The 112,909-nt window shown below is 43.1% G+C and overlaps 2 protein-coding genes across 3 annotated transcripts; one reads left to right on the forward strand and one right to left on the reverse strand.

The window, feature by feature from the left end:
* Positions 1-6,334: 6,334 nt before the first annotated feature.
* On the reverse strand, positions 6,335-76,599 carry xpr1a (xenotropic and polytropic retrovirus receptor 1a). 2 transcript variants are annotated; one of them, XM_085448903.1, is made up of 15 exons: positions 76,153-76,599; positions 69,895-69,946; positions 26,828-26,929; positions 23,214-23,434; positions 22,933-23,082; positions 22,757-22,840; positions 20,914-20,995; positions 20,650-20,837; positions 20,148-20,327; positions 16,878-17,046; positions 15,088-15,288; positions 8,735-8,901; positions 8,525-8,664; positions 8,211-8,435; positions 6,335-7,259 (listed from the first exon to the last, which is right to left on the reverse strand). In XM_085448903.1, exons 1-15 carry the CDS (start codon positions 76,219-76,221, stop codon positions 7,202-7,204), a joined length of 2,088 nt encoding a protein of 695 aa, XP_085305029.1. In that variant the 5' UTR covers positions 76,222-76,599; the 3' UTR covers positions 6,335-7,201. The 2 variants fall into 2 exon arrangements, with proteins under 2 accessions (XP_085305029.1, XP_085305030.1); XM_085448904.1 differs by having other exon boundaries at positions 7,201-7,259; positions 8,199-8,435.
* A 2,535-nt stretch (positions 76,600-79,134) lies between these two features.
* On the forward strand, positions 79,135-108,175 carry acbd6 (acyl-CoA binding domain containing 6). Its single transcript, XM_085448204.1, has 8 exons — positions 79,135-79,636; positions 79,838-79,902; positions 80,339-80,435; positions 85,918-85,991; positions 89,253-89,358; positions 92,060-92,149; positions 105,372-105,402; positions 107,237-108,175. Exons 1-8 carry the CDS (start codon positions 79,358-79,360, stop codon positions 107,389-107,391), a joined length of 897 nt encoding a protein of 298 aa, XP_085304330.1. The 5' UTR covers positions 79,135-79,357; the 3' UTR covers positions 107,392-108,175.
* Positions 108,176-112,909: the final 4,734 nt, after the last annotated feature.

The raw sequence follows: 112,909 nt of genomic DNA on the forward strand, positions 1-112,909 counted from the left end.
AGTGATCAGCAAAGAATATCTGTGTCATTTAGAAAATTGAGGAAACTAGATGAGTAAAAAAGAGAAGTGGTCTACAAAAAACTGCATACAGTAGATGACCTGAAACAGGACCTGAGAGAACATCTGGCCCTTCAGTTGATCCATCTACTGTTCACCAAAGCTTGGTTAGAAATGGCTTCAGAGAAAATATGGATATAAAGAAGCAATTATTAAGGACGGGAACAGGGCTGAGGTATGCCGAATTACATAAGTACTGGAGCAAAAATCAACAGCTGAGGCTGAATTTGACTTTTTGGGTTAAAAATCCTTGTCTTTATTCCCAAATATGGCTATAGGCTGTGTCACGATCTGAGGCAGACTGAAGCCAGTGGTGTTGCGGATCTTGTCAAGCTTGATGGATTGATGAACAAATAAAAGTGCCACCAGATTTTAATCATGTAAAACCATCTGCAAGGCATCTGATTATTAATGGCTTCATTTTTCAGCATGACAGTGACCCCAAACATACTGACAGTGCAGTAAAAGCATAGCTCAACAGAACAAAGGCAGCCAACATCCAAAGAAGAGCTCTGAACGTCCTCCAAGGAGCCTGCAGAACTATTCCTGAACACTTACAGAATTAAGAGAGTTCAGACTGCGGTGCCAAATATTGACTTTAAGCTCATTAGAAATGCACAAACTCTGTGTTTGCCTTTTACACTGTTTGTACAAGCTTCAATAAATTACTGGACCGATTTCCCATTTTCGGAGCAAAATGGAAAGAAATGAGACTTTTGCACAATTCTGTATTTAAATAAGAATAATCATTGTCCGCTTTTCCAACAAAACAAAATATAATGGGTCCGGTAGTCGGTAGTTTTGTTACAAATTAAATCATTAAATGTTCCTCAGATGTATCTGGGTAAACTGGTCACATGACACGCAAACACTGACGCAGTGCCGCGGTGGCTTCCAAAGTTAGAAATAAACAGTTTTTTTCCCTGAAGGGAAGAAAAACTGCTGCGATGCTTCAGCTGGATTATGAGAGCTTTTTACATGATGATTCAACAAAGTTCACCGTGTTCTCCTTTGATTTTTGTGGGGGCTTTCTCTCTGCCAACAAGCGTGATTTTCATGCTTCTCAATGATTCATTTCTCCTGGTTGGCACGCTGAATGTGACGGCGTCTGTCTGCCCGCTGGGAATTAAAAGAAAGAAAAGAGAGAAAGACCTCAAATCCCCAAAGGCTGCCAGCGCTGTTGGACAGACCTACATAAGCGCAAGAGCGGGTGAAGAATCAACTTCAAAACCGCACAATACAGTGCAGACATGAAACGAGCACGAATCCTAAAATGCAAAAGGAACCAAAGAACACTGTTAGAGTGCAGAAACGAACCATAATGCATGTGTGCTGAGGTTTATTTCTATATTCACAGAGCTGCATCGGGGCCCCGCTGCAGGGTGGAGACGCAGATAAAGGTTTGCAGAACAGAATATGCAGCGGCGGTTAAAAGAAGAGTCGAGAGGCCAAGTGAGCTTTAAAAATAATCGTGGTTTATAAAACCCAGATATGACAGGATCACCAAAGTGTATACAGAAATACAAATACCATCAGAAAAACCATCATAGAACAGCGTTATACACTCGACATGTACAAACTACTTTGTAAAAGGGACTCGGGGAGGATGGTTCAGCATGTAAGACATTTTCCCTTCATGTCTCTTTAAGTCACATTTAGCCACAATGTAGTTATTCTGTCATCTTTTTCAATTTTAAAGTATCTTATCAAAGTAGAACATCCATCTACCAAACTACAGTTACTATCACGTTCAGCTAGTTTAGAGAAAAGGGTACAAACAACATCGATATCGAGCACTTAAACATCGTGAAGGTTTCAGCAGGCAGTGAAAACAAAACCTTCACTCGTGAGGGGAAAAAGAGGGATGTCAGGGCTTATCATCGTGTAACATCTGTACAAAATCACCCTGTTTTTTGTTTTTGTCAGCGGGTTACACACACTGAACATTTCAGACAGACACTAATCACTAAAACATCTGTTTTTCTCACATCCAAGCACCTTGAAATGCTTCCAGTGAGCAGATAAAGATCCTTCATTAGTTTGATCAGATATTCAAGAAGTACACGGTGGATCAGTTTAGCGGTATCATGTTGTTGTGGTGTGGGTCCTCCCCGGACTGGGATCTCGTCCTGTGCCCTCCCACGGTACTCTGCAGGGCGACTAACAACGATAGATATGATGTCCACAATATTTCCATGCACATTCACAAATGTACGGACAGCGCCGCAGCTTGAGGACGCTGGAGTCCCCCCACCTCGTCCTTCTCCTCGAGCCCCGTTTATATCTAAATACGAAGGAATCACCAACAAGGTACGACTGATCACGTTCTCCATCTTTGTGGATTCGTTTTTTTTTTCTTCTTCTATTTTTATACAAACACGTTTCAACAGATTTACACATGGAGGGGAGAAGTGCGGGACTGTGAACGATCAAAAATCTCCTCGTCGCCTCCAAAATACTGTTTGCTCTGGAGCAGAAATGGCAACGTATGAAATCAATCATTGTCAGTGGCTACAATGATTACTAATATACACATTATGTCAAATAAATTAACATCTATGTACAATGTAAAACAAAAAGCAGCATGCAGGCAAGACAACGGAGCCTTTTTACAAAACTATCTGCTGTAGTGTTTGTGCTCTCTGACACAAGAGAGGCAATGCGTGCGTGTGTGTGTGTCATGTTTAATGTGTGTATAAAGTCATGCTGTGTGTTTAAACGGACAGACGCTCCATCCACGTTCTAAACTCTAAACAGATACGGCACAGTTTGACTTTCCAGCTTTTTCAAGTTCACATTAAGCTCATTGCACTCGGAGGCTTTTCAGCCTTTCAGCCACTGAGGAGGAGGAAAAACAGGAAAGAATCAGAAACAGGAGACATTTCTGTAATAAGTCGGTCTTGTAGCTCCCTGGGCTTTGTCTCATGACTAGTGGGTGGTGACACAGCATAGCCACGGGGAGGAAACCGCGGTAAAGTGAGCCGTCATTTGTGAGCCGCGGTCAAGCCAGCCGCCTCTTATCCGCCGCATAAATTTCCTTGCGCTTTTACACCAGTCTTTACGGTAGCTCTTTTCGCTTTATGTGCCGATTGAAAGCCTATACCCGCGCGCACGTGCACGCGCGCGCACACAAATTACAATGAAACAGCCCGATACAGTCAATACAATTATGGAAATGTCAGAAATTCATTAAAAATCATCCTGTCCCAGAGAAGTAATCTGTTGAAAGTTGGACCTCAACTACTCAGGATGATTTTTAATGAATTTTTGAAAATTGACATAATTCTATTGTATTAGAGTGAATAAATGTTTCCATTAATTTCTGAGGAATTCTACAGTAAATCTGGATGAAACTTGGCACACAGGTACAGTAGGTGTCCCAGAGGAGGGATGTGTTGAAAGTTGGACCTCAACTACTCAGGATGACTTTTAATGAATTTTTGAAAATTGACATAATTCTATTGTATTGGCTGACTGCATTGGATACAAGTACCCTTTAATTTCTGAGGAATTCTACAGTAAATCTGGATGAAACTTGGCACACAGGTACAGTAGGTGTCCCAGAGAAGTAATCTGTTGAAAGTTGGACATCAACTACTCAGGATGACTTTTAATGAATTTTTGAAATAAACATAATTGTAGTGTATTGACTGTATTGCACTGAATATGAGTTTACTGTGATTTCTGAGTAATATTACAGTAAATCTGGGTAAAACCTGGCCCAGAGGTAAAGTAGGTGTCCGAGAAGAGGATTGTGTTGAAAGCTTGGCATCAACTTTTAAGAATGATTTTTAATGAATTTTTGAATATGCAACCAGACTGTCACGATGGCTGTATTGGGCTGTTCCATTGTAATTTGTGTGCGCGAGTCTAGGCTTTCAATCAGGATATAAAGCGAAAAGGCGCTACCGTAAAGACTGGTGTAAAAGCGCAAGGAAATTTATGCGGCGGATAGGAGGCAGCTGGCTTGACCGCGGCTCACAAATGACGGCTCACTTTACCGCGGTGGGAGGAACAGCAGAGCGAGAGGGTCAAACACGCACGCATAGACGCCAGCGTTAAAGCGTCGCCATCGTTTCTCGGACAGCCAGGGGGCCTTTCACAGGAGAAGCTCGAAACTTAAACCAGTAGCTGGTAATAGCATTGGCCAGACACGTGGCGCACTTACTTCAAAATGTAACAGTAACAGCTGAGATAAGTGAAGCAACGCTTGAGCTCAAGTGTGTGTTACAGAAGCAAAGACACCTGATTGTTCTCGTGGCACGAAATTGTCACAGATCGTGGATAATGCGCATTATCCACGATCTGTGGATCTGACATGATCTGTAACCATGGTTACTGTTGTTACAGCCTTAGATGCGAAGGGCTCGAGTTTAAGCTCGGGAAGAGAGCGGGATCACAGAGGGCTTCTAGCATCATCCCAAGCAAGAGCGATTGCAGCAGAAAGAGCATCCGGTGTCAAATCTGCACCAAATCAAGCATGCAGATCCATCCGCTGCGGCGTCCCTCGGGAAATAAAGCCACATGAAGCCGAAAGCTTCATTGTTAAAGAGCTGAGAACGAGCTTATTAAGTGTTTGACCACTGCCAAGTCCCCTCATGGCCTTACATGCAGCCCAGTTTTGTTTTTGTTATTAATCATTATGGATTTTATTGCCCGAACGAAACGACCGTTTACCTGCAGCTGGATGGAAAACCAAATCTGGCAACACCGCCGTCAGTAATCACAGGAATTCTGTTATTTTGGATGGGAGGCGAAACATCTTCATCAACATAAAGAATCCCAGTCGCCTAATTTTCAACCATTACTCAAGACTAACATGGTCCGGAGAACCAATGCAATCATATTAAGACAAGATGCAAAGACATGATCCGGCACATCGGTTTTAAAACTGACGGGACTCACTGAGCTCAGTGAAATCTAAAAGTGCTCCACGGTTTACGTGGGCCGCGTTCCAGAGAGCAGGTTTAGTGAAAACTGGAGTGAAAACTCTGGATTTGATGTTTTAGAGACGGGATTAATCTAAACATCGGGTCAGTTACCGGGGCAACAGACTCTCTATAAGTAAACTGCTCACTGACAGATTTCCTTTAAACAACTTTTAAGGTTTTCTCATTCGTGCAGTCAGTCTTAAAGCACCAAGGGGAACAGAAGCTGGTCCATACAAACAGTCCAATCCCATTTATATGTTAGCTTGTTGTTTATGATGGCTAACGTGGCTGCTTTCATAATAAATCTGTCATCAGTGTAACAGCAGAGTCAGCGACCACGGCATACCACGGATTTATTGCCGGCTCTGCTCTATAGGATACATCCTTCTAGCTCTGTGGGCAGTCAGGAATCTGTCAGGTTGTCCATGAGATGCCCTGCACTGATGCCTGACAGTGCGCACTACTGTAGTAATCACTTTCATTAGCTTTCACGTTGGAGATGACAGGAAGATTTCAGCATCTTCAGCGACTTTCAGGTTCTGAAAGCATTTTAAAATAAGTTTGAGAATCAGGACACATCCGGAGTATCTGGATGAATTCAATTGAATTGAATTCAATAGATGTCTACAGATAATTTATTTTCTACTGTAATTGTGCCAAACTCAGATATATTTTGGTTGGATTCAGTTTAAGTAAAGAATGACTGAGTGGACAATGCTGACTTTGTTTTTCATTTACTTTTATGCTAAATGCCGTAGCCCACAGTCAAACCCATTATTGGCTGATGAGCGCTGCACTGATCACGGCTTAGTTTCCTCACACTCAGAGTTGATTTGAAGCAACTCCGATCAGCTTGTTCTGGAGCCGAAAACTTAGAATTTGTTGAACCTGCTTTCTGGAACAGGACCGAGCTGATCAGCTGTACCTCTGCTTATGTTACTGTGATCTCCAGCCTGCAAACTTCAATCTGCTTTTAAACGTTTGGTTTTTATATCAGTTGGCAGGCTTGTTAAAGGAAGCTACCCCAGCCACAGTCACATTCACAAAAAATAAAACTTTGGTAATTAATGTAAAGAAAAGCAACGCATGTACATTTGCTGCAGTTAACAGGGCACGTTCACGCACTAATTAGAGGTCGGGGATAACCGAGGGTCCTAACTCTGAGCTCGTTAAAAATGTGGCACAAGTTCAACCATGAAAAACATTCCAAACATTATAAAACACATCGACAATCAGATGCTCCAACTAGTCTGACTAGTATAAACAACAATGTAAAAGGACTTAACAACTACAACAGAGTCATAATGCACATCAAATATTACAAAGGAACTTCACAGACTTAGAAATGTTTGAATCAAAATTTCCCTTTTTGTGTACAAGTACAAGATTTTGTGTAATAAATGCACTTTTCCTGCAAGTGCCTCCAGGGTTGTGATTGCACACTGATGTTATTACAACTAAAAAAATATTAAAAATTAAAAAAAAAAACAAGGAGAGAGAGAGATGGTGTATAAAAAGAATCAACAAGCTGAAACCAGTTGATTTGTTCTGATATGCTGTGATATGCGTGTAGAGTCCTTCCTCAGGTTTGTGTTTGTTAGTCTTTTGATTGGCTTTGTCTTCTCCCTGTTGATCCTAGTGTAGGTGTGCAAACAGTCGTCGGTAGCCTATTTTATGCAGCGTCTTCTAAACAAATTCAGGAAATAAAAGAAGAATCTACAGAAAAGTAAACAACAGATATTAAAAAAAGTCCGTTTAAAAAACAGAAGAGGATAATCCCCGGGCAGTGCGGTCTTATCTCGCCGGTTATGTGCAGAAGGTTTCCCTTGATGTCTGTCCATCTGTCTGACTGTGTGGCTGTTTGTCTGGGTGGCATTAGCTCTCTCCTCACCTGCAGCGATATTATACTATACTTGTGCTTCAGCGGGTCTATCTCTGTGTGTGTTTCTACATTATAGGTGTGTGTGTGTTGTTTCCATACTTATAAAGACCAACTGTACTTACAAGGACGTAAAGATGAGGTAAGTTTCCCAGAGGTGAGGACAGTGACTGATGGTCCTCACTGCTTTAAAGGTTTCGAGACTGAAGGGTAGGCCTGCGCGTTAACACTACGAGGGAGGAGCTTTGAGGTCAGGCGTCAGCGAACGAGGTCTTTATAAGTACAGTGTCGTAAAGTGTGTGTTTGTGTGCGTGCGTGTGCCGATGTTGTGGACTCAGCTGAAGGCCTCATCGTCAGTATCTTCAATTAGCACCTTGGTGTCCTTCTTCGATCTGAAATAAAGACGATTAAAAAAAGAAAATCAGACGTTATCTGACAAAACCGAGACTTCATTTCACGTTGCGTTACTTATACATTACTAACTATTTAAAACAACTGCATGGACTGCTTTTTCATGCACTCAGTTCAGTATTGTCTTCACACAAGTCCAGACACTATGTGGGCAGCAGCACCGGGCCACCTGCAGGAGCCATGCAAACCATGCCATGAAGCTCCCGGTGCACAGTTACTGTGCTGATGTTAATGGAGGTTTGTGTAACACTGTGTAACACTTTGTGACTTTAATTCAGACAAAGGCATATACAGCATTTTACAAATTTATCAGACCACCTGTCATAAAAACAAGAAAACACATGTCACAGTAATATTTTTTAAATCATATTTTACTTCTCTGAGAAGTTGGAAATTAATCAAGAATGACACTCAGCCGCTAAAACTACTTTTGTGTTCAGGAATGAAAGTAAATCAGTGTCATTTTACATATTCATAAAAAAAGTTTTTTGTAAAACAGCAATAATTATATTTTAGCATTAAAATGTAAAATTTCTGCACATACGATTGGATTTTTGGTATCTCTTCATAGCTCAAACACCAGGATGTGGGAAAAGTTCAGTTCAGATCCTGGGTTTCCTTGATTGCTCAACATAAGGGACCTCAGCTGTACAGCCTCTAATGCAACATCTGGATACTTCCTCTACTGAAGGAACAACTGTTTTTTTCGATTTCAAATGGGTGTAGTATCTTTGAACACATTTAATTAATGAAAAAATGTTCAGTGTGACAGTTTTATAATCTCCAGGAGCAACGACGAGGAATGTGTAATCCTTCCATATCTGATGTTTAATAGAAGTATAACTTCTTTCATCTACAGTAATACCAGCTCTGCACTCGTCTTCAAAGTGAAATAAAAGTGCACGATGTCTGGCACACACGTGGTTTCTTACTGTGAGGTGGACAGCAGGGGGCGTCGGAGCGACAGGCTGTGGGACCTCTTCCAGGTCTTCTTGCCCGAGCGGTTCCGGACTCCGTCCTCCTGGTCCATCATCTGTTCCAGCAGCGTCTGGTCGTCAGCGTTGAGCGGCGCCACAGAGATATCCCGGACCGCACGAAACTCACCGCAGTTGTTCAGGTGCTCGTTCTCCAGACGGAAGAAGTTCCACACAAAGCGCCTGCAGTGAGGAAGGTGAGGAGGACGACACGAGTCACCGTGGGTGCTCTGCGAAGCTCGTCGTAAGGAACAAACTTTGTTCAGACCCACCTGAAGACCTCAAGAGGAGCCAGCATGGTGGCCAAGATGTCGCCCACAGAGTTGATCTTGGTCGTTGTGATCAGAGAAATCTGGATCGTCCAAGCAAAACGCAGGATCACATCTTCCACAATAGCACAGTAGTAGTAGGCCTGGACACAGAGCAGACGGGGTTAGTGTCTGTTTGGGTGGGACGGGCACGGGGATTAAACCAGACGCTACCTTATGTGGATAAACGATTTCTTCCCTGAGGAAGATGTTTTCGCCAGCTCCACGATCAAACAGACCCCAGTCCATACGCAGATCCCAGATCAGTGTGTACAGGGAGCTGATGATTGAAGACACAATCAGAAGGTAGAAGAAGGTGTTGGCGTCTGCGTGACTTTGCTCTGAAAGAAAACACACGAACACAACTTGTGTCAGAGGCTTGCATTCAAGAACTCCTCTGGTTTTAGCTGCAGTAAAGAGAAATGCAACAGCATCAGCACACTCAGAGCAGGGTCGCAACTTTTCTATTATCACTTTTACCACTAGAGGGAGCCCTCCTGCCACGAGTAGACCAGCATTGATTGATTGAACAGATACCCTTAGAGAGCTATAACACTTCAGTGTTCACTTTTCATTATGCCTGCACTAAAATCTACACACTTGCAGCCCACAGCATAAAAACAGAGTGTGAAAAGGTGTTAAGGCTCGGTAAAGTAACCAGACTGTTTTTCATTGTCTTTAATCGGAACAGTTTCATATGCAAATAATCAGCGCCAGTTAGAGCGCCACCTAGTGGGAACAGGAAAGATCAAGTTTTGTCCTCTTCACAGGTTCATTACATGCACCCCAAAGGTCGTCTGCATTAACTTCAGGCCCTGGTGATGCCTTACTGTGAAAATTGTGAGTTTTTATTTAAGACCACGCCCTGTTGGCATGGTGATTCACCATTAACGGGTAAGCTGCAGATGAGGAGCTGGGAAAGCTTCAAAAGTCACGCCTCGAACGCGATGAAGGCTGTCATGTTTCATTGGTTTTTTCCCTGGGTGTGGGAAAATAGCTCTATAGCGCCACCTGTTTAAATAGTGGTTTTAGGGACTCCTGAAAATGTACATAGCATGTCTGTTTGCACTTTTTATGGGTCATTTGTGTCAGAGGTCAAGGGGAGCCGTGACACTGTCATGAAAACTTTAAATGTACTTATGTGGTACATGTAGTTTCGACTTTCGCTGCCATGAGGCCAGGTCTCTATTGGAAATGAAATGTTTAATCTCAATGAGATTTTTTACCTGGATAAATAAAGGACCAACATTTGCCTAGGTTCCTGCAGAGACGGGCACCTACTGGTCAGAGACAGACCCACAGAGGTCTTTGGGCTGTGCCTGAGAGAACTCATGCAGACACATGGCACTTTTAACCTTCACACACTCACACTCGGATGGATACAGCAAAGAGCACTTATGGGATGCAGCATCCTACCCAAGGATACTTCCCCATGTAGGTTGGAGGGTTGAACCAGTGACTTTTTACTAAAGGAAGCCGAGACCTTCTTGCTGTAAGGTGATAATGCTAAATAAAACAGGACCTGATGTTATGACAGTAGATTTTATTTCTCTAAAAAACAAAAGTAAGTCCTAAACCCCCCTCCCCTCCTCACTCTGCCTTCTGAGACATGAATGAAGGATTAATCGTGATAATTATTATTAGTTCAAGTGCTCTCAGCTGTGGGCTGTACAACAATCTGCAGTTAGTTTACAGCTGATTGATGTACTGCGTAATGTCACAGTGTTTTTATAGCTGTGCTCAGCAGCGCCCGCGTGTCTCTGTGGGAGCCGTGCGGATGTGATTTCCTTGTTCCTCAGTGGGCGCCGATGTATAAATCAGCACCCGATGGCCTTTCACATCGACTCGCACAGACGGCAGCCACCAGGCAGAGATCGGGCTCGCTCTCATTTGTCATAGTCACTGTTCTACGTGCCTCCAGCCTACGAGACGCCAGGGATCAGAGCCGGGACAACAGAGAATTACTGCTGTTCTGTTAGCCGCTGCCTCCATTGTGCTGTTTGCTGCATCAGCTGAGCGACGGGATGGAACCGGTCCCTACGGCCACACCGAGGTCTCCCAGCTGTAGATTAGACTTAGTCCCAGACAACAGACTCTTTTCACTGGAGAATATCCACCGATGTGATTTCCTTTAGCTTTAACGTACTGAGGTATTTAATCCTCCACTCGCTGATGCTGTCTTTCCACAAGGATGGGTCACTGTTGGGCCATTAGGAGGTCAACCATGGTGGGATGGGCATTGATTGAACTGGTCAGGATGGGCTAACGGTGCTTACTGGCTCCTGTCACACACACTCAACCTCTATTTTCTTTTCAAACACACACACTGTTGTTGTCTTGGCCAGTCGTGCTGATAAAGACAGAGCACATCTTTTGCAACAGGTCAACAGGACTTGAAAACAACAAGAATGGCTGCTGTTGAATTATTTTTCAGCTTTTCCTTTTCACTGAATCCAGCACTCGTCCTCACAGCGCGGTTTGTTCTTCATTCTCTTACTTTAGTTCATTTTCACTTTGTGTCCCATGTTTTTGGCTTAGTTAGCAGTTACAAACACAAACACGTATGAGGGAATTTTTGATGCAGGCCAAGAATTCCACACCGAGCGAACTGTGAGGGCGTGAAACATGAAGGTAGGCAGAAGGTTAACGTGGAAGTAGACAGCTCCCCCCACACTTCCACGGCGCTGTCACAAAGGCCAGATGACCTTAGATATTGAAACACCATCCAATTCTTCATCTTTCAGTTATTCCCTTTTGGAGCTTCCCACCCCGTCCGTTGCGAGGATGCACACCAACCCTCCTCTTTTCCTCCTGCCTGATGCATCCAGAATCATATTTCTCTGTCGTGTCCTCGCCTCCCTCTGGTGTCCTTACTTTCGTGCTACTTGCTGTTCTTCCAACACACAGAGCAACGTCTGGTGTCTGACAGTCCACAGCATCATAATTATACAGGTCATACATTTATTTCATAATAAAGGTGAAAGCAAATAACTTTGCAAACAGCGTATCATCAGCGTTTAAATGGTTGGATATTGTTCCACCTGAAACACTTGACTACATTAGCTGGTTATCACCTTACATGTGTTTTCAGTGGGGCTGATTTCCCCTTTGGTTTTACTATTAAGAGCCACTGTCATTTATTGCAGCCCTCACTTGTCCAGCATCACCAGGAAGAAGCTTAAAAAGACGAATAGAAACCCAAAAGTACTGGTGCAAAGAGATAACATGATATTTAAAATTAGAGAAAAGTCCAACAATTCAGATATTTTTTTTCTTTAATACCTCATTAATGATCTGATTTATCTTGTGCCCTGCTGGAGAGACTTGCAGCCTCACTTTATGAATAAACCATGTAAATGTCATTCGATCAGCTACAACAGCACAATGCAAAGGGTTAATGCATAAGTACAAACAGCCTAATACTTCTGTAGTATTATAGTATTACATGATAACAAATACAGCCCCAGCGTCAGTTTTAGGTGCTTTTAGTTTGAATATTTTATAGACATTTTCTGATAATGCCTTTGTGTTCAAAGCAGGGTTTAAACGCTATTTTTACCCTGTTGTCTCAGTGCTTTCAGATAAATCAAGGATCTGAGTGTTTATTCAGCTCAGACTTCTTCCAACCTAATATGATACCTACAGCTTTATTTGAATTATTTTACCTGTTAGCTCCATCTCAACATGTGCACTTTATCAGATTTCCACCTTGTATCTGAATCGAGATGTGCTTCACTGATAATAACAAGAGTCTGCTTTTGGGGTTTGCAGGGGTGAATCAGAGTTCAAACAGATGGCGAGAGAGACTCAAAGCAGAGCTTTTATCTGTTTTCAGTAAACGTGAGTACGTGTTTGACTAGAGCTGTGTCGGTGTGTGTGCTGTGATTCCTGTCCTGATAATGAACGAGGGGTCAGTGCATGAAATTAAGTTGTAAAAGCTGTCAGTTCAGCCTCATCTCTATTCCAGCAGAGTCCAGCAGGCATGCGTTCAGCCCGGGGCTGGTAATTACACTCCTCTCCTCTCCTCCATTACTTCCGGTTTGATATCTTTTAAATATTAGTATCTCCTCCCTTTCATGTCCTCACTTGCCCCTGCTGCACCCTTGCTTTCTCTCCAACCTCTTCGCATTAAATTTCCCATTTTACTTTCCTCTCAGCGGCTATCGCTTCTAAATTTAGGGATTCTTCTCTACAGCCGTCTCAGTCCGTTTCCACCCGTCACCACCACAGTTAACCTCACACAGACCAGCAGGAGTCGTGTTCCTCAAGGTTATTTTAGATGTTTTACAGGATTTGGTGTTACAGATGGAGGGATCTCTTTAAAACCATGCCTGCAGTGACTCTACACTGCACTTTGTGGTTTACCTTTAACATCACATTTTCCCGTCTCCCTGCTAGCACAAGGCTGCGTTTCTCTTTCTGCCCGTCAAACATCGTTTTCTTCTGCCTTTGCCTTCCCAAAGGCAGAAGAAAAGATAGATCCCAAGAATTTAAATTAGCATTAGGCCTGCAGCTCCTCTGCATCTCAAACAGTGATAAGTCTCAGGCTGCTGTACATAAAGCAGATTCCGTATTGATCCCGAGAAAAGCAGCTGCTTTACTGTCAGGCCTCAGTGCAGCTACACAGTTTGGGAACTCTGCCTACACCAGGAAATCCTCCAGCATCTCTCAGGTTACAGGCCTCAGAGCCTCTGCTGAGATTACAGTTTCATGACAATGTCCAATCAGCTGCTCGCAGCAGTGAGCTGAGCGTTTCCTCTGAGGGGAGAAATCTGCTCAGTTTTGCTGAATCACATTAAAAAATATGATTCAACACACACAGATTACTTAATTTCCACTTTGGCCCATACAGACCACAGAGGAGACTGTGCCTCTTAATTTTACAGATTTTGATCAGCAAATGGAAGCACGAGCCAATGGACACCACTCAGTCCTCTATGGAGAATCCTGTGATTTATTTCCTTCCTTTTGCTTCCCGGAGGTCTGTGTGGGCAGTTCCAGGAATCGGCAAGGTGATGTGGCAGCGAGGTCACAATGGAAGCGTTAGTGATGAAGGTGACACATCCACTCGCAGGCGCTGGGACCTTTGCCAGATCCCGACTGACACTCCAGACAGCTTTTACAGCCGGACCGAGCGGTGTGAACATGATACCAACCTGCTGTCTTTGCTGTCAGGTCTGCTGGGCGATGCAGGCAGACTTGGCACCGTCCTGTCCGCAGTAAGGCTCCAGCGAATATCAGCGCTAAAGGCTCCTTCGTACATCGACTCTGTATTTTTAGTGTGTCTGAGGCTCTTATTGCTTCTTTACCAGATTTGGATTCAGGTTATTCTGATATTGGCAGCCGCATTCAGCCATCAAAGCCTATTTATGTAGGAAATACTCAAACGATCTCCTCAACAGGCAGTTTCCTCAACCATTTATTCAACGTCCGTGTCTGTGTCTGTGGAGCCGTCTTCCCACCCTCCTCCTTCACTTAACCAGCGATCAGCCTTGGCCTCCATTATCATGCTGGATGAAAGACAGCTTCATACAGAATAACACATGAAGGGAGGCCATTAGTCTAAGGGTACACAGGCTTCAGACCAGAGGAGGAAGGAGGATATGGTTTAATGGACGCCTTTCCTACTGAGATGGAAGAAAAAAAAGAAAAAGAGGTCTGTCTCTCCTTCTGGTTCCTCCAGTATCACTGACGGTCAGCTTGGGAAGCAAATGCACTGATTTAAATTTAAATCGAAGAGAAAAAAGCCAAACCGAGAAATAGCATTTAATGATTTAAAAGGTTGCAGATGAAGTTTCCTTGCTGGCATTTTGCTGGAAAATAAATATATCGGCGAGCAAAATGCCAGCAAGGGTTTAAATAGAAAAGCAGCTTTGAAAGGAGACGTGTGAACAAATATCTGCGATGCAGACGGGAAATGCAAAGCTGCGTGCTAAAGAGATGCTTTTACTGCCCGAGCGTCTCTGAACATGAATTCCTTTGTGATTTGGCTTCTGAATCAGAATAATTTTAATCATTTCAGGGTAATTACGAAGCTGTTACGGAGAGAGTGACTCGACTATTAATGCTCTTTTTTTACATCCAACCTGCTCGTAATTTCAAATCTCTGCCTTTTCTTTTTAAATCCTCGACTTTCACCGATCTGCTGCCTCTCCTCTGTCTGACCTCCTGAACCGAGAGCAGAGCCTTGCTTACATACAGCTGTGTTTGACAGACCTCTCCCATTCTCTTTATAAAGCTCCAGGCATGGAAACCAAGGCCAGCTTCTAGCATTTGCGCTCAAGGTCACCTCAGCTCTTTGAGTACACACAGCTCCACACAAAAGGCATTTTAGCCTTTTGTGTGGAGCTGACATGTTCCTGTAATACACGAAACACACGGAAACTGTCGACTCTTCAGCTCGAGACTGACCGTGTCTGCGTTGGGTTCCTCTTTGATTCGAAGCACTGCAAATGACATAAGCTGTTATATAACGTCTGCCCAGCTGATACCTCAGCGTACACGTGCTTATCAGTCCCGTCTCCTACCTTCGTGTGTGGCGTAGAGGGCGGCAAAGGTGACAACAAAGAAGGTGGTAGAATATTTCCCAGCGTTCACCAGGTGCGGGAAGGCCCTCTTTGTGTCACGGTAACGCCTCAAGCACTGGATGAAACGCAGCCAAGCAGGCAGACACTGGATGATGGCACGGAGACCGTAGGAGTAGCTGTGGCACATGAAGTCTCGGGAACCTACAACAATATAAAACAGAGCACTGTTCACTCCAGTGTGTGTGTGATCAGGGAAAAATGCACTCGTCCTCACAGCGCGGTTTGAATTATGTTAAAATGCTCTTCATAGACTACAGCTCTGCATTTAACACCATAATTCCCTCCACACTCACCACCAAGCTGGAGCATCTGGGACTCAGCTCATCTATGTGTCTGTGGATCTCCAACTTCCTAACTGGCAGACCACAGGCAGTAAGGATGGGCGGACATGTCTCAGCCTCCACCACTCTCAGCACTGGAGCCCCCCAGGGGTGTGTTCTGAGCCCCCTGCTGTACTCTTTGTACACATATGACTGTGTGGCCACTACCAGCTCCACCACCATCATCAAGTTTGCTGACGACACCGTCGTGGTGGGCCTGATCTCTGATAACAACGAGACGGCCTACCTGAAGGAGATTAGGAATCTGGAGAACTGGTGCCAGAGGAACAACCTCCTTCTAAACGTCAGTAAGACAAAGGAGCTGATAGTGGACTTCAGCACTAAGCAGGAGAGGAACTACCAGACCCCCGTCATCAACGAGTGCCCAGTGGAGAGAGTGGACAGCTTCAAATACCTCGGAGTTCACATCACACAGGACCTGTCATGGTCCTGTCACATCAACACCGTGGTGAAAAAGGCCCGACAGCGTCTCTACCACCTCAGACGCTTGAGAGACTTCCAACTGCCCTCCAAGGTGCTCAGGAACTTTTACTCGTGCACCATAGAGAGCATCCTGGCGGGAAACATCTTAACCTGGTTCGGGAACAGCACCATGCAGGACAGACGAGCTCTACAGAGGGTTGTGCGGTCAGCTGAGCGCACCATCCGCTCCGAGCTCCCTGACCTGCACTCAATCTACAGCAGGCGGTGCTGGACCAAGGCCAGGAAGATCGTGAAGGACCTCAGCCATCCCAACAACAGACTGTTCTCTCTGCTGAGGTCAGGAAAGCGATTCCGCTCCCTGAAGACCAACACAGAGAGACTGAGGAGGAGCTTCTTCCCGCAGGCGATACGGTCTCTCAATCACACCACCACACAGTACTGACCCACACATATGGTTCTTACACACACACTGGACTTTCTGGACATTGTTTTCACTTCATTACTTAAATCACGCTGCTGTTATTGTGTATATATTTATTTATATTTCTTCATACATTCTTATATAGTTCTATATTGTGTATTTTGTTGTACAGTTATTTTATTTTCAACTTTAATTTATATATTTTATCTTATTCTTTCCCAGTTAAATTTACCCTTCATTCTAATTTGTGTTGTACAGTTATTTCATTTTTAACCTTAATTTATATTTTATTCCTTCCTAGTTAAATTTACCCTTTTTAATTTTTCATATTTATTTCCTATCTTATTCATAGCCTTTTCCTTTTTTGTTCTCTTTAGGTCACGAGCAGTCGTCGCAGTCGTCCAAGCATTTCACTGCATATCGTACTGTGTATGACTGTGTACGTGACAAATAAAATTTGAATTTGAATTTTGAATTTGAATTTGTTTTTATGTTTCTACTGTGCATGCTTTTCCAGTAAACAAAAGCAGAGCATAACGCCTCACCTCCAAAGTCGGGTAACAGGCCCTTGCTGTTGCTCCACTGCAGCTCGAAGATGTAGAAGCAGAAGAGATACTCCAGGTCCATGAGAGTAAACACCAGAGAGTTGAGCTGATCAGCCAGCCAGAAGTCTGCAAACTCCACCCGGTGAAACGGCGCGGTGAAAACACGAAACTGAAGAATGAAAAGACGGATGGTGAAAACAGAAAATGTGCAACAAAAACCTGAAAAATGCTTCTTGCGTTTCAGAAAACGCCCCAGCTGACCTCCCTGCAACAAACCTTACCTGGGACGTCATGCTGCAATTACCCCGAGTCTGCGGTTCATCACTGAGACTGAATTAGCCAACAAATTATTTGCATGCAAATCCTGCAGTACTTTACGAGGGAAGTGCAAAGCCGAGGGAGACACCTAACGCAGTGGGATAAAGCCTCCGGTCTACCTTATCAGCACGCCACAGGACGCTCTAATGAGTCATGCTTTTGTGCCTGTGCACATGAATTTGTGTATTTGCGTGCCACTAATTATTAGTGAACACAAAGACATGAAAGGAGCTGGCTGTGCTCTGCAGCCTGCTTCTACGGGCGTGTTATTTGGGATATGACTTTGGCAGGGGTTCAGTTATTGACCACGCTTTGTAAAATGATACAACCCTGCTCGACTTTTTCCATTTAACCCCCCCCCCCCCGCGGCTACATCTGACATTCAGGAGCGAATGCACACACCCTCCCTAACCCCACATACTCTTTATTCCCTACAAATGTCACACAGTATTGATATCTTTTGTTTTTGCACATATTAGCTGATTTCTTTTAACCCGTCAGTCAAAGTCAGTATCGATCGAGTGGCCATCTCACTCATATCCACTCCGTGTGTTGTTGTCTAAAGGCTAAGCCTGCTGCACTCATGGTAACGTCTTCATTTCTTGAGCAAACACTTGTAATTCAGCTGCTAGCTCTGCAATTTGTCCTGTAATGAAATCTTATACTGTTTGTCATCAGAGGCAACACGCACACCTGACATGGATACATGTGATCTCATTACTAGTAAGAAAACACACTGTTTACTCCAATGAAACAATAATCCAACACTTCATATCTACTCTAATTCTATGCTGCCATCATGAGTGTGCAGGACCAATCAAGAGTGAGACTGACTGTGAAGCCCAATCAGAGGAGGAGGGCTGAGGACTGCGGGGAGCTGCGAAAGAAGGGACACGAATACGAGCAGGGGGTCTTCTGCTGATGCTGGGGGACAGGTGGGGAGAAGGAGGGGGGATGAGGGGCTGAAGGAGAAGTGGAAGAAGAGGAGGAGGGAAAGGAGGAGCTCGGGGCATCAACATACTGATAGATCTATGCCTGTAATGATTGCACAGTCACAGCCTCCACCTCCCCAGAGACAAGCTGCATTCTATTATCCCTCACCCCCTGCCCTCTTTGTCACCACACACACACACACACACACACACACACACACACACACACACACACACCCTCTCTCCTGAAGGCCCCTATCACAGCTTAGACAAAGGACAGAGTAACACGCTTTGTAAACATGAGGTTTGAGATGGATATCTGAATTGTGTGAGATAGAGACGCATGCACACATGTGCGCAGACACATTTAAATCGCAGGTTAATAAAATAGAAAATGCTAGAACAGCAGACACAGCTCAGAAATTAATTTCTAATCGGTTTTCCTTTGTTTTTATTTTAAATCTTTGTTGCGTTAGGATAATAATGCCAAAATAACACAGGAACAAAATTAATTACACCTCGTGCTTGCTAGTGTATGTTCTCTACATGTTCTCACTGGTGTTTATTGAAAGTATAGAATATTTTTTCTCTTCAGGACTTAAAACGTCTGCGTAATAAACCTTCTGTTTGCCACGGTTGTGTCTTTCTCTCCGACACTGCAAAGTGACAGCGTTCATTCCTCAGCACACACACAGAGCAGGGATCTTACACCATCTCATCGTGTGTGCACTGGGTTCATGTTGTTAAAGCAGTCCGTATCAGCTGCTGTGTCACAGCTGTAAACATCTGTTACTGGACTTGCAGGAACCCTGACTGTTGGGATCATGCATCCACTTTGAATTACAGACTTTTCAGCAAAATACCCAGTGACTCAAGACACAACTCCCTTTAGCAAGTAAGGTAGGTGGTATCTTACTATAATACACCAAATCTCTGTCTGCCTGTGCATTTGTTTCTTTGTCTGCAAACTCCTCCTACGCAGTCAGGAGTGAAGCAACCAAACACTGCTCAGAAAAATTGGAAAAATATGTGGCAATGTGTTAGGAATGAAAGGAAGCCACATTATTTGATGGAAAAGAAAATCTACTGTGGGCTGAATTCAAGACAACCCAAAAATCTAAGTGAAAACTGACGAGGCAGGTTTGCCGAGTTTGGTCAGATTTCAGCCCCCGTGTACTTTTATGCATGTCTGACAATGTCAGGACATGATGGTGACCTGATCACTGAGATCCTGGGCAGTTTGAGCTGGGAGCATTGGATGGATGGAAACACAATGTCCCTGAGGTGATCTATTGGATTTAAGTCGAGAGAGCGTGGGGCCAGTCAATGGCATCAGTTCCTTCGTTCTCCAGGAGCTGCCTGGATGTTGTGCCCCGGGAGGAACCCAGGAGCCACTGCACCAGCGCAGGGTCTGACGATGGGTCCAAGGATTTCATCCCGATACCTGACAGCAGTCCATGTGCCTAATGCTGGCAGCAGTGACATTCACCCCAGCTAAAGGCAAACTTACAGCAAAGCAGGAAAAACTGTCTGAGGCGCCCACCTGTACGATCGTTCCTGTGCAGGCGGCTGTCTCATTGGTGCCCCTCTTATTAACAACCTCTGCTACTTAAGTGGCTAGATCAATGCCCACAGGTTTAATTGACTTGATGCTAAACTCTGATTTTTACTTTAGCTTTTTTTGAGCTGTATATAGTGATGTCATCACAGACCCTGGCAACCACTTAGCAACCGGGAGCTGTTTTTTGCCTTTCTAAACCTACAACACCTTATGAAAGCAGTCTATCACTTTAGTTTCCTGACAATAGCATCTCATTTATTTCCACAAAATTTGGATTGTACCTGCCCACAAACCACCTAGAAACGGGCTAAAATGACCCTTTCAGGCACGTCATCTCTCACCTCTATTTTGTTTACTTTTCTCATTGTGATTAAGCACATCAGTGTGCAATACTCTAGCATGGGCGTGGACTATTTACTATACATTAAAGGAGCATTTCCAGTAAACGAGTTAACCGACCAGCAATTTGAGGAGCCAGAAACGTGATTTGTAGTAGCAGGTCTTGAAGGGGTTGATGAGGAAGAGCACCATGAAGCCATAAAGGATGAGAGGGTTGGCCTGCATGGGGATGTAAGTGTACTGCGAGTAGAGACAGGAGAGGATGCTGAGACACCACAACACGCCCAGGAAACCAGCAATCTGCAGCACAGGAAGGAAAAAATGGCTTTAAAAGAAAGCTCCTTTGACACACGATCACCATTAACCCAAAAATCAGAATAACGAGTGAAAAGAGGTTCTGCTTTCAGTTCTGGGTTACCAACAAAACCCCGTGGACATCTAAAGGTAGTGCTTCTACGGAATCAAATCTTATTTTACATGATAATCTGTTCCTTGAATCATAATTACCCAGCTAAACAACCATGTTTACTCAGGCTAAACACTTTATGAATCCATGATTGCCACTCAGAGATTTGAGCAATTTTCCAGGATCTTCTATAAGACGAGACGTCTTTTTTCTCACCTCAAACAGGTGTTGGTGCGAGAGGTTGTTTCGTGGATTGATCTCAAAGATGAGGACGTGGTTGACTCCAGCCTGTCTCCATCCATAGGTGTTGATGCCCAACAGGAAGAGGAACTGGATCAACAGGAAACCGCCCCGATAGATCCGCACCATAGGCCAGACGTTCTCAGAGCGGAAGAACACGGCACCTAAACAAACCGCAGCATGTTTACTGCTTTATGAAGATGAACTATGACGCCGGTGAAAACAGTAACTTAGACTTACCAGTGATAACGAAGCAGATGGCAAGAATGATGAAGAAGCCACAGTAGAGACCCACGCGAAAGGTCGTCCAGGCCAAAGCAGGCTGAACCAGGCAGACAGGAATAAACCGGATTAACGTGACGACTCACACGAACACGTCCAAAGACGCTTTAGACAAAACGTCATGCAGCAATGAGTCACAGACTCTAAACCAATTTCATTCCTTTTACCTGCTCGTAAGCATAAATATATTTATCACACACACAGGAGACATGGAGAGCTCACATGTTACACACTTTAAGCCAGACATGACAGTAATTAATGCAGGAGCAAAAGATGCATTGGAGAGCCTTGTTTTTCTCCTGAATGATATCCCGTCTGTTCAACAGAGTCGAGGCACTTATAAAATCAATACTGAAGGCTCCGATGGTTTCCTTTGTCTTTCTCTCAATCTTTCTCACCCCGCTGGCTTTATTTCTCTTTCTTTTAAAAACTGGAATGTTTTGCTTTTAATTGTATTTTTTTATAGTTAGATAAATGCAAAAATATTGCATGCTGGGATATTCTTCAGCAAGCATTTCAACATTTGTTCTTCAAGAGGTGACATCTGCAACAGTACAATTACAGAACAGGGGAGGTATGAGAAGCACATTCACTAGCAACTTTTGACTTAAGTAATGAAGCTTCTATCCAAGTTCAATAAAGATGATCTTTAATCACTGATTGACCTGCTTACCTTGAAATTCAGGCTGTTAGTCTATTCTTCACATCCACAAACTCAACACTGACATTATTACTCTGGTTTGATTATTTTCTTGCCCCATCTTCAGTCTCGGTTCTGTAAATATCAATGATCTTCTGCCACTTGGACTCTCGTTCGTGCTACCCTCTTCCACCTGTCCTAACCTCCAACTTCACCTTCAGCATCTACACTCTGGGGATCCTGTTCTAATCACTATTGTTGCTGGGACTCTGCTATGATGGTTCATTGGAGTCTAATTGCCAAAGAGCTCAGAAAATCAAATCCCTTAAGTCAATAAATAATGTTCAGTTTTTCTAAATGATCTCTCTTTATTGAACTGCCTTAATTATTTAAGACTAGACTCAACAGGGTCTGGAAACATTCCTCAGAGATCCTGGTCTATATTGACAGTTGATGCATATTTGCCGTCTATATCCAGCTCTATCACATTCCAAAGGTGCTCTGATGGACTGAGATCCAGTGACTGTGGAGGCCATGAAGATGAGGACACTGCAGTCATAAAGGGATGGACATGGCCAGCAAGAATACTCAGGTAGGCTGGAGCTACCATGATGGCCACTTGGTGCTAAAGAAGATAGTATCCCCCACACTATTACACCACCAGCACCAGCCTGAACTGTGGATGCAAGCATGGCTCCATCCTTTCACGTCTGCTTGCATCCTGTCCAGCAGTGCCAGTCTTGTCTGGTTGTGGTGAGCCTGTGTGAACTGTAACCTTACGCTGTAGCCATCTGCTTCGAGGTTTGGCATGTGTGCTCAGAGATGCTCTTCTGCACAACTTGGTTGTGTTATTGTTGCCTTCAGCCTGTCAGCTCAAAGCAGTCTGGCTATTCTCCTCCGATTTCTAACATCAACAAGGCATTTTAGCCCAGATATTATCTGCAGTATATCAGATCATTCTCTGTAAACTCTACACGTGGCTGTGCAGGAAAATCCCAGCAGATCAGCAATTTTGGAAATACTCAGCCGAGCCTGTCTGGTACAAACAACTACGCCATGTTCAGAGTGACTTCATTCACCTTTGTTCCTCTATTCACCTGTTCATATAGCTGATTATGTATGAACAGGTGTGTTTCCAGTGTAATCAGCTGTGATTCTGACCTGAGCTGCCCCCAGAGGAGGAACTCTCAGCCTCTTCATGGCCCTTTGACGATCGCCTCCCTCCAGCTCTGTGGTCACCAGGGTCTGGATACAAAAACAACCATTCGTTTCAGACATGTTCGTTTTTTCTACACACGTCTGACATGTAGTAAAGTCCACGTGTGGCAGGCAGGCACCTCCGTCTCAGTAATGAGCTGTGTGATCTTCTTGCAGGTGTAGAAAGGTGCCACCTCCACATGAGCCACACGCCAGTCTGCCCCGCGGGAAGTATCCAGGATCTTGTCATGTTTCTTCAGGATCTTACGGAAACCAGTGAAGTTCAGGTTCTGTGGGAGACAAGAAGAAACCAGCAGCTACAGACCACACCAGACTGGAAAGAGACTGGAAAGGATATGTAGTCTGATCAAACGACTGCAGGTGACATAAAGTGATCTGAGTGTGTAGATGCACTAAAAACCTGGTAGTTCTGAAGCAGGATGAGGCTGAGGTAGAACTCGCTGAAGGCTAGCTTCAGGTCTTTGATGTTGTGGTGTTTGCAGCGCTCCTCCTGCGACAGGTGGAACCTGGTCTTGCGTTTCCGCAGACCGGGCGAAGCATTGCTCTCTCGCTGAGCGTCCAGTGAAGACTGCAGCTCGTTCTGCAGCGTCGCAAATCGTCTCTGGGCCTCGGCAAGCTTCTCTGCAGAAGGACAATGAAAGGATGTCACATACATCTTACATACTGTGCTGTGGACACACACACACGTTTACACACGTTTACACTTGCACAGCACAACTTCCAGTTTTATCTACTGTTAAGCGTGTTGATTGTTATTATAGCCACTGTGTATTTGCACATATTATAATGAATATTATACATTTTAGAGGATGTGTAGAGTAATACAAAAATAATAAAGGTCCTAATAAGCCCAGCGGAGCTGTTAAAAAACAAGTTGTTGGTTTGCTTGGACTTTTATTTTGGAAATTTTAATATTATTCCTGCATTTGCGTAAAATTAGAGCCTTTACTTTGGTCATTTGCTGCTTAACCTCGATATTGTTAAAATGCAAAAAACTGCTGCAGCAAATAACAATAAAAATGATTCTTTATTTCTGCTTGTTCCAGGAAGCAGAAGCATGGAGACTCTTAGGCTGACCTGTGAATGCTGCTGACTGAGGAACCATTATCTGGGTCAGAGATAGGTTAATACAGCCAGAGAGACAGAATGAGAGAGGAGGGGTAATCACACGCTGCTTGGACAGCAACCTGCATTTCATTAACTTCTCCTGCAGTTCAACTCACTTTTCCAACAAGCAGCTCTCATTTTCCTCCTGCTCTTTGTTTAAATGGTGAATGACTGGTTCTTATACGCCGCTTTGTCTGCTTTCTGTCTCACGTCCACAGCACGTCGAATGCATCGTGAGCAACTCGGGGTTCAGCAACTTGCTCAAGGACACTTGGGATGCAGACCGGAGAACCCAGGGAACCACCAGCCTTGTGATTAGCAGATGACCTGCTCTATATGCTGAACCACAGCCACCCGAAACAGGTCAGAATAACTAATCATTTGGGCCTGCTCTGATGTGAACCGGTGTTTGGTGTCCTCCCAAACCTACACCTACACGGTTCTTTTCAAAGCCACCTACTCTCTGTAGCAGGCCAACAAGACCTGCAGCCCCCTCTTTTTCCCTTTTCTTTGCTGTTTCCTGCTCCGTTCACATGGTAGTATTTCTTGTTTGTGTGCAAACATACATTTTCCTGCATCCGGCTGGTTTGTGGAACAACCTGTTTCAAAAAAAGAATAACTAATCATTAATAAATGAAGCCAGTTTCTTCTCATTTAACTTCCTGTTTTCTTCATTTTCTTCAATGTATTTGAATAAAACTCTTTTTCAAACTGAAAATAGAAGTAAAGCTAACATCTGTTTATCATTGTTTGCACGTAGATGGCAGCTTAGTGGCCTGCTTTCCATTACATCCTCATGCTCGTCAATCCAAAAGTAGAATGACACAATTTCTTTGTCGACATAAACAATGTTTTCAGGGTATATTACTACAACCCTGAGTATTTCTTTTTCTACACAAGAGTGGAACCCGCCCGACAAAGATTTTTCCTCTTTATGCTATTCGATGTCACATCGATGCCTCGTGGGAAAGCAAAAACTTTGCTTCGACATCCAAACTCGCAGTAATCCCTCAACAGGCACAGAAGCATACGAACCAATGCTCCACTTAATGCTCGTGAGAAAGTCAGACTGCCTTGAGGTCAAGAGTGCAGCGTCACATCAGAAGATGTGGCTGGACAGTTCATCTGTGTGGGGCTAATGAAGCTGAAAGAGACAGGTGTTGGTTGGTTTAGGTTTCAGCGGCGTTGTCTTTACTGTGGTGGTGTTTTCAAACACCTTTTGTTCTTTCTCAGCTTCCAGAAAGTGACAGGGTGAAATCCTATCAGCCTAAAACAGCATTTCTTCATTTCTTTTTGTTGTGTATTTAATCCACGATGATGAAAGTGTTGTTGTCCAACAGATTGGATTCTAGCGCTTTGCAGCAGGATGGCTGTGAGAGGTCAGGGACCCCTTTCAGAGGGAGAAAGCTCAGTCGAGGCAAGTGTCTTATGTAAAGTCAGCACGCAATTTATCTCCATCTCTGCTTTAAACACACACACACACACACACACACACACACACACACACACACACACACAGCTCTGTAATTTCTTGCTCCCTCCTCCTGTGTGTGGAAGATAAGCAGGAGATGTTGATGTTTTCATGCACAGCTTTAACCGACCTCGGAGCTGCTGAGGACTCACTGACTCACTGTTGTAACCCTGATGTGACTCATGTCACATGCCACACTGAGACGAATGACACCGAAATGACTGTTTTCTTCTGTTATTCGTTATTCATAGTCCTTCACTGACAGACAATAACATGCAATTTTTGTTTTTTTTTAAAGGCACTATTGATCTAAATATTGATAGTGTCAGTACCAACGCTGGTATTAGTATATGGGCGTACTAGCGTGATGGGATCGATACTTTCTATCCTCTAAGTTTAGTTCGCAGCCCACTCAGTTTTATTAAATGATTCTTTTTTTCTCGTTTAATGAGAAAAAAGACCTCAGACTTGCACTATGAAAAATGTCTGTTTTATTTATAGGTGACATCACATCTAAACAACAGAACTGAACCCAAACAGCAGTTTAAGTTTCAAAATTTGTAGCGTTTTCTCTCATTATTGTAGAAAGTAAAAATCACGATGGTTGGTGGTCATTTAAATATGTTGATGATGATTTCTCTCATCAAACCGTGCCACCGCGCTCTCCTCTATAAGCTGCCTTTGTAAGGAAAGAGCGTTGGTAACAGCAACGCTCTGAGAAAAATCAAGACATTCAAAGTTGGTTCAGCTTCATGGTAACGAGGTCCAAAGTGATTTATACCACGTCTGTTTGCTGCTCTCGCCATCAGTCTGCCAGAAACACCCCATCATTACGAGCTGGGACAATCTTCCCGGTCAGCCTTGGCCGGCCGTTGACCCAGCAAGTCTGCAGTTTCATTAACGGCCTCCAGGGGAAGCACGGTCTGCTGTTAGATAACATCACTTCACTCAGAGCTGGAGCTCAGGACCTTCTGGTACCAGAATACCAGAATATATTATGGCTTCCATCTCATGTTACACAGTACACACATTCCCCGCTTCACTCCCTGAAATACACACAGGCAGGCCTGCTCTGAAACGCGACTCTCGCTGGCCATGTCTGAACTCAGCACAGAGTAAATAAACAGTGTGAATTATGCAAAAATGCTAAGAAGTAAATGAGGATACAGCTGATAGGAGTCTTTACATATTTACATGCAATATGTGATTATAGAAGACAGGTTAAAGCATTGATTTGTGATTAGTTCCAGAGCTCGTTCAAAGATGGAAGTATTGTTTTTAAATGAAGTTAAGGTGATATTGCTTAACATTGATTTTTCTAAATTTGCCAGCTGAATAGTAACCATGAAATTTCTGAGACGACCTCTTGTAATCGACTTGATTTAATATAATCTCCGCCAATTATTGTCTCGAGAGTAAGTGAAGTAAATAAATACCTGAATAGAAAGTATTGATTTTCAGAAGCTCCTTCTCACAGGTCTGGAAAAACCTCTCCTCAAACTTAGCGTAGTATCTCTTCACCGTGTCTTCATCTGTGACTGTTAAAAGAAAGAAAGAAACGATGGTTATTAGCAGTGGTGAGTGTGTTTACTGCAGCATTCAGCTAAATTAGCAGGTTATCATTTGTGGGACTCCCACTCCACTCGTGTACACAAATCCACAGCTGCCAAAGCAATTAGAGCAAAAATGTGAAAAATGTAACAACTTTGTGTTTTGTTTGTTTCAGTGTTACTACAGTGGACTAAAGGGACATGCAATAGCTGCCATCTATGTTTATCAGTGACTGGGTGATTTAGCCAACTGGCTAATCCTCCAAAAACAGCACGTACCCTTTAAGGGTTCATCAGCGACGAGGCAAACAGACGTCCATTCACAGCTACAATTAGATCAGCAGCTTCCTCCTGTCTCTCCACTGTCTGACAAAACCCTGCATGTCTTTTTCAGGACCAGCCAATTCAATCAGCATTGATGCTCCGTCTCAAATGATCCTCTGCCTCATTCACAGCAGGCTATCCAACACCTGACACAGCTTAAATGCAGCCGAAGGCCAGTTACTGCACACGCACACACGTGCGCTCACTTCTGCAGTGCATGTTCTAAACACTGCTTTAAATTCATCATCAGCTCGTTACTGCAATGATGTTCAAATCCTCAGACAGCCTTTATTCATCAGGGGTCACCTCAGCGGGTAGCACTGCATGTTTGATTTGACAGCTGTTTTTATGCTGGATGCCCTTCCTGACATGACCCCAAAGGAATTATTATCTCTCCCAGGAATGAAGCAGGAAACTATGGAGCTCCTCAGTGTGACAATAATAATAATAAACAGTTTCCTAAAAGATCGGAAACATTCAGAGAGTCGTACTTGTTCCATAAATATTTGACTGAGCTCAACTCTGTCTGTCATGTTCAAAACAGCAAAATGAAAAAGGTCATTTCAAGTGGAACAAAGAGAAATGTAGGTTTGCTGGATAAAGCAGCTCTTCTGTCAGATCCACCGGTTACACAGCTCTGTAAACACAAGCTAATATATAAAGTAAGCTAGGCTGCAGGTGGCATGTGGACAGGCTTTCTATTGGCTACAGTAATAACAAAGAAAGCCGCGGGCAGCAGCCTGTCGATATCACCACACACACACACACACACACACACACACACACACACACACACACACACACACACACACACACACACACAGCAGTGTATGAGACTGTGAAGGTGAAACAATCTTCGACAGAAGTTTTAAAGTCCAACCGTTTTACAAGAAAAATAAATGGAAAACCTGCACAGAACCACACAGAGATAATCAATGGATAGGCTGATTAAAAGGTTATTCGACAGGTGAAAATATGAATAGCTGTAAAATTACAAATCCTCTGAAGCACCAGAGAGGAACACCTGCTGACAAAATAGCGTCCATGTTAGCAAAAACGTCGCGTGTAAAAGAAGTTCTAACTCAAAACCTCCAAACCAGATCATCATAACATCATAACAAGGCAACACGTGAACAAAGAACTGCATCCGGTTTATTTATGAATGAATATGCAGATTTCATGCACTGTAGTTTGCAGGGGAGGAGAAAGTGGCCAGATTATGGTACAGACTGAGGTACAGTAAGTATAATTGCAAAATAAGACAATATTTATGTTACAGAGGAAGCTAAGTATGAACAGTGGAGACCAGAAGAATAGAAAACATCGACTAAATCTACTAAAGAACAAATGAAAGGTGGACAGAAGAAGAGTGACTTAAAGAGAAGCAGATGGTTTCCAGTCTGTCTCATCACTCAGGTCCAGTTGCAGCTCAGGTACCTCAGCACCTGCAGGCTGATGGGGTCACTGACTGGATGGATGGATGCTGACCAATCGGCTGGCTAGTATTAGCAGCTTAGCTGAACGACTGAGTACCTTGCTGGCCAGCGTGCTATGGCACAATGACTAATGATCCAACTCACTCCTTCACTCAGACCTGCAGGCGAGCAGCGAACTGAGCTGTAATGTAATTCAAAGTAAAAGGTTGGCCTGCTAATGAACACTTTGCATGGAAGAGCACTAAAGGATAGAGACACAGTAAAGCAGTTAGTGACCTGTGAATCATTCAGCATGATTACCAAATATAACCAAATATATATAAAACCATTCAATCATGAAAAATTCAAAACCTTTTCTTAAAAATAAACTCCAACAAGACCTTTTTATGTAAACCAGCAGTTTGTACAGAAGACTTCAAACTGGTGTCACTTAAGAGACAAAATATTTTGCCATGTTTTTAAAAAAATACAAATACATTTGATGTCGACCTTCCTGTGGTGCTCAGTAAAGGGCAGGTGAATGTCAGGAACATTACCTGTGATTCTGATGAATGAAAGAATAACATTTGTTTCTTTAATCAGCGTGTCGAGCACTAAATCACATGTTCAGAGACATTTTGGGTGAATTAAGCCCACATACACTGCGAAATGTTCTCCACCCTGGATTCTGACTAACAGAGCGAGCGTGGTGGTGGGAGAGGAGCTGTGCTGCAAGAAAGTGTAGATGTGAGGGCAGCTCTCAGGTAGGAGATGGGCTATGAAATGACCTTTGCTTTCTGCTCACCTAGCACACAGAGACGCTCTTTATGCTGATGCATTTTGTGTGAGGTGTTGTGATGTGTAGGAACAAAGGCAACAGCAGGAGCAGGGTTCATCTTTGATTGCGTCCTCACAGCTGTGGCTTCACTAACAGGCTCGCCGCTGCTGCAGGGATCCTGGCACCTAGCTCCTCTCAAACCCACACTCCATCTTTATTAGCATACATGAGTACTGTTTACACCTCACAGTTACATTTCACGTGCTTCACGTGTCACTGCTGAAGAAACGCAATGAAACCTAATTATGGGAACATTTGAAAGTCATACAACGACTGCGGCGCGTTGCGCATCTTTGATTTGATCAGTGCTGTCAGTGTTCATGTTAACGACGTGTCTCTGTCAGCGACACAGTGGGTTCTCTCATTATCTCGAGTCTGGACGGTTCATAGCTGAGATGGCTTCACAAGCTTTCACTACACTACACGAATAAGAAGCTTCACGAAAGTTTAAAGTAAGAAATAAAAAGTGTTATCAAACTTCTTTAGGTAAGTTGTGCTCCAATGATATGCATGTATTCATCAATTAAGCATCATTCTGCCTGTTTTATAATTTCCTGTTTTTGTGGAGATGGCATCGGCCCTCTGTGACTCACCTGCAGGACAGGTGCACCCCTCTCCACGCCGTCTTACAGCGGGCGCCACAATGTCCACTGTAATCCTGGATGTCCTGGTTATTTGTTTCTTGCGTGTTTGTGTCCCGCTGATCACTGTGTGCATTACTTCTGTCCACACACCTCAGGTCTCAGCAATAAACACTACTGTCTTCTGTTTTTGTAGCACCGAACGGGACCTTCAGAGGATTTGTGAGGACATTCAGTCAGTAATTAAGACGTTTATACACCCGACCAATCACCACAGAAAATTTACAGCAGCCGTGCTTCTCATTTTGCTCACGGCTACATGACGACTATTTTTCTAGGCTGTAATTTATCCAAAGCTGGAGAAAAATCAATATATGGTTTGATTAGATTTACGAACATTTAACAGCTGTAAAACACGAGCGCTGACTCGGTGCTCTCAGCGGCAATGAGGCCCAAATTTATTTTTCTCAACCTTGAGTGAAAATGCACAGAAAACAAACAATAAACCTCAACAACAGACAGTGCCGTGCAAAAGTCTTGAGCCAACCACCATGTTTTTTTACTATATTTTGCTTCCAAGGGGTCAGACTTTTTTTAAAAGGCTTTCTGACGCAGTCCAAAGTTTTTGTTTCAGCCGAGCACTGAGCACTTCAGTCCTGAACCTGACCGTTTTCTGAGGAATATTTATTTCTTTAAGATACAAACCTATGTAGCAGCTGACAGACAACTTAGCAAAGAAATTAAATTGTATCTTTTGAGACTTTTTAAGTAACATAAGTAACAATCTGTCAAAAAACTGGATTTGAAAATCAGTGGCAACAAGTTTTATGGAGTGATGAAGGCAAATGTTTTTGGTTCAGATCACTGTGTACGGAGGAAGTCAGGAGAACGGTCCAACACTGGGTGTAAACCACAGTGGAGCCTGTGTCACGGTTTGGGGATCTTTCCCAAACTGATGGAATTATGCACGGCCATGACAACGATCCCGAACACACCATGAGGCAGTAAAAGCAAACCTGCACAGGAAACACTAAATTAAACACTCTCAGTCATGGATTGGTCTCCACAGAGCCCAAACCACAACATTACTGAAGCGGTGTGGGATCATCATAGGATGGAACAAAAGGCAGCGAACATCCAAAGAAGAGCTTTGAATGTCCTTCAAGAAGAAAGCTTCCCTAACAGAGTTCAGGCTGTGTTGAAGAATAAAGGTGGTCATATGAAAATGTGACTTTCACTGTTTTTGGCCTGCACACTGTATCTCCACTTATGTTTGCACAGTGCAATAAATCGCTGCACATACTTTCCATTTTCAAGAGATTAAAGTGTGTTGATCACACAATGTAAGAAGGAATTTTTAAAAACAGTGGCTTTGTTTGTCCTTATTTTGGACTTGGTCAACTTCTTTAAAGAAAATACACAGGAAAGCCTAAAAAACAGGCAATTTGTATAAAATGTTCCCAGGTTTTCAGAACCAAAGGTCTTGATTTTAAATATTTTACCAGTCTGTAGTTTAAAAAAAACAATCATATGTGTATATAATCAATTTCTAATCAGAGAACATGAAGCAACCCAAGCACATTTTGTGTTGCTGTCTCAGCCACTGTCAACAGCTTTACCAGGAAGCAGCCAGAGGAACGACTGAGTTTCTGCGTTCATGAGACAGACGTTGATACAACATGTCATTAGAACAGGAGATCCAGTCCAGCATGTTGTGTTGATTCACTGGCTTCACGCTTTCAGACAAAGAATTGCGCTGGTAGCTAGAAAAACAACTCTTGACCTGCAGTATTCCCCGGGCGGTGTACAGAAGGCAGCCCCCCCCCCTCGCCGCTAACCCCTTCTTCTGTGGACTGTATAAATAAATGATGAGACAGCTTCCCCACAACCCTACCACACTCACCCCTGAAACACTTCACACATGCATACACACACATACACGCACACACTCCCCACCCCCAACCTCTTATATTCCCATAGAGGCGTTCTATGACGCGACTCTGTACCGCCAGCATATAAATCCTTCATGGAGACCCTCTAACTCGCCGACCACGAGCAAGATTTGGAGACAAGAACAGGAATAGACCCGCACACCTCCCTACATCAACTCTTTATATATTTGTTGATTTAGTTTTTAGTTCAGACAATTTTTATTTTCCTTTACGCTGCCGCACGCTTCATGTAGACGACTGACCGGTGTTCGGTTTGTCAGGAGGATATCATCTCTCATTGTCTCCATAACTCCCCCAAAACAAACACACACGAACCTCTCCACACGCCAATTCCATGTCCTTCTTTGTAAGGTCCATTTATCCCATTTAACGACACCTCGCTGTGCAATATACACTATATTCTGATGGCATTACTGCCAGGGGAGCTGAAAAGGCCATTACATTATGATTGCCGCTGTATTAGCTCCACTTATCTCTTCCCTGCAAGCGCACAGGTGTAAATCCCGAACAAAGAGAAAGACAAACTGAGCTATAAAAGCGAAGAGACTCGACTTAACTCAGATCTGATATTAATCTAGAGAGACAAAAAGAGTGGGTTCACATAAACAACTTCAACATCCTCTGGTGCCAGGCTGTAAGGAGGAAACACAGCAGTAAAACCAGCCCGACACCCCCACCTCCCTTCCCCCATCGCGCCTTTTTTCTCACTTATTCCCATTCAGCCCTGCAGCCACAATTAATTCTACCAATCATCTCTCTCATCGAGGCCAGGGGAGCATTAAGAATGCACACTCACCGGGCGAGACTGCCAGCGAGGGAGGACCGGAGGAAGGGTGAGGAACTGCAGCAGCTCCGAGTTTATTGTGTACTATTTATACTGCCAGACTGCAAGCAAAGCAGCTCCCTAAAAAAATAAAATAAAGCCTTGTACAGTAGAGAAACACACACTCGACACATTCTGCAAAGTGTTAATATCTTTGTCTTGGTGTGCGAGAGAAACAAATGAGGCACATGTGACGAGTAAATTACCAACAGCCAAGTGAATACTTGACGAGAGGGAGAGAGTGCAAGCAAGAGGCCAGATGGGGTGTGAGATGATCTTTGGACCCGAGAGAGAAGACAAAACATCCAGGCACACTGGAAAATGATGAGAAAATTATACTGGGCAGACGAGCAGAGACAGGCCAAGAAACACGGGTGTGAATGAACTCTAAAGGCAGGATTTTAAAGAAGGTAGGTTTAAAATTTGAATCTATCTTTAAGGTTCTTCTAAGTGTGTATGAAGTGTTTGATATCTTCAGGGTGGAAGCTGGAGCATCTTACAGCTCTGAAGCTGGAAGAGAGACACACACGATGGATAAACTCTGCATTTAATCAGATTACACAGGCTTGAATCAAATATCAACTATAACCACTTTATGAGGAAAGCAGCAGCAATAATTAGAATTATTAGAGTTGAGGAAAACAAATTTAAAACTGCCATTAAAGTATAAGTTTAAGTACGTCTGCAGTCAAACTCACTGTTGCATTTTGTAAATATGCAGCGATTCTCATTTCTTTGTCTTTAGCTGGGAAAATGGAAAATACCTGCAGCGATTTATTCAAACGTACATGGAAACAGAAAATGAACCAAAAACAGAGTTTTGTATGATTCTAACAAGCCTGGATGTTTGCTGGCTTTTGTTCTGATATCTATCAGGATGATCCCACACTGCTTCGGTGATGTTGAGGTCTGGCGAGGCCAATCCATGACTGTGGCGTTCCCCTGTGTGTGTTTTTCTAGCCAGGATTGTTTTTATTGCAACGGTAGTGTGTTCGTGATCATTGTCCCTTTACTTCATCCAGGCCTGACGACTGTAATAGTCTCTATTTTGGCATCAGCCGGGCTCTGCTCGCTCGTCTTCAGCTAGTTCAGAATGAGGCAGCCCGACTCTTGACAGGCGCTCGTAAGCACGACCATATTTCTCCAGTCTTGGCTCGTTTACACTGGCTTCCAGTACGTTGTAGAATTGATTTTAAGTCTCTAAATGGATTAGCTCCGTCATACCTCTCTGATCTTTTAACTAAAAATACTGCAAACAGATCTCTCTGGTCAGCTGATAAGTTGCTTCTAGTTGTCCCTGTCAGAAGGCTCCAGGGGAGACCGGGCCTTTGCGATTGCTGCGCCCGTCTGCTTCTTCATACTAGGATCTCTCCAACACTCGACATTTATAAATCCCGTCTGAAAACACATTTTTGCTCTGTAGCTTTTAATTGTGACTGAGTTTGTTTTATTCACTGTGTGTGTTTGTTCTACTTTTTACTTTTCTTACTGTGTACAGCACTTTGGTCAACATGTGTTGTTTTTAAATGTGCTCATAAATGGGGATGGGTACCGGTTCTGGCATAAACGGTAGTAACCAGACCGAAAAGCAGCGCACATTTTGGTGCTTTATTTCGGTGCTTTTTTTTCCCTGAGATGTCACACACTTTGGATTCCAGCCAATCATTTTACGTTTCCGAGGATAGTAGGCGGGGCCAGGTACGTAGGTTCTTTTAGAGCAGAGCTACAGATTAAAAATGTCCAAGGCGAAGCGGTCAAAGTCTGGCTGTACTTCACAGCAAAAGATGCAAACTCAGCAGCAACAAGTGCTTTAAGCTGATACTGTGATACTGTCAAAGGAGGTAACACCTCGAATCCGATGAAACACCTGGCAACGCATAGCGTTTTTTTTTTAAAGCCAAGAAATGCGCCGTATTTGATAGCTTGCTGCGAGACCTCACACCGAGCGCATCTACTGCGGGTGTGGTGCCTGTTATCGGACCCGGAGTTAGCAACATCCCCCAAAAACACGAAGAGGAGAGTCCTGGCCCCTAGCCCTGCCAGTGTAGCAGAAATGATGAGGATGATGATGCAGCAGCAGCCGTTCTTCTCTGCGTGGGCAGCTTAATGTTGTTCGTGTGTAATTTACGTTGAGTAGGCTAACCACGTTATTACATTAATGCATGTAAGGTGAACTAGCAAACACCATCATAGCTACATGCGGCTGTCTTCTTGTTTGATGGCAGATACTCCCTTCACCCTGGCAAAAAAGGCTAAAATGACCAAAGAAAAAGAGGGAAACAGCTAAACATGAGGTTTTTGGACAAAGTTGGTGTTTTTTCCATTGTTTAAGCTTCCAGCCAAGAGTGATGCCATATATGCCCCATAGCTGCAGAAAAGGCTAACATTGTTATCTTTTTACAAAAAAACAGCTGAACATGAGAGGTTTTTGGACAAAGTTTGTGTTCTCCATTCTTTAAGCACCGGCACCGTTTCAAAAGTACCGGTTTGGTACTGGTATCAGATAAAACCTACACGATACCCATCCCTACTCCCTATAAATAAATAAATTGATTGACTGATTGATTCTGAATGTATAATGCCATCACTTTTAAGCCACACCTCCACTGAGACCATTTCTGATGAGGCTTCAGTGACTAGTAGGTGATCAACTAAAGCAGGGGCGTCCAGGCCTCGAGGGCCGGTGTCCTGCAGGTTTTAGATCTCACCCTGTGTCAACACACCTTATTCAAATGATTAGTTCATCACTAGGCCTCTGGAGAACATCAAGACATGTTGAGGAGGTCATTTAGCCCTTTGAATCAGCTGTGCTGGATCAAGGACACATCTAAAACCTGCAGGACACCGGGCCTCGAGGCCTGGGTTTGGCTAATAGCTGTTTGGGAATCACCGTGTTGTTGCAAAAACACAGTTGTATGCCTGTCAAATGTTGTTCTCTTACCAGTTTTCTTTAGATTCAGCTAAAGAAAAGGAGGATAGTAGTAAAATGCCCAAATAAACAATTTAAAAATGTGTTCTTTTGTAATTATCTATGTGTAGATACATCACTGGTTCATTGTTAAGCGTCTTAACAAACAACAAAAGCATTTGATTGAAAATGGTCAAGGAAACAGACTGGACTGAAAAAGTGAGCAAAAAAATTAGCCACTGTTCAAAGAGAAAAACTGAAAGACCCTCATAAACCCCGGAGAACTCATGCTCAAGACCACTTTAAAAAATGACAGGAAAGTCTGGCGTCTTGGGGCCAAAATACAAAGAAACAAGTCTTGATGCATTCTCAATCATCCAGGTAAGGAAATCTCTAAAAGTTTTGGAGACAAAGAAATAATGTGACTCAAGACTTTTAGTGCCGTAGCTTGTAGAGCTAGTGGTGTGTTGGATCTGTCCAAGGTCCTGATGCTGGAGAAGAAATGAGCTCAAAATGCCTCCGTTAAAAACAAACAAACAAGCCTGTCGTAGAAACAGAGCAGACAGAGTGGAAGGTTCAAGACAGAGAAACTTTTACTTGTCAATCAAACTGTGTAATTAGGAGAGTACAAAAGATGCAGAGAAGTTTGGCAGTGCAGCAATTACCCCAGTGAGTCCCTAAACAAGACAAAGATGCTACAACATGCTGATGGACGCACACTAACAGGCAAAGTTTCTGAGAACAACATGAACTGGGTCACATTTGTTTTACAGGCTGAGTTTTGTCCATAATTTGTCCTTCATATATAAAAAAGAGAACTAACAAGAAACAATGCAACTAAACTCCTAATGCATGACATAAACCCTTCGCTTAAGGCATTCTTACATCCATTGTAAACTCAGATGTACAGAAGAAAAAGTATAAATGTGAACAGAAACATCTCGCTGTAGGTCAGTAAAGGAGGAAACATGGCTGAAAGCTAACTGGGAATAAGGAAGCAACATGAGGCATGACGGGACAGAGAGAGAAGAAATAGGAAAAATTACAGTCCACACAGAAAGCAGTGTGAGACCAGGGGGCTGATGGGAAAGTTAATTAATGCCTGCCCTACTTTGTTAGAGGGCAGTAAATAAACTAAAAAAGCAAAGCATAAGAAAAGTCAGCGTGTGTGCGTCAGTCTGAGCAAACGTCTTTATCTCTTGCCTTTCTTCTCCTCTCTCCCTTCTTATTTTACTGAGCCGCTGCTGTGAAGTGTTATCTCTGACAGTCAGAGTGACACAAAGTTTGGCTCAGACCCCCCCTCTCTCCTCCCAGCATCGCGGGCCTTGAAGATCAGGATAGTTTCTCTGAGAGTTTCACTGACTGCATCTACCTACAGGTAGATAGAGAAAAGGCAAACTGATAGCAGCACAAATTAAGCTGTCTGATTTATCTCATTGGGCGAAATGCTCGGCTGGACTTTTCAGCTTCAGTCGCACTCGGACAGCCTTTGAGATCCAGAATAATATAAGAAAAAACAGCCTGTGTGTAAAATCTGCTCTCAGGATACTGTAAACTAAAAGGAAGCATACACCACTTTCTTTGATCAGTAATATCATTCTGCTGTCAGAGTCGTTTCTTAAGCCTGTGCTTGCTTTTTAATGCGATAGTCATTATTAATATCATATTTCTTTACACAGGCTCCCACAGCTGGAAAATGCAGATTGTATTCCTGGCAGCAGTTCGTAGTTTAATAAAGGAGCAGGAATTAGTATCAATGTCTTAGTATGCAGAGTCACGCAGCAGATCAGTCACACAAAACTGAAGCAAATCTAATCTCACATCAGATCTGATTTCATGGAACCAGTCGCTGCAGAGTCGGTCTCTACGGTAAGGACGACTTCCCTGAGAGTCTCAGAGTTTTGTTATAGTTGTTACTAAAGATTTCCTCTTAAATGCATTATGATGTCACTAGAATCACGATTTTGTGGGCACCATTATCACTCTGTGGTTTTCTCTCTGTTGGAAAGACCACGTTACACACACAGCATGCAAAAAACGAAAGTTTCTGCAGGACTGAAGTCTGCGCTGCTGTTTACAATAAGTGCAAATATTTCAGCTACATTTCATCTATTTATCTGAATGAACTTGTTCCCAGTGCAAAGGTGCTGAATTTGTATTACTTGTAACACAATTTTCTTTTAATGACAAATGGTCCAGAACACTGGTACTAAACTTCTGTCCATTTAACTGGTACAAAGAAAATGTACCAGTTAATACGATGAATACGAAGCCTTGCAGGTTATTCGGAAAATAAAAACTTTTTTTTACTAGTCCCAGGTTTTTACTGGGACTTTCTCCATTATCAACCATTTGGGAACCAGCATCTAATTAGTGCCCTACACATCTGTTGTTCTGTGGATTAAAGGATGTTGTCGCCATCTCACTTGCAACATCTGGTCTCTGCATGCTAATATTTGCCAATAGCATTTAGCATGAATGAAACATGACACACACGTCTGTTATGTAAATCTGGTATTTCACAGTTACAGTCGTTTGTTTTTGCTTTATATTATATCACAGTTTTATAGTTTTGCACTGCACCCACATCACTCTGCACAGAAAGGATGAACTGATCTCTTTCAACTCAACATTATAAAACATCAGCAAAAACCTTTCCCACAGTCTGCAGAAGTGAGTGAAGATTGCACTTCTCATTTGTGTAAATCTTGAACCATTAAAGTAGGATTACACAACACTATAGAACACTTGTGCATGAGCCGGCAGTGACTGTGAGCAGAAAATATGGTAGCACAGAGCTTCAGGATACAAAATACAAAGCTGCTCTTGGAAAACTGCTCCCTGATTCACTGAGCTGGAAAAATGAAGTATATTTTGAGTAACACCTAATTAAAAAATTAGAAGAGATGTGCAAGAGGGACGAGGGGGGAGAGTGTGGGGGACAGCAGGGTGCAGGGCAGCAGGCATCATGAACTAACTGCACAGGTCCACAGCTGGAGGGGAATTCCTTCATGTGTTTAAGTGTTTCCACTGAACCAAAACACTATTTCTGAGCTGCTATCTGGAAGCAAAGATGTTGAGCAAACACAAATGTTTGTGAGAACTGACCCAGTAACACTATAAAACCTTTTGTCCTGCTCCAAAGCTTTTTCACCAAACACTTATCTCCTGAATGATGACTAGACTCAGCTGACAGCCTAACACCATTAGTCAGGGCTGGTCTACATGGTCACGGCTCATTAAGATAACAATAAGGTTTACGTTGAGCATCACACAAACGTGACTGATATTAATCATCTGGTCTGTGGAGAAAAGAGCGTCGGAAATGCTCGATTGTGCTGCTAATGTCTCATTTTGCCGCTCTGCTGGAGAGGCACGGAGGACTGCAACCTCTAACGTGTTGCTTCAGCGGCTCTCTTTTCATTTTTGCCTCCTTGGTTGTCTCTTCATCAGTTTTCCTTCAGCTTGAGGAAAAATAGATGTTTATTTCCTCTCTCAGCTCCCTCCTTCGCTGTTTCTCCTGTCCCCATCTTTCCTCACCACTGAACTTATTCTTCTGATCTACATGCAGCCAAGTGGAAGGACTGAGCGTGGCATCCTAGACTCACTGCATTCATACGGAAAATGAGGAGCACACAGGAGCCGAGGAGGAAGTCATCAGGGTCCAGTTTGCAGCTGTACTAAAGTATGGTAGCAGTAAGACGGGATGATCGGTTATTCAAAAGAGAGAAACAATACTGAGAGTGTCATTTTTTCTGTGCATGTGCGCTGATTTTTTTTTCTGCACCTGACAAAGACAAAGGAGCAACAGCAGAGCCATCCCCAAAGTACAGTACATACACACAACAGAAGCTTTCAAACACGCTTCAAAATTAATATGTCTCATTATCGCACTTCGTCCATCTTTGCACTTTTTAATCAATATTACAGCCTGTGTGAAAAACCACACGACAGGGGAACGGAGCAGCTGTCCTGTAGATTTTGCATAACCTTACATCATCTGCACGAGCTCCGCTGTAGTCTGCTCGGTCCTTTCTTACATTGGAAGCGTGCGCAGTGTCGTAAGACAGAGGACTTCTCCGGTCAAGCCGACTGATGAAATAAGCTAAATATATCACCGCAATAACAGGTGAAAAGTGATGCAGCTGAAGATCAGAAACGAGGCGAGATCATGAAGAAAGAAACAAAATAAAATTGCTGTGAAAATTGTGCACATGGGAAGCAGTTGACACCTTTGATGGATGAAAAGAGGAAATGAACTGCCATGTTTCAAGCACTTATTATTCACTGGAGAACCAGAGCAGGCTTAATGAAAAGGGCCGATTTTCTTATTTAATACAGTTAAATAAAAACAGAAAAAGACAAAAGCATTTAGTGGCAAAAACCAAAGAATAATCAGGGACATTCAGTGCTAGCTGCTCAACGGATACTTAAAAAAAATCACATGTTGATTACAGTACACGTAAGGTAAGATGGGAAAGAAATGCTTTATTCAAACATTAGACCTGCAGCCAAAATGACCCTCGACAGCAGAGCTGCTTTTGACAACTATAATAACACCTGGAAGGAGGAAAATTGCTCTTCCATTTCCATTTCCAGTTTTAGCGTGTGTGTGTGTGTGTGTGTGTGTGTGTGTGTGTGTGTGTCCTGCCCCATTTTTGAGCGCTGGTTAGTTGGGAGTGACATTGTCATTATCGACATCTCTGCCTGCTCCCCTGGATCCTGTAGCCATTAGCAACCGACTCCGGGAGTTGGCCTCTCCTCTGTTGCAGCCAATTGCTTTCACATCACTGTGTAACTGTGTGCATGAATGCGAATGAGCAGGTGCTCCTTATTCATTTGTGTGTGTGTGTGTGTGTGCATCCATGTGTGTGCACGCATGTTGGATGTGGCTCTATGATAGCACCATGATTGAATGTGTCTGGCTAGATTATTTGATAAAATGCAGTCTCACTCTTACTCATTTATTCCCAATTTATTTTGTGTCAAGACAAATGTTCCAGGCCGCTTTAGCTCCGCAGCGAGAGAACAGAAATAAACAAAACATGCACATATTCAAACCAGTCGTGCTGAGCAGAAAACTGCACAGCAGAAGAAAGCAGTCAGCATAAGATAATCAATAAGCCCTGATTAGTCCTACTCAGTACCTTTGTATTGCGTGGCAAGCAACCGCCCTTTCTGCGTGTGCCCGGGAATCAATACTGTGATCTCTGATTAGGCCGCGATGCACATCTCACTGAGCAGAGGGAAAAGAGCAGTATACACCAACTGACTGTGAAATTAGACTGAAAAAGCACCAGTGCATGATAGATGGCAAACTCAAACCATATTGCAGGCCACGTTTCCCAGAACACAAATTAAGCTGAATGTATGTTCCTAAAAGGCATAAGAGGAGAGCGATTCAGCGTCAGATTTCCGGCTCAAAGCCCAGCTTCTAATAAGGAAAGTCAGCAAATGCACGATTGTTGCTGCTGTTTTTGTTCATGAGTACAATAACATACGTTCAATATGTTTTCATAACCGAGCTGCGTACTGTCATAGCTCTTTGCTTTGGAGCAATTTCTTTCCTCTGCAAGCCTCCAGGTCGACACTTTACATAACAGATTCAATACCCCGAGCACTTTTTGGCACAGTGACATGAAAATCCTTTTACACTGAAGGCCGTGTGTCCACCCAAGAAAATCTGCGTACTCCCAATAATTGTTTCTAAAGTCACATCAGACTCAGGTGCACTGTTGTATTTCTGGGCTAGAGTACGCGATGTCAAGAAATACTGATTTCTTTGTATTTTTGATCACATGAACTGTTTTTGTATCAGATTAGACAGTTAAAAATTCCCCAATTTAAAACACATTTGTTCACCGCAGAAATGGATAAATGGAGACAAATATAAAGTGCTTATAAATTATGCTAATAAGTCTTTTTCCCTGTTACCATGGAAGCCACTCGTGTGACAGATCACTGGGGTGTGCCTATAGGGAACTAAGAATACCAGTGAGAAGCGTGTGTGTGGGAGAGCGATCATATATTAGAGCTACATTACTCGCTGGTGCACGAGTTTAATCAGGCCGGTAATGTAAGCAGAGCGGGCTGATGGAGGAGGGTCCTCTGGGAGTTGCAGCTCTTTGTGTCTCTCAAATCCCTCTGGACCAGGACATCCTCCTCCTCTCACCTCTACATTGCCATCTTTCCACCCCCATTTTCTATTCCTACCCCCCCCCTCTTCGCCTCCACCTCTCATTCCCTTCATAGTTGCTCCTGAGCAGCTTTTAAGAACATAGAGTCTAAAACTCCCCCCCACCCCCAATCGTTACACATCTCTTAGTGCCACTAACCACACAAACATGACCTAAGACAATCAAACCACTCCCCCTTTTTTGGACACACTCCTATATGTCCCCCTCCTCTGGCCGGGCGCCACTCCCTTTGTGCCGTGCGGCCCCCGCGGCAGATGATCGATGTGACAGATCGGGCCCCGGCAGCGGCTGGGAGCCCCGGCGTAGCTGATGGGTTATTCATTACAGCAGGCTTCAACTGTCCTTTAAGGGCCCTTAAATGCCACAGAGCAAAGCTGTGCTCAACACAAACAACCTTTATTGTGATGGATGTGACGGCATGAGCCCGCGAGGACCTACAGGTATCCACCCTGCTGCTGGCTGTGCAACAGGATCACCGTTTACCTGAGTCTCTTATAGAAAGGTGGAGGTAATATATTTAAATGACACGGATAGCTGCGTATTAAAGTCAGCGTTAGTACTATTACTCTAACAATATAATGTTACAGTGACATTTGACTAAATCACAAACTGAGGGCCCTCTTACAGTTTGCACTTTAGTTTAAAGAGCAAATATTTAATATTCTTTTTAAGCTTCAGCAAATATATCTCACAATATCATGTCTGATAGTGGATTTCATTATGAAATCATTAAATGCATCATATATTTTTATTTCATGTTTAGATTTGCTGAAAAAAATGAAATTCAGCAACAGAATAAAATTAATTTGTACGAGTTCAGAGTGACTGGTGCGCCGTAGCGAGCAGCTTGTACCTGAATTTGAAGTTCTTCTCTTTTTTCTTGTTAATACTGAGGAAAACAGCAGTTAATAGTTCACAAAGACGAGCTTGCTCCACTGAGGTGACCGGCGTGCACACGCTGCTCGCATCGCAGCTCTCTTTGCACAGTTTCAAACGAGTGTGTTTGTAAACAACAGTAAAGTCTCCACGATTGAACAAACCGAGTCATCACTCTGAGTTCAGGTCTGTACTCGGGGTGATGACTCGGTTTGTAAAAGTAAGACAACAACTAAATGATGATGTTGTTGTAGAAGAATCCATCCCATAAACGCACTGAAGCTGGTTGATGTCGGTCACGACTTTCACACAGGAAGAAGTAAAGAGATCCACAAACATTAAAGCATTTCTCATGACCCGTCTGTTCATCAGTCAGCAATCGTCTACACAGGAAGGAAAACGAGGAGTGTTAGCCGCTCTCTGCATGATGTGTAATCCTGAAGTGTGCGAGCAGAAATCACCACAAACTGATCTGTCTGTAGCTGCTGGGAGGGGGTTTGGGAACCACTGTGGAGAAACCATTAAACTTTGGGTGCTTCATCAGTGTCTGTGCACCTTGCAGTTGCAGAGTCATCAGCCCTAAAATCCAGTCTCATCAGCAGCTACAGGACATGTCTGATGGAAGTGCTCGCTTACTTTTTCCAGCCTGCACTATAAATAATTGTGTTCACTGTGTTCAAAGACATGAAAAACGCAGCTTCTGTGTTACCGGTTTAGTTAAATAGTGTTTGCCTGGTGCTTAGATGAAGCACAGACCACATTTCAAGTGATCGTCATAAATTCACACAGTTCACAAACCTTTTTCTGAACATTGTATTCAAAGCTGCTTCTCTGTAGTCCACAGACATGTAAACACCTGCTGTGAAGAACAAAGGTGCACACATGCACCATGATTGTTCCCTATAAGAAGTTCACACTCAGCTGCGCTGACACAGCCAGAAAGCTTTCAGGGAAACAGGCATCCATGTATTTGCCTGTATGGTGCTTCAGGCAACAGCAGACTTCAGGGCAATAAGCATTTGTAACTGTATCTGAGAGAAGGTTCAGCCTGAATTATATTAGTGTCCTTACCAGACATTTCTTACATACAGTAAGGCTTCCTCTAGCTGTCTGTTTAGTCTGCCGTTGCTCCTGCGAGGGAGCTCAAACTGCTTCAGCTCTTCCCTCAGTATAAAAAGTAGCAGTGACAGTGCAAAGGTCCTGTGTGGGCTGGCAGGCTAAAGAGGAGTGATTACAGCTGAGTGGACTTTGGCCTCAGGGCGAGAAGGAGATGGACAAGGGCCAGAAAATAGTGACAAACAAGGCTTCTGCTGAGAGAGGGGAAAAGCAGCTGGAGCCTCAAGACAACCTAAAAAAATGAGCTTCTATTAACGACTATAAAAGAATGAATTATCAAAAAAAAGCATTTCTTTCACGTGTATTCACCAGTAAAATCATCACTTTCATGTGTAAATGCAGCACAGCGTGTTGTTTTGAAGATACACGCTCTCCTTCTGTTTACATCCACCTCTCGTCTAATTTTACTGTGCAGCTCATGAAAGAGGAGAGCTTAGCTCCTCTTCCTCCTTTCTGAGATTCCTGATGCGGTGCTGTGTGCGCGCATGTGTGTGTTTTGTTTTGTTTGTGTGTACATTGCTGAACGGTCCAGCATCGCGCGCCTCGTTTTACTGCCGTGGATACAGCTGGATGTCAATCTCAGGAATTCTATTAGGCCCACGGTCCTTTTGAAAAACCCTTAACAAGGAAATCTTTGGGCCTATTTCACGTGCCATTACACACATGACAACATAATGGGGGGAAAGGGCATTCCCTTCACTCATTTACCAGATCTTAAGATTGTAACTAAAACATCAAAACATGATGTCCTAGCACACATCGTATATACATGTATTTAAGCTAGAAAGTTGCAGGAAGACATCGGATGTATTCCAGCTTTGTGCGATACTGTTCGAGCTCCTGCATCTCTCTCATCAGGGACCTGAGCAAATGATACTCGAGTCATTAGTATTGTAATATCATTCTGATGCCATTTAGAAGGACTCCAGGGCCCAGACTCATCTCGCTTTACTCCTCGTACACATGTCACAGCAAGGATGAGTTCATGTATATATACACATCTCCCATTTACAAGCAGCAGAAGCAGCAGTCATTTCACATGTTCAGACCCCTGATGTGAACAAGAGAGACCAATGAATGACAACAACACACGAGGTCAGAGGTCAAAGGTTCGTCTCTTGGCTGCTGCGGGGAACACAAACGCACACATACTCCATCCATCATCCAGCAGAGGGTAGATGAAAGAGCCTGTAGCTGCGGTTGGAGGACGGGGATGGGTGGATGCTGGGAGAGTGAGAGGGGGTGTAGAGCGCGTGGGCGAGAGACAGACAACAAAAGACCAGCACTGCCCCAAAGTTCAAAAGAGCCCTTTCAACAGAGTGTCTACCAGAGCAAGCATGCATACCGCGTGCATACAGTGTGCATACGGCGTGCATACAGTGTGCATACAGCGTGCATACGGCGTGCATACAGTGTGCATACAGTGTGCATACGGCGTGCATACAGTGTGCATACAGTGTGCATACAGTGTGCATACGGCGTGCATACAGTGTGCATACAGTGTGCATACGGCGTGCATACAGCGTGCATACAGTGTGCATACAGTGTGCATACGGCGTGCATACAGTGTGCATACAGTGTGCATACAGTGTGCATACAGTGTGCATACAGCGTGCATACAGTGTGCATACAGTGTGCATACAGTGTGCATACAGTGTGCATACGGCGTGCATACAGCGTGCATACGGCGTGCATACAGCGTGCATACAGTGTGCATACGCCAAACAAACATCAAGTCCCTGAAACGGCACTTTGTCTGCTGCTGAAACTGTATTTCACACAGAGCCCTGCAGCCTCCTCTGAGTGTGTAGATTTAGGAACAGCTGCTGTAAATGTATTATTCTCTGATGGATAATCAGAGCCAGCCACACTCACACAGGCTCTTATTTTACTCAACAACACACACCGAGAGACAAAACAAACATCCTCACAACTTGTCCGAGAAGAGGACTTCAAAGTATTCTTTCAACAGATAATTTGCTTTAGGGCCCAAAGTCTGGATAAATATAACAATTACCGTGAATTTATAGCTTTATATATCAAATACTTGTTTTGTAATATATATATATGATTTTTTAAAAAGGCCCGTCTACTCATTTCCAGCATGTTTGTTTTTGTTTCCTGTATTTTGAAACCTGTGAGTCGCTTAAATATAAATATTGAAAAAAACCAACAACTTGTGAATGTGAACAAAGTGGGTCTTAAATATGACAAACATGCATATATTTAACAGAACAAACTGAAGTGGAAACGTTTTGTTCCGTTTCTGTTGGACGACCGACTAACGTGCGTGTTTCTGTGGCACAAATGAAATTTGCATAAAAATTGACTTCCTGTCATTTTTGGATGAAACATATTCTACATGTTGCCATGAAACAATGAAACTGCCGCTGGTTTTCTTTTGCAATATGATTTTTTCCATTATAAAAATGTTTGATATGTGAAGCTACAATTTCACAGCAATCGTTATATAATAAATTTTCACCATAAAACTTTAAAGAAAATTCAAGACTGAGCAGAAAAAAGACTTTTTGAGATTAAATAAACCGTCTGTTTTGGGCCTTTGAATTGAATAGAATAGAATAGAATAGAATTCAACTTTATTGTCATTGCACATGCACAGGTACAGGGCAACGAAATGCAGTGAACTGTTTTATGTAAATGCTGTCACTGATTAATGATATATGACATATATGATAAGATATCCACTGACATAGCAACAACAACAACCAGATAAAACTAGTAACGGACCTTCGGACACATTTGCTGGAAAACTAAATACCTATCTAATAAATACCTTCCTCAGAAACACTGTGAGCTCTGCAGGTGGCATCAGCTTTGTGGTCTTACGTACACAACCAGCTCCCTGTGGACAACAACCAGTTCATTTAATCTGCACGAGCAACATTTGCTTCTGTGGGTAGACTCGTACGCAGGGACCGTCTCTCTCAGGAAACCTTCGAACGACGCCTGACGTGTGCTGATGTATTTTCTCTTTTCTCTTCAAAGATCAGAGTTTTAAACACAGAATAATATTCAGTTGTCCTCTGTTAGAAACACGTTATAGTTCAATTTGTTTTTGATTCAGAAGGCGGCAGTGCTGCACAAAGAGGACAAGGTCAGGATTTCAGTCCAGGATCCAAGCTTTAGCTCTCCAAGGAAACATTTTAGGACCTGTGACCACTAATAATGAAAAGCCTCAGCCAAACTCAGCTGCAGCGCTCTGCTGGTGTAATGGTGTCAGCCCCTGAGAGTCCGTCTCTTAGAGACGGAGCGAAAACAAGTTCTCAGAAAATGCACAGACGTGCACGATCAGGCAGCTTTAATCAAAGCAATGCTAACAGGACTATGGAGAAAATAAAAGTGCAGCTGATATTAAAGAGCAAAGGAGGACTGAGCATAAAGAAAATACTCGATAAATTAGAGGGAATTTGTTTCTTGAATAATATATTAAAATCCTTTTGGTGTGACTCAAGAGAATTGACAAATATCACAAACACAAATTTCTCTTAGCAGCAAGTTCAATTTTTTTCCTTTGGACAAAAAAGTAAATTACACAAAGAGATGTAATATAACATAACAGCAAAACAACTTTCACATCATCAGCCAAATAAAATCAAATACTGAGGTTTTTGCAATCTGAAGCTTCTAAATGTGATTCAAACTATTAGATATCATATTGCTTCTACTATTTATACTACTACGAGTATACTACTCCAAATCTGCACAATGACAATACAGAAAAATTAATATAGTGCAAGGTTTTTATTACAAGTGATATAAACCAATTAACAAAAGATGAATAAGGAAATAACCCAATTTTCTATTAAATGTGCTGCAAATGTATAAATAGGCACAACCGAGGGCTGAAAAAACTTCATGAATAAACAGTGAAGTGATTTTAGGTATTGCACTGACCTTTATTTAAATATTTCACACAAATCCCTGTATTCTGCTTATCTCTCTGTTGAACTCAGTTCTACAAAAAATCACATGTAATGGACACGAATGAGAGGATGCATGCAGAACTACAACAATGCAGGAGGGACGGCTGCATGAGCGTCAGGCTGGGAGCTTTTCAGCCAGCTATGTTTAATCTACAAAAACACTTTGGTTGGACAGAATTTACATAATTGTAGCACTTATCACACCATCACTGAGAAAGTAAGCGGTACCCCGCCCAGTGAAAGAACAGTTGTCAAGGCAACTGAGGCAAGGGTTCAACGAGAGCGTGTCGCCGGCCTTGAGAGACAATCAGGGAGGGAGTGGCTGAGGTAGCTGAGGCGATGTCAAAGCTGGCGAGAGAAGTCATCGAGTTTCTTTCTCTGAGCTCAACACTGCAGTCCAGGTATGTTTGCTCAGATCGTTTCCAGGTTTCCATGGTTGTCAGTCCTTGAGCTGCTGTGAGGTTCTCACCTCCAAGTCACAGCAGGCGATAAAGCAGGTTAACACACGCTGTAATGGGGCCATTTAACTACAGTCCAGCTGTGGAGAAGCATCTGTAGGTCTGCTAACGCTCCACTGACCACTCAACTGACCACTGAGCACATTAAGTTTAATGAGTTAATTTACTTTGTGTGTTCACACATAAATAGCTGCAGAGCACTCGCATAAATCTGTCTGCCTCTCTCTGCTCTTTCCTCTTGCCCTCGACCTTTCTCCCAGCGAAGGACGTGTCTGCATACAATCGGTTATTTAAGGTTTGCATGTGTGTATTTTTATAAACATCCACTTCTTATTCATGACTTTAATATGAATCAGAATCAGAAAGGCAGCGATGTGCGGCCGAGTTCCCAGAGAAACACAAAAAAAGTCACTCTGACTGCCGCATAGGCCTCACACAAATAAACACTGACTACAGAGAACTACACAAACAGACCACAAGTGTGCAGGAGCAGGTGCAGTCCTCTGTCTGTCCAGCAGGAGAAACACATTAGTAGGTGGTCTGCTGGACCCGGAGGCTGGAGCCAGAGCGTGCAGCACTAAAGGAGGAACGCTTCAGCCAGAGGCCTCAGAGCCGATTGCAGTTCTGTGCCTCGTTTTCTGCTTTTGGTCGCAACATGCAAACAAAATGGCAACGTAGGAGATTTTATACATCGTGGATTTACAACAAACTTGTACCCTGTCTTTGTGTGTGTCTGGCTTATTCCAGAGTCAGTCAACTTGCTCATCTACTGATTCGTATATTTCTGCGTTACACTCACCAATTCTTTGCCAGTTCATTAGTTATATTCAGACTTTTGTCTCGTGTGTATTGGAACTCTTTGCTCTGATCCACGTCTGTTCCCCCACATATGTTAAAATCGCTTCCCATCTCTGACTGGAAGCACGCTCCAGCCCAGCACCACCCTAATCATCTTCTTTCCATCCACACTCGCTTTACCCAGGTTGCCCAACTGCCCAGTTCACTACACCTTCTAGCCAGCTCCTCTCCAAGCTTGCAGCTCTTCCCACAGCAAAGTCATCCCAAACTTCAACCGTCCCAGGAATCATGTCCTGGAGCACACGGATGTCTTCTAGACTAAAATGATGGATCAGAAAAATCATTATTGTTACAAGAACTTAAGAAACTCGATCGCTGCTTCATTGTAAATTCTATTCAGTAGGATGGGTCGGTGAAATGACAAATGCATGCAATGAATAAAAGGCTGAGAACAAGCAGGATTCAGAGATGTCATGATACAAATAATGATAGAGATCCATTACACGGGCAGATAAAGAAATCCCGGCAGAATCAACAGACTGACAAATTCCTCTGCAGAACATTTATGCTGTCCGTCACTTTGCCAAGGCCACTAACACACTGAGGGATGGCTGTATCCAGGCAACTGGGCGGCAAGCATCAGCAGTCTGTATCTAACCACCATCAACCAATCACAAGCATCAATTTCCACCTTAGCCAATCATGACTGATGTCAAGCGGCTGCTGTGAAAGAGCCATTATCATGGCCAACCTGCTCAGTATAGCCCAAATGTATAGGCAGGTCTAGGAGTTTACAACACAACCAGCACACTGCATCAATCCAGACGAACTGAGGGGCTGTCGAAGATTATATTAATAGAAATGAATACTGCAGTTATAGCTCTGCGCCAATCATTCTGACCGCTAATCTGTGCGTTTGTTTTTACGAGCCACCAGTACAAACTCCATTAAAAACACACACAGCTTCTCTGCAGTTCAGTTATTTCTGCTTCAGTATCCAGAAAGCTTTCAAAGCGAACCCACTGTTACAGAGTGTGGTCTCAACGCTGACGCGACAGAATATATTCACATATATAACACAATGAGATTTCCACTCGGGTTGGTGGAGCTCTGACGATCACAAACCCGCACGGGAGATGACAAAAAACAAAACACAACTCTCTTAGACGGTTTGTTATTGAGGAAGGGCGCAGGTCAGATTCGGTGTATGTCAGCACACCTGCTGACAGAAGCACCTCTGCAAAGCCTGACGATGTTTTCATGTGGTGTAGGTGAAATAGCGTTTATCTCACAGATTCCCGTCCTCGCCTCTCTCGCACACGCCATCAGCTAACTCACTCTGACAGACGCAAGTTCGGGCAAAGCAATCTGTTAAGCTAAACGTGGCTGACGGTTTCTGTGATGTCTGGTTCTCCCTCTTTGTTTGATCTTGCAGGTACAGAGGAAGCGGAGCCTACAGGGACGCTTCGTCTGCTCAGTCTCATTGGCTTTCTCTCTGATCTGCTGTGATGCTGCATAACAATACAAACGGCGCCAAAACACAGAGGTAGGCGTACCTTCTGTGTAACTGTGATCAACAAGCTGCCGTCTTTCTCTACATATGTTTAATTCTGGTATTTGAAAGGATTGTTCATCGAGGTTTTCAGTTCTACAGCCGCGCTCTGAGAACTTGTACAGTGTTGCTTTACTCTACCAGTCGGTTCTCCTTATTGATGGCGGATAACACACTGCACTTTATTTACACTAAAAGCAGCTGTGACACTTTGCAGACAAGCCCAGCTTCTTCCACTGGTCTCAGATGTCCACTGCCAAGCAGCCACTCACCTAGGCCTGTCACTACCATCAGGGAGAGAGCATTATAGTCGCCACACGCTAGGTGTGCTGCTTTCCCGTCTGGTGTTGCGCCTTGAACCACACTACCACCACATAACACTAAAAACGAAGTTTATAAAACAAAGTTTAGTTTACAGTAAAGCGGTGGTGCAACTGGAAACGGAAGCCAAAAGGATTCACCTTAACAGCTCCTGCCTCTGTCTCCAAGAACAGGTGTGACCTGAGATGAGATGCAACTAAAAAATGTAGCTGAGACAACAGCTTGCAAACGTTTAGCAGCTAACATGTAGTGTTTTTAAATCATTTGCAAAAGTGGACACGTACACAGTCCAGGAGCGACCACAGAGACGGACTCAAATGACCAGCTCGAGGTGACATCCCTCTGTCTGGACTCACAATAAACACTTCTGCATGATGCAAAGATCTGATGAAACCAGAAAAACATATTTTAGATTTACCTGATTACTTCATGGTTTCATCCTATTAGATTTGTAAAGAATTACAACCAAAGAAACGTGCAGTGAGGTCACGGGGAGCTAGATAAGTTGGGCGGGGGAACTGTGTAAAACGCCAGCTCAGCAATTCTCTTAATCTTGAGCTTAAAGCCATTTGGGTCAGACAGGAAACATCAACTGAGTTATAGAGTCAACGCCGTACACCGCTGTAGGCGTGTGTGTGTGTGGAGTGTGTTCGTGTGTGAGTGCGGCTGCACACGTGTGCCTCGGGTTTATAGATAGAAGCCACTGGACTCATAAAAACAAGATAAGTGTTGTGTCAATAGTCCAAACTGAAGCCATTAATCTAACAGAACAAGAGCTCAGGCTCCAGCACTGTAACCATGGCAGAAGCAGGCCGGCTCTGTAGAGGTGGATGAAATTCAGTAACAGAGGGTGCAGAGAGGTAACGTTATAGCCAGCACACAAACAGCAAGGATGCTGCTGTAGATTTAAATTCATCATCGCCCATAAGACTAAATGTGACGGGCCGTTACATATCCTCAGAGCTGTGCAGTATGGCCCCTTTGCATGCTATTTGTTTTGCAGCATACCGCGGCTCTTCTCAATTTCAGAGGCAGCATCAGAAATAGGCAGCGACAGTAATGGCAGCGGTGCACCCGTGTAAAGTCCTGCATAAACACTATTGATCTGAACGTTCTGCTGCGCTTGATCTATTGTCAGTTCTGCCTGGAACACATATATACATATATGCAAGAAGGACAAACTCAAACTGACGTGATTAGTGGGGAAATTGTACGGATACTGTGTTCACAGTATACTCTTTTATCCGTCTGCAACTTAATTAGTGGACTAAATGTGCAGTCTTTTATTCTGAAAAGAGTCTTGCAGGTCTATCATGTTGCAGGTAAATATAACAACATGCTATTATTCATACTTGTTTAGGGCTGTATGCCTAGTCAGCTCAAGGACAGTGAGCCAAGGTGTGTGTGTGTGTGTGTGTGTGTGTGTGTGTGTGTGTGTGTGTGTGTGTGTGTGTGTGTGTGTGTGTGTGTGAAGATGTCCCTCCAGACTGCCGTGGCATTCTCACAACACCAGCTGCAGCCTCTCGATAAGACTCACACTAAACGGCTTCACTTTGAGAACTGAAATGTTAGGAGAAAAACATTTAGAAAAGCACACCAACACACACACACACACACACACACACACACACACACATTTATGTCGGTAACATGGAAGCTCGCAGATTAGCAAGCATGAAACAAGGCATTTTCCCCTCTGAGAACAGGAACATGTTGTGCACCGTTCCTGAAAAATCCTTAGTCAGGCAGCGGCTCTGGAGCTGGCAGCAGTGTCAGCTCCAGAGCCGCACAGTCCAGTATTATGTCAAAAGTCACACTGATACTTCAGGTTAACCCCGGGTCAAAAAGAGGAGAAGGTAAATAGGCGAAGGCAGAGAGAGGATCAGGTGGATCACAGAGGGAATAAAAAGCGAGAGGGAAGCATGAAGAGGGAAAAAGCAACCACAAAAGGAGAGAAAGTAAAAGTGTTTGGGCTTCAAAGAGTCTTGGAGATTAAAGATGAAACACGGAATCAAAATACGGCACAACAAAGGAGAAAAGTGAGTATGAAAAACAGATTACAAGTCTAACATGTCTTACCAGAGCAATGCAAACCCACATAAATGTGAGTGCAGCCTGTTCACTCATGTAGCACACTGTACAGTTGTCATTATTACCAGTTTGTCTACTCAGCCTGATCATGATGATGCAAGCAAGCAATTTATTTATATAGCGCTTTCAGATCAGCCACCAGCTGAACACAAAGTGCTGTACACTTGACATGCCAAACATGATACATTGAGCATGTTAAAAAAATAAAAAAAATTGTAATAATAATATAATATAAGTAAAATATATATATTAAAAAAAAAAAAAAAAAAAACAACAACCCACATTTAAAACAATAAAATCAGGGTCAGACTGTGTCATAAGCCAAAGAGTAAAAATGGGTTTTAAGACGCGTTTTAAAAGTGGACAGTGAGGGGCCTCTCTAATGTGCTGGGAAAGATTGTTCCACAGATTAGGAGCAGCAATAGAGAAGGCCCTGTCCCCTCTGAGCTTTCTCTTGGACCTGGGTACCTCCAGGAGCAGCTTGTCAGCTGACCTGAGAGACCTGGGGGGTGAGTAAGGATGCAGAAGCTCAGAGAGGTAAGTTGGGGCAAGACCATTTAAACATTTAAACACAAACATGAGAATTTTAAAATGAACTCTAAGATATACAGGCAGCCAATGGAGTGAAGCCAGGACGGGAGTTATGTGCTCTCTCTTACGAGTTCTGGTTAAAAGTCGTGCAGCAGAATTTTGGACCAGCTGCAGACGAGAGAGAAGATGCTGACTAACTCCACAATATAGTGCATTACAGTAATCTAAACGACATGAAATAAAAGCATGGATTACCGTTTCAAGATGCGGCCTGGATACAATAGGTCTTATCTTTGCCAAGCGCCTTAGATGATAAAAACTGGACTTGACAGTACCCCTAATCTGATGCAGTTCTGGAGGTCAGCTTTCCCACTGGAAAAATCTGTTTCCATTTTCTCCTGGCAGTCCTGTAACTCTAACTTATGAATGAGCGATCGTCCTGCTCATTCCACCTTTGCCATCCTGGCAGGGAGGAAGGAATCCAACACTTAATGTTATTAAATTAGGAGCAATTTCCTGACTCAATCTGATTAGGAGCGCGCTGACCTTGGGGTGCTTCAGTGTTGTATCATTAACATGATTTACATGCACAGGAAGGACCCTGTTTTTATTTTCGTTCACCTACATTAAAACAATACAAAACACCACATCTGTCACCAATGTGTCTGTAAAAGAGAAGGGGAACTTCATTTTCTCCCGCTTAATGTACTATTTGTGGATTTCTATTAAAATACAACCAAACGACTGTTTTCTTTATGCCTGATCTCGGTTGAAATTAAATCTATAAATAAAAATCAATGTGCCGATGTCGGAGATGCAGCCTCGCCGGGGGATCGTCTACTTTCGTAAACAACAAGTTGGATTTTCCAGAAAGCGGAAATTTATGTACAGAGTCTATTTGATAATGTTGTCTTTGTGATGTTCACAAAATAAAATGAGCAAAACATTACAAAATCAGAAAAGAGTCAGGAGGTTGAGAAAATATCCCCGTCGGAGGTGACTCAGTCGCTCGACCTTGGCCACTGAAATTCATTTTTTATCTGAGCCAGATACAGACTGAAGTGCACGATGGGTTTATATTGTTGATGTTAGACAGGCAGACATGTGACGTTTGCATCAGTGCAGACATGCAAGGTCATCACGTTAGAACAGCAAGAGATCAAATTCACACCTCGAGATACACAAACGGCTTAAAAGCAGAGATTAAAGTTCCTGCAGTTTCATACAAAATCCTGTCAAACAAGATCATTTTTCATGCGCCTGCACACACTTTTTTACCCCTCGCTGGAGTTTGTATGTTCTCCCCATGTCTGTGTGGCTTCTCTCCGGGTACTCGGGCTTCCTCCCACAGTCCAAAGACAGTGAGTGGGGTTAGATTAATCGGTGGTTCTAAATTAGCCGTAGCTGTGAAGGTAAATGGTCGTGTATCTCTCTGTGTTAGTCTTGTGACAGAGTGGCGCCCCTGCCGGGCCTCTTGTCCTATGGCAGCTGGGGTAGGCTCCGCCCCCTCAGCAACCCTGAATTGGATACGTGGAGGAAGGTGGATGGATGGATGTTCATGCTGCAGATGTCAACAAAGATGAGCAGGCATAAACTGAGTGACCTTTTTTTTTCCCTAGTGGCAGGTATTTATTAAGGTTAATGTTTGAAAATCTCAACAATCATCAGAAAATACACAAACTCTTTGTGTACAGTTGGACACACTCTGTTAAGCTTTATATACACACATGACGTGTTGCAGAAATTGGTCACTTTTACACACCAAAAACATTTCTCAATGTAGAGGCATTGTGACTTGCAGATAACATCTGCCAACATCTGGCCGAGTTTTTGCCTCGATGTTTTATTTTTATTTTTTTTTAAAGTTCAGGTCTTTTTTTTTATCTTCCTTCTTTAAAACGGGACATTTTGAAGTGAGAACAGCTCAGAGTCGGGGCTCCTAATGCTTCACTTTTCCTTACCTGTGTGCATCTGAAATTCCCATCCCTCTTGACAGATGATGACAGTCGCAGTTATATTAGTTTATAATCTGAAAGTGAGATTACTCACAAGAACAGACATGCAAACACGTGCATGCTGATTGTGCTGTTTTAGGAGACATTGGGGTCGGGGGGGGGGGGATCATATGGTACACAGGGGTGTTTGTGAGCTGAACTGAAGGGTGAACGTTTTGAGAAGTATTTGTGGCGTGCAAGGGGGTCTGTGTGCATTTGAGCAGCAGAGTTTAAAGAGCAGCGAGCAGAGGAGAGACAGAGAGTGACTGTCAACCACCAGCAAACACAGAGCCTCTGAACTCCATCCCCTTCATGTGGCCTCAGTACAAACAGAACACCAAATCAGAGTCTAAGGTTTCTCTCACTGTGTGTGTGTGTGTGTGTGTGTGTGTGTGTGTGTGTGTGTGTGTGTGTGTGTGTGTGTGTGTGTCTTACTGATTGAGCCCTGCAGCAAACAGCATCTGGCTGATATTTGTTAACCTGAGATCGGCACGAGCTGATGAACCATAAACAGTCTGGATGTAAGTTTAACCAAGGCAGAAAATTCAGAACCATCATAGAAATCTGTTGTATTTTAGCATTTTTACTATGCTGAATTTTTTAAACGAACAACAACAAAAAAATTTTGTCTAGGTGAAAATGTCAAGTTGATCCACACAGTGCATATTTAAATTATAGATGACCAGAGATTAAAGACAGTGGCAGCCACCAGCACCATGCCTGAGCATCCTGTTGGTAGAAGCTTCAGGTGGCACAAATCCCCTGGAAGTACAAGTTCGGGAACACACCATAGGTCATATTTCACCAGGTTAAAAGATGCTCCACACTCAACAATTGTGGAACATCTTTAACACTTCCATCAATCATATCATTCTGTCATCGTGCCGCGGTCTGAATATCTGCACGGTTACAGCAATCTGACAGCAGAAGAGTTTTATAAGATGAAAATTCCCTAAAAGCAAACTGTGAAAAAGCTCGAAATTTAAAAAAAATTGAATGATATATTTCCTGTATGATATCCTTCCTCAGAAAATACACCTGTGTCGTGGTTTTTAAAGGGACCTCCCGCTCAAGCTACTGCGTTCACAAGATTTCCTGTAAACTTGACTTCTGACCTTAACCTTAGCAGACACCTATGGGTGAGGAGGTAGAGCAGGTCACCTACTGATCGGAAGTTCGGTGGTTTGATCCCTGGCTCCTCCAGTCTGCATGATACTAATCCCAAATTGCTCTCCGATGCATCCATCGGTGTATGAATGTCGTTAGAAAGCACTAAGTGTAGATAAAGTGCTTGTGAGAATGGGTGTGATTGGGTGAATGAGGCATGTTGTATAGAGTAGAAAAGCGCTATATAAGAATCAGTCCATTTACCAACGTGAAAATCCTGCGTTGCCTCGTTCTCAAGTTATCATGTTCACAAAATTGGATTTCCACGTCACCTGACACCTGCCCCCCTCGCTGGCGGGGTAACAACACTAAGCCTTTCAGGCTGAGGAGCAAGAACAGCTGAAAATGAAAATCATCATCAAATGAAGTCATCACATTAAATTCAACAGACTGGAGGTATTAAAGCAACAACATGCTAATCAGCATGCCTACAGTACATGAACAGAAAGCATTGTCGTAGACCATTTAAATGTCAAAATGATCGTTTCTGGATATTATATCCATTTGGAGTAATCTAAGGATTACTAGTAATCTAACGAGTAATCTATTTTGTCACATGGTAAAGTCATGTGACTGCAAAACCCCAGAGTGCTCCGTGCATGGCTTTACACAGTTTTTTTCTACTCTTGGATCTGTATGATGTCAGTGGGAGCAGATATTCATAATGTGGTCATCGCCACTGTCTCCACCCACCTGCTGTTCAAACCGGTTTAAAAGGGGCAGCTAATCAGCACAAAGGGAGGAGTGAGTGAGACAAAAGTCTTACTTTAGGACACATTGAGGGGCTGCACAAAGGCTCAATAAATCCTGCAAAGCTACTCAAATAGTCAAATCAGCAACAAAGACACAAAAAGACTAAGCGTATTCGAAGCAACTATTAAAGAAAACGAACACAAACACTACACTCAAATCCCGTTAAAGCCTTACTAGGGTCATCTATCTCATCCTCATCGCCTATGCCTGTTTTCCTTCCAACCTTATCAGGCTATCCCAGCTGTCTTAGGGTGAGAGCCAGGATATACCAATCTGTCGCAGGGCTAACACATAGACACAGACAACCATTCCCATCTATGGTCCATTTAGAGTATCCAGCTAACCTGTCCCCACTAACGGTCTTTGAACAGTGGGAGGAAGCCACACAAACACAGAGAGAAGATGCAAACTCCACACAGATCCCTGAATTGAACAGATTGGACTCAGGACCTTCTTGCTGCCACCCTATGCCCGTTTTGGTACCTCTGTATGTGTTTGTGCTGTTAACGAGTATCAGAATGCTTCCAGAAGAAAACATTATAATTCAAGAGAATGCTCGCACCCTTAGTTCTGCTTGTTCGAGGTTTATTGTGTTTGGGTCCTGAATGTCACAGGAACAAAAAAGGCCTGAATTACTCTGGCCTCTTTCTTTGGCGTCATGGTAACTGTGATGGAGAAAGTTCAACACGGCTTTATGTGCAACGCTGCAATGAAACCGAAGCTGAAACAGTGGCTCTCCCTCCGCCCCAGTGTCTTCATGCTTTAACTGGAATCATGACAGAAGATGTGTCACAATGATGGAGTTCTGCTGCGCGACATGTTGGCTGCAATTTAAAAAACAAAACAAGTACTTCTGAGAATAGCTATGCAACAGTTTAACTCATTACACATGTGATTCAGTCTCATAAAAACCCCAACATGAAATCTACAATAATCCTCTTACAAATGGCTACTGCACATGCCAGGGGAACAATAAGCTGCTCTCTGCTCAATTGAGCTGCATACTAATAGGGTGATTATGAGACCTAATTATCAGATGGCACTTGTCAGGAAGAGAAGCCAGTTTGCAGTTTGCCTGAGGATGAAATGCAAAACAGACACAAACTGTTGTTTCTACTGAACGGCATTCGGGCGCGTCTTCCTTTTACAGCTGGTTAGAAGTCAAGAGGACACTTTTTCAAATCGAACACCATCACGGTGCAACACTGAGACGTGTAGTCAGAAATGTGACACGCAGACAGGCCACGACCCTCACAGTCGGTCAACCTTACGCGCTGGATAATATTGACACGAGGCATGAATGACATCACACGTTGAAGAGGATATGAAATATGCATATTGCCTCAGGCCAGTGGTAGCAGGGACGGTGAACATCAACAACCCTGAGACAGTGAATGAGCACATGAGAGTGTGCACACAGTACGGCTGCTTTGCATTGTCTACTCTCTCCGTCTCTCTCTAACATACCCTAAATGTCTGAAGCACTTTTGTGCTAATTCAGTTCTGATGCTTGAAGTTGCTCTGGTGCCCTTGTGTCTGCCAGTGAGGGACAGCGCAGTTTTTGAAGACACACAGGCATCAGGGGAAAGATTCACCACATTTCCAATCTCTCACAGAGTTAATAATTCAACATTTAATATAAAAACGGGCTGTCCAGGAGGGAACAATAGCTGTGAATTATTGATCTCTCTCCTGTTGTCTCCAGATTATAAGAGGATATAGTGTAAATAAGGAGATAAATTATATCTGGAGAAATATTTGTTGCCCTCTGAAATGACCTAAAATGTATTCAACTTAAATTGCGAGTTATTGCTGCCATTTTTGGGACGTAGTTAAAATGTGAAGCAAATCCAAAGTCACTGAACGAGCAAATGAAAGAGTTTGAGCTCTCGTGTCTTTTCTGCCTCCAGTTCTTTTATTTTCACACATCTTTCATTGGAGTAATTGTAACGTTTGGGAGACGAGGCTCCCCGAGGCTTTAGCTTCCTTTCCTCCAATTACCACCAATGTCACCTCCCTTTCTTTTTTCACTCTTTTTATCTGTCATTCAATTGTGGCCACCACTTCCTTCTGTATGTCGCTCTTCCCGTGGGAAGCCCGAAAATAAATCTATCAGGACCACAGGAAGTACATCTATGCCGCCTTTGTAACCTATACACAAAAATGCAATCATGCGCAGGTGTGCTGACGCCCACGGGGCCAGTTTCTGTTTACAGTGACGTGAAAAAGAACATTTCTATGGGGCTGTATGGATTCCCGGGAACAAAATAAATATGTGTATGACTTTATTGGCCTCTTATATCTCTTACAATGTTGCTTCAGTACATTGAGATTCATGGAAACTGGTTCATGCACAGCTCAGGTCCCGCTGTAACGTTTCAGTCGGGTCTGGACTTTAACTCCACGTTGATTCTTTTCTTTTTCATCCATTCTGTTGTCGCTGTCCTGCTGCGTGACCCAGTTTGGGACAAGCTGTAGCTGTTGGACAAATGAACCTAAAATACTTTGGTATGCAGAGGAGTTCATGGTCTAGTCATTGACTGAAAGGTGCCCCGGTCCTGTGGTTCCAAAACAGGCGTCCCACCCCACTACATGTGACAGGTGAGCATTTTAACACCTACCCCGTTAATTCCCATGGAAGCAATAAGAGTCTACTTCATAATTCAAGGACTGACTTTGCACAGAATCCTTTCCTCACTCTTCACACTTTTCCATTATGATCTAGTTTTCAAATTGGTGTCTCCGTTTCCAGGTTTCGGGTTAGTAAATGTACTGACAATCAGCCAAAAGTCATCGCAGTAAGAGCTAAGAAAAGGAGACTGACCGGTATAACATCATCGTGAATTTGTGCTCTAAGCCAATCTGTGCCAGGTTCCAGTTATCTCTCCAGAGAAACGATGCAATATACTCGTCTAGTAAAGGACACTGCGTCCTCTGCAAGGCCCACATACTGTACGAACCCACCCACACCTCCCATCAAGCTGGTTGTAGTACCACTAAAATGCCCACTAAAACCTCTATAAACCTCTATACCTCTGGAGAAAAATTATTTAAAAGCCAAATCGAAAAGCTAAATTAAAAGAGTGCGGGTGTCAAACAAGAATTGTCCCTGAAAAGATGCTTTTCCCTGTTAATAAAAAGCTCTGCCATGGAAATCTGTAGCGTACACCAAAATAATTAAGTAACAGATGTAATGAGGCCAGTTTTTTCAGCATCTGCCACAGAAACATCTGAGCTTTTGTTTTTGTTTATACTGATTCACAATTTTTTAAAAAAAGGGATATTTTCTGTGAATTGACAAAAATTATATAATATAGATAATTTATATTACATAAGTCTGGACAATGAAATATCAAATTAAATACCTATTAAACTCGTAGTTTCACTGGTCCAGGCCACTTAAGATCAAAGTGGGCTGGACGTGGCCCACGATGTCAAATTACTGCTGTGATTTAGAAAACACACAAACCCGGTTTAAGCAACTGTTGAAATAAAAACTTAATAAACTGAGACGGAGCATGTTTGCAAAATCTATCACAGAGGGAAAAGAAAAGAAAAAACCTCACATGTGGGCAAATGTATTCATAAAATTATAAATAAATAAAAGCAGATTAGAGTGTAATGATTTGATTGGCTGTATTCTAATTAAGGACTAAAACACAGAAATATAGCAGCATATGGCCCTGCTGTCATCACCTATAGCTCACAATCACACCCACATGCTTGTAGCATGCAGCTCCGTGTGTGTGTGTGTGTGTGTGTGTGCGCGCATCTCTGCATGCAAATGTGCACAAGTGTGAAACTCTCTGCAAACAGTTGTATGTGAGTGCAGCAGAGACGGCCTGAGAAGATAAAAACATCAAGGCGCACAGCAAACACAAGGTCGCGCGTCTCTATTCTTCTATCCGTCACCAGCAGCCAGCTTTGTGTTCTTGTTACATTTCTATCGTTGAATGCAGGACAGATGCTATTTGGGCGTGCAAATATGCAAATTGAAATCGAGAAATTCTGCCAAGCAATGCAATTGATTAAAAAAATGATTCCTTTTAATCGTTTTAAAACATTTGTGTGAATCTGGGCTAGATAAATGATACGCAGTCAGCCATTCCTGATTTGCTACGCTCAGCAAAGCCTGGCTGATCTGCTGGCTGCCGGCCAAAGCTGTCAATTAAGCATTTCATCACTGATTTAAAAAATAACTCGCCTCATAACAAAGGTCAGATTATAGCGTGGAAGCCCCTGCTAATGCCACACAGATACAGTGAACCCCTGAGACGTTGAGGATCTTTTCTAATCAAGAGAGACAGATCTCATTACAATGACATGCTTCCCATGCTTGAGATTGTTGCGATCGCTCTTGCAGCTCGTTGTATGTGATGTGCAGTTGTTCACATGGCAAGCAGCCAAATCATATGATGGATGCGTTATGTTTATTTAACCTTTACATGATTCTCATTTGGGAAAAGAAGCGGCATCTCATTCGTGTGTTTAGTGTCCAGGTTGGTGTTTCTGAAAGGTTCACATCATGTTCATATGAGGATAGATATGTATGCTGGATGAAGCCATTATAGGGATTAGTAGAAGCCCTCCTAACTGCATTTAAGAGGCGAGAGGGTTTCCAGGATGACCTTGTCTCCTCTGAGTGCTGCTCACCTCTCCTTCACCCCTGTCCCTGATCAATCCCCTCCCCAAAACGTGCATTTTTCCTACTGCAATCCTCTTCCTGCTATTTCTGCCTTTCTTTGCCAGTTTTTCTCCGGCACACTGCCTCTGCACCATTTGAAAAAGCCTCCCAGACTCCCCTCAAACACCCAAAATCTAAAAATACTATCTCAGCTGGAGCTGCTGCCTCTGAACTCCTCACCCTTTTCGAACATCACAACACTTGGTCCTCTAAATCAGCCCATACCTTTTCTTCTCCTCTTCGCCTCCACTTTATTCAGGCGAGATCTAATTCACTGATGAATAATGGATGGATGGATAGGAGACTTTCATCCACCATGCTTCTCTTTCTCTCGCTGTCTTTATCTTGTGGGAAGGCTATAGTGCTAATGCAGGGCAACATGCATTGGAGATGAGCCCAGGGACCTCCCACTCAGTCTGTTTGTCTGTCTGCTGCCTGAAGGATCTCTCTCGCACACGATTTCTCAGTATTATACTCTTCCAGTCTGGTCACCGACAATCCCGATCTATATTGTAATTTCCTAAATCTTTAATTTTCATTATTGTTTCGTAATAATGACAGCAAACATGAATGTGGAGCGCTGATCATCCTTTCTTATCCCTTTCTTCATTCAGTCATTCAGTTTTTTAATCATTCTTTGTCTCAGTTCGATTGGTCCCTGACCTTGGTACAGCAATCCCAGCTTTATATTGACCCTGATCCTCCTCCTTCCTCCCCTCTAATACCCTCAGAAACCCCATCAAAGGACCAATCTATGAATTCACTGCTATGTCCACATTTCATTGCTTTGTAAGTTCAGTGATGGTTTGAACACCCATGGAAGCCAAACCTTGCATGGGTGCTCGAACAACTGCTCGAAACATCTTGATAACCATGTAGCGTACTGTATGTGGACTAACAGCCACGAAAAAGTCTGCATGGCTCATTTCCTATAAATTCCAATTGGATGTAGCAGGAGGACCGACATCGACACGTTGCAGGCAGTAAAATCTGTCTGCACCGCAGATGTAAAAGATCTCCCAAGGTTTGTTCAGTTTATTCACAGTTGCATATCTCAGCGTTGCCCCATTTACTTTTATTTGACTTCACATATCTGCTCAGGTGGCGCCCAGATTAAGGACCTAAATAAATAAATAAAACCCCAACCCCCACAAAAAGCCAGCAATTAGTGCTTGGAAGCGAGCACAAGCAGCAGCTTGTCAAAGAGCCCATCAATAATGCAGGTGGGTGGGAGACCCTGGCTGGGCGACCACTGTCCTGATGAACCCTTCTGCCCGTCTACCTGTCTGTCTGCATGTCCATCTGGGTCTCTTCCTTTCGACTGCTTCTATCACCTCCCGCTGTCCTGCCAGCACCTGTTTTGCCTTTTTCACAAGGCACAGTATTGTCTGTTATGTCTTTTGGGCATGCATCCTTGAGTTGCAGTGTTGTTGTTTTTAAAACTACTGATCAACTATCGTTACGTGCTCAAAAAAAAAAAAAAAATGGTGCTCTTTCAAAGATACTAAGGTACTTGCCAAACATGCCGTGTGAGTGGGTGCGTCACAGACTCCTCGTGTAATCCCAGACTAACGCTGGTTGAGACAGGCGAGAACTTTAGTGCTGGGCCGTATTATTACTTTCATATTTTACAGTTAAATCACAAAAAGGATTTGCATGACAAACTGGACCAAAGTGGGTCAGGTTTTGGTCCAGTGTCTTGCAAAAGTAACGCACCACTGCTGAGGGGAAAAGAACAAAAGGCAAAACATCATTTTTAAAGCACAGAAACATGTTCGGAAACAAAAGTTACAACTACGTGCTAAGGCGAGAAAATTGCACAAATTAGACGCATTCGACGCAGGGGCGAGAAAAGACTTGAGCGGGGAACAACAACAGCAATAACAGCTGCTGCTCCATCGCATACGCAAGCAGAATAACAATCAGCGCAGGCTAGCAGCTAACCTCTCATCATGGTCGTCGACAACAGCAGGCAAAATGGCGCGCAAGCAAACAGCTTAGGCAACAAAGGTATAGTGGAGATGTAGCTGTGATTAGTGGAGCTGCTTTATTACACAGATGAAGCACGAAACACCAACAACTACACAAAAGTGATGATTAGAAAGTGTTGGAGCCATGAGGCTGCTGACAGATGTGAAGAGTTGGTGTCCTGCCCCATGTTTTCATCAGTGTATGAAACTAAAAAGAAATGAAGAAAATGATCATCCAAGGGAAGCATGGCAACAACAGACTGACACACTGGAGAGGTGAGAGGGAAGCTGTGACGCTGTGGCAGAGGTATCAGGGCTCGGAGAATAAGAGCTAATGAGTGACGATTAAACGCGATTCATATTTCTGTATCTGTGGTGTTGTGTAGTTTATGTTCTGTTACATCTTAGTCTTTGTCTTTGCAGTGAAGCTATGAAAGTATGAAATGAGGTCTGAGAGTAGTTTCATACAGCTCTTTGAGGAAATGACAAGCAGCATGATAGCATCTCAGCAAGAGAGTCATCATAAAGAACCTCTGTCTTCCTTTCAGCTGTGGACTGAACGAGCCATGGCTGCAGAAGCATCACATTTCCTCATCAGCGATCGACGACTGACTATCATTTGAATATCATAAGTTTTAGTGTTCACTCGTGGTATGTTAGGGATGTTTAATTAAAGGTAATTTCAGCAGAAATAAGCGCCTTTCAGTAGGGCTGCTCGATTAATCGAATTTTAATCACGATTACGATCTGGGCTTTCAACGATCATTAAAAATGACTGAGCCCATTATTAGCCCCTCCCTCGTGCTTTACTCTCGCGCTGCTCCGTGTGGCAAATCGAGCGCACCTCTCTGCATTTCGAACACAACAATTAAGAGCAGCGGTCTCCAACCTTTTTTGTGCCACGGACCGGTTTATGCCCGACAATATTTTCACGGACCGGCCTTTAAGGTGTCGCGGATAAATACAACAAAATAAAACTAGTACCGGTACCGAAAAAAAGAAGATTTATTCATAACACACGTGAAAAGACCCAGGAAAACAGAGTAAATGATAAAAACGATAACAAAATAACGCTGAACACTGATAAAAACCCTGAAAACTACACATTTCACACCTGAGCCTCAACTCTCACGGACCGGTACCAAACGACTCATGGACCGGTACCGGTCCGAGGCCCGGGGGTTGGGGACCGCTGATTAAGAGGACCCGAGGGAAGCTCGGAAAGCTCAGCAGAAGTTATTTGGAGAGGAGAGTGACTGCTGTTGGTTGAAAAGAGAGGTAAAAAAGCTTCAGTGGTGTGGAAACATTATGGGTTGGCGGAGTCAGACGTGCACCAAGTAGACACAGTGTGTAAACTTTGCTACGGTGTCGTAGCTGCACCACAGAGCAACACTGCAAAGCTCACTAAACACAGATGTTTACATTTTTCATTTGTTTCTTATATTGCAAACATTTGCACTGTTATCAGTATTTGCACTATTTTATATTATTTTTTGACAATCTTTAAAGTCATTATTCAACACATTGTTATTGTTAAATAAATATCATCAAATAATCGAGATCTCAATTTCAGTGAAAATAATCGTGATTATCATTTTTGCCATAATCGAGCAGCCCTACCTTTCAGCACAGCAGGCTAGAAGTAACAAAAAGGCGTCTTTTTTCATTATAAAGGTAAAGCAGTTCATTTCACCACAAAGACACAGTGCAGGCCGTTTCACAAGGCCGCGACACGACGCTCTTTATTTCATTGGATAAAACGTGGAAAGTCCTGAAGTTTGAATATCACAGCGGAGCAACAAATCTGAAGTGAAACCTTAAGTGCAGAAGGCGGTTGATGGTTTTGGATGCAGTGCAACACAAGAAACAATTAGCTGACTTGTCTTTGGTCTCATTTGTTCATTCAGAAATTGTAGTTCAGGAAAAATCTGCTCCCCTGAGTTATGAAGTCAATAATGTGCAACATCATTCCTTTTATCAGACCCCACGTGTGCTCGTGATGGTAAAAGGGTGCCCGCCAGATTCTCAGTGTTTATCCAGCCCCCCCTGCAGTCGAGCCCTGCACAGATACCATCACACTAATAGACTGCCCATTAAGAGAGTGCAGGAGGAAGGACACAAAGGAGGAGTAAGTGAATGAATGAGTGAGTGAATGAAACACAAGTGAATGACTGTAAGGAGCAGAAAACGTAACACGTTATAAATTACAGGCAACCGTGGCATGTGATCATGGCCAGGAATATGATGATGATGATGCAGAAATAAAGCTGTGTGTTTAGTATCTGGGCCCATTGTTCTCAGATCTCTGTAAGAACCAGCAGCCTAATTGAATTAGATCGTGGCACGACTCACTGCGATGGCTGGAACAGGGAGCACCAGAGAGCCAGCCAGCTGTTCCCCTTTTCTGTCTCCCCGTACAGGAGCAGACTTGTTTTAATTACAATTATTCCAGGACCAATGAGAGATGAAAGGAACGAGAACAAAGGCCCTAACGAGGGGTGAAGGGTCACGGTATCAGAGACGCATTAATGCGCATGTGTTGGTGCATGCCATTTTGCAACAAGATCCTTTAATTAGTGTACATCCGTCCTGCTGAACTGAACGATAACCGAGTGAAAATGAAAGTGCATTATTCTGTGGCACATTCCTTTGGTGGATCTCTGCAGCAGGAGTGCTGAGTGAGGGAATTCTGTTTGATAAATAAATAAAATTAACCACACGTGACACAGCCTACGCAATCCTGCATCAAACTGTAGCACTCCACGTATTTGCTGGTCATGTGCTGTCACAGATAAGTGATGCAAAGGCCGTGACAGAAGCTTCAAAATGTCTGTTCAGTGCAATGTCTATGTTACACAGCTCTATCAGGTACAGCGTCTAGTGAGAAAGCAGAGCGGGTGAGCAAGTAGTCATAACCCAGTAAACTGGTTCCCTCAGGCGAGGATTCACCCGCCGAATACCAAAAAGCTGCTTTTTATAAAGACTGAGGTGGGAGCGAGACAGCGAGAGAAAAGCAGAACGAAGCACATCAGGAAACCAAATCCTTTCTGATGAGGCTCCATCGAAAAATAGTTTATATGCTGTAATTACATTTAACATTATTAATTAACTAGGCCTTTATAGATGAGTTATAAGCTACAAATTAAAAGCAACGTTTCTGCTGTCAGGGAAAATCCTCCTCCAACATTAAAATGATGAAGGTTTAATGTTGGGCTTGACATTACAATGACTGCAATTCATTGTTAGCTACTCTACACAAGGAATGTCAACAAATGTGCTGCTCAGATACTAAGCAACAGTAAATATTAGTATCAGCTGAAGACTCGAAACACTGATGAAGTCTTTCTGGAGGTCAGTAGAGCTCCGGTGTCAACGACAGTCAAGTTTGAGACACTTACTATAAATATTAACCCCACACAAGTTAATGTTAGGAGTTTAACACGTAGCAACTACCAGGCAGTAATATTAGCCTTCTATTATTATTATTATGGTAGCAGCTAGTGCTCATGAGTAACATTACTGTGTTATCTATGTAGCAAAGCTTACCGAAACTATTTCATCAGCGTTTAAAATATGGAGCCAAGTCACCAGAAGCACAACATCAGCTTCAATCTAAAAATACTGTCTCTTAGTTTTTGCACCACTGAAGAGAATCTTAAAATATTTCCAATATAAACAACATAAAGTTCAATTACAGAACTTTTCTTGCACTACATCAGCACGGGACACCACACTTTAACTTACAATAAGCGGTGTAATTGTATCTGGGTTTCATGCACATTTAGACTTTATTTCAGATGTTAAAAATGCAACGAATACATAATTTGGCCTTGCTAAATATAGTTGGCTCATTTTCAGTATTCTGATCACTGATTATGTGATAGCAACCAAACGATCTCTATCAGCTGGTCTGTGTGCTGCACACATGTGACGCTGCCATCATGGACGTGACAGCAAGAAAGCAGATGGTGGGTTGACTTCTCGCTCCTCGTGTGCACGTGGAAAGACTGAAATCTGGTCCTGGTGTTAAAGCCACCACAGCCTTAAAATGCTTTTATATTAAATCATTAAAACAAAAAGCTATAAAAGTCCAGTCGGTCTATTTCTTCTGATGTCTTCAGGCCCCAGTCTGAACTAAATCACATCTGAAAGTTTTCAGTACAGGAGATGTGATGAAAAAGTGCTACGATAAGCTTTTATTTCATAACACATCCTAATATTGTTTCTGTTATGAAAAGTCAACGGCCACAGGAGAGCGTGCTTTTTAGGGCTCAATAATGCCATTTGTCTCCGCCGCCATTTTCATTATGGGCTCTCTGGCTTTCCCAGCAAACACAACTCTGCTACAGACTTTGACTCTCGCACACATCACACTCCTTTCTCTGCACGTGCTCGCTGCAAAAATGAGCGAGGAGAAGACAAATCGCTGTGATCGAGCAGGGAACTCTGTCACACTGATGGCAGAATACGATTTTGAACTGATCGATCGAGCCCGTCGCTTTTCATAAGACATGCTCACCTATCTTGCGTCAAGTTGACAGAGGCAGAGCGCAGTGACCCATGAGTACAGCTCAGACCTGAGACAGGAAATAATTCATCATCCACATCGAGGCTTAGCCGAGGAAACGCTCTTAAAGGGAGAGTCTGAGCTCGACTGCTAACAAGCAGGCAATATCACTAAATTCAAGAATATTCACACAAACACAGGAACTACTTTATGTAGTTTTAAATAGAATTCTTATTAGTATTATAAATAATAAATGTCCAGAAATGAGTCAAAAATAAAGTCAACAAATACCTCAGATTGATTTTTGAGTCTGATGCTGACAGAGATGGAGCGCTCTCATCATTGCAGTCTCAGCGCCTGTTACATCTTTGTCATTCACAGATAGTCAAACTCACATCCACACCAAACCCACTCAGCAGGAACACAGCAAAACACTGAAAAAGAAAAAATCCCTACACGGGCTTGCGCGCGAGCTGCACCCAAACCCTGAATCTACTTCAGCCGCATCATAAAACTCGGATGTTCCCCAAATGAAAATCTGTGTTTTCCTTCCACGTTTTTCACCTCGTTGTCCCACCTGAATTGGCTCAGCGATCCACCAGCGGGGCTCGCCCCACAGTTTAATAACCACAGCTCTCACAAGTGTTTCATGTCACATCATTAGGTACACCCAAACCCTGCAACTGGAAAGTTGTTTACGCCACAAACTGGTGTCTAAAATAAAAACAAATGGTTTACATTCTTTCCCACACTACACACACACTCTGAGGCCAAAGAGTAATTATAGCTGGCAGCCTTCCTGCTATTTGGTGCACTGAGTGCCGCTGTTAACCATCGTTGCTTAGGATTTTTAGGGTGTTTGAACGCTCTCTGTTTACATTACATGAACATAAAACAAACAGTAAAAATGCTTCATTTACTCCTCAGCCCTCTTCTCTTTGCATGTGTTTATTACTTTAAGCAGGTTAGCTTAAAGTTAAGTCACAGACTGAAGTGAGTGGCAGCGTGTTAGCTGTGATTTACACCTATTTTTAGCAGGGTTGTTATTCTGGTGATGCCCAAAAAGGGGGTACATAAGTGTGTGTCTGGGAGTGTGTTTTCCTCTGTCTGTGTGTCTGGATTTCTTTATCCACATAAGGAGCTTCCTTACCTTCTATAGATGGAGCTTGGTCCTGGGCAGCATATAGCATATCCTTGAATGCCTGATGAGGAAGAAGAGAAAACAAATATGAGTGTCTGCAAACAACAAAAACAAAAAGCGGCTTTGAGCAAAAGACATTCACAATTTCACAGAGCCTGTGATTTCACAGAGAGGGCTGCACATGTGCAAAGTGACTGTGGTTTGATTTAGATGGGATGATAAACAGCTAATTGCTTGAATTAGCTCATTATCTAAAATCCCATCAGTTGTAAAGGTGTGTTTACAGTAGATAAATGGGGTGATTAGAATAAACCATAAGGTGCCAGAAAATTGTTAGAAACATCTGCATACAGAGAAGGACCTTAAAAAGGACTTCAAGAGCTATTAACTAAATTACAGTAAAGACCAGGCAGCTGTTAACATTATAGACAAAGTCTGCACAGCATAAGCTTCATTTTAAAACGCCCGCTTGTTACTACATTATTGTGTTTGGTACACTGAGCACTGTGAAATCATGTGATTATACATGAAAACATAAAAACACATACAAACCCCGAACCAAAGGGATATGAGTATGCCCCACCCTGCCCACTGCCTCTCACATAGTCCAGCCCGGCTCCAGGAAAAGTTTTCTTGAAAGACGGATGAATACAAAAGAATGACTCGGTGGACAGAGCACAGGTAGCACCTTTTATCCAAGGGTTCAGAAGAAACCCACGCACTATCACAGAGGTCTGTGCGTCCTGTGACCACCATGCTCTCTTCTGAACATGCAAAACCTGCACAAAACCATTCAAATCATTCGTAGCCTTTCACATTTACCCTTTCTGAAGCCCTCGCTGCACTCAACAAGACTTACTGATGCTTATTCTCACTAGCACGTATATTGATCTCCCTTTAGTCCATCAAAGAGACTCATTACAGAACGAAAGCAGTGCTCTTAGGTGAGCCTAACTAGATCTAGTCAGTATATCTGAGCCTCACCCACTAACTTGGGCTCATTCCCAACCAGAGAGGTGACATTCCACGTCCCTGTGGCCAAACTTATCAACTGGGAATTGGATGCCAGGACCTCTGCTCCTGACTGGCACCTGATCCACATAGCACTAAAAGCTATGGCCCCTTCTGCAGGTATTGAGCCCACCGGAGGGCAGAAGCTGGGCCCAAGACCCAATTTGGAGCAAATTAGCCCCGACTATACAGATACTGGGATAATCAAGCAAACCCCATACACAACAAAGAGGCAATTCACAGAGAGACAGTGGTAGCATAAAACATAATTGCCCTATGACTATATTATAATGTGACAATTTATGAAATAAATAATTAAAGGAATAGCAGATTGACAAAAGCTGAGAGACAAACTGGCAGATACAAAGCAGAGATAGCAGCTGTGGTTAAACGGGGTCGCTTCTTTTCAGTGAGACTGATCGTGAAGATAATGGAAACAGACGACTGCATGCTGGCTCGTTTGGACATTTCCTCATAACTTTTTTCACAATAAGGACATCTTTGTAACCAAACTGCTCCAGAATAAGAGGAAAAAAGGAAATTATAATTTTGGACTTTTCTTTAAATTAATTGTGAAGTAAAATCTGAGCTTTGCACCAAATTTCATGTTTCAGGTAAAACATAGGTGCCAATATATGTGCTGTCATTATCATCTCTGTCTGGGGTCAACATGGGAGAGACAGAGAGGACTGTGAGGACTCCTGAGTGTGTGTGTGTGTGTGTGTGTGTGTGTGTGTGTGTGTGTGTGTGTGTGTGTGTGTGTGTGTGTGTGTGTGTGTGTGTGTGTGTGCGCGCGCGTGTGTGTGCGCGTGTGTGTGTAAACCACTCAGAAATCCAGTGCATTAGCTGAAGCCTGGACTGTTGATACTTGATACTAAGTTCCTCTGTGAATTATATGCAGTGAGACTGCAGCTCTGGAGCCTAATCCTGGAGGTAAACATTTCTTTATGCAGCATTCGCCCCATTTTGTCTGATTAAAATCACAAAGGGACCAACTGTGGACTCACACACAGCTCGCTGATGTCCAGTTAATAACTAACAGTTAGCAGCTGATATGGTCAAGTGATAGGTGGGAAGTAGAAGTACAGATTCAGATGGAGGGGGGGTTCATTAAGGTGGAGGCATTGCCATGGCGATGGCTGTGACGGGAAAGGGGGGCAGGGTGTCTTGGGACGGAGATAAATTTGCAGTAATCATTGGTGAAACCTGTAGACAATAACTAAGCCAAAGCTTTCAGGGCCATCAGTTAGAATTACTAAACATTAACATGACGATGTGGCATACTCACATCTGAGATGGGCTCCAGCCGCCCACCCCCCATGACCCTGCACTGGATAAGTGGAAGAGGATCAATGGATTCATGCATGGATGGAAGAGGATGGATGGATGGATGGATGCATGGATGGATGCATGCGTGGATGCATGGATGCATGGATGGATGGATGGATGCATGGATGGATGGATGCATGGGTGGATGGATGCATGCGTGGATGGATGGATGGATGCATGCATGCATGGATGCATGGATGCATGCATGCATGGATGCATGGATGGATGCATGGCCCACACCAGATTTATGTCACTATTGAAACTAGACCTCTATAGCAGAGTATCCATGTTAGTGAATACTGTGTGTGGACTTCAATCCTTTAAATGCTGAATCATGTTGAGAGGACACTAGCCAAAATATTTGGCCAAATCATTGCTCTGTGATGCTTGAGATCGTGCTTGAGGAAGTGCGAAGCGTACATTATTAGTCTGAAGGGATCTATGGATCACTTCAATCTGCAGCTCAGCGTCTGAGTGGATGCCTGCATGTAAAGCGAACATGGGAGGAGAGGATAAAGGGAGGGGAGGAGGGGAGCAGAGGGCAGGTCTGGTCGGGGACCAGATGTCCTCCCAGTGGGGGAGGAACGATGAGGTGAGGATGCAAGGAAGGAGGGAGGTATAGAGATGGGGCCTCTCAGCAGTTGCCATGCCATGCCTGTTGTATACATAATGTTCAAATTGTTGCGCAGTGCTGATAAATCATACTTTCACTGAACAGGGTACAGTTACGTTTCTGTAATGGCTACAACGACACAAAGCTCGCTGCGCTTGTTTAGACCTTTAAATCACTCAGATTAATTACAGAAAGGCAAGACTTGACCTTTGAACAGTCACTGAAATCACACACATCCCTGTTATTCTGCAACACTTTGCTCGTTTGAATTGTAAATGTGAGTCTCTGCGTGCACTCTCCTCCTCCTCCTCATCTAAGCTTACATGAGTGATTAGGCTGCTGAGCTAAATGCAAAAGTGTCCTTGTTCTCTCGCCCACACACATACACGCACACACCTGAATCACTGTCCTTCATCTGTTCTCATAACTGTGCTGCTCAATACAGCTGCCAAACACAATTGTTACTTACAGTCTACATCTTACCTGCGCTAATATATTCACGTTTGAAAAACTCACTAAATTGTACCTGTTGTTGTAAGATTTCATCATGTTGCATCACATTTAAAGGGAAAAATCTTATCAGGCTGCAGTTTGGCATAAATCTGGGGTTGGCAGGACATACACACCTCCATATCAAACAGCTGTTTAGCATACAGGTTTATAACTGCAGTCCTACAGGATAAAGCAAACACCTAATTGCCCAATCGCTCAATTGGCTTGTCAATGCTTCCACATTTGAATGAGGTGCGTTACTAACTAGAGCCTCTATATGCTGGAACAGCCACTTTGCTGCATCCTTTTCATCTGCATAGAAACCGGCTGACCAATCTAAATGGGCGCCACAGTTTTCCACACTAAAGGGCGCTCTTTAAAAGTGAAAACTGTGCAGCAGGTTAATGAGTTCAACCAGCACACAAAGCCAAGAACATAACTTCAAACCACAGTCAGTTTGGATGAGACTGACAGAATGAGCAGAAGTGTCGCGGCTTCTACATGAAAACGATGCTGCAGGAATGATGTCAGCGTGTCATTACTACAATGCAACAGTCGCATCTGTGTGCGACGGCTTCACCAAAACAACAGCCCACGAAGTGATGCAGCTTGGGTTGCATCACAGCAGCATATCAAAGCTTTTGCATCTCCCAGAATAAAAAAATTCATTTCTGCTTCATCTAAGTGACTCACTTCTCTGAAGTCGACCGAGTTCAGTTTAGCTTCATGTTTGGCCCTATCTGCCGACTCGTTTCAGAGGAAAATCCAATTCTTCTAATGAAGTGTCCGTCATCTATAGGTGTGAGTCCTCTCCCACCCCGCCCACTCAGTGTGTGGTCACAGAGGTCGCACAAAGACTGAAGACTCCCACGATGACATAAATACACGAACACATTCTCGGTCAACAAACTATATATGATTCAGATCGGAGCAAGAGTATGAAGTGCAGACACAGGAGAGCAACTCTCCTACATCATTTAAAAATAGGAGCTTACATATGTGACGAGAACATGTTTGTAAAGACTGTTTATTTTAAATGGTTAAAAAATGTAAATACTAACTCCCGGCTACACGAGTCAGTCATCAGTGATCAATCACAGCTGTGTTTTAAAGGATTCGTCATTCGCCTTTCAGTTCTCATGTCTAATTTCTGGATCACATGCAGAGACGATAAGAGTCGATCACTGAATACAATAAAGAAAAAAGGACATATTATAGAACTCAGCTGGCTTTAATAATAGCTCTTCCTTAAGTGCATTAATATTATCAACTTAAATGTCAAATTCAAGATTATGTCCCAGAAAAGAGCAACCATAAAACCAACACTAATCACAGAGAAAATATATCATCCATCTCAGGTCAGCGAGTGCTGCACTGAATACTGGAGGTGTAAAATGGCTGGTATGGCCATGCATCTGTCCCTGGGCTTCAGTGTGCTTCAGTCTGTACATACAAAGACAACATACTGCACTCGCATGCATGTTAATCACCATTTTTTAATTTTTAAATAAATTTTCCCAGGTTTCCCAGCTATGCCTATTCATTTTTTCTTTCCTTTTAATTATAGTGTCCAAAGATGTTTTCATTGCACAACAATGACAGCATATCATGTTGTCAAGAGCAAGAGATCCAAATGTCTGCTGTACCAACAGACCAGCTTAACATCATCATTCAGGGCAGGATACCAAAATAAAACCGGCGCACTGAGCTTCTGTTGAGTCTGGGCTGCTGAGGGTGAAGAGAACGGGGTCTTTGTCTATAATTCATAGAGTCAAATGGAAGTGAGCAGTCTGTCCTGTCAATGCATGTCTGCACTAAAGCTCTCACTGTAGAGCCAGCAAGAAGTGGGGTGTGAAATTAAAATACTCTTCAAGTAGTGTACAACACTCAACAACAAAAAAGCATGTGTGCACACAAAGATGTTGCTCTAAATCAACAGATATCAAAACCAGACAGGTTAGACGAAGCCCTGCAGGCTGATTCACAGACAGCTATTCCTGGTTGACTGAGAAAAATGATAATAAACATCATTTTAGTCTCAAAGTCTTGCAAAAAAATATGCTTTCTTATATTTTTGACTCGTTAGAAATGTGAAATTTTTGGAACACATTGCACTCAATTGGTGGAAGAGATATAACCTTTGTCTTTAGTTAGAGTGATGAAAATAAATGTTAATAATTTAAGGAGGTGATTTTTTTTTTTTTTTTTTGGGGGGGGGGGGGGGGGGGGGTCTTTGGACAAAGAGCGTCTTTTATTATTATTTTTTAACAATGCACCATCAGTTAACATGATGATAAAAAATGATGTGACCGAACAAAAAGAAATGTTGAAAATTGGGTTGTTTTGCAAAGAAATGTGAAAAATAAACACAAAGACAATCTTCAGTTTTTTGTTTTGTGTGAAGCTCTCCATAATTGTTAAAATAAAGAAAATAATAATAACTTTAATTTTTTCCACAGTATGAAAAAAAATGTTTTGTTTTTTTAATCAAACAGAGTTTTTATGTTTATTTTCATATGTGTTAAAATCAACAAACAGCAATAACAAACGCTGAATGCTCCCCATGGCTCTTAACAACCGCAGTCAATTTCCCCTCCATAAACAATAGGCATCCCTTATCTTTCCCGTCGTTTATTGCCCTCAGGAGCAGGCTTTACTGAAACTGGAAAAAATAAATCAAACTTAAAACACTTTACATTTTCTCTTAGTTAATCGCGACTCTTTTCTTCCAGTTTCCTGAAGCTCTATGAAAGCAGGTTCGTTTTGGTCAGCGTCCGTTCCCACCTTAAATTCATTTTTAAAAAACATAAATTCTGCTTTACCTCATACTGAAGATACTGTTTCCTCCACTCTGGAGTGATATGGGACGAAAGATGCTCCGCGAATTTCATTTTGCCGGAACAAGTGTCCTCCTCAAAGCGCTGTTAAATCCGAGCGCGGCTGTCCCCTTCCCCGTCGACGCGACTTTTATTTTATCAGTCAACTTGCTGGCTCAACATGCGGCGCGTCAGCGCGGCACACTGCGCTCCTGCTCACTCCACTTCTGGCTCGTCCCGGTCTGCGCACTCCCTGCAGATCCCGTCCCACATACTATTTCATGGGAGAGACAACGAGAACAACAACAGTGGCCTCCCTTTAACAGGTGGTCGGGCGACAGGTTACTGGAGCCGGTGAAAGTGGCTCAGTGACTTTGCTCGGTCCCTCCCTGGGCAAGTCTGGGGACACTGCGGTCCGCCATCGCTATGAACCGCTGTGACGTGGTTGCGTCAGCAGAGCGCGCAGTGTAACTCGGACACTGTTGGGACCTCGTGAAAACTGTTAGTGGTGCACCGTGGGACCCCTCACAGTCTTCGCTTCACTTTATTTCCTTTGGGGTTTTGTACAGTAGTTAGAGAGGCAACTGTCTGCTGTGTGTTTCTACAAAAAGAAGAAGGAATAAAGTTTTTTACTTTTTTAAAGATATATAAATATATATTTAAACTGACCAACCAACAGTAATAACTCATTTAAAACTTATACAGTTTTTCTTTAACTAAAACGTGTCTGTGAGGTTTATCTCTCTGCAGATAATATGGCAGAAAGTCACGTAGACAACAAATTATACGCACTTTGATGCTTAATGTAAGCTGCTTGTAGCTTTCGGTCTAAAAACAGGTTCACAAGAACACGAAAACAGGCTACCACTAGCTTTGTAAAAATATCCTCATTAATACTGTTAATATACTGGGAAGTTCCCCGTGTTTACCGCATATGAAGTAGAACAGAAACAGAAAGATACGAACCAGAAATAATTCGGAAGTTGAGCTTTTTCTCAAAGAGGAAAAAACGTTTAATTTAATAGAAACGTTATTGACTTAAGCTTAGGCTACTCGATTATTGAATCCATTTTCGTCCTGGTGAACGTGATGAGCGACATCATGTACTTGGGATAAAAAGTGCCAAACGCAAAAATAAAACATCTTTGTGTTAATAGCACCATCTGCTGGACACGATATGTTAATACATTGTTTTCACAAAGCTGAATGTTGTGGCAGGTGTCGCAAACATTCAGGTTGATTAATATGTGCTGCAGTAGAGTCCAAGTAGAATTAAAACATTTATAAAAAAATGTGGTGGACAGAAAAACGTCGTTAAAAAGTTTTAAATTGAGGCCCTTAAAGGGTTTTTCTGCCCGAACGAATGTGAATGGAGTTTGTTTTAGAACTTAGATTTGATGCTATTTATTTATCCATAACTATTGTTGCAATTCATTACTGCTCTTTTTTTAAACTTGGTCTTTTTAAACTGTATTGCTTATTGCACTGTAGAGGCTGGTGAGAAACCGTATTTCGTTTCAGGCTGAGTAACACCAGAGCAAATGTCAATAAACTTATTGAGTCTTAAAATTAAGCTATTACCTTCTTGTCTGTAGTTATCCTCATTTTAGGATAATGAGAGTCCCTTATAAAACAGAACCCATCGCATGCACACATATCACACTAAAATGTTCTACCAGGAAATGTCTGTGATGGAGTATACAGTGAATGGACGGGCTGTCCAATCCTTGTATTTTTCTTCCAAGTTTCCAGACCCTCATTTTTAGCCACTTTGTTACTAACAGTCTGCCACAAAAACGCAATTTGTTCTATTTGTTTTAGGGGAACTTGTGAAAAATGTCTAAGCTCACACAGTTTGACGGATATCTGGACTCAGACTGGACTAGGTACCAACAAGGTGATTCCTAAAAACGTTGCATATCTCAGCATGGTGAGCAGCATGCTTTTTGTTTTGTTTTGTTTTTTAAGGAGGAAGAAAAAACGGAGGAAACTGGACAAATATTGGACAATAAGTGGCAAGAAGGGGAAAAAGTCCAGGAAAGACCTGACACGGTACCTGATAGAAACATTTGGCCCTGCAGCTGAAGGACCATTAGAAATGATCTCTGTGTAATAGCGGCTGCCAAAAAGACAACGAGGAAAGGCTGAGGTGTGTCTTATTATTACTTAAGAACTAGGAAATAAACTCGACTAGACATCTTGTCAAATGAAACTGCGAAAACAAAAAGTACCATCCCATTTTGATCCACCTTGCCATACCACCTGGAAAGCATCTGAGCAACTGGCTTCATTTGTTAGCATGACAATGACCCCAACCTCACTGCTAATGCAGCAAAAGCATATCTGGACAGAAAAACATGGACTGGCCTTCAACATTATTGAAGCAGTGTGACAGAGAAGAGAACAACAGGCAGCCAACATCCAAAGAAGAGCTTTGAATGTCCTTCAAGAAGCCCTGAGAACTATTGCTGAAGACTACAGACAGGACGAGAAAGCTTACTACAGAGATTTCGGGCTATGAGGAATAACTGTGTTCAAAACAAATATTGACTTTCAAAGTCATTAGAATGGAAGAGACTTTGTTTTTGCCTTATAGGCTTTATTTTGATTTATCTTTGCAGATTTGTTTAATCAGTTGTTGTGCCCATTTCCAATTTTCCAGCAGAATATAAAGAAATGGCTGTACTTTACGTAGTTTTTTATTTTTATTTGAGGAGATTTCAAGAAACATTTTTCCACCCAAAGTATCAACAAACCCACTGCAAGCTACTTTAGCGCTTAAGTTAGCCAGCTAATATATATTATTCGGTGTCCGCTGACCTACGATAACGTGACATGTACACAGCAACCAGAAAAAACTCAAACATTTTATTTTCATTTAGACAATATTTAGTTTTTGTTTAATCATTCATAACAAATATACAGAAAAGCGCGTGTTCGCGTCTTTACTCGCACCAGAGTCGGAACCTTTCTTACTAACAGCGATTTTTTACCGGCGCTTTTAAATTGACAGTACCAGCCACGGACCAACGGCAGAAAGAGATCCGACTGTTGCGGATTTGCTACGATAACGGATTAAAATCCAAGTCTTTGCTGAAACACTTTGCAGACATAATATAAATAACAGGCAGCTGCTCTCCGTACGCTTCTCCGCGTTTCTCACGGAGATCCGCGGCTCCCGTCGTTTGAGACGCTATAAACAATAATAACAATGGCTTCTGGTTCGCCGTCGTCCTCTCCGGACACCGCGACGGGCTCAGGTACGGATCCAGCCCGGCCCGACACAGGAGAGCCCCTCGGTGGAGCAGGCTCGGACTCGGATTCGGACTTGGGTTTGAGTAAATTTGACTGCAGCGCCATGGAGGTGGGGGACCGGCTGGAGGGAGAAGAGCTGGAGCGCGAGTTCGAGTCTGCCGCCGACCGCGTAAAAGACTTGATACAGACGGCCAGCAGGGACCAGCTGCTGTACCTGTACGCTCGCTACAAACAGGTGATTGTACGATTAATGTCACTGTGCGTGTGTCGGCCACACTCGAGCCTTCAAGTAGTTGCACCACGCTGCTTTAGACGGGACACCCCCCACACGCCATGAATCTCAGCATTTACGTGACTCCTCTGGTATTTAATCGAGTCAGGCTCACAACTGCAGGCGACATTAAATCAGATATGTAATGTGATTTTGTATCTATAGGTCAAAGTGGGGAAGTGCAATACACCAAAACCTGGTTTCTTTGACTTTGAAGGACAAAGAAAATGGTAAGTAGCCCAGATTTCACTTTGCACATATTTTAAAGCCTTATAGGTCAAGTAAGTCAATTCAATTCACTTTTACTTAAATGGCACCAGTCGCCTCATTGTAAGGCAAAGAACCTTCAATAATAAAAAGAAAAGTCCAACAATCAGACGACCCCCTACGAACGAGCACTTGGCAACACTGGAAAGGAAAAAGTCCCTGTTAAACAGGAACCTCTGGCAGAACCAGGCTCAGGGATCCACGTTCAGATGCTTGATGAAGAAAAATGTTTCTGCTACTTAAAATAAACCACTATTCACAAACAGCCCATCCGCTTGCAAAGTATTAAAATGATTCCCCCAAAGTCAGTGAATCTAATATTTCTATTTTCATGTTTTAGTTCACGGCGTGTGAAAAGCTTTAACAGTGATTACTTTGGTAATTGTGATATCATAACAGGCAAGCCTGGAAGCAGCTTGGAGACATGGATCAGGAACAAGCAATGCAAGAGTATATTTCCTGTGTCAACATCTTAGACCCTGAAGGCAGCACGAAGGTAATTCCTGAGAATTTATTTTTAATCCACATTTTGCTTCTAAACCGATGCAGAGGTGGGTTAATGTTGTGACTGTTGTGGAGGGTCACACCAGTAAGTTTATAAAGAGATCAAATGAACATTTTTATTACAATGGATCTTATGATAACATAGATTATAAAACATTAATTATACATTTATAACAGTTCGTTTGCTTTCAGCTCAGCCTTTACTGCAACAGTTTTCTTTGTAGTAATAATTTGATTTTATGGAAGATGGTCCTTTAGTAGAGAATGTTGAATGTCAGTGTTGCCATTCATCATGCTCCTTATGACTTTTATGGTCTTGTTTTTGAATATATGTAGAAAGAGTTTCTGGTTCTCGTCACTTTACACATTTTCTGGTTATAGACTAATGTCTGTAATTTCTCAGTCATCCAGGTCACGGTAGTCTGAAGTGTTTGAAAAGAAGGCAACTGAACTCTTTGCTTCTTGAAGATGTTTCCCCTCCCATCCAAGAGGCTTCTTCTGTTCTAAAACAAGAGATTTGAGAGTTTCAGGTGTCTGACCTCTAGAAGAGGCTGCCCTCTTGGAGGTAGTGATCCCGTGAGCCCAGGTGTGGAAAAAAAAGGCGTGGGTCATTGTCACCAGGGGTCAGTCACAGTGGACATAGATGGGCTCCTTTCTCAAATAATCTGTGAAAAATCTGAACATTGGCATCATTGAAGAGCGTCCTTTCCCCTTCAAGAGAAGGTGGACAGCTGCGTCTTGTCCTTATGAGGCGGCTTTCTTGTTGTGCCATGCGTCTGTGGAGTGTTGTTTCTCTTATGGTCCGAGCACTCCTCACATGGTACACTACGCTGTTTAGCTTGTGTTCGGGGGTGAACCAGGTTTGTCTGAGGGTGTTGCTGGATCAGAAGTGCACTGTGATGTTTATGCATAGAGAAAATTCCGAGTTACCACATAAGGAACGACAGTGTCATTCTGTTTCTTCCTGGTTCTTGTCAATTTCTGACCTTATACACCTGATAACAAATTCTGGAAATGTACATGAACTAAAACAGACCTTTAAAGGTAAGATGTCTGAAATTAGGCCAAAAAGGATGACAGATATAGAACAGAACCATCTGTGAAGTACCCAGTGTTCACCAGGAGGTGTCACTGTCACATTGTCATTTTGTTGAAACCGTGTTGCTGCTCATTTTCTGCACATTTAGAAAGAAAAATGAAAATTTTGCGCAGGTTTCCTCAGTGGCTGATATTTTGGAATAGTAATTATTTAAATGTTCATATTAAGGCTGTTGGGATGTGCTAATTTGTATAGTGACTGTTTACATCTCTACACACTCTTTTCTTAGCTGTGCCATAAACAGGTTGCTCTTTGGGACAACATTAGGTTTCAACACCAACCTTGGATGGTTTGCAGTAATGAAGTATAATCGTCATACTGATAAAACACTTATTTTTATACTTTGTTTTATAGATCATCTAAAAGTTGGAATGATAAAGTTTGTAGCAGCAGTGAGTGAGCACCAGTGTCACAGTTTAGTCACAAAGGGAAGTGTTTACACTCTCTGATAATCTATTAAAGTCACTGTTAGATATTGATATCTACAGATATATTACATATCTTCTTTTAACAACAGTGTGTAAACATCTGCAAACTGAGGAGACCGGCTGCTGAACTTTAGGGAGAGGACGTTGTCCCATTCTTTCGTTCTGTTTGTTTGTTCGTTTGCTTTTTGGCTTCTTTTTTTTTTTTTAAACAGTTCAGCAGTGAAGAGTGGACTAGAAAAAGGGGGAGAGCGAGCAGGGGAAGACTCTCAGCAAAGGGTCCCAGGTTGTGGTTGAAAGGCGTCTGCTCAGCTGGTGCACTTTGTCTCACTCGTGTCTGATATAAGATTCTAGCTGCTCAGCGGTCCTGGGTCTTTGTCATATTCTTCATCTCATGAAGCTCCAAATGTTTTCAGTTTGGGAAACATCTTGACTATAGGCAGGCCTCTTCAGCACCTGGACTCTTCTTAGATCAGCATCATCTTCCAGAAATACGCACGGCCGTCCCTGAAAGAAGCTCATCTGGATGGGAGCTTCTAGATGAGCTTCTTTCAGCCTTTCCAGATGTTCAAAGCACTCATCAGTACTGAAATTCTGAAACGATCATGTTCCAGAGGCACAAATGCCCCCGTTACAATCACAGATGCAGGATTTTGGTCCTGCTCCTCTTTAGTCCAGAGGACAGCGTGTTCATGTTTTCCATAAAGTTTTGATCAATCTCACCACAAAACAGTTTTACACTTTGTTTCAGACAATTTTAAATGACCTTTGGCCCGGAGAAGACGGCTGGATCATGTTCACATGTTCTTCGTATGATAGAGCTCTGACCTGCGTTTGTGGATGACATGGTGAACATTTTAGTTCTGTAACTGTTCATGAGCCCATGCAGTGACTTTAATGACAGACTCGTGCACCTGAAGGTCACAGGCATGCAATAAAATGTTCCTCCAGCTGTTTCTTTTAAATACTGCTCACTTTTCCAGTCTTATGTTGCACTCCTCAAACTCTGAGACATGTTACTGCCATCTGATTCAAAATGAGCTCTTATTTTACACAAAATAGACGAATGTCTCAGTTTAAAAATGTCAATGTTTTCTATATTGGATTGTGACTAAAATATATGTTTGAGACTTGCAGATCGTTGATTCTGTTCTCATTTACACCGCATCATGACTCTGGTTTGCCGTGTTCGTGATACACAGAGCACATGTGAACATGAGAGCGTGCACTCTTTACTCAGAGGGATGGGCACACAGTCACATATGCACAGCTACAACTTGGCTGCAAAGCAAAGGAACACTGAAACATTCATTTTTAAAGGCAGTCTGTGCTTCTTGCTCTTTTCCCCCCATTTCCTCTCCCAGTCTTCCACTCACTTTGTTGCCCCCCCCCCCATCCATTCATTTGTGTCTCCCAAATAGCATCACTGTCAACCACGTATCCCATCCTGACACGTTTCTCTTCCACCAAGCTGTGGGGCAATACTCGCTGACTCTGCCCTAAGCCACACAATACCAGGGGTGGGCCCAGCAAAAGCACCGCTACCCTGCCTGTAAAGAACCTGATTCTATTAGTGTTAACAAAGCGCCATAGCATGGCAGCAGCTATTCTTTTGGAAGCACAGTTAAATGGTGTAAGTAGAAGTGCATAGACAGAGAAGCAGGGGAGAGAATAATAGCCACAGTTTGACCTCTGTTCCTGTCTCAATTGTTGAGCAGACACTGCCTTTATATTGCATTATACTGCAGAGGAGCAGGGCCAGTGCATCAGCGAATATTCCGAGTTTCTGAAGTGAATTAGGTTGTCCCAAAAGTGCACACACGGTTTTGCTTCGCTTGTCATGTTCTCCCCACTCTGCCTATTTTCTGAAATCAGATTTGTGTGGGCTCTTTTGTGAGTCAAGGTTGGCCCACAAAGAATAGTCTGGGTAATAAAGTCTTGGCTGAGCTGAATGTAATGTGGGATCACATGAAAACAGAAGATTAACAATAGTCACAAAATTAAGACATGATGCATTTAAAACTATTGCACATTTTGTTGGCCATTTATTAGCAGTGAGGTCATGTCTGAAGCCCCCAAAGAGTCGTTTCAGATTTACACCATCTGAACTGTTTGCCAGCTTTAGTTTCTCAAAGATTAGAGGTAGGAGCCTGCTTTATAGAGAATCGATGGGCCCATCCCGCTGTCACTGGAGAAGAAACCCAAGGCTGGTAAACTAAGCTAGAGAAGGCTGGGTGCTTGGCAAAAGCTCTGACTGCACAACAGGTTTTTTTTGGAGGTTTATTGCCCCCCAAACAACATTTCTGTTGTTTTAAAAACACATTTGGGTCAGTTTTGTTGGACTTAGTGTGACCTTATGGCAACAATAGTAACTTATTGGTATTCCTATCAGGGTGTCTGTAGCTCAGGACGCTGAGGAGCTCATCTATCAATTGGAAGGTTGATGGTGAGATTCCTGGATGCTCCAGTGTGCATGCCAAAGTATCCTTGGGAAAGATGCTGAACCCCAAGTTGCCCCAAGTCTCCGACGCATCCAATGCGATGGTGTGATGATACTGGCCTGCAGACATACTCATCAAAAGTCTTACTCAGTGGCTGTCCCTTCCTTTGGGTTTCCACAAAGACGTCAGCAAGCATGGCAGCTTCAGCGGCTGTTTTAGGATTAGAACATTCCTAACTATTGTTCCTTAATTACTTCACTGCACTCTTTCACTTTTAGGCTGAATCCATTTCCCCACACAACTCCTTTACCCTCCCAGAAAGCTCCCCGAGGTTCTAATCAGGATAAATATGAAGGAAACTGAAAATGAAAGTTGATAAACATTCATATGAACTGAGGCACATTGGGGCCTTAACATTATAGGTAGACGAATGAGGCAGAAGAACCAGTCTGAATGTGATCATGTCCAGGCAGCTGCAATTCTCCCAAAGGTAACAAGGAAATGCTCAATACCATCTTCAGTTTATGTTTGTAATATTGGCTCAGAAGAGTTACTGACCTGACTCTGAAGTTAACTTCTGGTGGGATGTAGCTGGACCTGTGACGGTGATCTCCGTCATCAGGAGCTTCCAGTGGGTCTGGGTCGGTCGACGTGCAAGTCTGCATTTCAGTGTTGCTGCTACATGCTGTCCCATGAAGGTTTGCAAGCTCCCAGCCAGTTCCTTCAGTTTTATCTCTTTGATATCTTCTCCCTCATCATCAGCCATATTAGAAGCTCAGGTCTCCACATGCTTTTCACTAGCTGTGTGATCCTCACCTATTCTAGTCTCATATCTCCACAGTGCAAGTCTCAGAAGAAGTACAGGAAGGGAGTCAAAGTTAGAAAGAAAAAACTGGTTTGTTGAAAAAGGCCTGTGTCCTGAGGTGACTGATCCCACCGCTGCTACCATACCTGAGGAACTGAGCTGGTTCAGCGTTGGGCTTTAATAATCACAAACAAACCAAACACTGAGCTGAGAGACAGCAGCTGGCTCATCAGCACAATTTAGACACGTGGGGAGAACAAACTCTGACACACTATCTAATATCAAAAAGCACAACAAAGAGTTAGTTTAATAGTTTAAATAACAGAAACCACCCCCCCCCTCCATGTGGCAACACTTGGTATGTCCCAATCAACATGTTCCAAAACACCTGTATTTAATTGGCTACTTTTCACAGCAGCTGTTTGGTACCAGCAGATCTCTGCCGCTGAACAGACCACCATCACTGGTAAAACAAGCAAAAAAGAAGTCAATTAAGATTTGTTGTAAATATGTAAACACACCAATGATAACTAAATGTCCTTCAGCAATACCAAATAAATGAGTGTGATGTAGGTGGTTAAATATGTGTTTGTGTATGTGCACCAAATATGCATGCTCTGGGTTTACTGCATTTATTGTTGTGTGGCTTCAGCCAGCACGTGTGGCCTTCACTGTTGATGTTGCATTTCTCACTGTTGTTACAGGAAAGACGAGGAGCGGAAAGGAGAACAGGCTTCGGTGCAGCAGTCAGTTCCCTATACCAAGAAGAGATGATCAGGTATCTGCATATCTCAGAAATGAAATCTACTGACATCCTAACACAAGCTTGAACAGACTCATCTTTTTCCTCCAATTGTGAATCGCCGCTTATTTAATGCTCAGGTCGGTCTAAGTCTGGCATTGTTGATGCAGTATTTGATTATATTCAACAGACCATAACTGCAGTTCAGGCCCAGAGACGTCATCCAGTTCTGATTTATGTTAATGAAACACATTCTCCATTTACTCTTGCCTGGCAGACCTGCTCAAGCTTAAAAAGCTCATCCTCATTTCAATGAAAAAGAGCTCTATTGGAGATGAAAATGAGATGTGTGATTCCTGCAGGTTTTCATCATAAATGGCTGCATGTGATTAGTATGCACGGTCTTGGGAAGAGGCGGGCTCCCCTTTTTAATTATGGATTTATTTTTTTCATTTTTTTGCGTCGGGGTGGGGGTGATGAAGACGACCTGGGTACAGCAGAGCGAGGAGGGTGAAGCAGGGTTCCCAGAACAGCGCTCCTCTTGGTGATATCCAATAGCAACGATGCCTCCCGTGGGAACCAGGAAGGCAAAAATCTGCACACTTGTGCACGCCTAAACATACAGTCTTCACTATACGTTGCTGCAGGTTTTCATCCAGGTCCTTGCACAACCTGCCAGAACTGTCACACTCACTGCTCTGCTGCATTTCAATTTCCTTGTGCTCACACAGAAACACGCGGATCCTCTCCATACTAAACAGCTAAGCACCTGTTAACCAGACAGTTAATTGCATTGCTCGCTGCTCATCTCGACTTTGGAGCGCGTGTGTGTTTGTAGACGTGTGTGGAGCGTGCATCGACAAAAGCAGGATTGATTAGCGATATCCCTGGACTACTGAGCTGATCACTGTGTGATTGAGGAGCCTTTGAATGCTACACTTGTAATTCTCTCCCCCACCCTGAAAAAGGATTGGGATAAACAATGGAGGCTTTGTTGTCCGAACGCTCTGCTGGAAGCCGAAGCTGAGTTATTCGAGTTTCTCATACTTCCGTGGAACTCGGCCTCGTCGAGGGGATCGACCAGGGCCCTGCAGGGAATGTGGTGACAGATTGTGTAGGTGTATGTGTGTGTTTGTTTGATGAATGGTGTGGCCATGGTGTTGATCAGTGAAGCTCAGGCCAGGTAGATGAGTGTTCTCCACCACTGTGACCAGTTTAGCCTGATGGATGAAGGACATATCTGCCAGTACACCAGACTGGACACACACATGTGAGCACGTAACACTCTTACACACAAACACAAAACCATTGGTACCCCAGTGATGACAGAGTAGCCTGTGACCTTCCCAGCATGCTTTGCGGCGCTGTTGATGTCATGTCGTTTATAGGACCCACATTAATCATTAGTTTGTTTATAGCGTGTGTGTGTGTGTGTGTGTGTGTGTGTTTTCAGTGTTAATGGAAAGGATCAAAACGAAAAATTGTGTGCTTTCCTTCCTTCGTGAGCTTTTTTATTTACATTTTTAATAACCCCAATCTAACCCTTTAGCGATCTGCATGCGCACATGCAGGGTTCGCTTGTGCTTTATATATGTCAAGCAAGCCCCGTCGACCATCGACGAAAGACTGATGAGTCGCCCTATTGATTAGTTGCCGGGGGAGACGGATGGCGGCCACACATCAGGGACATTTGGGGTCAGCGTGGCCATCAGACAAGGAAGTAGGTGGAGCCCAGCTTGGTGTCTCATGAATAAACATAGCAGTGGTAATCAGGGCTATGCAAATGAATGTGCTCATACATAACCTGTCTGTGAAAAAAGTGTAATGAGTTATTCATAATTCACCAAAGGCTGATGAGAAGAGGGAGGTGATGGGAGGCAAGGGCACGAGAAAGGGAGGAAGAAAAGGAAGTGCAGAGGAGCATTAAAGAGCAAACTGCAGATACAACTTCCTTTGTGTTTTGCTGTGTCGGAGTGGGAACGAACTCGAAGCGTAGATTGTGTTGATGGCAAGTGAGATTTATCTCCCTGATGTTTGCTGTGCAGGATCTTTAGTGTGTGCTGGATCTCTGGTATCAAGATTGTGATACTGTGGCTGTTTTCATACATTAACTGCAGCCTGGAATTTTAGGACGCCACAGAGGAGAGCACACATGTCAGAATCAGTCTGATTGGATGCTAAACGGTCTTTAGCTGCCCGATTTCATGGTAAAACGTGCGAAACCTGTCCGATAGTGAGGATGCTCAAAGAGAGGAGCTTTGTTTGCTAGGGTTGTCCTGTTTCCTGTGTGGTCGGTCCAGGCAGCTGCCTCGTTCTTTAAAACGCTGAGCTCGTCATCTCCTCTGTTCCAAATGTGACAACTTTGAACGTAAAAATTGTTTCTGACACTCAAGTTGCTTTTGTGCTTGAATTCAACCAAATCTGCTTCACATTTCTAACAGAAGACTGCTTTGGTTGTATAAGACGATACCTGACTGGGTCTAACTCGGAGGCAGCTGTAGCTCAGGAGGTACAGCAGGTGAAATGTCCCAAAATGCCGTGTGTGCGCGCTCGCGCTCTGGGACTTTTGAGGCCCAGTGCAGCAGAGCACGCTGGCGTCGGAAACAGGAAGTGGGGGATTTGCCTTGGGGATGACTGACTGTGTGGGAGCGGTAAAGCGGCAGGTTTGCAGGGTTTCCTGTCGAACAATAGAGCACTAAATTGAATTAATCTGAATGGCCGGCATGGGCAGAGGAAAGGGAAGGCGTAAAGCTCTAAATGAGATTTTGCCCCTTCTCTCCCCCTCACCCAACTTCCCTCCTCCACCACTGCACCCTCTTCTCTCCCAGCATGCACTCCTGTCCCCAATGCCAAGAGGTGATTAGAGACACAGAGAGATAATTAGAGGTGGGATGGCTCTGTGTGCATGTGTCATACGCCGGTGCTCCCGAGGGATCTGGGACGCGTGGCTGCTGCTTTTCTATGAGAGATGTTATCTGTTACGTCTGTGGTTGCTTCACTATGCTAGCTGCTACCATTACCACTAATGTGACAACGTGTTGCTTGTGTGGTGTACCTGCACTTTCCATTTTGAAGGACCGCATGATGAGCTACACAATCTGCTAATAAAAAGCTTTTTGCCCATGGACATAGTTTCAGTTCAATCTTCCCAAAAAATGAATGGATTTTGGTTTGTGGTGCTAAAGGGCAACATTTGTTTCCAGAAACCTGCCGAAATCTCAGTTAAAGTAAAACCATATTAATAATTATAAATATTATGGTAACTGATAGCTGTTCATTTCCCCCCCATGTTCTCAGGGAAGAGGATAAGAACATCTTTGACTACTGCAGAGACAATAACATCGAATACATCACCAACGCCATCACCTCCCAGAACGTGGACGTCAATATACGGGATGAAGAGGTATCTGCAAAGCTCAGTCACACTCCACTGGTTGCATGATTGACTTGACAAAGTGTTACTTGACAGAACTGTAGTTTTCATACATAATGCAGGAGGACAGGCCTATAGTAGCAAATTAAAATCAGAGTCAGGAAGAACTTCATTGTATGGCTGACGTGTCTGTTGAATCTGCAACAGCTGCATGGCTCTGACCCCTTGTGTGGGAGGGGAAGGTAAAAGCGATCAGACCCGTATCATGAAAAATACAGGTCACTGGGGGAACAGCTCATGCAGCTCACGCAGCCGTCGTTACATAATGGTTTCAGTGATCTGTGGCCACACGCGGGAATCGCTGCTCTGACTGAAATGCGTAAATTGTATGAGCGGCTATTAGCATCAGGAGGTGTTTTCTGGATTGACCCTGAACTCCATTCATCTGTCCTTGATTGGTTAGCATCCAGGCCAAATGGCTCACTCCCAGCCTCTTTCATCACAGCCGCTATGCAGATAAACAGGCAGTCGGCTGGTGAGTTCAGTCAAAGGCCAGATGGCTGAAGGACCTCAGTGAGAATGCTTTGTGTCCCCAGCCATTGTTGGCCTCTTAGCTGTAATTCAGCTTGCTGGACAGGAGAGGGCAGTAGTGAAGTTTTCTATTGGCGAGCAGCGATCATTTGCATCTGTGGCTCAGAGACAGAAAGGCGGTCTTCCCAGCACTCACTGTTTGGGGCAGTGATCAAATACCCACCTGTGTTACACATTTCTAGTAGCAACCAACAAACAAAAGCTCTGCCTTAGAGCTCAGACTCTAAGGCAGAGAAATTTAAAAATGCATTAGAATGTGTGAGGCGAGCTCATCCTGTCAGCTGTTGGGACATGAATGTTCTCCCTTTCTGATAAAATTCAGTGAAAATTTATTACTAGATAGAAAAATGCCCCCCCTAGTTTTTATTTATGTAACGCGTTCAGATCATAGTTGAACCAAACCAACTGACAACTATTTACGGTTTGGATGAATAAATGGCGATTACCCCAACAGATCACATGTGGTGTTTGTGCTTCAGTTCTGATCCAGAATATCTGTAGATGTAGAGCGGACTGCATTAAGAATGGCTTTGAATATAATAAAAAAGCTCCATATTTAAAAGCTGCATCTGTGAACGTATTATAGTCGTGTTTATATAAAATAGGAAGTTTTTTTTTTTTTCATCCAGCAGTATTTATCTAAATTACAGTTGAGTCTGAGTCAGCATGTCGGGAATTGGAGAACTTTTTATGTGGCAACGGGGAGCTGAGAATGTAATTTATAGTTAGATTTTCACCACATTAAGAGGTAGTGTTACATTTGGAGATACTTGTAGTGTGAGCATGCTTCAGAGCATGTTTGAGTGGACAAAAGCTCTACTCTGCTCTCAACAAATAACCAGCGTACAGCATATTTGTCTTCTAGGAAACACTAAAGGCTCCTTCACAATCTCTGCAGCTGAATCTCAATATCTTGTGTAGCTCTGTGTTAACTGCTGGGACGGTGGGGTAAATGTTTTGGATACTGTGGTTTGTGTACTCAAATATGCAATAGGTGTTTATTGGGACTAAGAGGATAAAAGAACCTTTTAACCTTTTGTTCCTTTGCTAATGTCTTTTATTTTTTGCAGAGGTGCACTTACAGTCTCCACACTGGTCAGGAATTTAACCCACTTTGACCTATCAGAGCAGAGCGCCAGCACAAAAGCGGGTTACCTTCTTCAATAGTAATATATTAGCCATGTTCAAAGGTATCGCTTTGAGGTTTCTGGGGAAAAAGTAATGAAATTTAAAATTTAATTGTGTTTTGTTTTTTTGTTGATGGTAATTTTGACTTTTGGCCACAATTTAACTCAAATATTCATATTGTGATTATGACAGAACTTAAATATCCATAAATATCCAGTGCTGCCATGATGATCTGCACAAATACTCCTATGGAGTTGCAGAGTTTGTGTGATGTCCCACTGGAACCTGCACACTTTGGTCTTCAGTGAAAATGTGGGCAACAGTCAGCAGAAGCACACCTGAGAGCGGGAGAGAGAGGCCAACTTATTGGTATTCCAGCCCAGCTTACAAGTATCCATTTTAACATGCAGCCGTGGTGATCAATATAATTTAAGCAACAGAATTGGACTTGGAGAGTTAGCTTTACCTAATTGGCCTCACTGAAAAATGAGGTTGTGTGGTTTTATTAGAGCAGGATCTTGGACCTAAGGAGAGGATGGTGCATGAGTGTGAGAAAGGGAGGGAGAGAAGGGAGGCTACTCATGTTTTGTGCACAGCGTCGCATCAATCAACCTTTGCAGCATTCTGCAATTTGCCTTGAAGTCTTTGGACTTTGCTTCAGCCGCGTAAAAGTTTGTGCATATAAGTGTTTGTATGAGGCCAGAGTCCACATGTCTCATCACTTTATACTCGGCTCATTATGGACCGGTCCAAAGGCTCTGATTTCTGAATGGGCATTCATAACCTTTTGTAAAGCTCGATTGGCTTTTTTTTTTTTTTTTTTTTTTTTTCTTTGAGGTAGAGAAGGAGGAGAGGTGACGAGGTGTCTTTGTATCAAGCCTGCTTGATTTGGTCTGACCAGACACGACACTGAGAGCGTCACGCTAGTTTAAACACATCTTGGCTTTGGAAGTTTGGTCATCCCTGCATGTCTTTGATGTTATCGTACACCAATTATTTCTTATTTTTGCAGGGCCGGGCTCTCCTGCACTGGGCCTGTGACAGAGGCCACAAGGAGATGGTGTCTTTATTACTACAGCACAAAGCAGAAATCAACATTCAGGCGAGTAACACTCTTCCTTTATGTATTCTAAAGAAAGTGTCTTGATAGTAAAAATCTCCTTCAAAGTCAAATGCTGCCTAAACATCACCACAGTTACTATGTGACGTGAGAATTCTACTTCACGCTCAAGTTCTGAATCTTTGTGATCATTTAATATTAGACTAGTCTTCATGCCATCATCATCATCATCATCATCACAGGAGTCGTTTTAACATTAAAGAAATGAAACCTGAGTTATTGACAATAATAAAGCTTGGTTAGCAAACGCACTGCGGGAGGTTTATTAAACAGCTCTGCAGAAACTGCAGGATGACCTCAGATCTAATGCATTTCTATGTTGACTTGTACACAACATGTGGTCATAATGTAGAGAATTTGACATTGTGTGGGATGAGGGCATGGCTACTCGTTTGTACATGGACAAGTAAACTAAAAGAAAATGGTGACATCTCCTGCATCCCCACTCCCCTCTTTCTTTTTCTCTCCATCCTTTTCAGAAGGTCACCTTTAATTCACTTTGTGCCACAGACAAATCCCTCAGGGTTTTAGCAGACTGAGTTAGCTGGTAGCTAGCCTAGTGTTTAGGCTCCCTGAGGTTTAGTAGCATCCAGGAGGCTTTAGCTTTGGTAAGCTGGCTCAGCTGCACATCGGAGAAATTACTCCTGTTCCCCTGCACGGCGGCATGACACAGTGCAGTGCAACAGCCCGCGCTGAGGTTTTAACTGTAAGGACGAATCAATTGGAAGTAATCAGGCAAATTGTTTTACGTTGCACAACCCACATAATCAGGACATTTCACAAATGACTTTCTCTTTTGTGGTCATGCGTGGCTCTTTTGTTTCGAATGCTCGCAGGGAGGTGGTAGATTTGTGTCAAATGGCTCATAAAAGACTTAACAGCAGGATAACTGCAAAACACTTCACTGATGATTTACTGCATATCAGGATAATGACAGCAGAAGAGGATTGATGTATAGATGGAAGCTTGTTTTTTATAAATAAAACAGTCATGTATCCATCTTTAAAATAATACATCTAAGTGAGAAGACGCTTCAGCAGTCAAACTGGGGAAACCTCAATCTCTGCCCAGGTCGTCCTAATGGATCGGCTAAATTTGGGCACGCTGAATTTATTTCATGTTTTATTTGTTTCCTTCTTCCTCCTGAATCAAACGGAATGAAGATGGCGTTAGTGAATGACTCAAAGTGATCACATTCAGTCTTTAAAATCTACTTTGTGGAAAGATGGGTATAGAAACAAACACATATTTCAGAGGCAGGATGTTGTATCTCGGCACAATCGCAAACTCGCCTGAATTCATGTATTCAGGCCACCGGGAATGTTCCACCTGCTCGCCTCTCAGGTACTGCAGCACGTCTGTGCAGGAGGCTGAATATTAAGAAACTGGACCTCAGTGTCAGAGCTGCTGGAAGCAAATTTATGAGGTGACAAAGAGGTGGCTCAGAGAAAATATAGTCGGCTAAATCATGCCACTGTGTTGCAATGCCAAATTATCTCACTTTGTGAAGCTTACTGAATAATATGCCTCCCATTAGAACATGCTGGAACATCCTTTTGTTAGTTGGTCGTGGGCTTTACTCAGGAGGGGAGAAAGTAAGGGAATGATTTTTGTTGCACTGAGGTAATATGGAAAACGTAACAAGTAGTTTTAATGGTTCATTTTTGCTTTGTTTTGGGTGTTTTTAATACAAAAGAAATGTGAGAGGTTGTTCACGAGGGGCAACGGAGGCATGTTTGGGTTGTTTGTAGCCTATTAGTGCGCCCAGTAATCTTTCTCGACCTCTACCAACTGCCGAGCAACCAGTAAATAAAGATCAAACATGATTTATGCTTAATTTGTTGATTAAAAAAGGGGAGGGGGGCTTGGAGTTAAAAACAAAAGTATTATCATTTGCTTGGCAGAAGAGGGGAAATCGTTTGAAATTAATCAACTGATTGTTTTAGTGAATTGTTCCCAAACCCTGGTAACCTGCATTAAGAGCTCGTTTGATAGTTAATCCAGGATCAAGGCAGGGAGGGACCACAATAGGTAGCTGTCTGTGTTTGAATACACAGATCTGCCACCTGCTAACTGTAGATCAGGTTATGGTGCAGTAAAACCCGCTGCTCCTCCTCCACAGCATCCCTCGACTAATACACCCAGAGCAAGTGGAGCAAGCGAGACCAACTGGTGGCAAGACAAATGCATTTTAATAGGAGAAATTAAGACTTTAATATAAATACTAAGGTGGTAAATAAGTATTTAGCAAATTGCAGTTTAGGACTTTCATTACATCCCAACAGTGGGATAAATTGATCTAAACAGGAGAAAATTCATTGTAAATTTGTTTAACCTCCGAAGTCTTTCATGGCAGCATTTTTAATTTCTCTTTGCATTTGGGCTGAGTGGGACCTGATGAATGTAAAAACAACCACGAAGAATCAGAGTAAATCTGTGCGTTTGATTTTTGTTTCTGAGGAAAAAGATCCACACATGAGGACATTCGCTTTAAATTTCGATAGAACAGTGGCAGCATGATGTCCTAAGTGGGTATCAGGCCCAAAATTTAGTATTTTGTTCTAGACAACCCAAAATGTGAGGTCCACATATGTGGACGCAGGTCCTTGGAGGTTAAATATAATTAGTATTACAAATACCTGAATTATGCTTTGATAAAAACTGGAATCAATCATTTTTTGTCAATTAAAGAACATATTACCAATCTGGAAAGCTAGCGGCGAGTCTGCTGACTTAACCCTTTGTGGATTAGTTGTTCAGAGACGTCCCGCCCGGTGCATTGGTCTCTAAATGTAAAATAAATAAAAAGCAAACTGTAGCCATGAGGTCTGGGATTGCAGTTCCCTCTTTTGGTCAACCAAAGTCTGCTCAAAGAACACGTGAATACCAGAAAGTCTCCATAGTCAACAATCTTGTCCCTTACTAAAATATTTTATTTCATTTGCAGATTTGATTATATGCCAACTGATTAGACTTTCTTACTCCATGGGGAGAAAGGGAAAAATGGTCCTACGTGATCTTGGTTCTAAAATTGATACTTGCCAGTTGTAGGTGTTAAAATAGTCTTTTGATGAAATTCATAACACACTTTGCTAAATAAAAGAGAATAAAAGTACTTCTACAGCTGCTGCGTATGAATACACGTTTAAACACAAACGCACAAGCTTTGTCAAAAGAAATCATTGTGAGCACAGGCTGGTTTAACATTTCAGTCAGCCGACTGGTTTGTATTTTAAAAGGTTCAACAGAAATCATCAGTAACCGTTCACTGTTTTACCACAACACTGTTCTCTCAATAATATTACCTCATTGATTCAGTTTGGTTCCTTCAGTTTTAATCTGGAAAAAATAAATCAAAGCAAGACAAACAAGTTTCAGATATTCAGTTACATTGTTCCCAATCAAGACTTTGGTAATTCTTCTTTTTGTTCACTTTGAAGTTTGGGAATTTGTCCCACACGGCCCCACGTGTGGTCATTCGCTGTCCAGATGCTGTAATCTCAAACCCACGGCTAAGCCTCATCGCCCACACACACACAGACAACTTTTGTTTTTTTAGGTGGAAATCCCAAACACTTTAATCTTCCCAGCAACCCTTTGGGTTGCTACGGAAACACATTTATAAAAGGTGTACTCAGTCGTGGAGGAGGAGTTAAGAAGGTACGGCTTAGGTCCAGACTAGCAGGAATGGTCGGGGTAGACTTTCACAATGTCGGCCTTAGACTGGGATTACTAAGAGCGTAGGTGACACAGGGAGGATTAGTTTAACAAAGAGGACAGACAGGTGACATGCAGGTGAACCCAACGGGCCCTCAATGCGCAACAGGAAGTGAGCATTAAGTTTAGGTGATGGGAGGAAAAATGCAGCCAAAGTTTTAAGCACCATGACTGCATCTCGCATTCTTTCACTTGCTTTTTGCCTGTCCCTCTGCCTCTCTTTTCCCCTCGCCTCATCACTCTCCCCTCCCACCCAGCCAATGCCACCATCCCCTTCACTCCATCCCTCTCTGCCTCCGCCTCTACTTTATATTAAAACAACATGATCCATGAGGCAGCGAGGGCGACTCGCAGCACCGCTAATTCTAATTAAACCAGCGTGGTAGCGTGGCCACGGCAGGGCCCAAGCACTCCCAGTCTATCAGTCTATCGGATAGAAATTCATAACTTAATTGAGGTCAGAGCCTTGAGCCAGCAGAACAAAAGTCTTCAGCCAGGACCAGCGAGATCAATAGTAATAAATATCTGACTGGGTGGCCTACAATTGGTGGCTGGAGTGCACACAAGTCGCATGCACGCAGCCTGCACGTGGGACCTGCAGATGTCTCGTGTGAGAGAAGTTTGGCCTTTGAGACGTTTTATTTTATTTACCTTTTATCTAACTTTTTTATATTCCAAGAACTGGGCAGAGCATGCCGCTCGTGTAAAACTGGAAAGGGCACACTGTGGCTTCAAGTCTGTATAGCTGATTTGTAATGACATGGTCTCTCCAAGGATGCATTGATTTGATATTGTAGTGAGTGGAGTGGGTGGACTTAAACTGAGGTGGATGTTGATTTATTTATTGAGGCCAAACGGTGAATTTGTCTCCATGGGACACCTCGACTTTGCTGAATGTCTGCGTAGATCAGCAAAGAACTGTAAATAATCTTTGAAGATTTTCCACATTAGCACTTTGTGCATTTGTTCTAATCTAAAGCTATTAGCATGTAGACATTAGCTTTTAGAATATGTTGGCTTCTCATCTTAAGCCATTTATTCAAGAGGTGCAGGCCACACTACACTGCTCATCTCCTGTCAGTTCATAAATGCCCCAACTGGAAAAAACCAAATGTGTAGTTATGTCATGCATCTTTGTTAAGCCAGTGTAATCTTAACTAATCCACACACCCAGCTTTAATAAGCCTGTCTTAACATACAGGTGAAGGGCCCTGATGCAGATGATATTCGGGTCGTAATGTAGACGTGCTTCTGCAAATACACAAGGGTCCATTAGCCTGTAGCCAAATATTCACTCATGCTTCGGAGATCCTCAGTTATGACAGTAACCTAAAGCTTTGTCAAAAAAGTGAAAATGATAATGCAACGAAAATGAGTCAGTTATTTATTTATACACACCCACACACAATGCCAAATGTTGGCACTGCGTTGGAGTAAATCCACAGGTTGAAGGCTTCAAAACTAGTTGCAACTGATGTGTTCATTACGAGATTATTCCAGTTATTTCTTTTCTCCCCTGTACCTCCCAAAACCTACTGCATTTATCACTCATCTTTTAGTGTTCATAATTTTTCCTTCATAAATTCTCTAACATAATTTTCCGAAGCCGTCCAGTTGCCTAGATTTGAGTCTGTACCCGGTCCCTGATCTAAACTGTTTTGAATTTAAAGAGCGAATGCATTTTACGTAACCTGCAAAGTCTCACTTTTGAGGAGGTGGACCCCAGAACATCTGCCTTTTACACTTTATTCTAATAAGTTTATAGGAGTAGTGACAAAGATCTACAAAATCCAGGAAAAAGTCATTTTGCTTCTTGGTTTAATAATCCTGACTTGCTGTGGATGTGCTGCATGTTTAATTAATTTAAAAATATAAAAGGTCAAAATGGAGCATAAATAAAAATTACAGTGCTTACTGAGAAGTGCATGACTGCTTTTTCTTCACAATAGAAATATTTTTGGTTTGTGCCAATTCCCTGCTTCACAAATCAAGCGGCACATCTGAAAAACATTTAATTTGAATTTTTCACTAAAGCACATCAAACCTGCATCAATATAAAATCTCCCACTGAATTAGCAAAAACATAAACCTCCTTATGGATGTGGTGCCGCTCTACAGCAGCAGAGTCCTCTGCTGTGGTGTCGGCTGCTCGTGTGATCAAAGCAGCGAATGCGCTCACACACGCCATGGCGGGCTGATTGAAATTCTATGGTGGAGGTATTATTACACGTTTGTGTCCCTCCCCTTTCCCAGCACTGCCTCCTATAACTAATGGCTCACTCAGCCCAGTCATAACAAATATCCAGCAATATTTGTCATAATTGTGTGCGCGCGTGTGCATGCGTTTCTGTGCATATAATTGTGCAACCTATCCTCCAGAATGTATAGGATAATTAAGAAAATGCACCAAGGTGGGAAAGGTAAGGAGAGGAAAAAATATATGGAATGAAAATGGATAACACAATAAGGTGAAGGCAGAAAGTGGGCAGAGTAAACAAAGATGCGAGATGGACACTAGTGAGGTCTGATAATGTGATGCAACACTGACCTGTTGGAGGGTTCGCCATACTGCCAATATTTGTCTTGCACATTACTGAGTGTATTGGGCTGTTTTTGGCAAAGTCGCAGTTCAGTCAGCATGATTGCTCGAGGGCACCACTATACAGTATTTTCAGTGTAGCAGAACTTCCAAGTATTTGTATTGCTGGATAAGACAAAATGGAAATGCTTAGTTGGGTTTGGGCTGCAGCACAATGATGGTATGTTTAGACTGGATGCACTGAACTTGACCTTTAATGGGACACCAGCACCCAGGTTTATCAGATCTGCTAAAGACTTCCACTGTTGCCATGGTTCTCAGCTGGAAAACGGGGGGGGGATTGCCAACTCTGGGTCAGGGACAAGTTGTTGCCCCAAGTGGAGGAGTTAAAATATCTCAGATCTTTTTTTCCCAACAATCTGATGGGGCAGACTGGGGCTGCATCTGCAACACGGGCGTTGTACTGGTCAGCTGTAGTGAAGAAAGCTGAGTGTAAAAGCAGAGCTGTTGACTTTACTGGTCTGTCTGCATCCCTACCCTCGCCTGTGGCCTCTGTCTTAGAGAGAGGGCGGAGAGTCTGAGTAGGACGACTAGTTGGCGAGGTGTTCCAGGCACATAACACAGGGAGGAGGACTCGAGGTAAACCCGGGACACACTCTGTCCTGGGAACGCCTCTGCGGTTTCCCCCTCCCGAATGAGCTGGGGGAGGTGGCTGGGGAAAGGAAGGTCTGGGCTGCTTAGGCTGCTGCCCCCACAACCTGACCCTGGATGAGTGGATGCATTACTGCTGGGGGTTTTTCTTTCCCTATAGCCCTGATTATGAAGATATAAATATGACTCTGGGATGTTACTCAAGTGTTGTCTTTTTGTGCATAAAGTAAATCCACGATGTCCTTTTACCATAATTAACTAAACTCACACATGTTAGCCATTTTCAAGCCAGCCTGAACCGCAGCACGGCTCTGTAAAGGATGCACACAGGGCATCGTTTCCCGTCACACAGCACTTGTCATCTTAGCAGTCACGCAGTAACCTGGTGTTATAGGATACACATTTGGTACTTGCTGCACATTAGCCGGACTCGATGAAATAAAAGCTGTTGCAGTGCGCTGTTAAAAAGAGCCTATCAGACACCGACACAGTTATGAATCTATAATATGAGCACTCAGAAAAGAGCCAGCTGCTTGACAGTAATGGTCCAGCCTAAAGAGCCATTCCAGCAGGTAACGGTCCTCTTTGCCATCATCAGCTGTTGTTTCTTTCTTATTGGCCACTCACTGGGCCTTGCCTACACTCAACTATTTGATTTCCATCGTTCTTAACCGTCCACATAAATTGTCAGGAGCATTAAAGCTGTCCTCGACTGTTGCAGACAGAGGGGGAGAGGAGAGTGAGGGAGTGAGAGCTGGATACAGACAGCGAGGGGAGGGGATGGGGTGAGGAGAGAGAATAAACAAAGTAAGTGTTTTGCCTTCCATCAGTCTCCTGCAGTACTCAGCTTTATGAGTCCCTCACTCCAAATGCCAGGCCAGAGCCCCCACTGCTTGCCCATTGATTTTCATATTACACTCTTTTATGTATTTATTTATTTCATATATTTCTTTTTAAACATCATCGATGAGCCGCAGGAGGGCCTCTGCCGATGTTAATTCTCAGCCTCAACCCCATCTTCCTTCTCTGATGGCTTTAATGGAGGCTAAGGTGTCCCATGGGAACAAGCAAGCTTTGCGACATAGGCGGGGCGAGACGTGTGGAGGGGAAGACGTGGATGAAGAGATGGAGATTTGGTGAAAAGACTTCTTGCCTTTCTCTGTAGCAGAGAGGAAGGAAAATGACTGTTAAAGTTCTTTAATGCTGAAACTGCACATAGATCTACAGACACACTGAAACCCTTTAACTCATTTAATATCTACGGTCCCTTTTTTATGTCTTTAGGTTTAGCTGCTTGGTGTGATAGCACATATAGAAGTGACAGAGATGGGGAAACCCAGGAAGCTGAAGGACACTCGCAGAAGGTGTGAAGGGCAGGGAGTTTGGTGTTGGGGCTAATTTGACCGTGGGCGGCAGTGCTCACACACTGAATGGCAAGGTTACCTCTCCCAGCTCAGAGAGGAGACCCAGATTCAATTAAGGCTGGGCCTGGTCTGCAGATCCTTTTAACTGGGGGCCTTCCCAGTGCACATGTCAGGAAAAACGTCCACAGAAGCATCAGCAGCAAACAAAAGCAGCCACACGGCTGTGTAACGTCTTCAGCTTCACTTAATTTATGGATATTTTAATGTGAGGTAAAGACACCAAAACATTTAAGGGATCCATTGATGCTCATCTTTATATTGCTTTAAAGCATGTTTTAGTTTCTAGTTTCTGCTGTTCGTCGGTTTTTGTCGCTCATTATTCGTCACAAATCTGTTAAATTTCATTTGGATAGAACACAAACTGGTGATAAATCAAAGTATAAATATCAGCATACGTATATTCAGCTGTTAATCTGCGTAACTTTGCACTGCACGGCAGTTTTGCTTTTCCGTCTTGTTTTTGGAGCAGACCACTTATCAGAGGTTTTGCACATCAATCCCTTTATTGTGTAAAGAATCAGTCTTTGAATAGATTTGGCTTGAAGGGTAGAAGCAATGCACAGTGCCCAGGACACTGAGTGCTGATTGCATATGTGTTTTGGTAAATGGCTTTCTGCTGGTTGATATGATTTATATATTGTGCATTTAAGTTGTCCAACAAGTCCAAGGTTTTGGTGGCACAGTAGCTGCTCTAGTCTTAGATGGGACCCGCTGAAGGAGGATCAGCTTCTCAGTCTGGGCTCTTCTTTCTGATTGATGGCACCTGCTCATCATAATGCTATCTGCTGGAATCTGCATACCAATGATCCCAGCCGCCTATCGATTCACCCCTCATCTACCCCACACACACCCTGGAGACCAATACACACACACACACACCCACGCGCACACATTCATCCACTCCATCTCCCTCCCCAACCACTGTCATTATAAAAGTCAGCAGCTGCTGCTGCATGCATTGATCATAAATCATAATTGCTTCATTTTTCCCTACTTGTTTAATGTTGCTGTCAGGGACAGTAGGGGGAGAAAAGGAGGAGGCGGAGAAACGGAGGAAGAAAAGCCCAAAGAAAGTTTACTGAGACGCAGAAAAATGAGATTAGAACAGAGAGCTGAAGGAGAAATGGTCTCCAATCTCTCCGCTGGCATATCGAGTCCTCTGGCCTTTAAAAGAGCAGCAGCCTGACATGTCCGCATTGGCTCAAGAATTTAAGCTGTTTCCACTTCAGACGTTTTTCCTTTTAAAACCAACTCTGCTCACATTAAAAGAACCAAACTCTGATATCGTGCTAAATGGTGTTTTGTCTTCATGACGGTTTATGTAAGTGACCAAAGGCATTGTGTGCTAATAATATGCATCAGTATTTTAGAGATGCTGTTTTATTTGTTGTTTTTTAAATATAAGATAAATGGCGCAGGGACTCGGCAGTTCCATTCGTTTCCCCGGCTGAGCTGAGTTTCCACCTCGGACATGTCCCAGATCCCCTCCTCTTAATCCTGGAGTGAAGTTTAGCTTTGGTTGAATGTTTTGCAGCATCCATTGACGAAAACAAGTTAAATCGTTTTACAGAAATGAACTCAACATCTCTGACCATCCCCTTCTCTGCAGATAAACGGAGCTACAGACTTTTATTTGTTCCCTTTTTGACTTTGAGTTGTTTTGACAATCCTGTGCTGATATTTTTAGGAGTGGCTGGTACTTTATGACAGACATGGAAGAATAAAATGTATCTGATTTTTTTTCTTCTTCTTCTTTCCCCACTTTTGAGCACTTTTGGAATAGTTACACTATTTTTGATCTTTTTAAAAGTATGACTACATGCTGCATCGCTGTATTTCCTTAATTCACTCCTCCTCTCATCAATCTTGCTTCACATCATTTGTGTGTTAGAAAATGATAGATTGGTGTGACTGAAATTCACCAAAATTGCAAGTGTACTGATAGATCAATCCCTACCCATGCGGCTCCTAAACGCATTGCTCCACCCCATTAGGGTGATGCACTACACAGTGCTGGAGCTCTCCTGCTGCCATTGTGCAAGCAGCTGCTTTATTGAGCACTCTGCTGACATACAGCCCAGCGTTTCTGCATCGCAAGGGGAAACTTTGGATGACATGTAAAAGCAGAGGTTTGGTGCAACATGCCTTCATAATGGGATGGGAACTTGGGTGCACGAGTGAGGTGGGAGGGGGGCGTGCTAGCTGCAGGTATTGTGGGGGGGAAGGAGTGTCTCTTCCTGGCTGCTTCCAAAGCAAATGGAAGACAATCCAATTTCCTGTGATTCCATCAAGCCTCCGTCCTGGATCCGGGAGCATTAGGGAACGCTGAGAGGACAGGCCGCTGACCCCCTCACATGAACATGCAAGAGGCATGTAGGCTGCACACGTGCGCTGGCGTGCTCATCTGTATTGTTAGGTTTGTTGGCCTGTGTTTTATCAGTCACATATTTTCACTTACGAGCGCACACGCGTCCTTTTATGCTGCCGAACAACAAACTGCAGATTAGCGCTGGAGGCAGATTAGAGCTTAAAGCCGTTACACTTTAATTATAACTGTATTTATGTGCGGCGTGGTCTTTCACTTGGCCCTGGCTGTAAACATCTGCCGCTCTCCCACTGTGCTCAGTCTTTGTCTGTGTTGTGAACTAAAGGGGAAATTGGTTGCAGCATTATCTTATTTACACAAAATGCCGAGAAGATTAAAACGTGACCCTCTTGCTGTTAGACGTATGCGCGCATATATAAATGCAGCTATTTTGCTACAGGTCTGCCTGCTCTTCTCCAGACTGTCAGGCTGACACGTTTTCTGCAGTACATCACAGGTTGTGATTTGACTCTCAGTCAGACAGCATTGTTGTCTTGGGTTAACCGCTGCACGCTTTCCACGCTGGTGGCGATTTGCATCTGTTCTCTGTGATCCACCCAGAGGGAATAGAAAGCTCTAATCCAATCAGCAGGTCCCTGAAGTGCTGCCCCTGAGAGATGGAGAGAAACACAACAATAGGATCACTCTGCACTGGTTTCAGCAGGAGAAGGCAGACGGGAAAGGGAAGGAAGGGAAATGAGGGATTGTAGAGGAGAGGGATTAAGTCTGAAGAAGAGACGAGAGGAACGAACGGAGGCGAGGATGATGGGTGAAGTAAGGAAATGAAATGAGGGAGGTGTGGCTTGGTGTGACAGGAGGTAACAAAACAGGAAAGACTGAGTAATTTTACAATAGTTTGGAACTTTTGTGACTGCAGTGACATGTGAGCTACAAGAGCCTCCTTAGTTTTAATCTTCTTTGAAATGATTCCACTTGGTTCAACTGCTGCTCTTGTTCTAAGGCCACAGTTTATTACCACGGAGGTGCAAAAGCAGGCTGGAGCAGTGATTTTAAAAACTGAATCTCCTGGTGATGGTGCCTGTCAGAACTGTCTTTTATATCTACAGACACGCAAGGACGCAGTTTCCCCATCGCTGTCCTCAGTCTAACACTTCATACAAGATATCATATCGCTGCCGCTGAGCCTTTCACCACAAGGATCATCTGTTCAAAGAGCGTACACTCAGATCACACAGATGTTGAGGTCACAAACTCGTGTATCAGATATGATGCACTTGATGTTATAGGTTAAACACGGTCACTTACAGATGAGATGGATATAAATTTATTTATTTTTTTAAATGCATGTTTCTGGCTCATCTTTTAAAGGTTTATTTGGTTGGGGCTGAGTAACAAAGTAGCCATGAAAGGGTGAAATGCAATGAATGTAAATGTAGCCAAAGTCCAGTGTTAATAGACCTTGACCTGTTAAAATCCATACTATGGATGAAGGTGCTGGGACATCTACACTTTATACCTGCAGGAGCGGCTTTGGTGTGGAAACGTGTCACGGAGCTCCTAGCAAATAGTTTTTGTGCATCATTTGAGTTCTTTTTGTTTTAAATGTGTGCACTTTGTGTCTGAGCGGCTGTGGTTCCTAAATGCAGTTAGTTGGTTGTGACATTTCGTACCTCCCAGATATTCACAAACTAACTTGAATATAAGGGGAGTGCTACACTTAAATTCAGCGAGCTCTTTAGAATAAACCGAATGTTTAAAGGCTGCACGGTGAGTTGCTTTTTGTTTAAATACACCTGTGGCAAAATGACAGAACACCTAAACTCCAGTGTTAACGGCTCCGGCCTGTGTCTTGTCCATATAGTTTGATTTGTATGAGCTTTGACTTATTAATTAACACTTCAAACAAGCCACACAATAGTCTGCGAATTATAAAAAATAATTTCCAAATTAGCATCAACGTGAGTGAGAAATGTTCCCTTTCTTCCACTCAGACTTTGTAAATCCAGTATTGATGCATCGTTTTCGTAATGGTCACATAAACATTACAACTAAGGTTGGAAACCTGCTGTCAGCTGAGACGCCCACTGAAAACATCCAGATGAACAGATTCAACCTTTCGGTGATGGGTTTGGATTCGGGTTGATGCTGGATGGGCGGCTATGATTGAAGGGGGTGATGGCTCCCCTTTAATCTGAGCTTTAGGTTTCAGGTTAACCAGAGCTGGAAACGACCTGCAAGCTGAAAGTTTAGATTTTTCAGGTCACATGTTTCTCAAATCAATATCTCATCGTCTTAGAATTCCCCTTTGGTCCAGGCAAACATAAACACGGCACCCTTTGTCCACAAAAAATGTTTAATTTGTATTCAATCAGGTGCGAGTTTCCCTCTTGAAGTCTGGACAAAGTGACAGCTCACAACTTACTCACAGCAACTGCTGGCAGTATTTCTGTGTTAAGTGGATATTGTTTGAATGTGCACTCAGTGAAGTCTTGTTTTTGCTGTGTCACAGGTCCTTTGAATTAAACACTTGTTTTTGGCTTTTTACAGGACGATGAAGGACAGACGGCGTTGCATTATGGTAAGAAAGCATCGTGAACACTTTCCTCGCTGTAAAGCTTTTTGTGCCTATTTTTCAAATTGGCTCATCTCATTCCACATTTATTCTGCACAGACATCATGTTGTCTGCATGCGCACTCTCACTTTATTTACAGCAGCTTGTTTTTTTGTGCGCACGCCTTCTTTGACTATATTTTGTTTCAAATTGATCATCTTTGAGTCCTGCTCCTCCCGCTCTATCCTTTCTATTCCTCACTTATTTTCTGCTGTTTTCCACAAAGTTTGTCATTCCTTCCTTTTTGCTCCTGCGTGTGTGTTTGTGTGTAATAATCACTAGACCTCCCAGAGGAAATCAGCAGTGGTCCTTAGACTCCCCTGACCCCCTCGTGCCCCAACACACATGTCCCTGAGGGGCGTTTCCCATGTCCTCTGAGCCTCTGTGTGCATGTGGCTGCACCATCTGTCCCTGTGCTTGGTGGCGTTGGAGTGGGCATGCTGGATTACCCACTGGAGATCTGCACACACACCCGCACTCACCAGAAGAAGCCCTGAGGATGGGGCATAAAAAGATGACTAATAAACATAAGCGATGAACTCCAAGAGACAAATAGCAGAGAATGAAAATTCATTCCCACCTCTCTTTGCACAGGGCCACACTGGCTGGCAAGTGATTAATTGAGGGTTTACTGCTCACCATAAATTGTTCTCCTCCTCTACGGCTCCCCCGAGGGCCAGCCACTTTTTACAGCTCAAGGCCCAGGCGAGAGACGCGCCGCACGCGCGCACACACAAGGCTGGCTAAATAAAATACTGTTTAGAGTAACAAGAGGAGGGCTGCAAGTGTGGCTGGGGGGGAGAAACAGTCAAGCTTTGTTACTCGGTTTTAGCTGGAAGATTAGTGATTCTTGTGGCTTTGCACACCTCATACATTCATTCATAGCTGCAGCTTGAGCATGCACACAGCCTTGCTCTCGCACTCGCGTGCATTCCGATGTAACATCGCATCCCGTGCGTGCACACTCCCACCGGCCACCTCTGAGCTGGAGGTTAAAAGGCCTTGCTGTCAATCACTGCGGCTGCTGACATCAGCGAACATGGCACAGCAGAGTCTGCTCTTTAAAAGCAGCGAGCGGGAGGGAGTGTGTCAGAGGGGCAAGAGGTAGATCGGGAATGAAGGAGCCCTCTAACTGGGTTAAGAAAGTGCATGCTGCCCCCCGCCCCTCTCCACTCTGCACTGGGAGGGGAAAGACCCTTTTAGTGGGGTACAAATTGTCAATGGGGCAGAAATGAAGTGTTTGAAGGAAGCTCAGGTCCAAGCCAGTGTCAGTGCTGGGCCTGCAGATTAGCTTTTCATTAACTGCAGCACTTTACATACTGTATTAACCCACAGTGTGGAGACGGAATGAGGCACATTCACTCTAACCTGCCACATCGTAACAGTGGTTCATTGTTTCATTAACCATTTAAAACTAAATGAAACGCAACCACATTAACTCTGTTTGGTTAAAACTCATTTATTAATAAAATGTTGCTAAAGCTGCAGTCTCAGTGACAACATGGAGGTAAACAGTTTCATTTGTCCAGGTGTATCAACTCGAACCAAAGTGTTTAGTTTATTCATCCATTCATACGAGGACTCGAGTTTCTGTAACGCCTGTCTTGGCAATCGATCCAACAGCTTTCACTAAACACACGTGAACCTCATGGGGGTAAAAACTCAAGGATGCTCACACTGATGTGATAGATAATTGGTTTTCTATGCATTTGTTCTCGGGAGACGGAATATTGATTTAAAATATCGTACATTTCATGTTGTTCTTTCGGTTTCCAATGTGACTTTGTTTTGTTTTTGTAGCGTCGGCGTGTGAATTTGTTGAAATTGTGGATCTGCTGCTGAAATCTGGAGCTGACCCAACTATCACAGACCAGGAAGGTTGTCTTCCTGAGGAGGTCACTGATTCCCGTGCGATCTCCCTTCTCCTGCGTGGGTACACTACTTCGAAAGGCTGAGTCGGCCTTGCATCCCACCACCCTGTTATTCCAATCTCCTAGTCTCCTCCCTGCTCCCCTCTTTTGCCCAGCCTTCCCATAATCCTTCATTCATCCCTGCAGAGACTTCTTTCCCCCTTTTCAGCCCTAACAGTCTGTAGACCTGGACTGCAGACGGGTTTTGTTTTCTATTTTGTCTTTTTTTTTTTTTTTTTTTTTTTTTTTTTTTTTCCTCTCCCCCACCCAAATTGTTGAGGTGACTTTGATTTCATTGGTTTAGCTCTTTTTGAGCTGCGGTTGTAAACATTAGTCATTCAATTTAATACACAAGGGCACTGCATGTATTTTCAGTCTTCTATATACTGTATTGACTATCTGCACAGTAGGGTTGGGTGATATGACGGTTACTGTAAGACAGATTTATGAACTGATAAGGTATAGCTACAAGACTTTGACTGGAGATGGTGCAATTAAATGAGCTGGACAGCATATTGGCAATATATAAATGACATCGTGTGCATCTGTGTGTTAAAGCATCTGTATTTATCCGGCATCACCAGATCAAGCAAAAACAGACATCCCCATTCACTTATCTATAAACGCTATAAGATATCACAATATTTATCATCATCACGACATGGTGTAACATCCAAATCCATCAGAGAATCCCATACATATCACCCACTCCTACTGCAACCAGCCAGGCCTTTTAATCAGTTTAGTCTGTTCTAGTGGTTTGTTCATGATTCTGTTAGGTACCAAGGAATGCTTTCCACGTGTTTCATTAAAGTGTTCTGCAAACCTGCGTCCTTGACTTCCTGTTATCTGTTCAAAAAGAAGCCTTAAGCACTGTTCTAGAGTTCCCCGTGTGAGTGATGTAACCCGATTCCACTTGGGCGTCTTTCTCCACGTACATGTTTACATAAATGTGTGAGGCCATGGCCCACACTGCTGACGAGCGACGTCCGCAGAGCTGCTCGTCTTGCCAGTGGACCAATGAGCTTGTGCAATGGTGATGCGTCTGCCTGCGCCTGCTTCACATGTGTCGGAGCTTTCGGATTTTAGTGAAACCTGCACATGATCACCTGATCCAGATTGTTCTCACGGTCATGTTTGTAGTTTTACGCTCCTAGATTCATATTTTTGGATAAATCTATTTTTTGTGAGCATTCTTGATTTCCAAGTCTGTAAATGCATCATTGATGATCTGCTTGAATCCAAGGAGGGCGCATTGCTATGGTCAGTGTTGGGGAGTAATGGAATACATGTACCTGCGTTACATATTTAAAATACAAAATATGAGTAACTGTCTTCCATTAGTTACCGTTTAAGAAGGTGATATTCAGAATATGCTCTCTCTATTTTTAGTAATTCCACTCCGGTGGAAACCCAAACAAAACGCGCATTAAGAGGCTCTAATGTCTGTCTCAATCTCGCAGCTGCATAATGATGTGAAGAAATATTTTTAAAATTATTATTCAAAAAATGATTTAATATGAAGGCAACAGGCAGAGTGTTGCAGGCATCGCCCTAAAGCATGTAGCCTGATGGGTGGTGTAGTCCGTGATGTGTCTGTGAGCGAGGGAGGAGAAAAGGAAAAGTAGGAGCTGTCACGGAGCAGAAACGGGAGCTGGAAGCATGTAAATATAATAATAATAACCACTGCAGCCAAACAGAGCCTGACGAGCCCAGCTGTAAGTAAGCTGTTAAGACTCGACTCTACACAGTGTTCGTGTTTTCCTCCGAAAACAATAAGCTCCGTTGGAGCCTTTCAACGCCTCTCTCGGTCTCTCACTAGCAAAGTTGACCCAGACAACAAAGTAAAGCTAGTTTTCAGCTACGAGCCCGACACGAACCCGACGAACCCTTTACTACGGTTCGGAGCCGCGGACCTGTTTTCTACACGAGATCGCTGCAAAAAGTGCAGCTTTACCTAATGTCCACCTACTGTTACTCATTTATATTAAGATTTAAACATCTTGTTTGTTGGTGGTGTTGGTATGGTGAGTAACCTTCAGTAATAGTAATAAATCACCAGTGTTGGGACTAACGCGTTATTAAGTAACGCGTTACAGTAACTACGTTATTATTGTGGTAACGAGCACGGTAACTAGTTATTATGCCAAAATCAGGAACGCGTTACTCGTTACTGGGATTTAGATAGGGTCGTTACTCGTTACTTCGAGTTAGAGCTGGGCGATATGAGATTTTTTTCATATCACGATATGTTTTTTTCATTTCAGGCGATAACGATATCTATCACGATATAAGCCAAATAACTATATTTGTAAGATTTAAATGTGCCGTTGCTCACAAGTAAAATGTGAAATAATCAGCAGCTTGTTTTTATTAAAATATTTATTTCCCATAATAATCAGAATCAGAATCAGAATACTTTATTGATCCCTGGGGGAAATTATTTTTTGTTACAATAATAAGTTCAACAGGGTAGATGTACTTAAGGAACATGAGACTTTTTCAGATAAATAAAGGCAAATATTGCAAACTACACAAAAGGCAGCCGCTAAAGCGTTTAAGTTTCAAAATAGAACAAACGAAACAGACTAAATTGTCAATTCCACTTAGAAACAAAATATTAATTCTAAAAATAAATCTTAGTTTGTTTTACATAAGAACAGACAAAACTGACTAACTTTTGTCAATATCAAATAAACTGAGAACTAAAAGGAAATTCTCAATCTCTCCTTGTTGTATAGCTGAGCTTTTCAAACAGTTTTAACAGTTACTTTAGTCTGACAAAAGCCGAATGATGAATTAGCGCTTCCAGTCAGAGACTGAGGCTACGTCCACACGTACACGGGTATTTTTGAAAACGGAGATTTTCCGTTTTCGTTGTAAAAAATAATCCCGTCCACACATAAAGGCAGAAATGAAGGAAAACGCTGCTATGAACATGCCAAAGCAGCAGGTGGCGCTAGATTCCTAACCGTGCCGAAATGTTGGCCAATCAGAAGTCTAGAAGCCTCGGTGGGAAAAAGTAAACAAAGCTGGGGCATAGAAGCAGAACCGAGTCGTACGTGTGGAGGGACAGTAACTGTGTGTATATGTAAGCATTTAAACACTGCAGAGAGTAGAATTAACAGTAACAGTATTGTAGAAATTCATTTCACCGAAACAATAACGTGGCGCAGTGTGACGCATGCACCAGTTTATTGTATTTCCAGACTTGCTTTCGGCACAATTTACAGTGCACGCTACTCTGTTTTTTGTCAGACTTGAAATAGCCGAAATACCTTCACACTACGGAACTTCTATGGCTCTTCCGTTCGACAATCTCTCCGGCATTGGAACCATCGTCTGTTTTCTCTTCGGTCACGCTCGGTTGATTTTTCTAGTCGGCACACTCATTTCCTCCATTACCCGCTGGCTGCTTCCCAAACAAACACACGTGCGGCTTGGCACTTGTGCTGTACGTAACAAGTCACGCGACGTGACGCTGCGGCTGTGATTGGTTCGGCTCTGCGCTACTTAATTTGGATTGGCTGACTTTTTTTTTTTTTTTTTTAAGAGGACAAGAGCGGCGAGGTCTATCGCGATATCTTAATTTCTCTATCAGTAAAAGTTATATCGCGATACATATCGTTATCGTTCTATCGCCCAGCTCTACTTCGAGTGGTGGCTATCGCGGAGCTTCCACAGATTCAGTAACATTAGCAAGTGGTGGAGGCAGCAGGTGGATGAAGGAAAAGAGACCCGAGGCGGCCGCTGGTCCAAGTGTGAACTGAACTTCAGGTAAGAAGTTATGACCTGCAGTCTCTCTGGGTCAGATATAAATCAAGTTTAGGTGGAGTTTATTTTCGTTATTCTGACTTTTTCCGTACTGCGTGCTAGCTAGCATGACGGAGTTTCTATACAGCTGGGTGGTGCTATGAAGTTAATGATGTTGAACTTTATTTTGTTCATAAGTTATTAGAGTTGCCAACCGTCCTGTCTGGTATTCAGAGAAATATTACGCGTTTCTTATTGAGGTGAAAAGGAACAGTTTGTCCCATAATTCAGCTACAATGGAAAAGGCACAAAGCTGGAGTTATTCTGTCTTTGCTGCACAGCTGCCTCTTCTTTCATTCTCCCCCCTCCCTCTCCCGTTTCTACTTCAATCATGAAACTGATCAATGATCAGCTGATCGGCTCTCTTGTTTGTTTATCGCTCACTTTGCGCCGAAAGAGGAAACCAGCGGATGTCGCGCTAAACAGCAGCAGCACGTTTAAGCTTGATCAGCTGTTGTTAGAATTTATTTAATATTAATTTCTAGTATCAGCTGATGTTTGCTGGAGCCACAGCTGTAAAGCTGCTGGTCATGATGTCGGTTTGGATATGTGGTGAGAGGGAAACATGAAGATGAAACCAGGAGATGTCCTTACTGAATCATCAGAGCTGAACAGGTGATGGAGAAACAGGTTTACCTTTTAGGTGACATGGATGAGTTGAAGGGAAGTTATGAACTGTTTCTGAGAGACAAATAACCCCAGGATCCTTTTTTAAGCAGCTGACATCTGGTAACTGTGCAGGGGCGGGTCTAGCAAAGTGTTGCCAGGGGGGCATGTAGGGCATTAACAGGGAAAGGGGGGCACAAAGAAATACTTTTCTTTCTTATTCTCATTTAAAATGTCTAGCTTTTAATAAATAATTATCTGAATCTTACAACAAACGATTGATAGATTGATACATATATACCATCAGAACAGTGAACATCACTGTCACAACAGTCAGTGTTTATTTTCATTCAAAGGCTTTATGATTTTTCCTATATTGGTGGGCCGCTCTCTAGTCAAAATGTCCGGGCCAATTTTCTGTCCCAGTCCAGCCCTGTATGCAGCTCATCTTCAGTCTGGTGTTACCTACATCTTCCTATTCAGAAGGCAGAATTTCTGAGTTCTGAGTACAATCAAAGCACCACGACTGCAGTTTTTGTGTTGGATGTAAAAGGCGCACATGATGCTGTGACGTAGGCTAGAATCATGGCAGCAGTCAATGACGGTCCAGGCGTGGGGTTTCTCTCGTGGAAATATGCACATTATCTTTTCCTTTCTATTGGTAGGTGGCACAGTGCACTGTGGCAAGTAAGCAAGCTAGAAGGCTGGCAAAGTTATGGAAGCAACACATTAACAAGAGAATTCTGAGTAAAACCAAAGTTACTTTCCCTAGTAACTAGTTACTTTGAAAGTAACGAGTAACTTGAAGTAACTGAGTTACTTTTGAGAGAAGTAACTAGTAATGTAACTAAGTTACTATTTTAAAGTAACTTACCCAACACTGTAAATCACACAGCAATAGTTCATTCATGTAGTTGTAAGAAGCATGATAATATATTAAGTAATCCAAAGTATTTAGAATACGTTACAAAATACATTTTGGGACATGTAATCTGTAGTGGAATACATTTTAAAAGTAACCTTCCCAACACTGGCTATGATTAAGTGCACGTGCAGTTGCACATACAAAACACCTGATCGTTAACAGCAGCAACGTCGTTTAAGGTAGAAGCAGGCCTCATTACAATAAACCTGATCAATAATC

This window comes from Copadichromis virginalis, linkage group LG23, assembly GCF_057382275.1.
Source record: "Copadichromis virginalis isolate Kocher_CV1m ecotype Utaka linkage group LG23, C_Virginalis_male_GT1.1, whole genome shotgun sequence".
Taxonomy (NCBI): domain Eukaryota; kingdom Metazoa; phylum Chordata; class Actinopteri; order Cichliformes; family Cichlidae; genus Copadichromis; species Copadichromis virginalis.

Excerpts from the sequence above, each read along its gene's own strand:
- xpr1a (XM_085448903.1), bottom strand. The coding sequence starts at position 76,221 with ATGAAATTCGCGGAGCATCTTTCGTCCCATATCACTCCAGAGTGGAGG. Across the intron at positions 23,435-26,827 it reads AATCAATACTTTCTATTCAG|AGAAGCTTGCCGAGGCCCAG; the intron begins GTATTTATTTAC and ends GTCCTTCTGCAG. Across the intron at positions 20,328-20,649 it reads CGCACCAACACCTGTTTGAG|ATTGCTGGTTTCCTGGGCGT; the intron begins GTGAGAAAAAAG and ends CCTGTGCTGCAG.
- acbd6 (XM_085448204.1), top strand. The coding sequence starts at position 79,358 with ATGGCTTCTGGTTCGCCGTCGTCCTCTCCGGACACCGCGACGGGCTCA. Across the intron at positions 89,359-92,059 it reads TCAATATACGGGATGAAGAG|GGCCGGGCTCTCCTGCACTG; the intron begins GTATCTGCAAAG and ends TTATTTTTGCAG. Across the intron at positions 105,403-107,236 it reads ACAGACGGCGTTGCATTATG|CGTCGGCGTGTGAATTTGTT; the intron begins GTAAGAAAGCAT and ends TTGTTTTTGTAG.